Source organism: Carex rostrata, chromosome 16 (genome assembly GCF_964058835.1).
Source record: "Carex rostrata chromosome 16, lpCarRost1.2, whole genome shotgun sequence".
Taxonomy (NCBI): domain Eukaryota; kingdom Viridiplantae; phylum Streptophyta; class Magnoliopsida; order Poales; family Cyperaceae; genus Carex; species Carex rostrata.
The window spans coordinates 8598096-8708268 of record NC_135933.1 but is presented as its reverse complement, the minus strand read 5'-3'; the positions used below and the strand labels follow the sequence as shown (position 1 = coordinate 8708268).

At 34.4% G+C, this 110173-nt stretch overlaps 8 protein-coding genes and 1 pseudogene across 15 annotated transcripts in view; 6 read left to right on the top strand and 3 right to left on the bottom strand.

Annotated features, from left to right (window-relative positions):
• Positions 1–7426, bottom strand: part of LOC144567752 (putative pectate lyase 5) — an 8551-nt gene extending 1125 nt beyond the window's left edge. Inside the window, exons 1-4 of the mRNA XM_078317924.1 lie at positions 7055–7426; positions 6312–6564; positions 5501–6136; positions 5101–5306 (exon numbers count right to left, since the gene is read on the bottom strand). Coding sequence (XP_078174050.1) covers positions 5101–5306; positions 5501–6136; positions 6312–6564; positions 7055–7200 — 1241 coding nt within the window. The 5' untranslated portion in view covers positions 7201–7426. The remainder of the gene's footprint in view (positions 1–5100; positions 5307–5500; positions 6137–6311; positions 6565–7054) is intronic.
• A 13524-nt stretch (positions 7427–20950) lies between these two features.
• LOC144567341 (brefeldin A-inhibited guanine nucleotide-exchange protein 2-like) lies at positions 20951–30982 on the top strand. Its single transcript, XM_078317454.1, has 11 exons — positions 20951–22397; positions 22866–23183; positions 23467–23830; positions 24140–24562; positions 24853–25136; positions 25646–25919; positions 26169–26653; positions 26898–27219; positions 27577–27955; positions 28332–29023; positions 30104–30982. Exons 1-11 carry the CDS (start codon positions 21181–21183, stop codon positions 30713–30715), a joined length of 5370 nt encoding a protein of 1789 aa, XP_078173580.1. The 5' UTR covers positions 20951–21180; the 3' UTR covers positions 30716–30982.
• Positions 30983–43259: 12277 nt separating this feature from the next.
• Positions 43260–49441, top strand: LOC144567480 (tetratricopeptide repeat (TPR)-containing protein). 2 transcript variants are annotated; one of them, XM_078317626.1, is made up of 12 exons: positions 43260–43576; positions 43929–44002; positions 44070–44134; positions 44798–44890; positions 44978–45079; positions 46124–46288; positions 46369–46457; positions 46623–46744; positions 46873–47054; positions 47185–47469; positions 48100–48247; positions 48603–49441. In XM_078317626.1, exons 1-12 carry the CDS (start codon positions 43374–43376, stop codon positions 48959–48961), a joined length of 1887 nt encoding a protein of 628 aa, XP_078173752.1. In that variant the 5' UTR covers positions 43260–43373; the 3' UTR covers positions 48962–49441. The 2 variants fall into 2 exon arrangements, with proteins under 2 accessions (XP_078173752.1, XP_078173754.1); XM_078317628.1 differs by having other exon boundaries at positions 43380–43576; positions 43919–44002.
• Positions 49442–52557: 3116 nt separating this feature from the next.
• LOC144567805 (ankyrin repeat-containing protein ITN1-like) lies at positions 52558–55998 on the top strand (annotated as a pseudogene). Its single transcript, XR_013515507.1, has 3 exons — positions 52558–53068; positions 54462–54871; positions 55077–55998. The product of XR_013515507.1 is annotated as an ankyrin repeat-containing protein ITN1-like (transcript).
• Positions 55999–61083: 5085 nt separating this feature from the next.
• On the top strand, positions 61084–65452 carry LOC144567037 (3-ketoacyl-CoA thiolase 2, peroxisomal-like). Its single transcript, XM_078317070.1, has 14 exons — positions 61084–61305; positions 61392–61462; positions 61561–61645; positions 61750–61876; positions 62151–62249; positions 62361–62428; positions 62572–62679; positions 62777–62854; positions 63120–63252; positions 63350–63446; positions 63691–63814; positions 64128–64236; positions 64354–64437; positions 65132–65452. Exons 1-14 carry the CDS (start codon positions 61222–61224, stop codon positions 65200–65202), a joined length of 1338 nt encoding a protein of 445 aa, XP_078173196.1. The 5' UTR covers positions 61084–61221; the 3' UTR covers positions 65203–65452.
• A 7519-nt stretch (positions 65453–72971) lies between these two features.
• On the top strand, positions 72972–75380 carry LOC144567314 (FKBP-like peptidyl-prolyl cis-trans isomerase family protein). Of its 2 annotated transcripts, XR_013515393.1 has the most exons (9): positions 72972–73115; positions 73478–73657; positions 73816–73850; positions 73974–74067; positions 74154–74214; positions 74433–74478; positions 74627–74697; positions 75088–75219; positions 75251–75369. XR_013515393.1 is itself a non-coding variant. In XM_078317416.1 (8 exons), the coding sequence occupies exons 1-8, from the start codon at positions 73051–73053 to the stop codon at positions 75163–75165; spliced, it is 630 nt and encodes a 209-aa protein (XP_078173542.1). In that variant the 5' UTR covers positions 72972–73050; the 3' UTR covers positions 75166–75380. The 2 variants fall into 2 exon arrangements, 1 of the variants encoding a protein (XP_078173542.1); XM_078317416.1 differs by having other exon boundaries at positions 75088–75380.
• Positions 75381–79841: 4461 nt separating this feature from the next.
• ATRX (P-loop containing nucleoside triphosphate hydrolases superfamily protein) lies at positions 79842–92409 on the top strand. Of its 5 annotated transcripts, none has more exons than XM_078318058.1 (26): positions 79842–80022; positions 80639–81076; positions 81162–81224; positions 81316–81411; positions 81485–81577; positions 82622–82812; positions 83649–83883; positions 84014–84109; positions 84262–84342; positions 84425–84832; positions 85069–85355; positions 85913–86000; positions 86088–86285; positions 86400–86519; positions 86606–86772; positions 86863–87007; positions 87118–87267; positions 87359–87414; positions 87490–87787; positions 87885–88008; positions 88117–88160; positions 88333–88565; positions 88666–88869; positions 88964–89042; positions 90829–91085; positions 91662–92409. In XM_078318058.1, the coding sequence occupies exons 2-26, from the start codon at positions 80705–80707 to the stop codon at positions 92125–92127; spliced, it is 4551 nt and encodes a 1516-aa protein (XP_078174184.1). In that variant the 5' UTR covers positions 79842–80022; positions 80639–80704; the 3' UTR covers positions 92128–92409. The 5 variants fall into 5 exon arrangements, 4 of the variants coding, with proteins under 4 accessions (XP_078174184.1, XP_078174183.1, XP_078174186.1 ...); XR_013515522.1 differs by having other exon boundaries at positions 79844–80022; positions 80631–81076; positions 88671–88869; XM_078318057.1 differs by having other exon boundaries at positions 79844–80022; positions 80631–81076.
• A 1897-nt stretch (positions 92410–94306) lies between these two features.
• LOC144567764 (Peptide-N4-(N-acetyl-beta-glucosaminyl)asparagine amidase A protein) lies at positions 94307–96284 on the bottom strand. The gene has a single exon (XM_078317935.1). The coding sequence runs from the start codon at positions 96200–96202 to the stop codon at positions 94463–94465; it is 1740 nt and encodes a 579-aa protein (XP_078174061.1). The 5' UTR covers positions 96203–96284; the 3' UTR covers positions 94307–94462.
• A 3729-nt stretch (positions 96285–100013) lies between these two features.
• On the bottom strand, positions 100014–106367 carry LOC144567218 (DENN (AEX-3) domain-containing protein). The gene is made up of 18 exons (XM_078317304.1): positions 105542–106367; positions 105126–105323; positions 104442–104525; positions 104198–104257; positions 104024–104068; positions 103721–103920; positions 103169–103648; positions 102986–103061; positions 102704–102898; positions 102524–102613; positions 102323–102385; positions 102156–102230; positions 101738–101788; positions 101551–101628; positions 101323–101457; positions 100694–100801; positions 100549–100614; positions 100014–100452 (listed from the first exon to the last, which is right to left on the bottom strand). Exons 1-18 carry the CDS (start codon positions 106010–106012, stop codon positions 100378–100380), a joined length of 2550 nt encoding a protein of 849 aa, XP_078173430.1. The 5' UTR covers positions 106013–106367; the 3' UTR covers positions 100014–100377.
• Positions 106368–110173: the final 3806 nt, after the last annotated feature.

Below are 110173 nucleotides of genomic sequence, written 5' to 3'. Positions count from 1 at the left end.
ATATCCAAATCAAATAATTATAATAAAACCCAGATTTATGAGATACGATGCATATTTCGTTATGCGACTTGTTTTGGAAGTAGGGAAAAAGTATTCCACCATTTTTTTTTTGTCTCGGTTTTATCCTCCAACGGCTATATTTTGTAGCTATCGGAAATAAATCTGCTACGATTCCAACGACCCTCATTTTTCAAATCTAACTATCAATATTTTAGAATGCACAAATTTCAAAAACAGTTAATTTTTATGCTCGAATCTCTAAATAAATGAGTGGTTGAATTTGTAAAAGCAGTTTCCTACGATTCCTTAAAACAGCAGATTTATTTCCATTGCTATCAGTCTGTCTTTTTTTTTCTTTTCTTTTTTTTGAGGATAAGCCCTTAGGCAGCTATCAGTCTGTCACGCTTCTCCGTTCCATGAGTGCATTTATCAGCGCAAAATGGACACCCGCCGTGTTCTACTTTTAGTTATTGATATCAGACCGTTTTGTCTCTACTTGATCAAACTTTTCTACTCGTCAGCATATATATTATTATCATAATCTTTCCCTCACATGCTACGAAGGAAAATGTTCTCTTCAGATGGAGCCTCTGTAACCCCGAATACTCAGATCCCCTGAGCCGTTTCAGTTGTGGCAAATTGTGCAATAAATTGTTATCATTTCTCCAAGTACAAAAAAAAAAAAAAGGCTTCGCTTGCATAAAAGTGTGAACTTTCATACCGCAAGGGGTCTCTTTGAGTTAGAAACGCTTATGTTGATAGCAAAGACTATACTTTCCCCCATATAACAAAAATAAAAAGAGTTAGGCTAATATGACATTAGTGTTATATCAAACTAAATAACACCACATCTTAAACCCTTAGATCTGCTTTAAGATTCGTACTATCCACTTTTACTGCTCAAGCACTTCATTTTGTACGAATCTTAAAGCAGATCTAAGGGTTTAAGATGTGGTGTTATTTAGTTTGATATAACACTAGTGTCATATTAGCCTAACTCAAATAAAAATTGTCAAGCAACTAAGCTAATAAGGATCACTACACAATAGGAGCCACAGACAATCTGAACTCCTGTAGTTAACCATTGGTCCATAAAGATTCTCAAGGGAGGTGGTATCACATGTAATGATGGAAACGAGGAGTGTGGGCCAGGTGAAGGTCTGGGTGAGTAATGGGCAGATTTGATGTGGCAATCGTCAAAAGTAGATTTTTTTTTTTTATGAGATCCTTTTATTTAGTTTTAGAAAAGAAGCTGCGTCTTAAATTACATAAGTTTGCCAATACTAAAAGGAATAATTTATAAACAAACTAAAACGTTAGATGAAATCATAAAAATATCATTACTAATTGGATTATATTGGCATTAATCCCATAAACCTGCAAGCCTAAAACCACAAGGGATCCGGACTAAAGCACATAGATTGAGAAAATAAAATGATTATTATATTATAGGTAGATAGCAAGAGGCACTGAGCTGATTGTCATCGTTTATTTAGATTGACTCAAGATCGTCTGATATGCATTATGTGATGCACAGTAAATGTGATGTGCTACCAGTGGCGTAGCCAGGATTTGAGTCAGGGGTGGGCAGAAATCGGATTCGAATATTTTTTTTAAACGGGTTCGGATTCGAATCGCCTTCATAATTCTCTTCCCGCCTTCGTCCGCCTACCAAATTGCATTCTGCCTATCCAATCAGTTGTAAAATTGCATGTGCATTACCGAATTGAACAAAGATTTAAAAATACATTTATTTTCTAATTAGATTAAACAACTCACAAATCATCTTTGAAATCTGAGCTGACAATTGGTACTCCGAATTAAATCCAGAGGTAGGCAGAATCAAATTCAGGAATAGGCAAGACCTATTGAAGAACCTAGTCAAAAGAAAAAAAAATTCCAGGGATAGGCAACTTGCCTACCCCTGTGCCACTGTGGCTCCGCCACTGTGTGCTACCAGTTTTTTAGTTTAGTATATTGGTTCGGGATTTTTGCTAGCGCTTCAAAAAATTATGGTCATTTTTAATTGCTACTTAAATTTAAAAGGATTAAGTTGCCCAGTCTATCATACTTCCATTTTAGTCTCATTTAATAACTTGAGTGATAATCCGTCAAGAAGAGAAAGAACTTCAAAAACGAATATAAGTATACGAAGAAATGAAATAAATGTGAAATAAGTACGTCTGTAATGGTGATTTAACTTCCGTAACTTTTTATCTTCTCGTATTACATCAACTCAAGTATAGAATAAATAAAATATTCTACTTTCGCTTCGCAATCCCTATATTTTATTATCAATATGTAGCAATAGGGTAGGGACATAGTCTGACAAAAGGGAGGTTTTGGGAGCATTCATTTATTCAATTGTTGATACACGTCCCAAGTAGTCAGATCTCCTCCTCCAAGAAGTTTAGAGTTGACTGCCTTGGTCAAGTGGAAACCATAAAATTATGATCGACTAGGAAGAACTGATATTTTGTGGCTTCTGTTGGTGGAAAATAAATCTGCTGTAATTCTTGGGGAATTACAGGATCCTGTAATCCAAATCCGAACCGTTGGTCTTTTTTGAGATTTGTGCATGAAAACTTGCTTTTTTCGAGATATGTGCAGAAAAAACTTGAACGGTTGATATTGGAATTTCAGGGCTCTGTAATTCCTCTCGGGATTACAGCAGATTCGGACTCCTGTTCGGGACTGGTAATTTGACACTGCATGTGTCATGCCTGGTTAGTTGTTTTTTCCGTGTTTAATCACTCTGGTTTCGTTCACCCACTCCTTTTTAGAGCTCCCTAAGAGACTTAGAAGTGTTAAGTTTGTCAAACACTTGTTCCTTTGTAAAACTTAAAACTACTTTTTTAAACTTTCTTTTACTCACATTTTTAAACTTGTCCAAATTTTTAAGAAACCATTCTATATAGCTTAATCACTTGAAACTCCTTAAAAAAAATTAAGCATTCACTTTCTTAATTTTTTGTTGTCAAACACCTCTTTCTTAGCAAAGTTTAAAATTTAATCCTACCTAACATGCCAAACACCCTATTATTAAGATAAAATAAAAGAAAATAGATCGAATTTTGATAGGAAGGAAAGATAATTTTGAATTATTTGAATATCACGGATATGTAACCTATATGTATAAAGATAGTGACAAAACTGAAACTTAAATATGAAGATGCAATCAATCACTGAGTCATGATTATTAAATCTGAGAGAATATAAATCGGATCTCAACATAACACAATCAATCACGAGTTAAAATATCAAGATAAGTTGATAACATGTATACCTTGATAAATTTGGATTGGAAAGGGAGGTGTGATTATGTTGTTTTCCAAAATGCATATAAATGTATACTTATTTGTATATACATTACCCGGATAGTAAAATTAATAGATTATGACCTCTTATAAAATACCCTAATCTGGAAAACTTATTTTATATATATAAAATTATGACCTCAAATTGATAATATTGTATCACATATATTATATGTATAAAATTATGACCTCAAGTTGATATATACACGCTCCTGTGCTAGTGTAAAAGTCAATGTCTCTAACCATTTTGATAGTTTATTTTAGAGCAAAGCTAGGGTGTGATGTGCTCATCAAGAGAGTTTAGTAAACACAACTCCAAAAGTGTATCGGATCGGTTTCAAACGACAAATCTAAACCGTTAAAATCCATGTATTTCATGAGTGATGCGTGTAAATATAAAATTTTGAAAGTTTCGAATTTATTTGCTACAAGATCAAGCGGTCAAAGATATCAATCTATTATAAGTTGTTTTATATATTCATTTTCTCATCATTTCTTTGACCGTTTGATTTTCTAGCAAATAAATTCAAAACTTTCAAAATTTTACATGTACATGCATCACTCATAAATTGTATAAAAAGATTTGATACACTTTTTGAATTGTACTCACCAAATTCTCTTGGAGAGCACATCACACCCTAGCTTTGCTCTTTATTTTATGTACCCTAGCTTTGCTCTTTATTTTATGTAGCTAGTAGCTACAATTGGCGATGGCTATCTGATATAAATGCAGACTATGCAGTAGAATTAATATTAAGTTATTAACTACTCTTGAACGCACGATTGCCACTGGAAAGAAGGCACAGAAAATCATATTTACCCTTTCGCCGAGGACGAATTAATGCCATACTAGACGGTGCCGTAACATCGAACACTGTGCTCGTATCCTCTCTGTTGTCTTAAGAACTGGAAGTTCCATTTCAACTGAATTCCGCTAGGACAGAAATTCCAAAACTGGAGACAAAATTAAGCACATCGACTCTTTATTTTTTTATTTATTCTTTATTAAAAGCCCTTAGGCATCTTTCTGTTTTCTACCTAAGACGTCAGACTTAGTCTGACGTCTGTTAGTTACTCTGTATCCTGTACCCTTAAATGAGAAACTTACACCTATACCCCTCATAAACTCTTAATTTGACAAACTTACCCACCATGACACGACTGTAACGTAACTAATTAATAAAATATCATAGATTTAGACGCATACGAAAGACGCAATGAACGGAGGAATAAACAAGAACCGCAACAGTCAAATGTCAATAGAATAGAACAAGCAGGGAATTATTCTACCCAGTGGAAAGTACTACAGTCTAAGACATCCATTTGAGAGGCATCTGTAATTTGACGGTTCATGGAGGGCGCGAGTGCAAGATGGGAACCAAAAAGTACGTGAAAAGGCTGAGTGAGATTCAAAGAACCGGATTTGAGAACTTTTATCAGAGTCACGCGCCCGGGTTTGTCCCAATCCCAGCTCAGAGAAAAACATCCAGCAGGACCCAGTAGGGAATAGCAGGGACATGCTCCGCGGATTATGAAAAATAACCCAAGAAAAGACGGATGAATTAAAAAAGCAAAGTGCATCAAGATTCGCGCACACTTGAATCTCACAGCGTGCGCGAATCTTGTTGAGGGTCGGATGCTCTGACCCGCCGCCCCCAATTCCAAATGGAAGAGCTTAGGTGCTCCAAACGAACATCTTACGAGTTGTTATAGTGTTTCATAATTCAATAAAAGCGGACCTTGAAAACAAAATGATGCCAGTATAATTAGTAGAAATGTGTACCTGGGATCGCCAAATACACCGGCATTCCCGGTGAGCTGGTCGATCATGGCAGCTGATTTAGGATCCGTGCTTGACGCCTTCTCATATTTAGCCTCCAAACCCTCCCCTGATGGCACAAAAAAGGCGCCATTCACCATCATGTCCCCCTCTGTTCTCCAGTTCCACCCGCCCCAGGTGCCTTCTACCGTGTCCACTCTCTTTGTCACCTGAATCCAAAAAAATAAATAACATCAATAACAGTGATGATAATAACAATAATTTTGCTGCGAAGAGTTGTGAATTGAACTATTATTGATTAGCTTAAATTTGTGATGGCGGTGTTCTGGTAGTACTCGTTCAAAAAATTATTTTTGTGAATTATTGAAAAATAAGGCAACAAAGAGAAGAGAAAGATGTATACCTCCTTAGCATTACGATCCGTGGGGGCAATGTATCTATTTCCTTGGCTATTAATTGTGGGGTTTGCGCTCCCCCCAATTGCATACATATGCCACTCGGTGTAGTCGTTGTTCACTATGTGAAAATACCCAAGGCGGCACCGTGGCATGCGCTGCACCAATCCCTCGCCGAAATGGTTGAATGCAATTGTAACTTGCATCCCAGAATCAGGCGAATAATCGTCACTATGCCCGAGCAACATCACCTCATCATGATGCGTAAAGTAATTGTTTGAGATGGTTATGGCTGTGGAACCCATAATTGCATCAATTAGCCCATCGGTACAGTGGGAAAGCGAGCAGTGATCGACCCAAACATCACGTGCGCTGTAAAGAGAAATGCCATCACCATCGGATTTCGTTCTCCAGCCGTAGTGAGTTGGGGAAGAGCGAACATTCGCATTGCCGGCCGGTACACAGTCATGCACGTGTATGTTGTGGATGATGATGTTGGATACATACTGTAAGGTGATGCATGCTCCACCGGCAATGTGCACGTTAGCACCTCGGCCGTCAATAGTCTTGTAGCTGTTCACCAGGAGTTCTTCATTCAGGTGGATTGTCATGTCAGAGGCAAAGACAATCCAAAGTGGGCCCTCCTGTTGACAAAAAATCAAATAAGGGGATAAATAATAACATTTAAGGAACGACTCTATCAACAAATATTAATATATACTGGCGTCAATTATCAAATAAAACAATCCCATATCCCTGCACGAACTTTATTTAGTATATTTAAATGTTATGAAAGAATTCTGTAATATCTTTTATGACCTGAATGACAGCATGGCGAAGTGTGCCGAGCACAGGATTAACAGCGTCACGGTCTGACGAATCGGTCACGACATAGAGCGGGCCGCCCTTCCCGCCTAGTGCATTACGGCCGAAGCCAAGGGCACATTCTGCGAGTCTCTGTCGATCCGAGCTCCAATCAGTCCCGGCACACCTCCAACAGTCGTCAATTGGGTTGCCGGTGGAACAGGAGGAAGATGAGGAGAGGGCTCGGCGGTGTGACAACGCCACCTGCCTGGAAGATTATTTATTTTTAGAAGGATAAATACTTTGATTTGATTAGCCTTTTGTACCGTCTTGGACAAGCCGCAGCTTATCTGTACTGGCTTGGTATACTAAGTAGTAATTACTAACTGCTTGTCTAGGACTCAGTACTCACAATGTAAACACTGCAACCACCCTGGTGGAACTTTTGGTACTTCTATCAAGTATATACAATTCTCTTTCTTTTCTTTTTTTGGAGAAAAAGGCACTTGTAACAAGAAAAAGATGAAGAAAAATTATGGGTATTACAACCAGGAAAATAACAATTGGAAAAATGGCAGGTACGAAAAGGCATCACATTACAATTTAAATCCAAGACAACTTGCAATGAGCAATAGGCAGCAAAGAAAACCACCCAAGTATTAAATGCCCGTTGTTGGGTGCTAAACACTGGTACCATGCCATAACGTCAAATAGGTCCCCTGGTACCAAATTCCAGTGGTGAGCAAGTGTGTGTGTACCTTTGAAGATCTCGAACAATGGACTCGGGGTCGGAATGCCACAGAAGGGGAAGAGAGGAGTTAGGAAGAGGCAATGGGAAGGAATAGGGGAGGAAAGAAAGCAAGGAGAGGAGAATGTAGGTTGGGAAGAGATACATCTTCTCCATTTCTGTGGGTTTTGAGGCAAGGAGAAGGTTTGATTTGGGGAATGTGGGTTTTGAGGCAGTAATTATAATTAGAAAGATAGTACACGTGAGTGGGTTTTATAATATTGGAATGTGGTGAAGGTGAGAGGTTTGTTTACACTTTTACGAGGTACAGAGTGAGAACGGGGGTAGAAGACGAAATAAGAGAGAGAGAGAGAGAGAGAGAGAGAGAGAGGGGTGGAGGTGTTTCTCTCCCTCTCTGGGAGTAGAGAGAGAGAGAGGAAGGGGGTGGTGGAGAAGAATCACCTCCAGAGAGAAATTTCCACCAATTCTTTGCTTGTTAAATGATCCATGGGTTTGTTTGCGCTAGGAGGGAAAATGTAAAAAAGAAAAGAAAAATATAATGGGAAAATTAAAGTATATTTTGTTTGCTCCACTTGCTGGAGCAGCGGAGCGGCGCTAATGTCTTTTTTAGATTAGGCCTACCAAGGCTGGTATGAATTCGTATCCTCTGCATTAACTCAAAAAGAGTATCTTTTGAGTTAATGCTTCTGTACCGTCCAATTTATTTTAAGATCCGTGCAGAATAGATATACACTAATATTAAAGATCTCTAAATTATAGGTTGTGACCGGATTGGCTCCGTTTATAATCAGACGATCGAGATGCGTTAACTCAAAAGATGCTCTTTTGAGTTAATGCACACGATGCGGACTCGGCTTGTATCGAGCGGGTGCATAAAAGTTTTTTTTTTTTTTTTTAAAACCTTTACAGAAGCTGCGAAGTCGTGAGAGGGAATTGAACTCTCGACTTTTGAGTACAACAACTTTATGACTTTTTTCTAGCCAATTGTGCTACCTCCCCTTTCGGATGCATAAAAGATTAAAAGCAAGAATTTATGTATATTATTTTCATAGTAGAACTGGGGTGTTCTCAAGTTCATCAAGTCTCTTGGTGAACTCAAGTCTAAAACCTATCGAATCGGCTTCAAATGACGATTCTGAACCTTTGAAACCTGCATACCTTACGACTAATGTGTCTACATGTAAAAAAAATTAATTTTGCATAGAATCAAGTAGTAAAAAAAGATTCAAAAAATGAAAGCATTAGAATTAATTTATTAAGCTTCTAATTTTGACCGCTTGACTTTATATGAAAGTAATTCGAATATTTAATTTTTTTTCATGTTGACATCACTCGTAAGGTAGGCGGATTTCAACGGTTTGGATTCGTCATTTAAAGCCGATTCAATGGATTTTAGACTTGAGTTCACCAAAGAACTTGGTGAACTTAAGAACACCCTAGTTCTACTCTTTCAAATTTAAAAATTATGAATTTCTTAATTCTTCAGAAATTACAGTTATTATTTTTAAAATGAAATTCCTTAAATTAATCTTTCTATAATTTTAAATTTACATATTTTTTTTCTTCAATGTTATAAGTGTACATATATATCGTATTTATCTTCTCTAACATAAAAACTCTTCGATCAAAATATATTTTTACCATCTCTTTAGATGAAATTCAGATCCAGTCAGTTATGTTAATGTGATTTTGTTGAGCGAGGATTAAGGTCATAGCTTTAAGTTATATGTAAGATGTAATAAGGTCGTAGCTTCAAAATATTTGGTTTTTCTTATTAAAAGGGTATATTTGATTGGAGTGAGAATAGATTATTCTTAGAATAAGGTTATTTGGAATAGCTTGTTCTATGTTTGGATGGGGTTTAATAGTTAGAATAAGGAATTCAACTCTTTTGTCTTATTAGAATAACTAATCTCAAGTTTGAGAATAATAGCTAACTCAATTTTTGGTTGAGTTAGTAGAATAGTGAACTAACTCATATAAGACAAACAAAGAATAGTGAATTAATGGTAATTTTGCTCCATCCAAACATCAAATAGATCAAAAAAATAGTGTTATTCTTGCTCCATCCAAACGTGTAAAAAGTTAGATTTGGCTATTCTAATAACACAAATGGCAAAAGAGTTATTCTTATTTTGCAACCGTTTGGATAGAGCAAGAATAGCACTATTCTTGTGAGTTATTTCATGTTTGTCTATGTTTGGATGTACTGAGAATAACGAGAATAGTGATGTTCCGATCCATCCAAATATATTCAATTGTTATTCGGAACAGCGAGAATAGCGTTGTTCCACTATTCCTACAAAAAGTCAGAATATCAATTGGTGCTCTCTCAAATGTTCAATCCCTCCATCACTATTCGAAATGTTTAATCCAAACAACATTTTCGCTATTCTGAATAGCACCACATCAACACTATTCTCACACTCTTCCAAAAATCACTATTCTCATCTACTATTCTCAAATAGTAGCTATTCTAGCAATTCTAGATTGCATCCAAACATACCACGCTCATTATTCTACTACCCAATCAAAAATTAGATTAGCTACTATTCTCAAACTTGAGATTAACTCTATTTTTGCTCTATTTCTTGTTTCATCCAAACGTACCTAATGAAACGGACTTTCAACCTTTACTTTAAAAAAAAACTTTTAAATTAATTGTTTCCATCGAAACTCATTTATTTTATTAATATTTATATTTTTGAGTTAATATATTACAAATACAGACTATTATTAATAAAAAAAATGAAAAAAAAATATATAAATTGTAAAGGAAAATAGGAGTCTAAAACAATCCGTGGGAAGAGGTTCATCTTTTCTCTCCTTTTTTTTTATCCAAAAAGGAATATTTATCCAACCAAACCAAGTATTGGCGGCGTGAATACTGGATATTTCTCCTTTCCAACGTAGATTAACACTAAACATCATAAAATCAAACAATAGCTGCGTAGGCTGTGTGCTTTTCTTTCTATCCAAAATTGCTGCTCATACCTAGGAAAATGACATGCACCACCTGGTTTATTTTTAAGGGTTGGAGTAAACAAACACTCGTCATGCTGCCGCGAATATTAATGCGCTATGTAAAATTTGTTTGTATACATTTCAACTTTCGGATTACTCTATGGACAAAATTCTTCATTTTCCTAAATTTTCGTTGTCGCAATATCTCACGAATGGAAAATCCGTGATTTGTATTAATACCCTCTAAAAATAAAATGAGCAAATATGTCCTCTGAACTAATTTTTTTTTTTTTAAAACGCTATAGCCGCCCCACTGAGGGGTAGTTTCCTTTTAATACCTGACTACCGCTTCAGACCTAACCACCTCCTAGTGGGACAGTTGGATATTGGCTATATATTGAGGAGTGCCCCTCTTCTTTTTTCACCATCTCATTTCAATTTTTTCACCTCCTCTCTCTCTCCTCTTTCTCTCTTTCTCCATTAGATTACCTATTTACATGTAAGTCCCTAAGAAAATTATTTAAATTTTCAATGCGAAATTATTTAAAAATTGTTACAAAGTAATATAAATTGTTAGAAATTGTTTAGTATTAATATAAATTGTCTAATCCATCACTTTTATTTGAAATCCTAGTTTTTACCATGACACCCAAACTCGAAAAAAAGAAGTCAAACCGCATGGGAAGCAAAAAAAAAATAGTTATTAACAAGTTTTGGATGGGTGAAGCCCTCTCGAAGAGACATTTATCTCATTTGTTTTCACCCAAAGATTAAATATTACAATCCAGTCTAACATAAAATACTATGATAGTACTACAATACAATCCAGTCTAACATAAAATACTACGATAATACTACAATACAATCCAGACTATAGCTTAGGAGTAGTGGAACCAACATCTTTGGGTGAAAACAAACGAGATAAATGTCGCTTTGAGAGGGCTTCACTTGTCCAAAACTTGTTAATAACTCATATTTTTGCTTCCCGTGCGGTTTGACTCCTTCCTTTTTTTTTGAGTTTGAGTGCTATGGTAAGAACTAGGATTTCAAATGAAAGTGATGAATTAGACAATATATATTAATCCTAAACAATTTCTAACAATTTATAACTAAGTTTGGATAATTTTGTAAACAATTCTAAACAATTTCTAACAATTTATATTACATCCTAACAATTTCTAAATAATTTCGAACTCAAAATTTGAATAATTTTTTTTAGGGACTTACATGCAAATAGGTGATCTGCTGGAGAGAGAGAGGGGGGGCGGGGTGAAAAATTGAAATAAAATGGTGAAAAAACATGAGGGGTACTCCTTAGTATATAGCCAATATCCAATCGCCCCATTGGGGAATGGCTAGGTCTGAAGCGGACCGCTCCAGTATGGCACAGTCAGGTATCAAAAGGAAAACGCCCCTCAGTGGGGGTGGTTAGGGTGTTTTTAAAAAAATTCAGCCCAGAAGGCATATTTGCTAATATTTTTTTAGAAGGTATTAATAAAAATCACGGATGAAAAGTGCATTGGGCTTGCCATTCAAAAAAGGAATAATTTGTATATCCTTCAAAAATCTTAAAATTAAGTATTTTTTTTCTCTTAAATTCGTAATATCTAATTTAAGAACTCACAAATTTATCTAATTTATTGCATTTTTTATTAATACTAGTTTTAAATTTATAATTCTCATTTTACCTTTATTAAAATATAAAAATACATTATCAGTGTAAGAAAAAAAGTTTCATCCTTTAAATGACCAGTTTTCATGATAAATGACAAATTATTTATTTATCTTCTAATTTATAATTTAGAAGCCTAGATATTTATCTTTAACATACTGCATATTTTTTATTTTTTAATAAGAAATAATTTTATTAATTAATTATTTATTTCAAAAAGAATAAAATATGTAATTTATAAATTTAAAATTGAGTTTTAACAGGAAAGACAATAAATTGGGTCAATTTCTGAGTTTTTGGAATTTAGAAGGATAAATATGACAATATAAATTTTAAAGGAGAAATAAGTAATTTCAATTTTTTTAAGGATATATATGAAATTATTTATAAAAAAAAGGTCATTGCACGGGGTTCCGCGTTTCAGATCGGACTTCAGTTATTAGTAAATAGATTCTGGAATTAAGTGTTCCATGGGAAAAAGAAGATGTCGGACACGGTCCCCACGTTAATAGCTGGGTCCAATGCCTTTTAAGTCATACATTGCAGAAGGTAATATTTGTTAATTGTTGTTAGGAAAATAGTGTAATTTTTTAATGACCGACTTCTAAAATTAACCAAATAAAATAATTCTAAAATTTGAACTTTCTCAGATTCTAGGCTAGTTGAACGGTGTTGTCAAATTCTCAAAATTTGATAGCATTTAATTTTACTTTCATTTCTTTCATTACTTAAAACTACCAAAATAAGTTTGTAGCCAATATCGTCTGAAATTCTAGAGATAAATTTATATTAGAAGGTATATAATTAAAAAAAAAATCTTACATCTCATATTTTGCACTTACAAAAAATATTATACTTGAATAAAAAATAAACGACTTTCAGCTTTATATCTGGTAGCATGAGATATAAACAATTTTATCAATAATTATAAACACATCTGAAATTGTAAGGGTGCAAACAAATTAATTCATAAATAAATTTTAATTACTATAGAAACAAATCATAAGATTCAAAATTCAAGGAAAATTCACTAGCTAACCTCCCTGTTTCTATCATAAAATTTTAATTATCCCAGCCTCTTTTATATCACTTTAGCAGGATAATTTGTCCTGAATTTGGGTAAAAAAAATATGAAAACTTGCAAAAGACGTGAAATCGGTACCCAACTTAGAGAAAAGAAATTTTAATTAAACTTGGATAATAAGAGCGCTACCTGCAAAGATTTCTGGGTATCCCATCCAAATCTACTGTACAAGTAAAACTTTCAAGTCAAACCAAAGATGGGAATCCATACTTGGAGATCAGTTGCATGAGTTCAAAAACTTGATATGTTAATTATTCAAATTTATATAACGAGATATGAATACTTGCAATATTTGATAATAATACTTTTAAACGTCATCTAAAGAAAAAAATATTGATAGAATATATTTGATACAAACACTTGATACATGAACTATTCAATTTTGTATGACAAGGTATTAATACATGCAATAATTGATATTAATACTTTCAGACATCATCCACTGTCATATGAAAACAAAATTAAAATTTCATAAAATTTATTAGGTGTAAACACTTAACATATGAAATACTTATACTTGCATGATATGTCTAAATACTTGCAATACTTAATATTAATATTTTCAGACGTTACACAGTACCATATGAAAAAAAAATGATAAAATATGTTAGGTACAAACACTTCAGACATGAATTATTTACACTTGTATTACGAGTTATGAATATTTGCACAACGAGATATGAATACTTGTTCGACGAGATGTGAATACTTACACGACAAGATATTCACGACGAGGTATAAATATTTGCGCGACGAACAACCCAAAAGTATGTTATCATGGAACTCATTTGAAAGAGAAAATTGTGTAGAAGACATTCGTATTTTAGATATGCAAATTTTTTCACAGACCGTCGGGAATATTGGTGAGATTGAACGGAGAAAAAAAACCAACCTCTAAAAACATATAAAAGATGGGTGTGTGATGTGTCCAGATTTTTTCGAAATACTTAGTATCTTAGGTATAAATACTTGCTATATAATATATTAACACTTGTGCGCATAAATATCCATATTTGCGCGTCAGTTATAAAATCTATCAAATATTAGGCGGTCCTCCAAAGTAGTTAGTTATTCCTTAATTATTGATCGGTCCTTTCAAATAGTTAATGACTGAGAGATGAATAAGAAAAATAAACTGCGAGAGAGATAGTAGCTGCCTAATAATTAAGCTGTTGCTACTTGCTAAAATGCTAGTGTTTCAAGGGATCGTGGGCTAAAGTTAAGGCCCGGGGATGAAGGTGGCAAGGAGGAGGTCCTTGTTGGGCTTTTCTGGGCTGTGATGAAAACCACACTTTTGTTTTTGCCCGATTATTGAACATGCATTTGGGATTTGAGAATGGTACCCATGGACCAAGGTTGAGGAAGATATGGACTCTACCTAGTATCATACCTGGTGCTAGTCAAGTGATGGGATGAGGGATCATTGGAGCAGCAGCCATGAGAAGAGATGCATGCTGATCGAGTAAATTTTAGTTGGAATTGTCAATCAAGAAAATTTCTAAAATATGTTTATTTTATATTTTTCAGAAAATTTTAAAAAATATACTTAAATTTAAGAATTGTAAAATTACGTATCCTAAAATTTTTCCTAAAATATACTATATACTTTTATTTTTATTATTTTCTTAGAAAAATTATAAAAATATATTTAATAAAGAGGTATGGGACAGAGTGGCCGGGGAGGTGTGTGCAGGAGATGATGTTGTGGCAAAAAAATTGCTAGAAAATCAAAGAGCAAGCTCTATCTTGTGACAAGCAGGATGAAGTCTAGACTTAGTGTAGTTTGTTGGTTTTAATTTTGTTTTAACTGTTTGTAGGGTCATTTTTCTTGTTTGGATTGGAACTTTGGTTTCGAATGCTGTGTGTGTTATAGTTCTATATTCTTATTAATAGATTCATCTTGACAGCCACTGTCAAGTTTTCAAAAAAAAAGCTTATCTTGCATTTTACCTTTTTATCTCATGTAAAGCCGCAGCCAATATTAAGGCATTGTCATCATCTCTTTGAAATCAATACAAACAAAAGAATGAAAACCTAAAATACAAAATCCAAATAGCTTCTGATTTTAGTTGGACATGAATTGCGTTAAATTTAGGAGCTTTTTAGAAAACATACAGGAACATAATCTATCAACTCATAATTTCTGTCTTTTAGTGGTTATTTCAGCCTTTCCATTATAATCATAAATTTTGTTGAAACGGTGCAATATGTTAGAAGTGGGTGTAATCTCATGCAATCTGATTATTTATTGCCAACACAAGTTGGTTTGGATTATTTCAATGGCATTTATCCCTTCTGTTATAGCACACCAGTTGGTATAGCGTACCAACAGGGAGTTGTGCATCAATGCATCACATGGGTGATCAGAAATTCTGTTATAAGTATTGCTTCTGACAACGGTAACATTTGATTAAATGATGTTGTAACTATTATCAATTACGCGTAATTCATCACCGTAAAATTATGGTATACAGACTCAGGTTGTAGGAAACTGGTACCAACAATTATCTAGTACTGTACCAACAACAGTATTGCTTGCAAATGGATTAGTATAACCATCTAATTTTGAGTTTTATTTCATTTTTCCTCTGTGTTCTTCAGTAGCTATTTTTATAATGTTCCAGGTGGCAATATCTCAAGAAGAAGAAGAAGAAGAAGAATAATAAGAAGAAGAAGGAGAAAGAAAAGACAGAGATTCCAGAGGAAAGATAATTACCAAGTTCTAAGTCTCATTTCATTAATCCGAGAAGAAGAAAGTCAATGCAGCAATTATCGAGCTATTACTTCATAATTAGCAGATGTATATTCCTTCTATAATGGTGATGGCAATCTTAAGCTGAGAGATTAAGGCATAAGGGTATCTTAGTATAAATATTTTTTAATAAAATTTAAATGTCAATTATTTAAGAATAATATTTTATGGGCATGTTCTATGGTGTCCGTCTTCCAATTTTAAACTTATTATGAGAAAAAAATTTATTTTGTGAAGTTTAGATGGGTGCATATCAATGTTTTCAATTAAGGATTTTGGAGAAATTTTATTTTTTGAGAAAAAATGGGGGTCATGCCCTCATTCATATATTGAATAACAAAGTTACACAAGTTTAGTAATCTACTGGTAAACAAAACACAACGCAAGCTCAATACATTTTTTTGAGAAAATTTATGTGAGTGTGGTTATGAAAAATTAATACTGGTAATGCATGTGTTTGGAAAATTTATGACTTGCATTTATCAACACAACTAGCTGTACATCCTTCTTTCGAAATGTGACACCACATTTAAAAGTCCACAAAACAAATATTAAAATAAAAAAGGATTGTGACGGATCGTATAGCGGATTGAACGGAATTAAAAAATCAAAAGTATATCAGATGCTCAGTCCTACTCGAATTCGTATCCTCCGAGTTAACTCAATTTTTGAGTTAAGATCTGGATCGTCCGACTTAAATCCACATTACTATTAAAGTCCTTGTGCACTATAATCGTGAATTGGATTGATCCAAATTTTGTTCACAGGTCCAAAAAAATTAACTCAAAACGTGCGTTAATGCAGAATTGCAGTGGATATGATTCGTCCTACACCGTTCGACATCAATCTGAGTATCATAGAATGCGTATCCTCTGCATTAACTCAAAAAGAAATCTCAACCATCTAATTTTAAACGGAGCCAATCCGGCCTCTGCTAAGATATAGGGTGTCTTTAATATTAGTGCGAATCTAGTTTGCACGAATCTTAAAATAAATTAAATGATCAGGATTCATTAACTCAAAAGATTCTCTTTTGAGTTAATGCAGAGGATACGAATTCGAGTACCATATGGGGAATTCGTATACTCTGAGATATCTCAAACTTTGCGTGACTTTGTGAAAATCCCAATCGTTTAAATACGTTTTACACGAATCTCAAAGCACAAATAATAAGGACCCCTACATTACCCCCGAACAGGCACCGGACACGTCGGTCACGCAAAAGTTGAGATATCTCAGAGGATGCGCACTCCCATATGGGTGGGTAGAGTAATTGCTTCCTGATAATTTTGGATCCCAATTTATTGCTGCCACGTGGAAGACTGCAACACAGCAGGTGGGGACAAATGTCGTATCCTACGTGGGCTACACTGCTGACGCTGAGGTTGGGCACACAGTGCTGCAGGATCAAATCTCCTGCCCCCAGAGTCACTGTTAGTGGGCCCCCTAAATCCTAAACCCTAAACCCGGCCCCACCCACTCTAAATTCAACCCCACCCCGCAGTGACTGAGGGGGCAAGTGATATGCTTCCCAGTGCTGCAATGCAATTCCGGACAAACAGATAAAGTCTTCTTTTTTTTCAAAACTTTTCGCATAAAACTTCAACTCCAAGCCTCTGACTGAAACCTAAAAAAAAACAAGAGGCCCTGTTTTCTTTGACTGAAGACTATCTGTGGGCTGTACCTGGAAATCCAACTCAGAGCCAAGCCGATTAGTCATTACTCATTAGAGATCCTCCGCTCTTATGAATTGAGGGACAGAACACAGAACTGTAAAAGCAAGTCCCTGCGCACGCGGCACGCCCGTTCGGTCTTCTCATTTTTCGTGAATCATATCATCTAAAGTAACTAGGTTTTTTAGTTTAGATCCTGACCGTCAGTTCTGTTTTGACGCGAATATTAAAGAGATAGGTATTTCACTTTCAGACTATATTATTAATCCGAATTTTAATCGGACCGGATATATTATGCATTTACACTTTCACACACATAATATTATGCATTTACGGTTAATTTTTAATGCATGTGCTCAGATGATTACGAAGACGTACGTTCTAGCTAAATTCGCTAAACTCAAACATAATATAGCATTTTCGTTCAAGTTTTAACTATCTATCAACAGTGCTTGCTTGGCAAAAAAGTAATTGATAAATAAATATATGTTGAATTAACTTCATTAATTGTTGATTATTATATCTTTGTTCGATATATATCACATTTGTTGTAAAACTTCTATATCGAAATGTATGTGAGGATGGATATTTTTATGAGTTATACTAAAATAAAGAAAAAAAAATGGGAAATTCGGTACATATTATCAAATCCTTTTCAAATAAGAAATTTGAATTTTTAGTGTTGAATATTATAGCTCCCCCCAACTCTGAGAAGTCTTATATATCCCCTTCCTTTTAGTTCAATAGCCTAGCATTAAGATAAATGTAACTCATAACTAATATTTTAATAATTCAAATTTATCATGAAACTTGAAGGCTAGACCTTCACTTTTCTCTCAAAAAAAAAAAAAAAATATCAAATTTATCATTTTGACCCTAAATACCTTGCCATTTATGATCAAGTTCTCTTTTTGCGACCACTTCTTTGTTCTCCATTCTTGAGACATTTCCGCATACATTTTTCGTGTGAAATCTTCAGTTTATGTAAACATAATAGTTCTTGCGGCATTTATCAAAAATATATATTTCTCTGCTGCGTCGTTCAACAATGATCTGCCAGATTTGTTTGCCTAAATCCTGGTATCAAGGTGATCTCTTGACTCTTGTGTAACCTATGCCGCATTTTTAACTGTGTTGACTTTCCTTTTTATGATTACAATTTATTTATTTTGTTGAAAAGAAATGCAAAAATTAAAGATTCAATTCTTGTAAAATATGTTTAAAATGCAGTCATTTTCCACAACAGAGGTACAAAAACTTGGTATAATTGATTCGTTTCTCTGCACATATGTTCTTCGAAATCCTCATCTCGAAGAAAAGGATAAGAGTCTACATGAACTGTGTTGTAGAATGTTAAAATGATAATTCAAAAAAATGATGAAGATTATACACGTGCACCAACACTGAGATTATAAAAGAAAAGCAACTAATAAGAGATTCTTAAGTGTGGATAGGGATACACTCAGTATTGAAAATTTGATGAAGAAATTTCTAGTAATAAATTTTTTAATGGCTACGTACGTATTCAACTTTACCAGAAAAAGAAAGATATTTAATAAACAGGCAGAGGAAAGAAGGGACAATGAGGTCAATTGATCCTATTTTTTTATTTATGTTTATTTTTTATATAATTTAAATTAAAATTTTATGCTACTGTAAAATTGATCTCTTTCTACATAAATTTTTTATATGATTGACTTTCATATTTCAAAAGTCTAATTCTGTCTCTGTTAATAAATACATATATACAAAATCTTGCCATAAAGTTAAAGGTGAAAACGGATCGGATATGGAACTGATAACGGTAAAACCATATTCATATAAAAATTTTATTTTTTGGATACATATACGGATCAGATCAAGTATTTATTAGAAGAATGTAAACATATTATTAAAAAATATCAAAATTCATATTATTTACCTAATTATAATGATGGATAACATAATTTTATAATGAGGAGGGATCCACTTACACCTTTTTTTAGTGACACCGAATTATACTCTACATTTTTAAAATCTAAATAGTCAATCCAAACCATTCAACATGATAGATATATTAAAATGTGCTTGCAAATCAAATTTTACATTCTTTTGAATATTTTTACTATTTATTAAGATGTGTCCAAAATTCAATGGTCTGAAAACAACGATTTTGTAAAATACTTAATAAATAGTAAAAAAATTCAAAAAAAATATAAAATTTGATATGCAAGCACATTTTAATATATCCATCATGTTGAACAGTTTAATTGGATAGACTGTTTGAACTTTAAAAATGTAGGATGTAATTCAGTGTCACAAAAAAATAGTGTAAGTGGATCCCTTATCTTTTATAATAATATGTATTAAACTATACGGTATATATTTACTATTCAAATAATTCAAATGTAATTCATATCAGTATCAACATGGATATTGAAATATTATATGTCCATATCTAATTTTTGAATACGGATCGTATATAGATCATATATCATCCACTCCGTTTTCACTATGAGTGCGTATCCTCTGAGTTATATCAATTTTGCGTGACCGACGTGTACGGTGTCTATTCGGAATAGTGTACGGCCCAGTATTATTTGTGCTTTGAGATTTGTGCCGAACATATTTTGAACAGTTGAAATTTTCCAAGAAAAACACTCAAAGTTTGAGATATCTCAGAGATGCGAATTCTCTGAAGTAGCTTTAGAAAAAGAAAGTTTACTCCGAGAGGCTCTATCGATATTGGTCACTTGGTCTAAGGTCTTGCTCAAATTACGGGTAAATGTTTTAACAGAGCATTTTTGGCTTCATACGGCGCATAAAACTATGGAATTGGAATGATACTGCGAATCGTTTGTGAGCTTCATGAAGTAAAAACTGATCTATTAAAATCTTTTACCCCATATTGCGAGTAAATATTTGCTTGTTATAATTAGTTGCTTCATTTAGTGTTAAACCTAGTAAGAACCAGTGTTGTAAAAAACGGTTTTAATAGTAGTTTAATCGTTAACAACGGCTTGTTGGCGGATGAAAATGATTAATCGGCCGTTTTATCATTTAATCATCCATTTATTTTCGTTTATTCCTGTTTAATTCCAGTTTATTCCAGTGAACATTTATTTTTCATATTGATTTTTTTTTCCGTGATAGTGTGTGATAATAAGTTTTTATAAATCATGTACTGTAGTTTTATTTGTGTTTGGATATAAATTCAATATTTTTTATATATGTTTTTTCTTATTACTTACTTTGAAATTGATTAATTATTCTGTTATTTATATACCATATATTTTTCTTACTAATTACTGATGTAATTTTATCAATTAGTATGACATATTCATTTATAAAATTAAGTTATTATCATAAATTAATTTAGTGATTTTATGTCGGAATGTTTCATTTCTTTCAAATAATATGTTATTAGTATTTGAAAAAGTTCAATTCTTGAATTTATTTTTTCATTAAATAAATGTGTTACTTACACATTTTAAGTGCTTATGCGTTAAGAAAAAAATAAATGTAGTGTCATGTTATAACAATAAAACTAATTTAAATTAAATGTATTTAATAAATTTAATGATTTAAATAAATTATAATAAATTTAATGAATTAAATAAATTATAATATATATACATAAATTTAATAAAAATATTAAATTATCTGTATAATTCTAATTAATCATCCGCATACCGATTAATAAATTTACAGTATCCCGTCTATCCGACGATTGCATATGATTATATACAACACTGGTAAGAACTTAAGAGTAGCACATGCTCGGTCCCGTCAAATGATGCGCTCGAGTCGTTAATAACAATGGAGACTGGAGAGGATTGAACCATGTGAGGATGCGACTCCGTGGCGTCCCCAGTCCTTCCTGGATCCAAAACACCCCCGCCATCAGATCCAGCTTCTCCCATTGAAAATCTCACACGCTTCCCTCCAGATCTGCCATTTCTACTCCCTTCACCCCCCACCGGATCCTCTCCCAGATCCGGCTCCGGGAGACATGGCCGCCGACCCGGAAGCTCCCACCGCTGACTCCCGCCTCAACCAGCTGCTCATTCCTACCTATGAAAAGATCATTAAAAATTCCTCATGGCGCAAAGGCCAGTCTAAGCTCTCTCAGCAGTGCAAAGCGCTGATCGATAAGTTATCTTCGTCTCCGGCCCCTCCTACCTCTCCGCATCCCCCTTCCCCCAACTCCTCCTCTGCTCTTCCCGGCCCCCTCCGTGAACTCTCTCTCGCTGATTCAGAAATCTTACTATCGCCACTCATTTCCGCACTCACCTCTGGCTCCTCTAAGATCGTAGAACCCGCTCTTGACTGCGTGCAAAAGCTGGTCTCTCATTCCTACCTTCATGGCGAGGCTGATCCGTCGGGTGGACCTGATGCACGGCTACTTGGCCAGGTTGTTGAAGGAGTGTGCAAGTGTCACCAGCCCGGTTCAAACGGGGATGAGGCCCTGGAGCTGCTCGTTTTGAAAACGCTACTCTCTGCGGTTACCTCAACTTCAATCCGCATCCATGGCGACTCATTGCTCCATGTTGTTCGCACCTGCTATGATCTCTATCTGGGGAGCAAGAATCTGGTTAACCAGACCACAGCCAAGGCATCGCTGATCCAGATGCTTGTGATTGTCTTTCGACGAATGGAGGCTGACTCGTCTACTGTTCCAGTCCAGCCAATTGTGGTGGCAGAGATGATGGAGCCGTCAGATCGGGCTGGATCAGGGGCTTTAGCTGCCACAGCAACTGATGTAAATTTTGTTCAAGGGTTTATAACCAAGATCATTGGTATTGATGTCAACCCATCCACGCCTCGTTCGCGGTCAAGTACTGCTGCTGGGAATGGGGCCCACGATGGGGCTTTTGAAACAACCACAGTGGAAAGCACTAATGCAGCCGATCTTTTGGATTCAACCGACAAGGACATGCTAGATGCAAAGTACTGGGAGATAAGCATGTACAAGACGGCTCTCGAGGGAAGGAAGGATGAGCTGGGGGAGGGATTGGCAGATCGGGACGATGATTTAGAGGTGCAAATTGGCAACAAGTTGAGACGGGATGCTTTTTTGGTTTTTCGTGCATTGTGCAAGCTCTCTATAAAGACCCCACCAAAAGAAGCCGCCGCAGATCTGACACTGATGAGAGGAAAAATTGTGGCACTGGAACTGCTGAAGATATTGCTGGAGAATGCTGGAGCTGTGTTCCGGACTAGTGATAGGTGATTAACTGTTACTCATTTGTTTAGATCTGATATATGAGGTGGTAATTACATTAACGGTTTACTCTACCAACTTTAACCTTTCGTGGTAATTGGTCATCCTGGATTTCTTCCTTTTCATTTAACTTTTCTTTTGTTTTTTCACTATGAGGTTGTATTGAGACTATCCTAGTTTCAGTATATAGAAGAACCCTTAAGAGACTAATTATACCCAAAACTAGCAGGGCTGACTCAGAATGCTGATTCTCTCATAGTTTTAAAATTATATCCTTAAAGAGTATAATTGTACTAATTATACTATCCTAGTTTTTTTGGACAGAAAGAATTTGAATGTTAAGATTGATCTGTATAAGTTTGTCTATTAATGGAAAGCACTCGGATTCTATCATAATTTAGTTTTATGTTATTGACTGCTGAGCCCTAATAGAATAATGCTAATTGATTTGAGTATCCCCTTGCACTGAGCAGATTTTTGGGGGCTATCAAGCAGTACCTGTGCCTTTCTCTGCTAAAGAATAGCGCTTCAACGCAAATGATTGTTTTTCAGCTATCCTGTTCGATATTTATTAGTCTAGTCGCTAGATTTAGACCAGGTTTGAAAGCAGAAATAGGAGTTTTCTTTCCCATGATTGTGCTAAGAGTGTTGGAGAATGTGGCCCAGCCTAATTTCCAACAGAAGATGATTGTGCTTCGTTTTTTGGAGAAGCTTTGTGTAGATTCCCAGATTTTGGTCGACATTTTCATCAATTATGACTGTGATGTTCACTCTTCCAATATTTTTGAGAGGTATTTGTCCACATTCTTTACTATATACTTGTTGATTTCATTATTGGATGACTAGTAATACCTAGGGATTTGTTTACTGAGAATAGTATATGTAACAGTGTGACTGGTACTGAGAAATTTAATGTATCATACCATTTTTCTTTATTCTTTATTTTTTTTCATTTTCTGTTTATTATTGGTCTTCACCTGGAGTTTTTATGTTTTTACGAGGCGAATTAGTTATGAACTTGCAGTTGGTTTATTTGGTTGTAATAATTTTACCAATTCCATTTTTAAACTATAGGGTGGTAAATGGTCTATTAAAGACTGCACAAGGGCCTCCTCCAGGTGTTACAACAACACTAGTTCCACCACAAGATGTAACGATGAAAAGTGAAGCCATGAAATGCTTAGTGGCTATTTTAAGATCCATGGGAGATTGGATGAACAAGCAACTCAGGATCCCTGATCCAAATTCTCCTAAAATAGAAAAAGAGGAGAAGGAGACTGACAACAGTGAAGGCCAGTCTGAGGCTCCACAGAGTGGCACCACCGAGGAATCCAGTGAAGGAACCGAGCCGCCTTCTGAAAATGCCAGTGGCACACCTGAAGCTGTCTCTGAAGCTGTCAGTATTGAGCAGCGAAGGGCATATAAGCTTGAACTTCAGGTGCTTATACCACCCTTTATTTGTCAGTAACTTGTAATATGTTAATTTGCATGCATTTTTATGCAGGCGCTCAAAAGTTGAAAAATATTTTATGCTGTTGGGGACCTGCAAATTCCCTGTTACCTTTTAAGTTTCATATACTTTGATTTATATAATAAGGGCTCATGCATTGCATGACATAAAATTACGTTTATCGACACCTCTCACATTCAGGTAATTTTTGCAGTTGAAAACTAGGTAGGAGGTAACTACTGACTACTTACAAAATTTTCTTTTATTTGCTTATGGAGTTGCTAATGACTATAACAGGAAGGCATTTCTCTATTCAACCAGAAGCCTAAAAAGGGAATGGAATTCCTTATTAAAGTGAACAAGGTAGGTGATTCACCAGAAGAGATAGCTGCTTTCCTCAAGAGTGAAACAGGTCTGGATAAGACCATGGTAGGCGACTATCTCGGAGAGAGGGAGGACATGTCGCTCAAGGTGATGCATGCTTATGTTGATTCCTTTGATTTTCAAGGGATGGAATTTGATGAGGCAATTCGTTCATTCCTTCAAGGCTTTAGGTTGCCAGGAGAGGCACAAAAGATTGACCGAATCATGGAAAAGTTTTCTGAAAGGTACTGTAAATGCAACCCCAAAGCATTTACTAGTGCTGATACAGCTTACGTTCTTGCTTATTCGGTGATCTTGCTCAATACCGATGCACATAATCCGATGGTTAAAAATAAGGTATGGTCTGTCTCTACAATTACCTTTGATCCTTCTGATAATTCATCGCAAGGATGATCTTACTGCATAACTGAAACATATCCTATGTGGTTAATTGGCTAAAATCTTACAAAAATAACGAAAACAAATTTTTTGCAACTTCAGAGTTTACACAAACCGAACCTGGTAATACAATTCCTTCAAGTTCGATGTTCAAACAAACACAATTCCAGCAAACATGCTCCTTGAAGGAGAAGTTAACAAACCCCTGAGTTATGATGTTTATGAAACTTATGTCTTTTGGAATGCAGATGTCCCCAGATGATTTCATAAGAAATAATCGTGGCATTGATGATGGAAAGGATCTTCCAGAAGAGTACATGAGATCTCTATATGATAGACTCGTAAAGCATGAGATCAAGATGAAGGGCGATGATTTTACACCCCAGCAGAAGCAATCTACATCTAATAGAATTCTCGGACTTGACAACATACTGAATATTGTTATCCGCAAACGTGATTCTCCAGCAGAGACGAGTGATGAATACATTAAGCAGATGCAGGAGCAGTTTAAAGAAAAAGCTCGCAAATCAGAGTAAGTCAATGATTATATAGAAATCATAATTGCTAGACGGTGATATGTACAGAAATTTTAAGGCATGATTGGTCTAGTATGTACTGCTATATGCCTCAGTCTTTTGTTTCCAAATCAGAACATGCACCTGGTAAACATTTGTTATATTGTTTGATGCAAGTATGGTTTCTGGTTAGGTTGTACTCTTGATAAGGTGTAGGAGTTGATTTGAGTTTTGCATGGCATGCCCTAGTCTGTGACAGTTGTGATTGGCAAGTTTGGCTCTTACAACATGTATCCGAGACCAACACCCATTCCCAGTGTTACTCATTGGCTTCTCTTACTGGTATTGATATTGGATCCGAGATAAGTACCCCTTCCTAGTGTTGCTCTTACTGTTGTATGTGTGATTGATAATGATCTCCAGTTCTTCTTTGAACTTCTAATTCAGTCTTTTGTTTGTAAGGTCAAAAGTTGTTAGAAATCACTGAATGTTGTTGTTGATAGTATTCATTCCTGTTGAAATTTAGGTCGGCATACTATGCTGCAACCGATGTGGTCATCTTGAAGTTCATGATTGAGGTATGCTGGGCCCCCATGCTAGCAGCTTTCAGTGTTCCACTTGACCAGAGTGACGATGAAGCTGTAATTGCGCAGTGCCTTGAAGGGTTTCGCTGTGCTATTCATGTCACAGCTGCCATGTCTATGAAGACTCAGAGAGATGCCTTTGTCACCTCCCTTGCGAAGTTCACCTCACTCCACTCTGCTGCAGACATCAAACAGAAAAATATTGATGTCATTAAGGTAATATGAGTATTTTGTATACTGTAGAGGTTGCTTGTATGTGTACAACTTTCCAGTTGTAGGTGTGATTGGCTTGTAATTGCATTTTGATTGTTTAAGCATGTGCTAGAATCTACATGTTACATTTCTTTATTCTAGAGCTCTTCTTTGTGAAGTGTAATTGATATTTTCTTGAACGACATAGTAAATAATATCTTTATCATATTTATGAGGGTTATCATCTCTTTTGATCCCTTTTCTTTTTTGTAGGCTATACTTATAATAGCGGATGAAGATGGCAATTACTTGCAAGAGGCATGGGAGCATATCCTGACATGCATTTCTCGATTTGAGCACTTAAATCTCCTCGGAGAAGGCACACCTACCGATGCCACATTTTTTGCAGTACAACAGACGGAAGAAAAATCCAAACAGTCCAAGTCATCTATCCTTCCTGTCTTGATGAAAAAGGGTCTTGGGAAGAATGCTAATGTTGGTTCATCTGCTAAGAGGGGTTCATATGACAGTGTTGGAGTTGGTGGTTTTGTTACTTCTGATCAGATGAACAACTCAAATCTTAGCCTGTTAGAGCAAGTCGGGATGGCTGAGATGAACCGTGTGTTTGTGAGAAGCCAGAAGTTGAATAGTGAGGCAATAATTGATTTCGTGAAGGCTCTTTGTAAAGTTTCCATGGAAGAGTTGCGCTCTGCTTCTGATCCTCGAGTTTTTAGTCTCACCAAGATAGTTGAGATTGCGTAAGAATCTCTAACAGCTGTTTGTTTGCACAAGTCTCCCATACTATTAAGTATTTTAATCTTAGTTTTGGTGTAATACTGACCAAGCTTGGTACAAGTACTGGTATCTGTGCCTTACCTGCCCGTATCAATTGTTACCATACTGAAACTATAAAAGTTTATTTTACCTTTATTGCTGGTATATGCTGATATTGGCAGTTCAGTAGCCCTTCTTTGTTACCAAATTTATGATCTCTCGTTGTAGGCACTACAACATGGACCGCATCAGACTTGTTTGGTCAAGTATTTGGCTTGTCTTATCAGATTTCTTCGTGACAATTGGTTGCTCAGAAAACCTGTCAATTGCGATCTTTGCTATGGATTCTCTGCGCCAACTTGCAATGAAGTTCCTTGAAAGGGAAGAACTAGCTAACTACAATTTTCAGAATGAATTTATGAAGCCCTTTGTAGTGGTCATGCGAAAGAGTAGAGCAGTTGAGATAAGGGAGTTAATTATTAGGTGTGTCTCTCAAATGGTACTGGCTCGTGTTAATCATGTCAAGTCAGGGTGGAAAAGCATGTTCATGGTATGGCCGTCTTACTCCTTATTCCATGTTCTTTAATTTTAGGGGGGGGGGGGGGAGACTGTTTTACCGTCTGGTAGCAGTACAGATCAGCCACCATGCGAGTACTGGGACTTCCGGCATGCTATTGATAAATGTCTCTAATTAGTCTTAAAAGGGAAAATTGACCTCAAATTTTATTTTGTTGTATTATAATTCATCCTTTTTTTGAATGAATGAGAAAAAAACCATTACCATGCTTGGTTGGTATAGGTTGGGTAGAAATAGAACTTGGACACTATTTTGCTGCTGGCCATGATCACTGAACTTGATGCTCTTTCAAGGAATTTGTTCTAGAATTTTAATTACAAATTCTTGCAGGTATTTGCCACAGCATCATATGACGACCACAAGAACATTGTGCTATTGGCTTTTGAGATTATTGAGAAAATTCTGCGAGATTATTTCCCATACATAACAGAAACCGAATCATCCACTTTCACGGATTGCGTGAACTGCCTGATTGCATTCACTAATAGCCGATTTAACAAGGATATAAGTCTTAATGCAATTGGTTTTCTTCGGTTTTGTGCGGCTAAGCTTGCAGAGGGGGACATTGGCTCTGCATCAAGGTTAAAAGAGAAGGCCTCCTCAAGTAGTGCTCCACCTTCACCTCATACTGCAAAAGATGGAAAACAAGATGGTGCTTCATTTATCGATAAAGATGATCATTTGCACTTCTGGTACCCTTTATTAGCAGGTAATGATAAAAGCAGATTATCTACATATATGCAGAATACCACAGGACTTGGTAACTGGATAGCTGTTTAGTTTTTGTCATGGCAGAATGCTGTATGGTATTAGTGCATTCAGGATCATATATGTACACACAGAAGTACCACTTTGATACCAGTTGAATAACTAATTTGGCTTATTTTATTTTGCTTTAGTTTTTAGCTATGGCTGTCTTCGTAATAATTAGCCTTGATTTGACTCTTTGCTCAACGGAAAATGGATATATTTATGGCTCTGCTGTTTCTATATTTGGATACTGTGATTAAACTGGAAAATATGAGACGTTTTTTTCACTACAGTTAAAATAAACCAGCTCACAATCTTGTGCTTAAATTTTACAGGTCTGTCTGAACTTACATTTGACCTGCGGCCTGAAATCAGGAAAAGTGCCCTGCAAGTGCTGTTTGATACACTTAGAAATCATGGCCACCTCTTCTCATTACCATTGTGGGAGAAGGTTTTTGATTCTGTTTTGTTCCCCATATTCGACTATGTCAGACATGCTATCGACCCGTCAGAGGCATCTTCACCAGGCCAAGGATCAGAAAATGATCCCAACGAAGATCAAGATGCATGGCTTTACGAAACTTGCACGCTAGCTCTCCAACTAGTTGTAGACCTCTTCGTCAAATTTTATGATACCGTTAATCCACTTCTGAGAAAGGTGCTCTCTTTGTTAACTAGCTTCATCAAGCGGCCCCACCAGAGCCTTGCTGGCATTGGAATTGCTGCATTTGTTCGGCTAATGAGCAGCTCCGGGACATACTTTCTAGAAGACAAGTGGTTGGAGGTGGCTCTAGCTTTAAAAGAAGCTTCCATTGCAACACTCCCTGATTTCTCATATATTGCGACAGGGGAATACCTTGAACATTTACCAAACGAAGGTGGTAATTCATCTGTCAGGCACAGTGATGCTGAGTCAAGGACATCAGACAATGAAGACGATGACTTGATAGCACAGAGGTCGAGGAAATTGTATTTTGCAATCAGTGATGCAAAGTGCCGTACTGCTGTTCAGCTTCTATTAATTCAGGTTGGTAACTTTGCTCTTCTCTTCTGTCCTTGTGATGTATTGTTACTCCTGTACCTTTTTATAGTTAGTTAGGAAATTATCCTAATCCTTAGAATTTAAAGTTGTTGGTCATGTTTGGTTGTGGACTAAAGTTAATAAGACCTAACTTGGTTATTCCAACTTAGGTCGATTTAAATTATTCATGTTTGGTTGATATCTAAAGTTATACCTTGACTTAAATTATTCCTTGTTTGATAATAATTTGATGGCTTAAGGCATGATTTGATATTACAAATTATTGTCCTACAAAATTTGTAATAACAATAATAAAACTATACTTTGTATTTCTTTTCTTTTCATTTTGATTGAAAGAAATTGTACAAGAAAATGAGTTATGTATAAATTAATTCTATATCTTAGAGAAGCACATTGTATTTAATGAATCTTGTTTAATTAAAGTTATATGTGTACTAATTTATTTGTCAAAAATGTGTTAGGTTGATGAACAAAAAAATTATTATTTTGTAGTACAATTTAAAAAATATTTTATTTAATTATTTTCTAGATTGCATATTTTGTTGATTTAGAAAGTTATGTCATTTAAAAAAAATATTGATTCTATAATTGATAAAGTGATTAAAAATAATGAAAATGATGAAAGTTAGGCCTCATACTCAATTAAAATTAAACCACCTAGAGGGGTGATTTAGTTTAGGCCAATTTAGTCCAGCCTAAAGATTGGCTTATTCCGTCTTAGTTCGGCTCAATTAAACCACATTTGGTGGAATAAGTGAGGCCTAAAGCTCTTATTCCACTGTTTAGTTCACAACCAAACATGACCATTATTAATAATTTTAAATGGTCCTTAAATGTGGTGAATGACCATTAAAGCAGTAATTTCAATTCTCCTTGGAGCTTTCAGCTATCTTGAGTAGCTTGTGATATAAGTTGGGTTTCCTACCCAGTGCTCCAAAAGTATAAGAAATTGCATTTACCCCAGAAATCGAATTTTATTATTCATCCGACTTGTGTTTTTCTTTCAGTAATAGAATTGTTATGCATTTAAAATTGTCACCTCAACTTTTTGTGTAAATTCTGCAGGCTGTGATGGAGATATACCAAATGTACCAAGCTCAGTTATCTGTAAATAACACCGTAATACTCTTTGAAGCCTTGCATGCCATAGCTTCCCATGCTCACGAGATAAACAGTGACAGTGACCTCAGAGCCAAATTACAAGAGATAGGTTCTATGACCCAAATGCAGGACCCACCTCTGTTACGCTTGGAGAACGAGTCGTACCAAATATGCCTTACTCTCTTGCAAAACATAGTGACCGACCGATCCCTCAATGGTGATGTAGCAGAAAATTACCTTGTCAGCCTCTGTAAAGAGGTGTTACAGGTCTACCTCACAGCCGCGCAACCAACTCAAATTGCCCAAGCTTCTTCCGCTGATTTGCCTCAACCTCATTGGCTCATCCCTGTTGGATCGACCAAGAGGAGAGAACTTGCGGCCAGAGCACCTCTGGTTGTGTCGGCTTTGCAAGCCATTAGTGGTTTAGGAGATTCTTCTTTTGAGAAGAATTTAGGCCAATTGTTCCCTCTTCTTGCTGGTTTAATTAGCTGTGAGCACGGTTCAAATGAAGTTCAGGTTGCACTGAGCGACATGCTTACATCACATGTTGGACCCATTTTGCTCCAATCATGCTGAATTGATCTTTGATGGGGATCAAATTGGCTATTTGTATTTTAGTTCTTTCGCTTTTCTCTCTTTTTTTTTTCTCCCTGTATTGTAGAATTCTTTTGATTGTCTTGTTTCGTTCTCATTGGCATTTTTTCCCCCTTTTTTTACTGATTTCTCATTCCGCATGTAATAGCTGGATTACAGCGAGGAGTTAGAGGTGCGGCATTGGTGTGACTCCGCTTGTAGTATATACTTTCTGAGTAAAGATTTTTGGGATTAGTCTGAAGAGGTTAACTAAAATATTTTTTTACCTTTGCTCACGCGCCTAGACTTTCTAGTTGAAATTGCTTGTCCCTAATGCAGATTGAATAAAGTTGAACAATTTCATTGTTAATTCCAGTGTTGAAAAAAACGGTTTTAACTGCCGTTTAATTGTTAACGGCGGTCAAATTGTTACAAATACACTTAACGGATGCATGTTTGCGGATGAAAACGATTAATCGATTGTTTTACCGTTTAATTATCCGTTTATTCTTGTTTATTTTCATTTATGAGGAGGGTTCAAATGCCTCCATGTTTTTGTGCCTCTATCTTTTTCCATCATTTTCAAAGTTCAAACAGTTGATCCGAACTGCTCAACCTAACCTCCATACTAAAATATGTTTGGAGACCAAATTTTATATTTTTAGGAATTTTTTTACTATTTTTTTAGATAGGTACAAAAATACTGTTTTTAGATGGTTCAGATTTACTGATTTTGTACCTATTTAAAAAAATAGTAAAAAAATTTCTAAAAATATAAAATTTGGTCACCAAACATATTTTAGTATGGAAATTAGGTTGAGCAGTTCGGATCGACTGTTTGAACTTTGAAAATGATGGAGAGAGATGGAGGCACAAAAACATGGAGGCATTTGAACCCTCTTCATTTATTCCTGTTTATTTGCGTTTATTTCACTAAATATTTATTTTTCACATTGAATTTTTTTTTTGTGATAGTATGTGATAATAAGTTTTATAAATCATGTTTTGTAGTTTTATCTGTGCTTGGAGCTTTGGACATGCATTCAATATTTTTTACGAGGATTCAAATGCCTTCATTTTTTCTGCCTTTATCATGCCTTCATTTTTAAAAACTTTAATATTTCAAAATCTAAAATTTAAAAGTCAAAATAAAACTGTTGGATGTGATCTATGATATTTTCTTTATGTGTTTATAAAAAATTATCACATTTTAATTTTGTTTTTTTATGTGAATTAATAAGTTGAAAAATCAATGATTATAAATTATCCACATTAGTACATTTTTTACAAGATCTTGATAACAATTAAAATAAAGTTAGAATCCTAATTTTTTACACATGCATAGATAAAATGATATAAATCATATCTAACAGTTTTATTTTGACTCTTAAGTTTTAGATTTTGAGTTATTAAAGCTTTTAAAAATGGAGGTATGATGGAGACACAAAAAATGGAGGCATTTGAACTCTCATTTTTTTATATATGTTTTTTCTTCTTCCTTACTTTGAAATTGATTAATTCTTCTGTTATTTATATACCATATATTTTTCTTACTTACCGATGTAATTTTTTCAATTAGTACATTATGTTCATTTATGAAACTAAGTTGTTATCATAAACTAAATTTAGTAATTTTATGTTGAAATGTTTCATTTCTTTCAAATAATATGTTATAAGTATTTAAAAATGCTTAATTTTTTAATTTATTTTTTCATTAAATAAATATGTTACTTACACATGAAAATTCTTATGCGTTAAGAAAATATAAATGTAATATCATGTTATAATAATGAAACTAAGTTAATTTAAGTTTATTTGATAAATTTAATGAGTGAAATAAGTTATTTTTAATAAATTATGATATATATACATAAATTTAATAAAAATGTTAAATTGTCAACATAATTTTGATTAATTAGCCGCATACCGATTAATTGTTTCACGGTACGACGACTGTTATTTACAACACTGGTAAATTCAATTGGATCTTACCGTCTGAGGGTACGAGCAAAGCATGAATAACAAACATAAACAAGACAAGGCGTACATTTTGCGTTTATGTAATCGGTGCCGACATTTTTATTAATATCCAACATTAAATAAAAAATATTAAATATATCTAACTTGGCTGGGTATTTTTAAAAATGTCTAAACCGGCTATTTTTTGGCTGGTTGGATTAAAAATTTGGATCGGCAGAAAAAAGTCCGGTCAGTTTTTTTTTTTTAATATATGATAGACTATTTCTTTTAATGTATAATTAACATAATTTATACTAATATGCTAAATTACACCGTTCTCTTTCATAAAATATTGATAAATTTTTTTTAAGCCATTTTGTGTCATATTTCATAAATCATAAAAAATAGTAAAAAAAAAATTTCAAAAATAGTAAAAATTGGTCTTCTACAAGTTCATTCTATAACCAATTTACTAAGCTATTTAGATCGAAAATTAGAAATGAAAAACTTAATCGGAAACTTCAAATCAAGTTTTGAGGCTCTTCCCTTTGTTATTTGGCAATTTTGAATTTGAAAAACAATAAAGTAGTCACCGGCGCATGCATCTTTTAACAAGGTTTCTGAAAGTGGTCATTTGCTGAAATTGGACACTCGAGCACCGTTTTATGCCCGTTCGAAGTTTCATCGTCGTTTTTCGTATCGTCTCTTGCTTTATCCCTTGTTCTAACCTCGCCTATTTACGTGAGATGTCTTAGATAAATACATGTACAACATATATTACAACATATATGTGCCTTAGAAATGACTTAAAAAATATAAATACATTATAACAGAAAGACACAGATCGAAATTGTTGGTGCATTCATAAACATCCGTATGAAAGAAAAATGTTTCTCATTTAGCTTTGAAATAACTCAAATAATATTTATTTACTTATTCTTAATGGATTTTGGATTCGGATTGTATCAGATTTACTGCAATAACAAATAGATCAAAATCAAACAATAAGAGCATCCAGAAAGAGAGTAATTTAATGTAATTTAGCATAATTTAGTATAAGTATGCTAATTATACATTAAAAGAATTAATCTAACAAATATTTTTTTAAAAAAACCTGACCGACTATTTTTTGGCTGGTTCGAATTTTTAATTCAACCGGTCAAAAAATAGCCGGTCTGGGTATATTTAAAAATACCCCGTTAACTTGGGTATATTTTATTTTATTTATTTAATGTTGGATATTAAAAAAAAAAAACCGGAAATCCGTGCATTGGCAAGTTTCCTGTACGGGCCACGGGCCTTTGTATCATTTGCATCACGGTGCTTTGGATTCTTTTACTCGCACTAACATTATTTCTCTGTATTTATTTATTTTAATACTTTTAAAATTAATCATTTTTTCCGTCACTGATGTATTCGGTTGAAAATCGGGGGTGTCAATGGCTACGATACGAACACAGTGAAACTATTTTTATATTCATACCCATTAAAATTGATCTTATCCATACTCTACTTATATCCGTTAAGAATTTGTCTTATCCTACTCTATTCATACCCGTTAAAATTAGCGGATAACAAAACAGTAGTGGACGAATAACGAATAATAATACAAATATAATAGTTTTATTATTTTTACAAATAAATCATCAAAACTTATCATGTCATACATATGCAATCACAATTACTATTATAAAATTAAAATATAAATATGCAATTAATTCTAGGTAATTGTTTTTTTATTTGTTCGCACAGAATATATGCTACAAAGTTTCAGTATAGCAAGCTATACCTTTTAAACCTTTGTTATACTCTGTCAAATCAGATAGCAAGTGCACTATCCTATCGATGAGTATGCTCAGGTATCGATCCACAGGGACGGAAGAAAATGACCGGACTTATCCTAAAATTACTTGAGATTCTAGAAGTGAGAGAAATTGGTTTGATTTAATTCTAATAATTCTACTGATTTATGACAAGTTTAAAAAGCAATAAAAGAGAATTAAAGTTGTTTTGAATTGATAGAAAGGCGTTTCCAGAGTTCAGATTTCATTTCTGTTCAGCCCCGAGGCATACGGCCTGTACGGACTCCCGTACGGCCCGTAGGGCACCCCGAGTAAATGCTGCAGCTACCGTTTTCTGTGTTGGTGCTAATGTTTAGGGTTTCTATCGACCAGATCTGGATACCTAACCTCAACTTTCGCATTTTGGCCTAGTACCCGATTACCGGACTCAAATACTTCCCTCTTAGATGCGTTAAACCTCAACTTTCGCATTTTGGCCTAATTTATCCAAGTTACTTGTTGGTTTACTAAAAGTATCCAAGGACTTTCACCTCAAGGAAAGTTTCACCTTTCGGGTACTCCTTGGTTTCACCCTACTTCATATACTTTATTCGGTTGGATTAAATGTCATAGACTTGGCTCCTAACACTTAGATGTGCGCATTCATCTAACGGGATGACTAATCAATTCAAGCAACCACAAATAAAGCAATCAAAATACTACTCAACAAAGTAAAAACAAAGCATTCAACACAAAATCCAAGTAGCATGCAAACAAAACCAAACTAGAAACTACATCTTAACCCTAGAAACAAAGTAAATTAGCTACTCATGTTCACAAGATAACACAAATAACAGAAAATAAAAGAGTTCATGACAAAACAGTGGAGAAATCCGAAGATCCGTTGCAAACTCGCATTTTTCACTTCTCTTCCTCTTCTCCTCCTCTTGTCTTTTTCTCTAAGAAAGCTTCTCCAAGTTCCAGTGGTGAATCCCCCTTTTTTTGGTGTGAAAATTGTTAGTTTGTAATAATCTAGAAGTCAATAATACGATAATTTATCATAAAGCTTTGTTCATGAATTGGATGATTAATATCATTTTGTTGCCTTGAGTATTATTGAATTTATGGATCATTTCGAGTTCATGACTGAAATTGTGAAACTCCATAATATAGATGATATATACTCTTAATCTTAAAAGGTCACTAACCAAGGTAATTAGCAGGAACACTAATTATAAGGTTAGTATGTGGATTAAAAGATGGTTAAGTTTTACAAACCACCTGACACGAGATGTCATTTTAATCACATAGATACATGGTATTTGACAGACCCCGAATGAAACATTAAATAGAATTGTGTTCGTGTCATTTATGTTTTCATTCAGTGTCACGTTCTACAGTATGAGGTATTTATCGTTCCTACTGAGAAATATGTATGTGTGATTGTTATCCACCGCTGTCCGTAAAAAGCAGTCATAACGGTAGCTTTTCCATATGTATAGCTTAGCTGAGGAAGTGATAGTTTACCAAGAATACTATTTGTCCCTCGTATCTCTATACGAGCTATAGCATCACTGGGCCCCTTGATAGAGTAAGATTATCTGCTAGCGGTATAATTACAAGAGTAATTATATTTGATAATCTGCTCAAGATCAAGAAAAGATTAAGTTAGCAAGGATGACACACATCTACCTTGAAACTAATCTGATAGCTATGAGACAGAAGAACAGACACAAGTAAATTGTTTACTGGATCGTGATATTGTACAGTACAGCATCATCTGTGTAATTGGATGGTCATGATGTGTTGCCAGACGCCACCCATGATTATAGAAGTTAAAACGGTTTTAACTCTATTTACCAACATAACACAGATCCTATTGGGTCACACCATATAGGAGTTAATCGGAGAATCTTATTTTGATTGATTATAAATTGGTTATGATCAATGATAAGATGGTTATAATTAATTATACATGTTATAATTAAATTATAAATGTTATGTAAAAATAACAAGCAAAAACATTGATTAATTTATAAACGTGTATGACACGTTGTATAAAAGTTAACCGGTTAATTTATAAATGTGCAGGACACATTGTATAAATTACCGAAACAACAACTGCAAGAAAAATATATATAATTATTCAAAATAATTATACGAATATTATTTGTGTTCGGGCCGAGGGCATTCGGATCTTTTCAGATTCGTCCTTATCCGCATGACATGTCATCGATCCTATCCAGATGACACGTCATCGACACCGAAACAAATAACCGAAAGAAAAATATATATATAATTGTTCAGAATAATTATACGAATATTATTTGTGTTCGGGCCGAGGGCATTCGGGTCTTTTCAGATTCGTGCTTATCCGCATGACGTGTCATTGATCCTATCCAGATGACATGTCATCAATCCTATCCACAAGGGCAAAATGGTCATTTCACACCTATGCCACCTTGCATGTGTAGAAGCATGGAGAAGAATGTGGAAGGGTGTGGAAGGGGTATTTTGGTCATTTCACATATAAAAGGATGAGGTGTCAATGGCATATCTTGTAAATAGGCCGAACTTGGAGGGCATTTTGGTCTTTTGCAACCGAATCTAAACACTATAAATAGGGGTGGAGGGGTAGAGAGAAAATATATATATATGCACATTCACATGTATCTTTTCGTGCAGAAACGAATCGGTATTTTCTCTCTTTCTCGGTTTCTCTCCCAAATAGTGTTTCGGTTGAGAAAAGAAAGTTATACGTAGTTGACGTATAATCTTGCGGGTTGTTGTGGAGAATATTTACGGGATTGATGAATAGTGTTTTACCGAATTTCGCGGTATGTCAGTTTTGCATATTGATGAAACTGGGCAACTGAAAATTCGTGTTTACGGGTTTTCGTCTTATTCCCGTGAATAGTATTTTTGCAGAATTCCGCGGTTTACGGTATTTCTGGCAGAAAAAATAAACCGCTCTCCGGTTAGTCCTGGTGGATAACCGATAGAGGTATCACACGTGTGATACTCCGAGTCGATTCCTTCCCTGGTGAGGCTCTACTCGCTCGGTCTGCATTCCAACTGTGATTTGGAAACAAGGTATAAATATGTTATATTAATCTATTTAATTTGTAAGTAGATTAAAGTTTTAGAAATCAATCATGGAGTAGATCTGTAAAAAGGATTAAAAGGGTCCTTGCAATGAAAGACTTCGGAAGGAACTATGCTTTGGTCTTTCCGGCATATCCCTTTTAATTCACGGCTTGAGTTAGAAGTAAAAATTTTTGTTTTACGTTCTTTCCGCAGCTTAAGCCTAAACGGGTTTTGGTTACCGCGAAACCCCAAAAGTGGTATCTAGAAAACCCTACAAAAATATCTCATTTAATGCCCTAGATCGCGCCCCCAGAGGCTTCCTTTTCGGCCTCCTTAAATTATGCTCATTTCAGATTCCAGCTGGATTTTCCGAATTAGCGCCCTACGGGCCGTATGGGACCCCGTACGGGCCGTATGCCTGTGCTTTGTCTTGGAGATTTTGTGCCTCTGTTGTGGAACCTTCTGTGTGGTTGGGCAGATCTTGTACGGCCCGTAGGGAATGTCATACGGGCCGTATGAAAAATTGTCAAATCCAGTTTTTCGCTCTTTTTCCTGCAAAATACCAAACAAAGCATAGCAGTACCACATTTCATCGAAATATAAGTAAAAAGTCCACACTTATAGGCTTTAAAGCACAGGTTTTAGTGTAAATCAGGGCTGTAATTTAGACATAATATGGAGATATCATTATTAAATAAAAAAAAATCAAAATCACAAATATCTCTTCTAACAAATTCAATTCCTTAACTAAATAATAAAACAATTAAATAAAAAATAAAATGTTTAATATAATATTCTTCTTATGATATAATTACTCGTTATCCAACAGGTATAAAATAACCTTTATCCGTATCCATACTCATACCCATACCCAATAAGTTAAAGAAAAAAAAAATCTTATCCATATCTGTCTTATCGAATATGATACGGGTAGAGTAAACGGGTGTCGTTGCCAAAATTGCTACTATTATTTTTTTAGCGTGGGGATGGAGTCTAGCGTATTTCTTCGCATAATAGTTGTTAAAAGTATCTCCATCTGTAAAATCGATTATCAATTCCAAACAACTATAAAAATAAAGAGAAACATCAGTATTTTGGTGGAGGTGCTTTCTAGTTTTTATTTTATCAAAACATTGGTATAACAACATTTAAGAAAAAACCAATTTAAAGAGTGCCAAAAATTGTATTATTGATTGTTATGGCCTCTTATTTGTTTAGGGCACAAAAAGTTAGTTTTCTCAGTTAAAAACCTGAAAATATATTGTTTCTTTTTGTCTCTGGAGTTTAAAAAGTGTAATTATCAATTCAAAAATTCTTGACCCAACACAGATTTCTTGTTCTGTTGGCAGTTGTCACATTCTGTTATTTTTAGTCAATAGAAATCATTTTGAAAATATTTTTTAAGTACCCTATCTATATCATACGATATTCTAAAATTACAATATTTTTTATAGCTATAATGACATTATATTTATCAGATTCTAATTTCAGCCGTTAAATTGACAGAGTTTCTAATATTGATTGAATTTCCACTATAAATTCTCACCTACAACCTTATTATCAATTCATTTGATGTTGAGCTTCAATAAGCTCTAATACCAATTGTTGGTACACACAAAAATATGAGGCAAGCAAATAAATGGAGAATCACACAAGAAACCAAGACAACAAGCAAACAAGAACAAAAAATTAGAGATGACACAAGATTTTACGTGGAAACTCTTTTGAAAAAAAATTACGGGAGCACACGGCACAAATCCACTAAAATCAAAGAGTCTTACAAGTACAAAAAAATTAAAAATTTCTCAATAGCACCCTCTCACACATTCTCTTACAAGTTTCAAGAAGAAGAGAACAAATTTTAAACAAAGCTAAGTGAAGAGGCAACAGAGACACAGACAGAAGCAGCTCAATCTCAGCTCAATCTCCATCGGCTCAATTTCTTGCCGATAGAAAATGAATCAAACAGCATTGGTTAGATTCAAAACCGATGGCAAAAGCAAAACGGGCTGGACCCGTTAATTATCTTCAACTCCAACATTTGATACCATCCTTCAAAAAATCAATGGATCCTCGATCTATGTTCAATTCATACCCTTATCCATACCTTCATACAAACCAAAATCCAATCACTCCTATTACGACAACACAGAATAATAAGCAAGAACAAGAATGGAGGAAAAGTGGTTTAAACGATAAAGATAAAAAAAAAAAAAAAATAGAGCATTACAAATTTACAATTATAGCACTAGAATGAAATAGAAAATTTTAATTTACTACATGTTTGGGAAGTTTTGAAAAAATGAACAGAAATAATGAACTAGCTAGGAGGGTCTTCGAACTGGCTTTGTTCTTAAATGTTGATTATCATCTTTGTTCATTCCTCAAAACTTCCCAAATATGTAGTAAATTAAAAATATTATTTTCATTGTTGTGGTATAAACGGAATGCTCTATTTTATATATCATCATAGTTTAATTAAACCACATTAATTCCCTCTCTTCTTGAATTATGATCCCTGTAACCAACGAATTTTGAGACAACATGACTTAGTCTAATCCAACGACTCATCATTCCTTGTTTATCTCTAGACATTGATTTATCTTGTCACGATATTTTTTTTCATGTTACCATTTAAACCCAAAAATGTTTATTACCTTCTTAGTTACCACATGTGCTGAAGGTAAGCCACACGCTACAATTAATAGAATATCATCCTAATTCGATCAGTAGGCCTTTTTCGGTATGAATAATGGCTGAGATTGAACATAGATCGGCTATTTTTATTAATACCCTAATTTTTTTTTTTTAAATACTGTCCTCATGTTTGTTTTTGATTTTTTTAAAATGCCCCAATTGCCAGGTCCACGGACAGCCCACCCCTCCTAGCAGACCGCTCGGGCCAAGTACATTTTCCTCATGTTTGTTTTTTTATGTGTTTTTTCTTTGCTATAAAAATATATCAGCACAAACTTAGCATACAACCAATAATATAGTCGGCTAAGTACATTTTCCACTATTTGTTGATATGATTTTTTAAAAATATAATAATAGATAGAAGAAATGAAGAAATTCTGAATTGAAATGAGAAAATTGAAATAAGATTCTTCTGTTTTTTTAAACAAAAGTTATATTATGATTTTTTGGTGACTCTGGTTGTTACGATAAATTTTGAGAGATATCTCATATTTGAATAGTAAAAACTAATAATAACATTTTTTGTATTATGATACGCATATTATATTATGATTTCTTTTTGTCTAATTTGATGTTTCATATTTAATTTTTTTTTTCGGTTTTTGTTCTCATTTAGAGTTCCACATATATAATTTCTTTTAGCAGAAGTGGTGGTATGATTTGGCGTTTCGTAGGGATGTCAAACTGTGATCTTGCATTTCTATTTTTAAAATTCCACCCTGTGATTTTCAATTTTTTTATTTTTGTATTTCTTATGAATAAAGATTTCGGTCAAACTTATGCAGTACTAAAATCAGAAAAATAAAGTTGGATTAAAAGTATCAAGAATATTGCCAAAAATTTATTCATAAAAAATAAAAAAATGAAAAATGACAGGGTAGATTATTAAAAATAGAAATGCAAGATTATGGTTTGGCAAGGCATCAAATTATACTACAACCTCTGCAAAAAAAAAAAAAATATTATGTGGGATTTTAAATGAGAACAAAACCCGGAAAACAAATTATTAATGTGAGACATCAAATTAGATAAAAATATTCATGAGTAGAACTAGGGTGTTCTTAAGAAGGCTAATAAATTAATTTTAGTGCATTAATTTTTTGAACGTTTTTTGACCGCTTGACTTTATACTAAATTAATTTGAATGTTTAAAATTTTCACATGTAGACGCATCACTCGTAAGGTAGGCGTATTTCAACGGTTTGGAAACGTCATTTGAAACCGATTTGATAGATTTTGGAGTTAAGCTCACCAAATACTTTGATGAGCTTAAGAACACCCTAGTTCTACTCAATATTCATAATATAACATGTTTGTCATAATACAAGAAAGTTGCTATTATTAATTTTTACTATTAAGATATCCCTCAAAAAATTTCGTAGCGATCAGATTCACCAAAAAAATCATAATGTATGATTTAAAAAAAAAAAAATTATTATTTCAATTTTGTCGTTTCAATTCAGAATTTCTCCATTTCTTTTATCTATTATAATATTATTTTAGATAAAAATCATATCAACGAACAGTGGAAAATGTAATTAGCCGAATATATTCTTGGTTGGATGCTAAGTTTGTGCTAATACATTTTTGCAGCAAAGAAAAACACACAAAAATAAAAATAAAGTTGTATGATGGTATCAGGTCATAGCCAATGATCGAGTTCCTTCTGACCAATTTCGACATCTAATTTATAAAGTTCATAGATTTTTTTTTGTCTAATTTTTGTCACATTTAGAATTTTTTTTCTTCTTATTTAAAGTCCTACATATATATTTGGGGAAATTTCACGTATACCCCTCAGAAACTTCAATATTACGTATTTCCCCCTCTAAATTTTGAAATTACATATTTCCCCCTCTAAACATCAAAAACTCACATATTTACCCATTTTATTGTCTTTTATATTAAAATACATTCTAAATTTATAAAATGCCTATTTTACCCTCTTATTAGAAAGCATAAAATGCCCATCTGACGATAATTTGAATCTGAAGGTTCCTCCACCGTCCGAATTGCTTTAAGATCCATGCGCGTTAGATCAGTACAAATCTTGAAGCGAACACACACAAATATTGAAGTGATGTGCACAGATTTTAATGCGGTGCATGCGGATCAAAATTGCTTTGAGATTCGTGCGGGATAGATTAGCACGAATCTTGAAACGAACAAGCAATAATCTAATTGCAATGCGCGCGGATCGGAAGGTAGGGCGTTTTATACTTTTAATGAAGGGTAAAATAGGTATTTTATAAATATAGAATTAGTTTTAATATAAAAGACAATGAAATGAGTAAATATGTGAGTTTTTCAAATTTAGAGGGGGAAATACGTAATTTTAAAATTTAGAGGGGGATATACGTAATATTGAAGTTTTTGAGGGGCATACGTGAAATTCCCCCTATATATTTTTCTTTTTTTTAGCAGACGATGCGACTGTGATTTTGCCTTTCTATTTTTACAATTCCACCTTGTTATTTTCTATAAATAAAAATTTGGGAGAATAATGTTATTTTGGAATGACATATAATGTAATATAGATTAAGTACTAAAAAGCGTTTTGTTTTTCAGATCCCGAGTGTGTGACTGTGTGCATCCTTTCTTATAAATTGCAGTTTGCATTTTACAGTCCAATTAATTATATATAGTGCTGAAATTAAAATCTGATAGATATAATAAATATTCTAATTTTTAAAAATATCGAATAATATAGATTGGCACTATAATTATTTTTTTAAGTGTTATTTCTATTAACAAAAATGAACATAACGTGACAGTAGAACAAGAAATCTGTGTTGGATCTAGAAGTTTGAAACTGATAATTACATTTTTAAACTCCAGAAACAAAAAAGAATAATATATTTTCAGGGGTTTAACCGAGAAACTGACCTATTGAAATTAAACTAATTGCAGAAATCGGGATGGTAGGTAAATTACAGTTTAGTAATTCTTCAGGTGTTTCTAAAATTGTTGACACGAAAAATTAGATGAAAGTGTAATAACTCTAAAGCAAAAGAGTAAAAAACTAAAAATACAACAAAGAGAGGAGAAGCACCTGAAAACCGCGAAAATCTCTCGAGAGAACCCAAAACCCCAAACAAACTTCACCGGAGCACTTTGCAAAAAGAGGACCTCACGAGATGCCAGAGATGCAACTGCCAGGTGGGTCCGAGCTGCTCTCGAGCGGCGGAGTTCCTTCACCGGCCACCACTGGGCCGCCGCGCCCCTCCTCCCCGCGCCGGAAGCCGGTCATCATCGCCGATCTCAATCTCAACGACGATCCACCTGAGAGCGATGGCGAGGATGGGATTCTCCCCCCTACCCCCGTTGATCCCTCCACCAGGTCTCTTTTGAATCTTTCTTTTCACGTATATATCTTTTCGAATTCCACTTATAAATAATTGCATACTTTGTTATTATTGGCAGTATAATTTTACAGTTAAACCTTTTTTTGTCTCTCTAATTAGACCATTAAGTTATATTTGAATGACTGTTTTTAAGGCTTACCTATGCCTAGGATTAATTTCTGCTTCTATTTAGGTTTTTGTCTTGTATAGTTGTTAGGTCCTAATGAAATTGAAATAGCACATGTTGTAGATAAAGATAGTCAGTTAACTTTACTGTTTCTACTTTTAGTAGTAAACATGCACAGCTGCTTTGCATTTTAATGCTGAAATTGCAGTAGTATTTTTCAGGAGTAATGTGGAAGAGAGTGCCTCAGTCAAAAGTACTATGTCAGTGAAGGATCCTGATCTCGTCGAAACTGAAGGTAAATCTGTCTAGATTTATGAGAATTATGAAGCATGTTGTCTCATCATATGCTTGAAATTACACAGATATTGACCAGCAGTGTCAAGGAGCTTCCATGTCAAGAGAGGAAAAAGTTTGCAATCTTAAAGCTGTGAGTGATTTGCACTTAGCTTCCATTTTTTTTTGTTTTTGAAGCATTCTTAATCTATTCAGTGTCTTGATTATCACGTAGCAGTACTTGCTGTGTGGTAGGTTCGATTGCTGATGGCAAATACTTTTAGGATAACATTTTCCCCATGTTATATGAAGAACAACTTAGTTAATACATATAAAAATGATACACCATTCCATGAGATTATTATTTTTCCTTTCTTAATTTGTGAGACAGAGTATAATGAAAATCTATAATATTTCAAAGCACAAAGTTGTTGTCTGACTTTTTTGTAATATCAGCAATTATCAAGCTTCTGTACCAATTTTAGGTAGCAACACCTTTTTTGTGCATAGACTCCTTTTTATTCCAGTGTATTCCATACAATTATATCGAGAGTTGAGAAAAAGAAATGGGGGCTTGGTGTAGTGGAAAAATCACAGGGGAAAAACGGGGTTGACAAACAGAGTGGATATATTTTTGTCTAGTGCTTAACTCCTCTTTGCATCTTCAGAAGAGCTATCCAGAGCATTGATTTGATCTAATTTGGGCTATAGTGCACAGTTTGCTTTTGCTCAGTTGTGATATAGTTCCCTACATACTCTCAGTATTGTGTGCTTTATAGATCAAGGATCTTATTATGGACATCTAACATGATTTCAGGGTTTGGTTCATGTAGCGCGCAAGGCACCAAAGAATGCCCATGCTCATTATATTCTAGGTCTGATGTATCAGAGACTTGGTCAACCCCAGAAGGTGCTTATATCATTTATGATCTTAGAAGGCTTGATCTGTATAATACCTTAGGATGTTACTGTATTCTCATTTGTGGCCATGTTACAGGCAATACTTTCCTATGAGAAGTCAGCTGAGATACTATTGCAAGACGAGGACGACGTACGCAGGCCGGATTTGCTTGCTATAGTGCGAATACACCATTCTCAGGTTAGCTCTTTTATGTTCTCATATTTTTCTCTCTGATGAATGTGCATAAAACAGGGCAGTAAGTTTCATGTACGCCCTTGCAAAATGTCAAATTTCACGTGTATCCGTTGAAGAATCACACATTTATCCCCACAAAAGAAGTATCCTCTGCAGTCCCCTCTTCCTCGTATAATGTGTAATATACCGAATTACGTTCATTCGGTTCTTTTGGTATCTTTGTGAATGAGGGAAAAAAAAGAATTTTAGGTTTTTTTTTTTGGAAATATTATGTCTGCAAGGATGGTATAAATCATGCATTTTATAATGTAGGACTGTATAAAGAGTTATTTTGGTAGGTATTGGATATGTTGACCGTTGACACTCTACTTTGACAACCGTGGCAATTGATGTCTAAAATTGTTAAAAATCTTAAAATAAAATGCAAGATGTGTTCTCCGTTACTTAGATAGGCCATGTGTAATTTTGGTGCTACTTGTAACTTGTCTGGTCATTGGTCCAAAACTGAGCAGTTGATTATGGAATGGTCTCCTCTCCAATTGTACAGACTAGAATTCCAGGCAGATCTGGGCCCGTCCATTTCATATTGGACGGTACAGATCATCTGTGACCTTATATCTGTCCTTTTACCTGCCTCTTGTGAGTGATTTTGTTAATTTCAAGTCGAGAGTAGTTCAGGACTGCCCAATCTAAAATGGGCACTCCAGATCTGCCTGGGACATCCAATGAAATCCGTATAATTTGAGGAGCCATATCTGTTAATTATTTAAAGTTTCTAACCAATCACGGGTGCCCAAATGATATTCAAATTAAACCAGATTCAACACATTTGCCGTTGATTATGGATGTTGGGTGTTGCAATTGTGGGAAATAAATGAAATTATTCCAAACTAGTAAGATTTTGTACCACCTGAAGTTTATAAGGGCCGGAGTTATGTGTAATATATTTCAGTAAGACTCCTGTTCACTAAACAGATCTAGTGGTGATGGTAAGCGCTAGCGTAGTGCTTCCCTTTTCTTAGTAAATTGTTTTCTTTATGGATGTAGTGCATTCTACAAGCAACAACAGGAGATAGCTTAGACAAAGAGCTTGATGAACGGGAGCTAGGTGAGATACTAGCAAAATTGGATTCCTCCATGCAAGCAGATGTGAAACAGGCATCTGTTTGGAATTCTCTTGGTGCAATTCTTCTTAAAATGGGGCAGTTAAAAGTAAGGAAATGCATCTTTCACTTTCTTCAATGTGATCTGATTTCTACAGTGCTATTTCTAATGTGATCTGATTTCTACAGAGTGCTATTTCTGTTTTCTCATCCATCTTAGCCTTTTCTCCTGATCACTTGGATTCCATGGCCAATCTTGGCATTGCATTCCTTCAAAGGTATTGCTTGTTCTTTTGTATTTTTTTTTTCTTTCCATACTCTCTGCTTAGTTGACCTTTTCTTACGAGGAACGCAAATTGTTACCTTTTGGCGGCAACAATGTATTTCATCTACCTAGTTTCTCTTTCTCACAGTGGTGTTAATCATTAAGCATAATCTTTCAGTGGCAAATTTGACCTTGCATTGCGCTGTTTTCAAGATCTTGTTCTAAGAGATCAAAGTCACCCTGCTTCTCTACTCAACTATGCAACTTGCCTTCTTTATAAGCATGGTTCTGTAACAGCAGGTATAACAGTAGTTCCATTTACTTGATTTATTAAAAATGTTATTAAAATTTTCAGTGAACTTATTCCTCCAATTTAAATAGAAGTGTTGAAAATTCAATTCCTTTCTCTCTATATGAAAAAAAAATAGGTCCAGGAGCATTTGCTGGTGAAGGCCATCATTCGAATCAAGTTGAAGGAATTAATGTTGCAAAAGAATGCTTATTGGCTGCGGTGAAGGCTGAACCTAAAGCTGCACAGTTGTGGGTGAACCTTGCAAATGCATATTATCTAGCTGGTGAGCATACTAATGCTAAAAGTTGCTTGGAGCAGGTAATAATAACCATTTAATTTTGTCATTTCCCTTTTTGTTAAGACGAGAAGTATTTAGACTTAGTTGACAGTGATGGAAAGGTTAATACTTATAATAACTTAACATTGCCTATATTAATTTGTTTTGCAGGCAGCCCAATTGGAGCCAAGTCAAATGGCTGTGCGATATGCAATTGCAACTCATCGAATTAGAGAGGCCGAAAGAGCACAAGAATCGACTGATCAGCTTATTTGGGCTGCCAATGAGATGGCAACGCTTATAAAAGAAGGTGACCCTGCATTGATTGATGTTCCCACTGCATGGTCTGGGTTCGCCATGGCTCACAAAGTACAACATGAAATTGGTTCTACATACGAGAGTAAGCAGATGGATATAGATGATGTAGAAGAAAGAGCTTTATGTACATTAAAACAGGTACGTCTTCCAGTTGCTCAATCTCTGATTTTGCAATTCAATTCCAAACAAGCCCAACAAGAAGAAGTTCCGCGACATAAGTTGCGGGAACTCCTTTCAATGTCAATAAAGAGCATCCAGTTGCCCAAATGGGAAATGTGGCTTTATATCTTAATCTGCATCATTTTGATTCTGCTTTCTATATGACGAAGTTGGTAAATTGCACCCCAAATTGACTAAAATGACCTTTATGGGAGAGCAGATGAGATGTGTGACTATATTCGCCATCTTGATCTCTTACAAAGAAAGTTCCAATTTGTTCATTCTTTTATTTTTAAACATAGATTTCATGACAGTTACTTACCTTGATTTTATGATTATGATTGGGTTTCATGTCTAGCCTGCCCCAATTTGTTTGGGACTAAAGGCTTGGTTGTTGTTGTTGTTGTATAGATTTCATGACAGATAAAATGAACAGTTCTTTGCCATTTTTGCCTCCAATGCTGATATGTTTTCTAGATTTTCTGGGATTGTTGATTCAATAAAAAATATCAGTTTTGAAAATATCATTTTTATATTTGAATTATGAAACAATAATGGACTTGCTGAAGTAAGATGGAATTATCATTTCTGAAATGAATTCTTTGACAGACAATCCAGGAAGATTCAGATGATGCAGTTCACTGGCATCAACTTGGTTTACATAATCTTCGTACAATGCAATTCAAGTCGTCAGTTAAATTTTTCAAGAGTGCTCTCGTCCACTCCTTGGGTTGCAGTTACACTTGGTCTAATCTTGGTAACTTCTAACATTCTATGCTTCATATTATTTTTTGCTAAGGCCTAAGGATACAATTTTGGCTGCCCAAATAGTCATTATGAAGCTCTGCTACCAGAGTTCTCCATTGCTAGAAGGAACCACTGTTCAAACACACAATGATATAACTAAAACACACTTGATGAGTGCCCCTTTTTTGTCTTGGTATTCCTCTTTCTTATGAAATAAGCTGTGGCGTCTTTTGTACCTGCCAAAGCACGCCATGTACTCTTCTTTGGTGTTTTGGCAGTGTTTTAATCAATATTTCTGTGGTTGCTGTATTATTATAATCTGTTTTGATGTATTTAAGTATCGCTTGCCTTTGTTTTTACTTCAGGTGTTGCATTCCATTTATCTCATGACCCATCATCAGCTGAGACTGTCTACAAGCGGGCCCTTTCATTATCCAAGAACAATCAAGCACATGCAATCCTTTCTAACCTAGGGAATCTTTATCGAGAGCAAAGGAAGCTTGAATTTGCAAAAAAGATTTTGATGAAGTCGCTGGAACTCTGTCCTGGGTATGCACTGGCACATAACAATCTAGGTCTTGTTTGTGTTGCCCAATGTCAGTGGGAGGAAGCTATTGGCTGTTTCAAGAAGGCTCTTGAGTGCGATCCACTGCTTGATTGCGCACAGTCAAATTTGGCAAAGGCCGGGGTTTCGTCTACAAACCACAAAACCACTGGAAACTGAATTGTTTACACAAGATGCCTGCCAAACCTTTTACACACATCAGTTAGGAACTTAGGATTAGCACCACAATGCAAACAAGAACTTGGTTGGTTGGTTTACATGAAGTAGATTAGGAACATAGAATACCATGATGTGTTGGTATGGAAATTGGTGTATAGATTAACAAGTTTTGTATATCATGAGTGATTTCAATCAAATCCTGTTCCGGAAAGGTTCTAACGACTGCAGGGCAAGCTTTTGCATTTTAGACACCGGATCTAATTGAATGACAGAACTTGTGTGCTTCGGGATTGTGCCTCATCTGCACTTAATTCTAGACTAGTTCAGGGCTCGGGTGGGCATATTAACACTAATCTTTTTATTAACAGATATTAAATTTTTTTTTAAATGTATGGATAATTTTAACCCTCTTTAAATATCTTTTCAATTGTTATCTATAATGTAATTAATGTTGTGATTATTTATTTATTATTTGATTTCTATAATTGCCAGATACTCTTTCCCTTTTTCTGATTTTGCATTGAATATGTATGAAATTTTTTGACCAACTCGGTATTGTGCATCACAAGAAACATATGAGAAATAAAACAATAATTTCACATAAACGGGTTCTCATCATTTTAATCTGTGTATTAAATTTTATAAAAATATAACTAAATAGTTTGCAAAATACAAGCAGTCAAGTCAAGATATGTATTTATCTTATTTTTTTGTTTGATATATTTTTAGAAGTGATGTAGCTAAAAAAGAAATTTGATAATATGATACATTTTAAATTGTAATATAATTAACCAACTTAGTTATATTGTTTGATTTTTATTTTGTTTCTCTCTTAATTTTGTGGATTCTAATAATTGTCCCTGTGCCTTTTTCCTTTATTATTTCCGCATTACAACTATCATAACTGTCTGGGGGACCACAACAACTTCAATACTTATTTTTTTCTTTTTCTGAAGTATTAAAATTCTTGCATGGAAGTATTTATGTCTAAGAACAGAAGTATATACACATATAAAGTAAACAATTTCTACATAAATAATTATTTCTTCAACCAAATCTATATGGGCGATACATGTTTTAATAGGTGAATTTTTTTGTCTTTATTCAATCTCGTCCACATTTATGACAATCTATGAGAAATTTTACGAATCTAAAACCATGAACGTCTTTTACGCATTTTTCTCTTTCAACTGAGATCCATGATGACGTACCTTCAAGCTTGTCGTCACACAAATATTAACACCTATGCACGGAAGTATTTATTCCTAAGAGTAGAAGTATTTATATATATGAGGTGAACAATTTTTATATGAATATTTGTTTCTCTAATCAAATCTCAAACTACATAGGGGGGCATACATGTTTCTAGATGTGAGTTTTTTTTCTTTGTTCAATATCGTTCACATTTCTGACGATTTATGAGAAATTTTGCGAATCTAAAACTACGAACATCTTTTACGCAATTTTCTCTTTCAAATGAGATCCATGATAACGTACTTTCAGGCTAGTCGTCACACAAGTATTTATACCTCGTCGTGTAAGTATATATTCCTATACTTGTAAGTATTTTTTACATATGACACTGGCTGACATCCGAAAGTATTAATATCAAGTACAACAAGTATTTATACCTATGCAGTCAACTATTTTTGTTAGAGAAATGTTAACGCATGGATGATTGGGGAAGGTTGATGCAGGGATGCGGGGTCCCCACGACTTCATTTAATGTGGGTTGACGCAGGGACCATTGAGGAACTCAAAAAGGAGTGATCATATCAAGTTACGAATGCAAGTATTAATATCTTATTTTGCAAGTAGTAATTTCTTATCTTTCAAGTATTTATACCTATAAAGGTTGATGCAGGATGAGTGTGGGGACTGAAAAAGGGAACCATAGTACAACTTTTCTCTAATATTGTTGCAGGGACAGAGGGGGGGGGGGGGGACAAGAGTGTGGGGATTCATATAATTATTCTAATATTGTTACTTGTTATCTATATGTCTATTTTAATTAAAATTATTAGGGCAAAATTTAAATTAATGTTTTGTAACTAATTTATATTTGTTAATTGAATAGATGGAAAATCAATCTCCTTATCAGTGATAAAACTTGAAAAATCAAGTTTTAAATTATGCAAATAAAAAAAAATCTTAATTGATGATTTGCTTTTTAATTTAATGTAAATTTTAATAAAATTTGTGGAGCTGATAAAACAAATTGATATATACATATATTAATGTAGATATTGTTTGTAATATAATAAAAGTTTTCATTCTTCTATTATCGTTAAGATTTCATTTTAAAGATGTGGTGAAATATAAATAACGAATTCAGAGAGTCCACTAATAAGCGTATAAATACATGATTTAGGCGCACAAATTTTATAACTTTAGGGCATGTTTGTTTCCTATGGAATTGTGTAGAATGTTTTGACAGGTATGAAAAATATATTTTTTTATTTGTGGGAACTCATATTCATAAATATGCATAGAAATAAATGTATTGAATGAATGTTCGGTTGTATTGTGAGAATAGATGTGAAAATCATAATTTGATAAAGATATTCATAGAATATATTTTTTTTTAATACTTGTTATCAATAATAATTTCTTCGTTAATAATATTGATAAATTGTAATCTATTCTAACAATCTAAAGTCTAATAATTAAAATATGATAATATTTAATAAAATAAAAATTAAAAGTTGTCATGAAAAAAGAAAGAATTAATGGTGTGAATAAAAGCAAAAGTAAAAGTAATATGAATAAATCAAACAAAATGCACTTATCATGAAAATAATAAAACAAAATTATTAAGATGTAAAGGGTTATAATGAGTGAACAAATAGAAATATGAGAGAGCTAACAATGAATGTGGGGAAAAGAGTGATGCTTCTATGGACATAAGGATCTATTTGTAAAATGAATATATTTTTATTTTCAAAGTTCAAACAGTCGATCCGAACTGTTTTTCTTGTTCTCCATATTAATATGTGCTTGGAGACCAAATTTTATATTTTTCTGAATTTTTTTACTATTTATTAAGATGGGTACAAAATTCAATGGTCTGAATTTGATATTTTTTGTACCCATCTTAATAAATAGTAAAAAAATTCAGAAAAATATAAAATTTGGTCTCCAAGCACATATTAATATGGAGAACAAGATGAACGGTTCGGATCAACTGTTTGAACTTTGAAAATAAAAATATATTCATTTTACAAATATGTACTTATGTCCATAAGAAGCCTTTGCCTTAATAGTTTATTAGTGTTCTAGCAAATAAATAGCTATTGCTTAACTTGCGAGGGCTTCACTGCAGAAAACAACTATACGTCTATATCAAATCCATACTTGTCACTTCAAAAAAAAACAAATCCATACTTGTATTCTTCTACCTTTTTCTTTGTGTTTTCAAAACAGAAACGGGTAATTCATCAAGCATTTTATATATCTTTGCACGATTGTATACACAGGTACTTCACTGGAGATCTCAATCCAAACTGCCGTGGAATCTTTTCTTTCCAAGCTCTCCTTCCTGCCTCTTTCCTTCCCCTTCGCTTTTTCTGTCACCACCTTGCCGTATTTAAACCCTCTATCATCACCTCGGCCTTTCTCTCTCAAGCTCAACAAATCCACTAGAGACCTCAATTCCAGATATGTCTGTCGAGATAGAAAAAACTACGCCAATCAATCCAACTCCATGTGTCCCAGCCCCGTATCCACCTCCACTGGTACTGTCCAGCTCGAGTAAAAGTAAAACCATGGATAGGAGAGGAAGCATGAGCAAGTATGTGCGCCAAGTAACAGGACGACACAACGATACCGAGCTCCATGTTGCAGCACGCCAAGGAGATGTCATGGCTGTGAGGATGATTTTAGAGGGGATCAGAGATCAGGCAGAGAGAGAAGATGTTGCGGAGATCCAATCGTCGGTTTCAAGTGAGATGAATGAGGTGGGAGATACACCGTTGATTGTGGCAGCTGAGAGAGGGTTTGTAGAGGTGGTGGTCGAATTGGTTAAGTATTTAGATAGAGATGGTGTGGTGGTGAAGAATCACTGCGGGTATGATGCGTTCCATGTGGCGGTTCGAGAAGGTCACCGAGGTTGGATTATTTACCTGGAAAGCTGGTCAATAGTTAGAAAAGATATATAATATATAGCAGATTAAATCATACTAGAATATTGGAAAATTGTTAATTAATTATCAGTTACTTATTTTTAATCAATTCACACAGGAAAAAAGTTTCTTCATTTTATGTTGTTCATTTTTTGCTTTATTTCACACAACGGATTTTTTTTTAAATGTTAATATATAGCTTTAAATATCTACTAATAATTTTATTGTAAAAATTTATTTACAATTGATCAAATTAATGTAATTTTGAAATCTATTTTTTTATTCTCATAAAATTCTTTAAACTATTCTAATATTCTAATTTTCTCTTAATTACTCTAATACCTTATCCTCATATAGCTTTACGATTAGATCTGCTTCTTCGATCGTCGCCACGCTCCGACAACGACCAGATCTACCCACTATCATGCTCCAATCGAAATGTTGATCACCCTAATACTTTAATCGTTATCTCGCTCCACCATCATATCCATCTCTTCAACCACTACTGAACTAACAACATCGGATCTGTATCCCCAAGTACTTGACTGAACCTAACCGAAACGGACAATCCATATTTACTCTCAGCCGGGATGGCACAGGGGGCAGTATTTTTTGTGCTTTGAGATTCGTGCTAATTTAAAAATCTAGACTGAGAGTAAATCTGGGCTGTTCGTTTCGATCAGGTTTAGTCAGGTACCTGGGAGGATACAGATTCGACAACGACTGGATCTACTCACCATCGCGCTCCAATCAAGATGGAGACTCTACATTTTGAGCTCCGACAATACCGCACTCTCGGCTTCGATTAGACCCCGTTCCTCTCCTCTCTCTTTCTCCTCTCCGCTCGAAAAAGTAGAATCGAGATAGAAGAAAGATGTTGTATCGAAATAAGGACTACAAGGATTGGAAAGAATGGAGTTGAATGGAGGGAGGAGGGTGGTTGTCAAAACTCTAGGTTTGCAATTGTCTTTTGTTCGCTTCGTTGGAAGAGTGAAAGAGCGACTCCCGAGTTACGAGTGAATTTGTATCCTCTGTATTAATTAACTCAAAAAAGAATTTTTTTAGGTAATGCATATGAACTGTCTGATTACTTTTAAAGTCTGTGCAGACTAAATCTGCACCAATATTAAAGAACTCCTATGCGGTATCCTAATTGACTTTGTTTAAAATTAAATGACTGAGATACATTTTCAGTTGATGCAGAGACCACGCGGACTCGTTATGAGCCCCCTAAGCACCCCCACAATGGATTCTATTACCAATATGTATAATTGTCATGTTATGAACTTCGATCCGCTCCATGTACTTATAATTATTATTAAATAATGTAGTTTCAAAACAAGAGGATACTCCTTAATTAATGTTTGTATTTTGTACAGCCGTTGTACAGGAACTTCTGAATTACGATTCTACGCTGAGCAGAACATTTGGCCCGTCAAAGGTAACCCCACTCATATCGGCATCAACGCGGGGACACCTTGATACTGTCAAGCTACTACTTAAGCACAAGTCGGACCTGTTTGACATATCAAAGAACAACGGCAAAAATGCATTGCATTTTGCAGCTAGACAAGGCCACGTAGAGGTGGTAAAGGTGCTGCTCGAAAAGGTCCCACAACTAGCGAGACGAACTGATAAGAAGGGTCAGACTGCACTACACATGGCAGTAAAAGGGCTGAAATGTGGTGCGGTGAAGGTGCTCGTAGATGTCGATCCTGCGATTGTCATGTTACCTGATAAGAATGGTAACACAGCATTGCATGTGGCTACGAGGAAGAAGCGAGCCGAGGTAATTTAATTACTGTTTTTGCTTTGTCATATCCATGCTATATGCCATATGGCCGGTTGTCTCCTCCATTCCGTTCATCTTTTCTTCAGATGTTGACCCAATAAAGTATAAACTGTTTGGCTCAATTGTGCAAAATTCCAAAATGAAAATTGCCAGAAAATAAAAACATTAAATTATGTTTATAATTTTTTGGTGCATAATGCAGATGGTAAATGTTCTCCTACTACTACCTGACACGCATGTGAATGCGCTAAATCGCTATCACAAGACTGCATATGACATTGCCGAATCCCTACCCCTCTCCGAAGAATCATCTGAAATAAAGGAATGTTTATCCCAATATGGCGCACTCAGGGCAATGGAACTTATCCAACCCCGAGATGAGCTCCGCAAAACCGTCACTGAGATCAAGAACGACATGCATACACAATTGGAGCAAACACAAAAAACCAACAAAAACATTCATGGAATCGCTAAGGAACTCCGAAAGCTGCACCATGAAGGCATCAATAATGCAACTAACTCTGTGACAATTGTTGCCATGCTATTTGCCACTGTGGCATTTGCTGCAATTTTCACTGTTCCAGGTGGAAACCAAAATGACGGTCTTGCGGTAGTGTACATGGCCACCTCATTTAAAATATTTTACATATTCAACGCAGTATCACTATTTACTTCTCTAGCGGTGGTGGTCGTGCAAGTAACACGTGTGATAGGTGAGACCAAATCAAAAAAGCTGGTAAACGAGGTGATCAATAAATTAATGTTTTTAGCATCGGTATGTACCACAGTTTCATTTCTTGCTTCTACGTATATTGTTGTGGGAAAGAAATCTCAATGGGCTGCAATACTTGTTACACTGATTGGAGGCGTGACAGTGGTAGGTGTACTCGGTACGTCTTATTATGTGGTTAAGTCGAAGCGGATCCGATATACAAGGAAGAAAGAGAGGAATTTCTAAGCGCAACGGGTCCAGCTCGTGCTACTTTTATTCTGACTTGTCTGAGTCTGAGATGAAAGCTATGTATGCAATATAAAAGTAGATTGTTATAATTTGTCCATTCGGATATGGTTGCTTAACATATGCAGACTATGTAGTTTTCTTTATATATTTTTTGTCACTGAATTGATTTCTCGTTTATATAAACAGGTATTCTATCCATGGTTTTTTTTTTTCCTATTTAAAAGTTAGCATTCTACTTTTACTGGGCGGGGCCGATATCTAAAGCTGGAGTTTTTTTCATAAACCATAATTGAAAAATGGATTCTTAGGGAACCAATATGATTACAATTTTTTTTTCAAAAACCATAAGAACCGTGGGAATCTCACGGTCTGGCATTTTTTTTTTTTTCAGACCGTGTGCTTCTCACGGTCTTGCCAAATTTTTTTTTTTTTTTTTTTTTTTAAAAAAGCAGATTTTTTTTTCAGACCGTGGGGTTCCCACGGTCTCAATTTTTTTTTTTTTTTTTTTTTTTTTATAAAACAGAATTTTTTTTAATTTTTTAATTTTTTGTATTAAAATATTAGAAATGTTGAATATGTTTCTTTGAAAATAGATGAAATACAATATAATTTGATTTATTAGAAATACTGCAATAAATAACCCGGATCAATATTTTTCAGGTCGGATTTTTCGCGGCTGTAAGAAAAATTAATATATTTATTTATGTGTTATTAGAAAAAAATAAAAATGCTTAGATTCTGAGTTATTGATCCGGGTTCAAAAGTCATTTCTAGGTAATCCAAAAAATATTGTGATCTTTCTAGTAAATTTAATTTATGAAAAGTTGTATCTATTTTTGAAAATAATAATAACTTTTAAGTTATTTAATAATTGTTATTCAAAAAGAATTCTCAAAATAGATATAACTTTTTATAAATTAAATGTCCTAGAGGGATCACAATATTTTCTGGATTACCTAGAAGTGACTTTTGAATCGGGATCAATAACTCAGAATCTAAGCATTTTTATTTTTTTCTAATAACACATAAATAAATATATTAATTTTTCTTACAGCCGCGAAAAATCCGACCTGAAAAATATTGATCCGGGTTATTTATTGCAGTATTTCTAATAAATCAAATTATATTGTATTTCATCTATTTTCAAAGAAACATATTCAACATTTCTAATATTTTAATACAAAAAATTAAAAAAAATTCTGTTTTATAAAAAAAAAAAAAAAAAAAAAAAAAATTGAGACCGTGGGAACCCCACGGTCTGAAAAAAAAATCTGCTTTTTTTTAATAAAAAAATCTGTTTTTTTTTAAAAAAAAATAAAAAAAATAAAAAAATTTTGGCAAGACCGTGAGAAGCACACGGTCTGGAAAAAAAAAATGCCAGACCGTGACGTTCCCACAGTTCTTATGGTTTTTGAAAAAAAAGTTGTAATCATATTGGTTCCCTAAGAATCCATTTTTCAATTATGGTTTATGAAAAAAATTCTCTAAAGCTGAATTATTGTCAGCCCGAAAAACAGAAAAGTAGATGCACAAAAAGTGAACGCCTGTGGGCCTTGAAGAGAAAAAGAAAAATTTTAATGAAAGAAAATTTGTAACATATATTCACTAAAATTACTGGATATGATTTCTCATTTCTCCAAGTCTTTCATATACATGCATGTATTGCATGTCTATACTCTATAGACACTCAAATGTCGTCATATAAATAGATACACAATTACATGTAAAATTATTTTTCATGAGAGTGTAATATGGATTCATATGTTCGTTTTCTAAATGTCGATTTGAACCTCTCATTATGATCTTTATATAAAAACATATTTTGAGTTAAAATTTTACAGCTTTTAGAATTAATTTACTATTTTAGATTGATAAAAAATCATAAACCATTTCAAAGTAGTGATTTCTACCTATCTAAAAATGATAGTAAAAAAATATAAAATTTGGTCTTCAAATATATTTTAATAAGAAAATTATATTGAATAGTTCGAATCGACTATTTGAACTTTAAAAACAAAGAAATGAATTCAATATACGGCTCAATTTGCAAATTGCAAAGTACCGCAAACCCACTCCTATCAATCCGTTGGAAGAAAAAAAAAATGCGAAAGGAGTGTTTACTCTTCTTTAACAAGTTGAATTTTGGGTTAGAGAAAAGTGAAAAAATATACGATGAATGAATATTTTAGTTAAGCAAATAATTTACATCAAGACCGGCCTGAACTAAATTTCCTATCAAAAATAATATCAAAGTGTAGAATTTAACCACTCTTCTGATTTAAATTAATGGTACAAATTTCTGTTCCTTTTGGATTGGACTCGTATAATTAGAGGTGAAAACGGAGCGGATAGTGGTAAAATCATATTTATATATTTTTTTATTTTTTGAATACGAATACAGAGCAGATATTAGATAGATACAGATACAGTTTCAGATCAAATCAGGTATTTATTAAAAAAAATTAATATAGTATGTGTTCTTTGCACTTTTCAAACTTAGCAAACTGAAACATATGAGTAGCTAAAGGAAGGAAAATCAACCGAGATCCCGTAAGTAGCAGCGTTAAAAAATATTAAAGTCCGTAATATTTATCTAATTATAACGGTGAATAACATAAATTTTTCATAAAATATATTAAAATTTATGATATATATCTACTATTCGGATACAGACAATTGAAACGTAAAATCATATCAGTATCCTTATCTATAAAGATATTCAAATATCAAATATGCAAATCTAAATTTTTAAATACGGATCGAATACGGATCGGATATTATCCATACCGTTTTCACCCCTAACACATATTCTTGTACCAAATAGCTAACTACAAATAAAGATGACTTTGTTTACATGCGAGGGTATAGATCCATATAGGGACAGAACTAGAAGATAGAATAGAGTAGAGACATAATTTATAAAATATGACATAATTATATAATTATTTTAAAGATTAATACGATAGGCTTCATGAAGCGCAATAGCTCAACTTTAATAATAATAATAATAATACAGTATTATGCATAACGCATGTTATCGCACTATGGATCAATACCATCATTTTCTAGGTCCAACAATTGATATGACTCGTTGAATGTAATCTCTGTATAAACATATATTTATAGTCATGTTTTACATTTTTAGAAATAAAAATTATTTTTTAAATAGGTAGGAAACCACTTTATCTATAGAGTATAGACCATTCAAGAGTAGAGATTTTCTACCTATATATGAGGAGGGTTCCAATGCCTCATTTTTTTTATACTTCATCATACTTCATATTTTATATCTTTATTTTTTTCATATTCAAATTCTAAATTGTTGATCCGAACCATTCAATATGATATCTATACTAAAATATGATTAGGAATGAAATTTTATAATTTTTGAAATTTTTTTACTATTTTTTAAAATGGGTAGAAAATCACTATTTTCTGAACAGTTCAAAAATAGTGATTTTGTACTATCTTAAAAAATAGCAAACAAATTGCAAAAAATATAAAATTTCATCTCCATACATATTTTAGTATAAATATTTTGTTGAACGGTTCGGATCGACAATTTGGACTTTGAAAACGAAAATATAAAAATATGAGGTATGATGAGGTATGAAAAAAATGAGGCATTGGAACTAGGGGTGAGTAATGAGCGAGCATGAGCGAGTTAGGGTATGCTCGTGCTCGCTCATTTAATAAATGAGCGAGTTGTTAAATGAGCGAGTTCAAGCGAGCGAATAAATGAGCGAGTCGGAAATGAGCGAGTTTTAAATGAGCGAGTTATGAGCGGCTCACGAGTTATGAATACTAAAATTTAATAAATTGTCATAATTCAATTAAATAGAATAATAACAAAAAAATCAACGATATTACAAAAATAAAATAATAACAACATAAACTAACAATAGTATCAACAAACAACAATCAACAAAAACTAAAGCAGCACTAATAAAAATCCAACATAAATCCAAAAACATAAACTAACAACAGCACACTGTTTTGAGGCGTCTGTTTTAAAAAATAAATAAATGTATAAACTATGAATATTTGGGATTGAATGTGGCGGCGGGATTAGATGTGACAAATTTTAAATGAGCGAGTTATGAGCGAGTTGGGGCATGCTCATGCTCGCTCATTTAATAAATGAGCAAGTTGTTAAATATGCGAGTTGTGAGCGGATAAATGAGCGAGTTCAAGTGAGCATTTAGTGAGCGAGTTATGAGCGGCTCACGAGTTATGAGCAATTTACTCACCCCTAATTGGAACCCTCTTCTATAAAAAAATAGTAAAAAAATTTAAAATAATGTAAAATTTAGTTTGAAATTACATTTTCATATGAAAAATCATATTGAATAGTTTAAATCGAATATTTAAATTTAAAAAAAAATCCATAGTATATATGAACCATTTGCGTTGTGCCCAGTACAACAGTCGAAAACAATTAGGAGATGTTCGGATCACCTCTTTCTTCACATGGAAATTCCACGAGAATTCATTACATTATTAAATTACTTTTGCGTATTTTTACTTCTGCGTTGTAAATTTCTATGAAATTATTTGCAGATTAATCGTGGAATCTCATTAATTGTTTCTTTTTTAATATATTTGACCGTTTCCTTTAGTGTTGTGCATTTATTGCTCAATATATGAGGTGAAAAAAAAAAAAAAAAATTCTCAATGTTGTGCATTTAAAATCGTATCTTTACTCTTTGGTGTTGGACACTTAGTGTTGTGCATTTAAAATCGTATTCTCCAGATAACACCATTCAAAATAAAACTATTGACAATAACAATAATCTGTTATCTCAATGCGCAGGGGCGGAACTAGAAAATTGAGATAGAGGGGACTGGATGAATTAACGTCATGTAATTTTATTTTATGAAGGAGGCTAATAGTGATAGTTTTTGTAAAACATAAAATTTTCAAGTAAAAATTACAAAATTTTGGAAGGATAGGGAACTTAGCCTCCTTTTCTTACCGTGTAGTTCCGGTACTGTCAATGCGCCATAGCCTTGAGTTCAAAACAATGTAGCTTCGCACAGTCCGACAGGTGGACCTGCCCCCCAGTTTTTCCTATATTAAGTGTACAAACAGTTTTGGCGATTAAATAATTTGACCGACAGTGGGAATCATTCTCGACGACTCGTGACTCGCGAGTCCCGATTCAACGTCTCAATCCAACCATTCAACCACATGCTCTCCAGTTCGCCACAAAACCCACGACAAAACTATTCTTCTCCTTTCTTGCACTGGAGAGGATTAAATTTCCATTGAATTTCACTTGAACTGTCCAGCAACCCACACCTGATTTCCAATTATATAAGACTTGCCTTAGATATCCGATCTCATCTCAGAGAGAGCGAGAGAGAAACAAGAGAGAAGGGAGAAATGGAGAAGGCAATCTTTAGGCAAAGAGTTCTTCTTGAGCACCTTCAACCAAATCAAACTAGCAATCCTTCGCCGATCCTCGCTGTGAGTCTTTGCTTCTCCTCCTTAATTGCTCCGGGTCTAATACAAAATTTATTGCGATTGATTTGGTGGTTTCTTTTATTGACTAGGCCTCGAATTGTGCTGCTGGAGATGGCTATCATAGGAATCCGAGCTTCGGGGATGATGTTGTTATTGTCGCGTACGTGATTTTATTTTTCCCTTTTTTCTGTCATTTTTTTGTTTGCCTCGGTGCGTTTTTTCAATGTTCTTTTGCAATTCTGTTTCGTCTATGTGCAGTGCTTATAGAACTCCCATATGCAAGGCCAAAAGAGGGGGATTTAAGGATACTCTTCCTGAAGATCTCTTAGCACCTGTTCTCAAGGTTTTTGGAAATTGATCTCTTATTTGCAAATAACATTCTTATTCGTTGTACTGTTTGTCTACTAATTAACAATTGCATTTTTCTTTTTTCGCCTTGAATGTCAGGCCTTAATAGATAAGACTAAGGTGAACCCAAATGAAGTTGGAGATATTGTTGTTGGGACCGTTTTAGCTCCGGGATCTATAAGGGCGATTAAATGCAGAATCGCTGCCTTTTATGCTGGTTTTCCAGGTAATTTTTATGATTTCTTACATAATAACATCTCACATGCTCAATTTGATATACTTTCATAAATATCAGGGTTTTTCATTAGGTAAAATTTGATTTAGGTCAGTTCTGCTGGTGACTTTTATGTCAGCTGAAATTTCTGAAATCTCAGGGTGTTTTGTGCACATCTATAATATGCTTTTTTAAGCAAAACCAGCTGCTCTTGAAAAAATGGGGTTATTGGTTTTGGTAGATGCCTTCCTATATAATTGCTAATACAAATCTGTGTATGAAATAGACATTGTTCCTCTCAAAACTGTAAATCGGCAGTGCTCATCTGGCCTTCAGGCAGTTGCAGATGTTGCTTCAGCTATTAGGTCTGGACAGTATGATATTGGTGAGTTTCTAAATTTTTTACATTTTAAACTTCTGTACTTGTCTACTTCGTAGAATTATTATAGTGGGAAGCTGGTTTCACTTACTGTACAACCTCTTTGGTGTGAAATAGGTATTGCTGCTGGGTTGGAATCCATGACTACCGACAAAGTTTCCTTTGACAGCCCAAATAATCCAAAAGTACGTACTGAATATCATAATTCTGTTTTCGTTTTATGTCTTCCACACTTATGTGATTTGGTTTCTTTATTTTGAAATTAAGCTGAAGTCCTTGTTGGTACTAGAGAAACCCTTATTGATCCGTTGTTTTACCTTATGTTTAGTTGGATTTATTTGCTCAAGCTCGAGACTGCCTTCTTCCTATGGGTATCACATCTGAGAATGTGGCACATCGGTTTGGCATAACCCGACAAGAGCAAGACCAAGCTGCTGTATGAGTTTATACTTCTTTTTTTATGACTACTTTTCATACTTGTAGAGTTGGAATAATTCAAATTGCACACTTGACTTATCATACCAATTTTATAGGTTGAATCTCATAGAAAAGCTGCTGCTGCAGCAGCTTCCGGAAAGTTTAAAGAGGAAATTATACCTGTAGAGACAAAGGTATGCTATTGGCAGAGAAGGAATATGTTTTATCTCTTTCTTACGCCATTAGTTATTTTCCTATTTTGCTGTGAATAGAATGAGACTAAATGATGTTTCAGTATTGGAACAGGATTTTTTTTTTTTTTTTTTTTGAAGGAGGAACTGGATAATTGTTATTCACTATTTTTATTCTTGCGGAATATTCTACTCTATATTTCAGTTGAAATGTTATTTACTATTTGTACTTATCGTTACTAATAAATGTTGAAATTACCATGTAAAGATTATAAATCCGAAAACTGGAGAGGAAAAGCCAATAACAGTCATAGCAGATGATGGAATTCGGCCTGATACATCTTTAGAAGCACTTGCAAAGCTCAAACCCGCTTTTACCAAAGATGGCACCACTACTGCTGGTAACAAAAAACAATACTTGGTTTTTATTTCTCATTCGACATTGTCCTTTGACGTTGCTTCTAAGACTATCATTTGTCTTTTGGTTCAATATTCTAGGAAATGCTAGCCAGGTAAGTGATGGTGCAGGAGCTGTTCTCCTAATGAGAAGAGATGTAGCAATGGCGAAGGGGCTTCCAGTACTTGGTGTATACCGGTTAGTAAGCATATCAATAACCAACAGTGTACCAGTGCTTGCTGCTGGTATGGACACATAATGCCCTGGTATTATGGAATGTTTCTTTTCTTTGGTTTTTCTTTGCTTTTTAGGAGGTTCGGTTAGAGTAGGTATAAATGTGGATCTTATTAGGCCAGAACATTCGATAAAAGCTGGTATAGGTGCATGCATGCCAGGGAGATTTTGGTCATTTTTTTATGCAATACTTTATTTATTGTTATAGGAGCTTTGCAGCAGTTGGGGTTGATCCAGCTGTGATGGGTGTGGGACCTGCTGTTGCCATTCCCTCTGCAGTTAAGGCAGCTGGTCTTGAGGTTGATGACATTGACCTTTTTGAAATAAATGAGGTGAGCCATTATTTCAATAAAAATGTTGGGCAATTTATCACGTTAGTTCACGTGAAACTTGAAAGTATCATGCTCATTCCTATAGTTACAAGCGAAACATTCCCCATGCACTCTTACAAACATGGATTATGGGCAAATACTTACTTTCTGACAGAGACATCACAATCCTATGCTTGGAAATATGGGAAACTACTCTTGAACACTGTCCCCAACACACACACCCACCACAAACCCCACAAAAATTCTCCCTTTACTTGTATGGCCTTTGGTAGTTAGGCAGGTTTAAATATTTTTTTTTTCATTTGTTTGATAGGCTTTTGCGTCACAATATGTATACTGTTGCAAGAAATTGGGTTTGGACCCAGAAAAGGTCAATGTAAATGGAGGAGCCATGGCTCTTGGCCATCCCTTGGGTGCTACAGGTACTTTCTCTTTCCTATCAACTTATCTAATTTGTAGGTATTGGTTATTGAATCACGTAGTGAGAGGTCTCTTTGGATGAAGTAATATCCAACCTAATTTTCTGTACTCTGGCTTAGGTGCCCGCTGTGTAAGCACTCTTCTCAATGAAATGAAGCGACGTGGGAAAGACTGCCGTTTTGGAGTAATTTCCATGTGCATTGGTATGTATTAGCATGGTGTTCTTAATTCTTTATGATAAAAGTTTCTCATATTTCAGAAACTATAATTAGGTTAACATGAGATCTATAGTCAGTTTATAATTTACATAGGTTGATACTATCATACTAAACTAGTAGGGAGTTGACAGTGAGTTTACTCTTTATTTTACTAATAGGTTGACACCTCACTATTCCGAGGTTGGCACTTTTTTTAATAATGGAAATTGAAATTTATTCAGCTTGCTCATCTTTCTTTATTTTTGGTGATATTATAGGCCTCATATTTTATAGAGATGTGTCATATGGCAACCACAACCAAAATGGTTATCAATATAAAAAATGTAAAATTATAGATGTTCTATATAGCTTAGATATGTTGTATAACAATTTGCTGCAATTTGAAATTTTGATAGATCATCCATTATATTAAAAAATTAACGATTCAGTTGTATTGGTACTTGACCAATGGCAAACTGATTTTGGTGTTGCACCAAACTGAATAAACAACCTATCTAAACCACAGAGAACATTTCGACATATTTCTTTTCATTTTGATAATCATTTTGTTGGCTGTCATGATTTTTATGTAAAAATGATGGTTAATATATATATATCCCGTCCCTATGTTCTTACTTCTCATTGTTCAATAGATAAAAGAAAGCTAGTTTGAATTTTTTTTTTTTTTTTTCCCTTTTAGGATCTGGGATGGGTGCTGCGGCTGTTTTTGAGCGAGGTGATGTGGTGGATGAGCTCAGCAATGCGAAGTAGTTCTAGTAATGCTTGGTATCAAGGATGCTATGTAATGCATTTGTATGATTTTTTTTTTTTTTGGTTATTGGAAAATTACTCTACGAATAAAAAGGCAACTTAGATAGCGTGAACATGTTGGCTCATTGGTGGTGCTGATCTGTATATCATTATTAGTAAGAATAAATTTAGAGTTTTGTCTCGATCAATTGGAGTAATGAGCATTCAAGTGTTACTATTTAATCTCAAACTATTTCTTGTCACTTGGTTCTATGGAAGGTTCAGATAATGAGCATAAATTCAGGGGTAAGCATATTGACACCACACATATTTATATTAACACAACATCTTTAATAAAATTTTATGTATGGACAATTTTAACCTTCTTTAAATGTTTTGCTGATTACTATATTTTTTTTCAAAATATAATTAATGTAGTGATTATTTATCAAATTATTTGATTTCCATATTTGTTAGATATTATTTTCCTTTTTTAATTTATTTTATATCGAGGTAATCGTTTTCTGCTTTATATTTTCTCATAAAAATATATATATATATATATAACTATAAACTTTACAAGAAAACTATCAATTCAATTTAACTTTTAAGCACCGAGTCCATTAATTTTCACTCAAACCATATTAATTCAAGGTATATATTTAATTTTTTTTGTATTTTTTTATATTATGATAAACTCGCTTTAATTTTGATACTTTTTATCTACGAAAAAGAAGACGGCTACTGGATTGTATTACATATCTCGCTTTAAATTTGCTTTAATTTTTAAACTTTATAATTTTTTTCTTAATTTTGATATTTATTATCTATAGTCTATTTTTATTAAAATTGCTTATTGATGTTTTCTAATTAATTTATATTTGTTAATTGAATAGATGGATCAATCTCCTAACCAACTGGAAGAAAATATGGAAAATCAAGTTTTGAATGGTGCAAATGAAAGCAATCAACTTCTTAATTTGAAGTTTGAAAATCGTGATGATTTGCTTTGTGTCGTTCGTGATGATTTGTTTCGTGTCATTCATGTCGTTTGAGAATTTGTGGAATATTTAATCAATTTAAGTTTAACGCAAACAATTTATTAATTTTAGCATGATTGATGTAATTTTTTATTGTAGTATGTTGTTGTACTTTTAATTTATTATTTTAATCATAAGTTGAATGCTAAAATTAATTATGATAATTTAAATTCAATATGTTTTTCATGTAAGTAATCATGTCATTGTTTAGTGATTTTTGCACAAACAATGGATAAAACATTAAGTGACAAAACAATTTTTTTTTATAGTAGATCATTAAAAAATTGTGAAGTTATTAAAAAAAATCAATATATACAATATGATAGATCTTAATAATATAATCAATGTTATCAGAACCGGACCGGACATCGACTCGGTAAAGCTTCGGGTTAGCGGTTTACTGGTTGGACCGGTGGTTCGACCGGTTTAACCGCAGATTTTTTAAATAATTGTATATTTATAAAATACGAGGGTTGTATATAAAAATAATCATATCTTTTATATATAGAGAATGGGATATGAGAAAATTACAGGGTTATTAACTAGTTCAATTCAACTCTATAAAATCATTCAATGGGCATACATAGTTCGGAAAAATGAAACTTAAGCAGAGGAATTCAAATTCATGTTTGAATAATATAAAAAATGAGGACTGCCATCTTCATCCGAGTAGAGGTCGCATATAATTTATGAAAATCATACTATTGTTTGAAATCAAATTTTAATTCACATTTCATCAAGCATCTTGAGAGCATTTAATATTTCCTCATACACAAATGCTCTGTGAAGCATGGTATGCCCCAATACCAGTGCATGTACCATTTTACAAAACCGTTTAGAACGCAATATAATTATATAAACTAAAATGAATAAAACTTCTGTAAATTAATATAAAGTAAGACTATTTAAACAACTACCTCGCAATTAGCCTCAAAAAGGACCTTGAATAAGACAGTATCTGAGTTTCTAAGAACTTGATCTAAACCACTTGCTGCTCCCTTTCTCATCGGAGAGAGAGATATTCAATGATTTCTTCTAAAAAAAATTAAGCAAAGATAGGGGAAGAAAACTGAACAAGGGAGGCGAGTTCTTATGTAGAGGTCTTAACGAAATTGGTCAAATTAAAAAGGTCATAATAAGTCTGTGATTCTTTCCATTACTGCATGGATTTGCTCGATTTCCTTTCTCATCCATGAAGAAAAATAAAGCGGAACTGCGGATCACATCAGAGATGGGGAGAGAGCACATAGAAACGACAAAATAAACCAACGCGTAGAAACCCGGCTTTTTACTTGAATGGATCAGCGGGTTTATCTTGAAAACCGTTCGATTAAACCGGTTTTGACCGGCTCAATAACTTAAACGGTCCTATAAGAGAACCAAACCAGAAATGTTACTGGGTCCGATTTTTTTGGGTTTAACCGGCGGTTCGGTCCGGTTCTGATAACACTGAATATAATACAACCATTCACTATTGTAGTTTTCTTAAAAAAATCTTAAAGATTCAATTAATGAAAATGAATATAGAGTATTTATTATGTTAATATGATTTCTAAGGAAATAAATCATATGATAACATATGACAGAGATATAGATTTTGAACAAAATAACTTACTTTATAAAATATAACTTTTAAGGAAAAAAGTTATGTGGCAATAGAGAGAGAATCAGTTTTTAATTAATGGAAATACTTAATAAAGGGTAAAAATGTCTATATCGTAATATATTTTGATTATGTTGTGTTAATAAAACTTTTTGATTGTGTTAGTAAAAATGTCTATAGCAGGTTCATGTATCAAGCAGTGTTATAAATAACAGTATGCGGTTCGGACAGACGGGGTACCGTCAAGCAATTAATCGGTATGTGATCGATTAATCGAATTTATGCGGACAATTTAACGTTTTTATTAAATTTGTATATATATATCATAATTTATTTAACTCATTAAATTTATCAAATAAACTTAATTTAACTTAATTTCATTATTATAACATAACACTACATTTATTTTTTTAAACACATAAACACTTTACATGTGTAAATAACACATTTATTTAATGAAAAAATAAATTCAAGAGTTGAACTTTTTTTCAAATACTAATAACATATTATGTGAAAGAAATAAAACATTTCAACATAAAATCACAAAATTTAGTTTATAATAACAACTTAGTTTCGTAAAATAATATGTCGTACTAATTGTAAAAATTACATCAGTAATTAGTAAGAAGAATATATGATAAATAAATGGTTCATAAAATGTTTTAAATAGAGGAATAGAGGAGGGTTCAAATGCATCCAAATGCACTCTATCTTTCAAATCATTTTTCTCCGTTTTCAAAGTTCAAATAGTTAATCCAAACCGTTAGATGCGATCTATATATTAAGACGTGCTTGGAGACCAAATTTTACAGTTTTTGGAATTTTTTTACTATTTATTAAACCACTTTGAAAATTACTAATCCAATGGTCCAGAAAATGTAAAATCAGCGATTTTCAAAGTGGCTTAATAAATAGTAAAAAAATTTCAAAAAATGTAAAATTTGGTCTTCAAGCACATCTTAATATATAGATTGCATCTAACGGTTCGGATTGACTATTCGGACTTTGAAAACGGAGAAAAATGATTTAAAATATATGGTGCATTTGGGTGCACAAAAATTTAAGTGCATTTGAACCCTCCTCTAAAAAATATTGAATGTATATTCAAGCACAAACAAAATTGCAATATATGATTTATAAAACATATTATCACACACTATCACATAAAAAAAAAATCAATGTGAAAAAAAAATTACTGAATATTTTTTGGAATAAACAGGAATAAACAGAAATAAACGGGAATAAACGGCCGATTAAACGTTTTCCACCGCAAATATGTCTCTGTTAAGAGTATGCATGACGGTTTGACCACCGTCACCGATTAATCGGCCGTCGCGGCCGTTTTTTACAACACTGGTATCAAGTCACTTGTGTTTACGGTTTACCACTGATATTGATATAAATTGACTCTCTGGTGTAGTTGAGATTATTCAGATCAAATCATTTGAGTTTGGATTATCTTTTAGTCGTTAGGATCCGGACCCGGAAATTGAAGCAAACAAGGTGGTACCGTATCTCCTGCGATACTGGAGGGAATAAAATAAAGTCCCAATTGAGTCATAAAAAATTCAGACCTATTTCGGATATAGAGGGTCTACTTCGAGATTTGTGCTAACTTATATTCAATCTAATTAAATGCGGTCGGACATTGCCACCTCTTAGGCCGTGCTCTAGATAGAAGTATCAATTCCTTCATTAAAGAGAAGGAACGGTAATGAAAGGGAAGAGAAGAAGATAGCGAGTTGTTCACGTCGCGATCTTGCTTTAAAGAAAGGAAATCGGAGAGAAAAAGAGAGGAACGTGCTACTGTAGCGAGGATAAACCGCTGTGCAAAGCTTAGAAAAACTGCATTGGAGCTCGTCCTTTCTCTGAATTCAGCGTTTGTGTAGCACAGCCTTAATCAATTTTGCTTGGGACCTTTTTTCTGTTTTGCTTTTAGCTTGGGACCTATTTACCACAGTGCAAGAACGATGTGCTTGAATACTCGGTTCGTTTTCTGATACTCTCTTCCTTTTTGCAGCTCAACATTAATTAGTACATATCTTCTATAAATCTTTCCTGTATTCATTCCAACGGCTAAATGACCTAAATCTTGTATAAATAGAATAACATAGCATTCTAAATCATGAACAAATAATCAATAAAATTCTCAAATTTCAGTTTTCAGACCCCGAAAACAAATGGGACAGTTGACCGCTGACTTAAATCGGACTCGATGATAATTTATCGATGTAGTGAAAATGATATTTCCAAAGAAGAATTAAGCTGCTAAAAACTAAAAAGTATGGTGCATTTTGTGGTCCTTTCTACTGTTTTCAACTTTTGTGTCCGGTGTTAATTTGATGAGTGAGTAGATGTAAATGTATGGGTTATAATAACTATCTTTTATGTGCTACAATTACCATATTTTAGTTTGGTATTCGCATGTGTTCTATAAAATTGAAACCAATTATCAGACGGCCGCAATTTTTATTCAAAGGAAAAGCAAAAAAATATTAAAAATGAGAACGATTGCAGAAAAATTTCAAAAATAGAAAGACAGAATCGATTCATAGCGTTCATGTCAAATCTCAGCTCTATGGAAAACAAAACAAAAAAAAAATTAATACTAGGACGCCATGGCATATCTCTCTCCAAATCTGAAAATAAAAATAAAAATAAAAATATACATTATAGTGGGATGTCATGGCATATCTCTCTCCAAATTTGAAAAAAAAAAATTATATATATAGAGAGAGAGATGGGCTATGGTACATTGCAATGTATATATATTTTTGTACATTGGACTAATAATCACTGAATTCAAAGTTCAAATAACCGATTCAAACTGTTCATCTTGTTCTCCATATTAATATGTGTTTGGAGACCAAATTTTACATTTTTTGAAATTTTTTTACTATTTTTTTAGATTTATTGAAAATCACTATTTTCAGACAAATCTGGACCATAAGAAAACAACGATTTTCAATAAATCTAAAAAAATAGTAAATTTTTTTTCAAAAAATGTAAAATTTGGTCTCCAAATACATATTAATATAAAGAACAAGATTAACAGTTTGGATCGGTTATTTGGATTTTGAATCCGGTGATTTATAGTCCAATGTACAAAAGAAGCTATACATTGCAATGCACCATAGCCCAACTCTATATATATGAGGGTTAAAATGCACCTCTCTTTTGTGCTCTTAACATGCACTATTCTCTCATATCTTCATTTTCAAAGTTAAAATAGTCGATTTGAACCTTCCAACGTGTTCTTCATAATAAAATGTGCTTGGAGACCAAATTTTATATTTTTTGGAAATTTTTTACTATTTTTTCAGAATTTTTGAAAATTATTACTTTGCTGAATTTTTTATTATTGTTTAGTTTAATAAAAAATTCTGAAAAAATAGTAAAAAATTTCCAAAAAATGTAAAATTTAGTCTCCAAGTACATTTTAATACGAAGAACACTTTGGAAGGTTCGAATCGACTATTTGAACTTTGAAAATGAAGATATGAGGGGAGGGTGCACGTTAGGAGCACAAAAAGATGTTGCATTATAACCCTCCTCTCTCTCTCTCTCTCTCTCTCTCTCTATATATATATATATATATATATATATATATATCTAGAGGAGGGATCCAATTACACCCTTTTTTGGTGACACCTGATTACACTCTATAATTTCGAAGTCCAAACAGTCGATTCAAACCGTTCAACATGATAGATATGTTAAAATGTGCTTGCAGATCAAATTTTACATTTTTGGAATTTTTTTACTATTTATTAAGATGGGTACAAAAATTCAACGGTTTGAATATAGCGATTTTGTTAAATACTTAATAAATAGTAAATAAATTCCAAAAAATGTAAAATTTGATCTGCAAGTACATTTTAACATATTCATCATGCTGAATGGTTTGGATCGACCATTTGAACTTTGAAAATTTTGAAAATCGAGAGTATAATTCAGTGTCACCAAAAAGGTGTAATTGGATCCCTCCTCATATATCTATATATTATAGTGGGACGTCATAAGCTAAGTCAGACTAAAAATAAAAAAATATATATATTCTAAGTGGGACGCCATAAGTCATCCCAACCAACAAAAAAAAAGTGGGACGCCATAAGTCATCCCAACCAACAAAAAAAAAGTGGGACACCATAAGCCCATGGCGTCCCATATTAAATTTTTTTTTCCCCGTAGAACTGAAGTTTGGCATGGCATGGCCGATCCTGCCTTCTTGTTTTTCAAATATCTCTGCAACCGTTCTCATTTTTAATATTTTTTTCCTATGAATAAAAATTGCGGATCAGACGATGTCGAACTGCTTCTGACTTTTGCTCACAAGTTATTTAAAAATGGGAAAGTATAGGATTAAGTTCAAATAGCAGGTCCGTTCGAGTCGTCCGTAACTCGAACCACCTTACGGAAACAAGCTTGTCGAGCTGTCCGTATGGGACTTGAATCGTCTTACTCGCCCATGAGACAAGCCCATCGAGTCATCCATACAACGCCAAACCGTCCTTGCCGTTCCATGAGACAAACCTGTCGAGTCATCAGTACGACACTCGAACCGACTTACTGGTCTGTGAGGAAGCCCATACAGACCGACCATACAAGATTACAACCGACTTGTAGACTTATAAATACTTCAAAGTTCACTGAATTGGAGGACCACAATTTCAAAAATACACGGTACATAAAGGATAGAGTTACGTACCCGTTAGATCTATACTCAATACATAATAAATACACAATTAAACCACACGTTCTAACTTCTCTCAAATTAGGACTTAAATACACTGCGACTTAATATCTGTGGGAGAGAACGTATCAAGAATATTATTCAAGAATGCGCAAGTTCACGAATCACGAACACCATTTTTGTAAATATTTGAAAAATCGAGATATTATTGTCAATTAAAAAACCATAAAGAAAAGAAAAAGAAAATCAGAAGAGACCTCCAAACAAACGGGTCCGATCTCCTAAATAAACCAAATTTTGAGTTTGTATTCTGACCGTCGATTAGAATCTGGACCGATTGGTGGAATGCCCGGGCCTATAGATGTGCTAAAACAGATCGAACGGTCAGGATCCAAACTCAAATTGGGTTACTTCGGGGATCCGAATTCCAAACAAACGGGACCGGTCGCGACTCGCTACAATTATCTCGTTGTGGCCTCATCCCGTTTCGTTCTCATACTCTTCTCTGTTTCTCTCCGCTTCTCCCTTGCCCGATGTTAACAGAGGTAGCGACCTTCACAAGCGGTCTACCAATTTGCTGCTATTCTCCATCTATAAGGTACCGAGTTCATTTCTATTCATACTATCGATTTAATTCTGAAGTTCCTCCATAACGGTTTCCTACTTGATTTTCTTCCTTTAATTCGCGCACGTGATTTGTACGAGTTCTTTGACTTCCTGAATTATACTAATTGAACTAGTTAACTGTTTAAAATTGATTTCTTATGTTGATTGGAAATGCAATCTACAGATGACACATGAATACCCATGCTCATGCTTTACCGGTGAATTGATTACTAGTACTGTTGCTGTAGTCATCATTCTTACCAGTTATTAGGAAACAGTTGAGTAATACCTATCGGTTAATTTCTATTGCTTGAGCGGGGAATTTTAGGAGTATCTTTTTTAATTTGTTAATAGGTGGGAAGTGAGAAAGATTCGGTCGCGGGAATTTCACTATGGGCTTCCTGTCAGGATAACTTGTAAATTGTCTAAGAGGACTTTACTGTCAGAAGTAGTTACTCTTGGTGCTATGACATTATATCCTGCTCCTGTTCTTTCTGCTTCGTTGCAAGATATGAAGGATCCTGATATCTTAAGGTAAATATTGACTGCTATTAAGAATATTAATAAGATAAAGTCTTATCTATGGTGTTCAAGCTTAAGTAAAGATTTCTAGAGCTGAAATTTGAGCCTTTCTTTTGATTCTAATTCTAACCACCTTCTTGTATCATCTACTGAAAATTTGAATTTTCCAGGTATTATAAACTTCAGAATGGTGTCAAGATCCAAGGTTAGTTAGTTATGTTGGGTTATTCTTTGATTTTGCAATTCTGAATAGAACAATACAATGAATATTTGTATAATGTTTCAATAATTTGTCAGCTTATAGAAGAAATATCTTTCTAATTTAAAGATATAGTAGATGGAGAAGGGACACAAGCGCATGACGGTGACTTGGTCGAGTTTAACTATGTGTGTCGCCGTACAAATGGTTATTTTGTGCATAGGTAAATGTTAATAGCATAAAGAAAACCAGCACCCAAAAATCAATTTGAGCTCTTATTATTTGTCTCTGAACTTTGCTTTATTTCAGCACGGTGGATCAATTTAATGGTGAGAGCAGCCCTGTGATACTTCCTTTGGATGATAGTGAGGTCTGTTATTTGATAATTTTTGGTAATTTGGAAGTATATTTGATTAGAATTGCGATCTTGCCAATTGTGGCACTAATTTTCTGAGTTTTGGGTTACATTTAGCATGACATTGATTTCATTTGCATGCTGCTTGAATTCTTTTTTAGCTATACATCTTTTGAAATATGTTTAAGATTTGAGGTTTTATGGTTAATGGTTTCTTGACCTGTGCATTTTAGATTATACATGGCCTCAAAGACGTGTTGGTTGGGATGAAGGTTGGAGGTAAATATTACATTTTTAGTAAATTCGAGATTGGACATTTTTGAACTTATCCTTTTATGATTATTTCACAACTCGGTGATAAACCTTCTCTTTTTCTTCATCATTTTCTAATATATTGTCTTGCCGGTGTTTTTTTACTTGTATGCAGGAAAAAGGAGGGCATTGATTCCTCCTGAAGTGGGGTATGTTAATGAGAACTTAAAGCCTATACCAGATGAGGTAACTATTGAAATCTACAGCTTTACTTGAACTGATGTTTGTTGGTATTTGTATCTAGTTTAGGGACCTATTCGTGAAATAGGAATGTAGAGAAAGTCGAAGGACTAGATTGTAAGATGTAATCTCTATATAAGCCCAAGGGGCTCTCTAATAAAATAACAGTTCATTTGGCTGAAATTCCACTATGTTAATTAGTTGTTATTCACCTATTGTCCTTAATATTATATCAAGTATAAAGCGTATTCTCCAAAAAGTTCTTTCTGATTTATATATGTCTTAGCTTTTTTCTGTGTTTTTTTTGTGCCCATATCTTATAGTAAATATCACATATATACTACCTTTACTAAGGCCTTTCATTAATTTTGATTTATTATTCTCCATTTTTATCAGTTTGGCCCACGGAGGAGTCTACTATCCCATGCAAAGGAGGCTCTGATTTTTGAGGTTCAGCTACTAAAAGTACTGTGATAACTGGCACCAAAATTGTGAATACATTGTTGGTAATTAATTCATGAAATTATTGACCTTCAAAAAAATAATTCATGAAATTATTTGTTGCTTGAGGAACGCCGTCTAAAGTAACACATATAAAATTGTATTTCTGTAATCATTACATATAGACGGTTACATTCCATTAAATAAATTGTACATCAGACATGTTTTCCGAGTAATTATTAATAATTTAACTCTATGTGCATATGGAAATTACATGGTCAGAGCAGCATTAATTTCGTACCACCGGTGCTTCCTCAATTAACTTTTATTGATGCACACTGTTTTTTTTTTAAATTGACAATCCTTCTCTATTGATCCACTTTTAAGATTTTTTGTGCCTGTAATTATAAAATGGGAAATTCACACAAGATTTTACAAATTAATGTGTTAATATTACGCCTTGTCAACTGGTATTACTATTGTAAAGTCGTCGAAGAAGTTATTACGATATCACAACACAATAACAAGAGAAAAATAAGGAAGAAGAGAAAAGACATCAGATTTACATAAAAAAAATCTTTTGGAAAAAAAGCACGGAACCACATGGCACAAATTCAAAGCTCCTTTTTTCTTTTTGAAGGACGGGTGAAATTGAGTTTTTTTTTTTCAATTTTTTTTCGAGAAAAGTGCCTGTAGCATGTACGTTTGCCATTTCAACTAGCAACAATAACATAAAAACCCCGTTGGTAAAAAGACAATTGCATAAAAACATAACTGTTGTTAGTTGTTACCAAAGCAGCATCTTCCAGGCTCATCGGTTGTAGTTTCTTACACAACCAACCCACATGAAAACTTACAAGCAGCACACTTACACACCTGAAATCGTACAGCCAGTGCTTTACCGAATTTTTTTTTATAAACTATAATTTAAAAAAAAAATTATAAAACCAACATAATTACTTTTTTTTTAAAAAAAAACCATAAGAATCGAAATGCTATTTTGATCCTTTTTTTTTCCCTAATGATTTTACATTTTTTTTTTTAAAATGGTGTAGTCGTTGGTGTAATACCTTGGACTGAAATGATATTTTAGTCCATTTTTCCAGCGCTTCAATTTCGGCTAGAAATCCTCAATTTCGACTATGTCCGAACTACCCTCTTTTATGCACCTCTGTTTCGGCCAGGAACAATTCCTATTTTGGCAAGGAATTGGTTTCTGTATAACTATTTTTGTTTCTGCGCCTCTGTTTCGTCAGGAACTATTCCTATTTTGGCCAAGAACTGTTTTCTGCATAACTATCTTTTGTTTTTTCCGTCGAGTAGTTTTCTTGAGTGCGAGATTGAATTGGCATTTTAGTCCGGAGAACATTTGCGGATTTTTTGTGATCGCTGGTTTGGAAAGCTGTGAAATTATTAGGGACTGAAATGTCATTCGGTCCCGGAAAAAAATGGCGGACTGAAATGACATTCCAATTCTTATGGTTTTTGTAAAAATGAAAAAGTAATATATTGTTTTCATAAAAGTATTTTTTTAATTATGGTTTTAAAAAAAATCGCTTTACCCACTCCATTATTACAATGCAAATCGTACATTAGAGTGATATTGAGGATAATATTTTATTTGTAAAAAATATCAAAAGAGAAAAGAGAGAAATAGAAAGAGTACAACTGAATTTTTATGAGTAAAAAGATAAATATAGATTCTACCAATTCATACTATTCATTTGGATAGGTGTATATTTTACTGATTCAAACTATTTTTATATTTTGCGCATGTTTACATATGTTCGAATTTTTTATGACTTCGTTATCTATGATTCCTTGATTATGTTATGCTCTTTATGACAAAGCTACAGCGAATCCAAACACATTTATGTTTATATGAAGAAAAAAGTGTGTGGTTTGAATTGGTAAATCTTTCTATTCACAAAAAAATAAGTTGTATTTTTTGTTTCTCTCTCTATTTTTTTTAATATTTTCTATATTAATTGAGCTTAGTAATTCCTAAGCCTGATCAAAGAACAAGAAGCGTTCAAGAATCTAACTAAACGAAATAGTAATACTAGTGACAAGATCTATAATTTGACACGTTAATTTGCGAAATGTCGTGTGAATTTCAGATTTATAATTACAAAAAAAAAAAAAAATTGGATACATGCACAAAAAGAGAGAGAAGATAATCGACTTTGATCTAGTGACAAAAACAATGTCTTTTATGAGGAGTCGCATGCTTGAAACTCCGATGAAAAATTATTGTGAATTTTAACTAATTGTGTTACTTGATCTCTAACTTTTATTGAAAAAACTAACAAAATTTATAGTGTTCATGCATAACTTTTCTAAAATATCCAATTTTCTTGTGAAAATTAAATTTAACAATTTTTTTCTACCATTTTTAGTTATTTAACATTTTGTTTAATTATTTTTAAAAAAAGATATTGACAGATATGTCTTTCAAGTGGTGTCCATTAAGTTCATTAAATGGATCCAGTCTGAAAACTCTCACATATAGAAAACTCACAGTAAGAACATCTACATCCCTAAAACTGAAAATGATTTCTAAATAACTGTTAATTACTTTTTAGAAATTATGGTCTTTAAAGTTTCTAACTTTCATATCCCTGAAACTCATTTTAGAGTTTCTATTAATAATCCACGTCAGCAACAAATTAAAAAGGATAAACAATTTGAGCCAATCATTTGACCAACATAGAGTTTATAAACAATTTCTTAATAAGAAACTTTCCTACATAGTTTCTAAATAAGAAACTCTCTCACATCCCTGAAACTAAATTAGAAACTGCCACATCAGATTAGAAACTCTAATAGTTTCAGGGATGTAGATGCTCTAAGGATTTATTTAGTAGAATCTAGCAATAAATAACTTCGTATATGTTCTTCTAACATCAACAAAGAACACGGACCAACAATCAACTATAACTTATTGATTAAGACTAAATCAAGAAAGTTTCACAAAATTATACCGAAGCAATTAGAGCTGGATTACTCTGGTCAGCTTAACTTCACCCTCCAAGCTATGAAATTGTTTGTCCAAATTTGTTTATTTCACAATAGACCAAACTAGAGAGGAGCAAGGCACAAACCAAAAAAAAAATAACATGAAGAGAGAGGTGGAATCGGACTAGCACAAGTGGATGTCAACCAAATCGCTCAAATCAATTTAACACGGAAAATACATTTTTCAGCACCGGAAGGAGGGTGGCGATTAGACTCAAGTAAATGTTAAGCGCGAAGATAAAGCGTCTTTTCTTTTCTTATTCAATCCTCTCTGAAATTCAATTATTTTACAAAATTAATGGACACCTCTATTTAAAATTAAAAGCATACTGGTCAATGTAATTTTTAAAACAATTAAATAAAAGATCAAATAATTAAAAGTGATAGAAAAAATTGTTAAATTTTAGTGAGGATGTTGAATATTGTGGTATTTTTTATGAAAAAATTGGCTATTTCATAAATTTATATGGATGCACAACATTTTTCTAAAATAAAGGATAGAGAAGGATTAATTAATTTGAAATCAATAAATGTTAATTGACAATGCTAACTATACAATAAATGTTAATTGAGATTTGAGGATACTGGTGATGTCTACATTAGAAATCTATGAATCAACCATGTAATTTCTATATGCACATAGAACAAAAATACTGATAGCGGATAGAAAACCTATCCGATGTGCAAGTTTCTTTATTAGAACGTAACAACCGTCTGTGTATAATTCAAAGCCGCATTAAAAAACAACACAATTTGAAATGCATTCATAAGATGTATTACACTCTATGTAATCTCGATCCAAATCAACACGACAAATAATAAATAAGTAAATTTCGTCAGATGTCATTAAACTTTGTTATTTGTAACAAATTGGTCACTTAAGTTTGATTTATTTCTCTATAGCTACTTAATTTTTCATTTGTTTCAAGTAAGTCACTTTATAACTTTTTCATCTAAAAAATTAATAAAATATAACTTTTTCGTTAATATTTTGAATGAAATGAGCATATTTCGTTAGTATTTTAGACGAAATGTGCATATTTCGTTAATTTTTTAAATGAAAAAGTTAAGAATAACTTGATTGGAACAAATGAAAAGTCAAGTGGCTTGAAAGAGACAAATTAAATTTAGAGTAACCAATTTGTGACAAAGGATAAAGTTTAGTGACCTCCAGTAAAATTTATCTAACAATAAATAGATCATTATATTCTACAATTTAACATATCGTAATTAAATATTGGTTACTGGAAAAAAAAAACAACACAATCTATCAAATTTGATCAAATATCCAATAATATTAGACTAAACAACAAAAAAATGCATCGATCCCAAAATTTCAAGATTACTCAAAAGGAGCTAAAATCATCTAGCTCTCAACCATATAGACCTGAAAATATCAAATGCAATCTAGTAGATAAAATATTGATGACGTAGTTTTGACTTCATGCAACGCACTGATAATAGAATATGAACAATATTGTATGTGATTCTTGACTGTATGAAGTAAAAACTGCTATGCCAGTATCATTATGATACATTATCCCACCTTGAGACAGGACTGCATCGGATCTTTATTCGGACTCAGCCCAGTCCGAACCACGGATTGATTCAGCCAAACGTGTATCTGGTATGGACGGTTGGATTTCCCATTTCGTCACTCCAAAGCTACCAGGACAGACCGAAACCAACACACAAAAATGAGACCCAGTTAGACCCGATTTGGGAGAAGTCCGAAAGAGAAGAGAGGAGAAAGACACAGACGCAGTTCGCACTCCATCCCGCGAATTTTCTCTCCTTTTCTCTCTGGAATTGCCATCTCTCTCTCTTCTCTGTTGCGTGCTTACAGAGTAATTTTGCTTCGAGGAGTGCCTGGTAAGGTGAAATACCTCATTTTGCAAAACCCTTATCACAGCACTTGCATGCGATCGTTAGTTCGTTACACCTTTTTTGTTTTTTGTTTGCTCTTCTAGCTTTTTGTTGAAGTAAAGCCACTTAGATCTGATTTCTCGTCAATCGTATGTAAAACTACGGTTGAATTCTGCATTTTTTTTATTTTGAAGTATTTTCGACTTCAATTTTAGGTTATTGAACTCTTGACTGTGTAATTTACTCCCCATTTCATCAAGTTGTTACTTTGGTTCACATTTTCTAGATTGATTATCTGGAAACCGATCTTTGTACGGCTTTCCGATATGTACTACTTATATTATTGTTTTCCTCTTTTTGCACGAACGAAAACATAACTGGAGATTTTTTTTTTTTTTTGCTTTTAGCAGCTACTGATTAATGCTCAAGTTTTGCACATATATTGTTACATAAAAATGAGCTTGGTATAGTACAATCCATCAAGCTTATTTAAATCATAATCTTACTGTGTTGCCTTATATTAGTACAACAGTTGAGATTTTCTTGTTCTGAAATAGATGGCCGTGTAGATGACCATTACAATCACTAAACATTTATTTATTGAACTCTTTCAGTTTGACAGGATATTAAACTTGTTTGAAGGAAATCTTCTTATGGAAGCTCATTGCATGTAGTATGACATTGTAACATGGAAAAAATTGAGTTGCCAAAGGAATACGAGTCAGTGCAGTTTTCTAAGGAGGAACAAGGCATGCCAATGATTGCATCCAGTAGTAGTGCTGATGCCATAATAGAAATTAATGGCACTGCAGTAGAGGAACATGTGGGCCTTGAAATAAATTATATTGCTGAAAAGAACGATCCAGTGAATGCTCAACTGGAGGAAGTGAAGGGTAATGCGGATGTAGAAATTGAAATTAATGGCACAAAAGATGGTCTTGGAGAGGAAGAAACAGTTCCTGAAGAAGAGGAAGAAGGAAGCGACTCGCTTGCAATGTTCCTTGATGATTCGGGTAGTGAACAATCAAACAATGCTGACAATGATGAATCCATTTCTGAGGTTTGTGTTGCTTATCTCCTAATGCCCTTAATTAATGTGCAGAATATATACAATTTCCATTTTCTAATGATAGAATTGGTTTCAGGTGCCTTTAACTGATGCAGAGGTAGAAGAAATTCTTACTGAATTTATGGAAGTTGAAAGCAAGGTTTTATTCCCGAACTTCTGCATATTTTCTTTTCACATGCAGATATTGTTTAGATAAAAACAATTATTCTTTGTCTTTTGTGTGGTCGTAGGCAGCAGAAGCGCAAGAATCACTTGAGAAAGAGGCACTTGCACAGGTTGAAAAGGAAGTTAGGTTGGAGCTCGCTCAAAGCCTTGAGGGAGAGGAGGTTTGTTTCCTTTTAGTTTTGTTCTGGATTAGCAGTACTTGCATTGATTCTAACTTTTTGCCTTCCTTTTTAGTTGGAATCGGCTGTAATAAGAGAAATGGAAGCCTTTACACTGCAATGGGAGGTTGAGCTTGATGTGCTGGAGACGAGGAGTGCTGTTTTGCTGGTCAGTATCGCTTTCATTTTTCGTTGTGCTGTATTAATATGATCAATTCCTTGATTAAAAGAATTAATAAGTTGCATATGAATAGTTTTGAAACTTTTAAGCATAAATGACATGCACAATTTAATAGTTTCAATAGTAAGGACGTAACTTTGGCATCCTGTTTACGTTTTTTTTTATTTATATTTTGGATTGAACACGAGCATGCAGTTTGCTTTTTTACTTCTGAGTAGGGGTGTAAACAGATCGGATAGTGACCAAACCGTATCCTTATCCGTTATGATTTTTTCCCATACGGATACGGATACGAATATGGATTGGATATCAGACTGATACGAATACGGATACGAATATAATTCGGATAATTTAAAACAATGATTGTAATTTAAATTTTCCTGAAAATAAAAATGTAGATCGGATAAATAAAGTTGGCACCGTAATTTACAAGAATTGCAAAATGTCTTGACATTATTAAAGGTCTTTGTTCTTAGGTGGTACGTCAATATCCAAATAGTGTGTGCAGCCGCTGCATATTCAAATAGTTTGTTCTTAGGTGGCACTATTTTTAGTAAGCAACAAAAGTAAAAGAAAAAATAAATAAAGAAGCTTCGAAACCAAATATTACTTAGTCTCATGAGGGAAAGCTAAATAAAAGGGATGCCTTTATATACTACAAAGGTTTGAATATTGTAAAGTTTGCGAAGCCTGGCCCAGATTACACACAATACTAGAAGCGGCGGTTAAATTTTGCGAATCCAATTTGAATGATCCGGTTTAGTAAAAAATCAGATCCAGATAATTAGCCGCATCTGTCTGAAAATTAATCGGATCTGAATCCATATCCGGTAATCCGAATTGATGATTTTCCGGATCCAGATCCGGATAAAACCGGATAATATCCGATCTGTTTACAACCCTACTTCTGAGTGTATGCTGTATCTAGGGCATGTTATGTATTACCAGATTCTGATTGTCAGATTAAAATCTCTGTAGATTACTATCTTTGTTGACTAAGCTAAGATCCATCTGAATAACAAAAATCTGCAGGAACAACTCGATGGGGCTGGGGTTGACCTTCCAAGTCTCTACAAGCGGATTGAAGGTCAAATACCTGATAGATGTCGCACTGAAGCGTGGAAGAAGAGGGCACATTGGGTGGGATCTAGAGCTACTGGTGAAGTCGACGAGTCAGTGAAAATTGCCGAAGAGTATCTCCAAACTTGCCGGCCTGTAAGAAGGTTAGCAATGCTTCGCTTATTATTTTGTTCTGTCCTATATGCACTAGTTATTTGTTCTTAGTTTTCTGTATAAAAGGAATTAGTTTTGGAGATTGATTCAAAATTTGGAATGGATTGAGTGAAACTAGTTTTACTGTATGTTTTGAGGAAAGTTCTGATTTCAATCCTTCCACTATTTTATTTGGTTCATGAAGCCCATTTAACTATTGCACATGTTTCAACTAATTCCTTGAACCTTTGTTTTTATTTGAATAGCCCTAAGCTTTTGAAATTTGTTAAATTTGGTCCTCTGTTAGTTAGCTAATAGTTAAATTAACATTATAATTTATGATATTTGCAAAATAATATACGGTTCTTGCGTATTTAAGTCTAAATTGATGATTTTATGTATTATTTAACATAACTAGTGGAAGGATTTGGTTGCAAAAAGTGCAAAAGGCTAACTGAAGCTAGAAACGTAAGGGGCCTGATTGAACCATATGCAATAGTTTGGCGGGCTTGATTAAGCTCAGAAAGTTGAGGGGCTTGATTGAACGAAACACGAAAGTTGAAAGGCCAAAATTAAGACTTTCACCAACTGGATGAAGTTGTAAATCTAGTGGACAAAATGCATATAAATAGAGTCATACTAGATCCAGAAGATACTTTCGACATGGAAAGTTTATTAGGACAGATATTTTTGCTGCATCATTTCTTGATTTTTAATTATGCGAAATTTCATTGTCCTGTTGCTGATCTTTATAGAAAGTCAATCTATTCATTCTTAAGTCTACGGGTGCTATTGGCTAACATAATTTGGTCTTTACCTTTCTTTGTTTGGCTTTTGTTTCTATTAGGAAGCATGGTAGGCTTTTAGAAGAAGGTGCTAGTGGCTTTCTTGCTGGGAAACTGCCTATTAGTGGTGACAAGCCCTCCGATGATGGCGAGGTGAGCTGGAATTCATTCAATCAGCTTATCAAATCCAAGTGTTCAGATAATGGATTTGGGAGTAGCAATTGGGCCTCTGTGTACCTTGCTAGTACGCCACAACAAGCAGCTAGTTTGGGACTTACCTTTCCTGGCGTTGATGAGGTGAGAATGTATGACAAGCAATAGTGGGATTATCGTTACACTAATATTAGTTGGTTGTTAATTTGAACGGTCATCTGAATTGGCATTATATTGTGTTGATTTTAATTATATATAGGGTTTTTTTTATCAGGTTGAAGAGATAGCTGATATTGAGGCTGATGATGCAGATTTTAGAAGTCTGAATGAGCTTGAGCTTTCTGAGGAACAAAAGAGAAAATACAGAAAGGTTTGCAGTTTTGACTTTTTTGTCTATTTAGTTGGCAGGGACTTATTTTGGTGACATGTTTTATGTTATCTTTGTTGACTCTTTTATTTGTTTTGAGTCAGAACTCATTTCTAAAAGTTTTTGTTAAGATCAAGGTGTCTTCTTTTTAATAGGTAAGGGAAGAGGATGATGAAAATAGAATAAGGAGAATGCATCATCACATGAAGCAAGAAAGAACAAGAAAGAAACGTCTTGTAAGTCCTTTTTGCTACAATCTTTTCAGAAAATATATAATTTGTTGAGCCATAATTACAACTATATTTTGTTTTTTTCCAGCAACCTATTTTGATATCAGACTCCCCAAATGGCTATCATAATACACTTCCTGAGAATGGCGAAGCAAATGCTGGTACTAGCTTGAAAGAGTTTGGTATCTCCAAGCGAGCTCGTGAAGAAGATGAATCTGAGTTGGAGAATAAAAAGCGCAAGGCTGAGATGACAGATAGTAGTGATGATGAGGTGCAGGTCTTGGGTTCAAAGTTTAACTCTCAAGTGAAAAAGGCTATTGATGTGATAGATCTGGATGCAACTATTAGAACTGAGAATGGTCAGTCAAGAAGCTTCAGCTGCACTGTCTGTTCTGAGTCCTTGAAGAACTCTTCGGCAGTTCACCGGCATCCTTTGCTGGCAGTTATCGTCTGTGGATCATGTAAATATACCCTTGCAGAGAAGATACGACTTGAGGTTTGTCTATGATTAGTGACCTGTTCTGTTAGTTTAAGACTGCTTGTTTCCTTGACCGACCTGGGCTAAGCTAAAATCTGCCAAATGGTTAACAATATTGGGTTGGGTTTCTGGATCCTGCGTTGGATCAGGTCTGATCCAACCCATTTGGATCTAACTATTACCACCCCTTGTAAATAAGTGTATTTAACCTGCATGGTTATCATGGGTTGATAAATAAAATATTGTATATGCAGGGTACTGATAAGAGTGGTTACTGCAAGTGGTGCTGGAAGTGTGAAGAGCTTGTCAATTGTGGATCATGCACTATGCAATTTTGTAAATCTTGCATTGCAAGGAACCTTGGTGAGGAATGCTTGTCAGATGCCACTACTGCGACAACCTGGCGGTGCTGTTGCTGCTCACCAAGTTTATTAGAGAATTCAATATCTCAATATGAGAAGGTCCTTGGTAGTACCTCTGAACCTTCTATCTCTGAGAGTGGTTCAGATCACTCTGAAGCAGAAAACGGAGTTGTAAATCGGTATGCTGGATATTTGTCATCTGGTTGTAGTTTTCAACCTTTTGTTATAGTTTGCATGTCTGGATTCATTAAAATGGAAGTTCCATTCATTTTGCATAATTGGCCATATATTTTGTTTCAAATAACAGACGACATTATTCAAGATTATTTGGAATTAGCAACAGATTATTGAAACAAATGCAAGTCATGAAAGAGATGTCCAAATTGACACAAATGAGGAAAACTGATTGAATATCATTGACTAATCCATCTTGAGTTAAGTGTAGATGTACCTCTAGCAAAAATTGATTCAATTTTTGCTCACTGTAAAGTATGGTAATCTCAAGCTGGGCAAATTGTCAATAACTAACACAATATACCTTTTATGTTGGTTTCAATGACCAATGGGTGGCTTTAGCATGCACGAGCCCAAAATCTTGTTAATTGCAAGCACGCAATATATCAGTGTGTTGTGCAGAAGTGCAATAAATATTGGGTGCAAATTGCCAAGAAAAGAAGAAAATCAAATTGACATTATTTTTTATCTTGATATCTGCATCGTTGGTTTCAACTTCCAGCAAGAGAAGACGAAAGAAGAGAATTAGAAGGATAATTGATGATGCAGAACTTGCAGAGGAAACAAAGAGTAGCATGGCACAAGAGAAGGTTTTGTTTTAATTCAACTTGTTACTTAATTCTTACCATATTCTATGTAGGGAGCTTTGCAAGCTGAGGAAATGTATGTTGTTGTAGGCTAGACAAGAACATCTGAAATCAATGCAAGAGTCTGCTACCAAATGGTCAAGTATGATCTCTTCGACTTCTCCTGCTGCTGTTTCAGTGGTTATGGAGGATTTGAAAGAAGGCTACATCATCAACATAGCTAGAGAGGTAGATGAGGTTGCAGTCAGGATTCCAAACAGTATTTCTTTGAAGTTGAAGCCCCATCAAGTAGTCTTTCTTTCCTTTTTTTGTTTTCATTTGCTTTGTCTTTAGTTCTTGAAATATGTGGTTATTTTGTTAGTAGTTCAATGTTTCTGAAATTTTGGATAATGTTCTTTGTAGCTTTCTGGCATAAGATTCATGTGGGAGAATGTAATCCAGTCGGTAAAAAAAGCAAAATCCGGAGATAAAGGTCTTGGATGCATTTTGGCCCATACTATGGGCCTTGGGAAGACTTTTCAGGTTGGCTTCAAGCTTATTATTTGTCCATTTTTTACTCCTACAGAAGGCTTTCTTCATGATGATATCAATACAATCATTATTTGTAGGTTATTGCATTTTTATACACTGTTATGAGGAGTGTTGATATTGGACTTCGCACTGCACTTATTGTTACCCCAGTCAATGTTTTACATAACTGGAAGAACGAATTTTCAAAGTGGCAGCCAACAGAAGTAAAGCCCCTGAGAGTGTTCTTGTTTGGACAAATTCCCAAGTAATAACCATTCTTTTACAATAATTTGGTTTCCTATCTATGTTGCTTCTTTTGGTTTTTGTTCATTTTTAGTGGCATTTATCCTATCAGTGTGAAGAAACGGCTGTATTTACTGTCAAAATGGCGAGCCAAAGGTGGAGTCCTTCTCATGGGCTATGTCCAGTTTAGAAAATTGCTTCTAGGAAAGAGTATCAGGGACAGGGATATTGCTGCTCAAATTTTTAATTTCCTCCAGGTGAGTTTTTATTTTTTTGTGATATGAATGCTAGTCTATGCTTTACTCAGCACTTTTACAAATTATTTACCATTTGTCATTTTTTAAGTTATTTTTCCGTTATATGCTAGAATGGAGCTGATATACTAGTTTGTGATGAGGCCCACTTGATAAAGAATAGAATGGCTGAAACTACACAAGCTCTAAAACAAATAAAGACCAAAAGACGGATTGCATTAACCGGGTCACCATTGCAAAATAATCTCATGGAGTATTATTGTGTGAGTACTGCGACTTCCTATATATCTTTATTTACATGTATAATGTTGTTGGTTAACAAGTTTCCTTCATTTTGTTTTGTTGGATACACAGATGGTTGATTTTGTGAGGGAAGGTTATCTTGGGAGTAGTCATGAATTTCGGAACAGGTAAGGATTAAAAAACTAAAACAAACATTCCATGCTCAATTTACCATGTGTTTCTTATTTTTAGACTTTTATCAGGTTCCAAAACCCTATAGAGAATGGACAGCATGCTAATTCTACAGCAGATGATGTGAAGGTCATGAACCAACGGTCACATATACTGTACGAAAATCTAAAAGGATTTGTTCAGAGAATGGACATGAATGTTGTAAAGAAGGATCTGCCCCCCAAAACTGTTTTTGTCATCACAGTCAAGCTTTCTCAACTTCAAAGAAGACTTTATCGGAAGTTTCTAGATGCCCATGGGTATGCAGCGAGCAGTTCCTCTGACAAGAGGGCAAGCTGCTTCTTTGCTGGCTATACTACCTTAGCTCAGGTACTTCGGTAATTGATGCCACATTTCAAACTGTAAAAGGAGAAGAGTTCTCTAATAGGAATATTTTCTTCTTTTTACTGACAATACATTTCCCCAGATTTGGAACCATCCTGGGCTTCTCCGAATGCCTAAAGAGAACAAAAATTCAAAACAGGACAGGGAAAATTTCCTTGATGATGACAGCTCAAGTGACGATAACCTTGACGAGTTGTTTCCTGGAGGTAATTATTATTCTAACCATAGCTTTGGAGTTTTTATTTGGTTGTGTAATTTAATATTTCTTGAATCTATTGAAGATTGGGATAATGACCCTGTTGCTATTTACTCAGAAAAACAAAAGATGAAGATAAGTGATGACTTACCTGAGGCAGAGGTATCGCAAATGAATTCATTTTTCTTGTGTTAGCTGATTTCCTATCTATCTTCTTTGTATTACTTTGTGACTCCTAAAGCTTTGTTCAGATTTTATTTTCTTCTTCTATTTATGTGATAATGCCTGTCAAAATTTCCTTAGCACTCAAATATTTACCTCTTTAAATTTATAGGAGAAATGGTGGGAGAATCTTTTGGATGAGAAAGCATTCCAGGACCCCAATTTCAGTGGAAAAATGGTCTTGCTTCTTGATATTCTCTCCATGAGCTCCAACTTAGGAGAGAAGTCTCTAATATTTAGCCAGAGCATATCAACTTTAGATTTGATAGAGTTCTATCTGTCTAGAATACCCAGAAAAGGAAGTGAAGAAGGCAAGTTTTGGAAGCAAGGAAAGGATTGGTTCAGGTACATTAATTATTTTCTTATATGAAGTTGTTAAGTCGAGTTTATGTGCTTAACTTGGTTTTCCATGAAACTAATAATCCATATGGTAAAACCTGGACAGGATAGATGGGACCACACTTGCTGCCGAGAGGCAGAATCTTGTGGAGAAGTTTAATGAGCCTTCAAATAGAAGGGTTAAATGTTCATTAATTTCTACTCGTGCTGGCTCTCTTGGAATTAACCTCCACGCAGCCAATCGTGTTATTCTTGTCGATGGATCATGGAATCCGACTTATGACTTGCAGGCTATTTACCGAGTCTGGAGGCACGTATTATTATTTTTTTTATATTCCGGCTCTTATGTATGAATTTCTAGCATCATGTTTCAGAACTTGAATATTTTCCTTTTTCCTTTTCAGGTATGGCCAGAAGAAACCTGTGTATGCTTATAGGTTGTTGGCACATGGAACAATGGAAGAAAAAATATACAAGCGACAGGTATGAAATTATTATATCCTGTATGTGCTGGCAGTTGCTTACTTGAATTGTGCCTCATTGCTAATAAAGTACTACTGGTGATCTGTACGTGATGTTTGACTAAATTTAAGTGAGGCATCGTAACCTATAAAAATTTCAGAAAAAGTTAAGAAAATAAATGTATGCTTGTTTACAACAAAGACTTTGTATACTTGTCATGACAAACTCTACTTCTTTCCTCTTTGCAACTGGGAATCCAAACTTTATAGGTATTCGCAAAAAGCAAAGGAAATTTAGCTTAGTGTGATGTAAAGAGAGATTTTACTAAACATTGACAACTTCAACCCTAGCTAGTTTTCTTGGTATAAAATTGGGCTTTGCAATTTCCAAACTGAACATGAAAGTGTCATAGCTCAGAAGTAGAAAGTTAAGATCACTGCAAAAACACCTAGACAAGACAAACATGAAACAGTACCAAAGTGCCACCTGTGGTACCAGCTACCGAACTGATGTAGTTCATTAGTGATATATGATACAAAATCATGTGATGTACAAAAGTTTAACATCCTAAAATACCTTCAAGTACAACCAAAAACAAGCCATGTGAAAACAGAAGCTTTATATACCCTTATTACCCTTATATATCACTGCCCCTGTAAATTTGGCAAGAACCCTCCCTCTCCCCAATACAGGATAATGAAATAAAATAATATAAAATAAATAACTCTTGGAACGTAATCCCCCCCTACTTGCAATAACCATTACTTCTCCTTCTGGAATCTTTGTTACACAGATACACTATTTAGGCTACCTTACATGTATGAGATATGCATCGGTTATTGATGCGCACAGGATAAGTGTACAATACATATGTGATATGCCAACTGATGGATCAGATAATTTTTGATAATTCTATCCAAATTACATCTCACTCTGTGGTGTCAGATTTAACTCAGTAGAAGACGCCTTTGACCTCAGGTTCCTACATATTGGGTGCATAGGTCCAAATGTTTATCAACCTGACATTGTGCGACTATTTTTCCGAAACTGCATTCCAGATCCAGGGTTCACCAATTTTTTTTGGAAATCATGAATTCTTCTTTCCATGTACTTCTGAAGGAGAGTCGGACTGCATTTAATATGAATCAAAACTTATAAATTAGCATCAGATATGTTACTGTTTAAAGATCATCGTTATATCAACAATTTACGGTGCTGTCAAGTGCATGATTCACCTTAATACCTTCTCTCTTTTCCTTTTTTTTCGAGGAAGCTTTGCATTAATGTTCTTTTAATAAAATCACACCATAAAGGACGAGGGCCTTGTTTCTGAATTGTACAAGGGATGCTACTTTATTTTTTTTTTTTCAAAGGGTTATAAATTCATAATTTCGTAATTATATGGCCATTTGAAGTCAAATTATCAAAAAATTTGGGAAAAATGTCATATCGATGTGTTGGTATTGTATCAGATACAATATCTGTATTCATAGAACAAATCAAGCTAAAATCAAACAATGAAACATTTTCGGGTCAAACTGAAAGAGAGGGGAGGGAGTTTTTATTAATCATTGTTTCAGTACTATAATACTTGTTTGAAAATAGCAAAAAGAATCTTAGGTGTGTTCAAAATATGTTGATTACTTTGCTAATTTGGTCAAAGAAAAATTATACAGCATTATTTGCAAAAAAAAGAAAAGAAAAATCGTTAGTAGTAATGATTGATCAAATTGGTCAGGCATCGATCTAAACCAGTAAATAGTGCAAGCTGATTCTTCGAGTTAATTGTTTTTCATTGCATAAACAGGTGACAAAGGAGGGGCTAGCTGCAAGGGTTGTTGATAAACAGCAAATATATAGGACCATGTCTAAAGAGGAAATGTTACATCTCTTCGACTTTGGAGATGAAGAATTATTAGAGCAGAGCAAAGATTTGGTTGTCTCATCTTGTCATGACATCGCTGGAGAAGCAGGATCTTCGAATCAGAATAAATCCATACCAACATATGATTCTGGTAGCTCAGATGGGATCATGATGAATTTACTAGACAGATATCAGCCTAGGTAATATTTTATGGCATAAACACTTTATAACCACCCATTTTTCTCTTATCACATGTGGGATGGTGGCCAGTAATTTTATGTTGTCCAACCAGCTAAACAAGTCAAGCCAAAAAAAAATGGTTGGCTTTACATAAACTAATCCGAAACCCCTTTTGAGGGGTCATATGGACTAACTGCCTCAACTGAAATTGGCTGGGTTTTGTTTCTAGTTATTTTATTTATTTATTATTATTATTGTTTATTTAGGCATAATATAGTTAGTATATTATTAGTATTATTACTATTATTAGTGGTACCATTATTACTGTTAGTAGTACTACTACACCTTTGTTGTTGGGACTGAAGGCTTGTGACTACCGTCTACTTCAATCTTGTGACTACGATTGGGTTTCATTTCTAGCCTATCCCAACTTGTTTGGGACTGAAGGCTTTGTTGTTGTTGTTGTTGGGGGTGGGGGTGATCATAGTGAGAGGCAAGATTGTCAATAAGATCTGTGTTATTTTCATAAATAGAATATTATGTGGTGTTTCATTTGGAGTACTAGCTAACTTTTTAATTTTAAATGGATGTTTCAGCTGGATTGTAAACTACCATGAGCATGAAACGCTACTGCAAGAAAATGAAGCCGAGAAGCTGACAAAAGAAGAGCAAGAAATGGCTTGGTTGAACTACCAAAGGTCGATTGAATGGGAGGAGGTGCACCGCACAACAGTTTTTGATGACTATAGTACTGAAAGAAAACAAGCAAGTACTTCTACCACCTATGCCAACAACAACAACAACAGTGTGTTGGCACCGGAGAGCAACAATCATGCACCTGAATATGTCAAGAGTAGCAGGGCAAGCAACAGTCAACCTCACCAAACAAAGGCCGCCGCAGCCACGAAAAATCGTGTGGCTACCCAAAGGAAGTGCAGCAACCTGGCTCACTTGCTTATGTTGCGTAGTTGTGCAACAAAGGCTGGTTCTAGCACCACTTGTGCCGACTGTGGCCAGGAGATTAGCTGGGAGACTCTCAACCGTGATGGGCGCGCACGGTGAGTTAAAAGGCCGGTCTTCTTTTCTTTTTTTCTTTCATTTTTTTTATTTTTTTTTAAGAAAAATGAAAGGTAGGCCATCTTTTAACTGCTATTTTGTATATTTTATAATTAGCTTATAAGTGGATTTTTTTTTCTTTTTTAATATTTTTATGGTAGAAGTTGTTTGCTATAATAGATGAGTCTTGCTAGTCTGTTTTGTATGCTGCAGATTGTTCTATCCCAAAGAGGGCATTATTAACTTTTGAGTGCCGTTTTTGGCATGATAGCAATTTATTTAGATTTAAATATTGCCGTGTGTTCAGAGTTTCAGTCACTATGCGAGTCTTGTCGAGTTGCTTATAGTAACAGGCGTCACACTTTTAGATGGAAAAGGAAGGCCCTAAATACAGATTTTGATCCTTTTCCATTTAAACAGAAAATTTCATGCATCTCTCACAAATCTCGAAATTACTTATTTTTTCTTCTGAAATTCATGATATCATATGTATCAATTTATATATTCATAAATTTATCCAATTAATTATTTTTTCCATTATTTTTTTTTAATTTATGAAGTTCTAATTTTACCTTTTTATTAAAAAATAAAAAAAATGCTAAGCATGTTTAAAATGTGTTTCATTTTCTAATAAATAATTATATGAATGCCCCCATCTCTTAAACAGATTTTAAATGTGGTTTTTTTTTTTTCAATGTCGTCTACATTTTTCATGATCTATAAGGAATTTTGCGAATCTAAAATTACGAACGTATTCTACGCAATTTTATCTTTCAAATGAGATCTATAATGACATACTTTTGGACTCATCGTCACACAAGTATTTATACCTATACTTGTAAATATTTATCCCCAATCGTGGACCCTGCATCTCAACATCAATTTTCTCCAATCGTCTTTGCGTCAACCTTTTTCTAACAAAAATAGTTGACCACATAGGTATAAATACTTCAGTGCATAGGTATAAATACTAGTAATATTTGATATTAATACTTTTAAATATCAGCAGTGTTATATGTGGAAATACTAGGTATAAATACTTAGATGACGAGATATAAATACTTGTGTAGCAATGAGCTCGAAAGTATGTCATCATGGATCTCATTTGAAAGATAAAATTGCGTAGAAGACGTTTGTGGTTTTAGATTCGCAAAATTTCTTGTAGATCGTGAGAAATGTGAACGAAATTGAACAAATAAAATTGAGGAGATAATTGAGAGATGAGAGTGGGAGGACAATTATCAAGCCCTTATCTAATTGGCTGGTATGTGAGAACAAATGATTCATTCTTTTTATTTATGAGTTATGATGCAAATACAAGCGGGTATTTAAATACCATTGTTCTCACAAACTAAACTCTTTTATACGTGCTCCTTTTTTTTTTTTAATATAACATAAAATAGAAACTTCATAAATTTTAAATGAATTTTAATAAACAAAAATAATAAATTAGATAAATATGTGAGGTTTTGAAATTTAGAGGATAAATGTTATATTATGAATTTTAGATGACAAAATACGTAATTTTAATATTTTTGAAGAGAGTGAGTCTATGGTACTATGCATATTACGATTTGTTACCGTGCTACGGCTCTATATTTGAGTTTTCAAATTCTAACGGTCGATCCGAACCGTTCATCTTGTTCTCCATATTAATATGTGTTTGGAGACCAAATTTTACATTTTTTGAAAATTTTTTACTATTTTTTGAAATTTATTGAAAATCACTGTTTTTGGATGGTCCAGAATTTTCAGATCAAGTGATTTTCTAAATATCTAAAAAAATAGTAAATTTTTTTCAAAAAATGTAAAATTTGGTCTCCAAACACATATTAATATGGAGAACAAGATGAACGGTTCAGATCGACCGTTAGGATTTGAAAACTCGAATATAGAGCCGTAGCACGGTAACAACCCGTAATATGCATAGTACTATAGACTCGCTCTTTTTGAGGAATATACATGAAATTCCTGAGTACCTATATAAGAAACCATATCAGAGCAAACGATACCATTTTGTTCAAGAGGCTTCTGATAAAACTTTGTTTACCTGACAAAAGTGTATATTATATCTGGAGTTAAATTGAAACCAATCTAACAAGGATTGCACGTAATTAACTAAGTTGGGTGCTATTCTAGTCATGACTCATTCCTAGGAATATGTAGTATTAATGATAGCAATAACTACAGCACTAGGGAGATTCAACCTGTTTATACTGTAATCAAAATATACACATGAACAAAATTACATTTTTCTGGATGAATAAGTTCAAGAGATTACAGATATAAAAGAGATGACTCGCCTAGAAAATTCAATGCTACCAAAGAAAAAGAGAAGAAATCACCACGAAAGATGCACTGAGCCAGACCTCTCAGTTAAATTGTCACTGGTGATCACTCCATCCTTAACTTGCACCACTCGGCTATACACAGAATCATCATCACCGTATTCATACATCTGCATTGTACTGGCAGAACCAGAGAGCACTGAGTGATCCTGTACCAGCATCCACCCATCTGCCTCCTGCCTATTGATTATATAGCTTGTATAAACTTCATTACCAGATTCACCATACTTTTTGTCATACAATGCATGAGAGAGGCTTGTTACTAATGTGTAGGTATCATGTTCCCCTGGTATGGTCTTTGTTACAACCTTAATTGGATATTCTCTCTTACAAATCTCCTGAGAAATTATCCCATCTCCTTCCTCTCCTGATGATATTTTCAGTAAACTATTTTGTTTTGTGTTCATCAATACATATTTGTCTTTCCCATCGTTGGTGAAATTGACTAAGCTATTAAACTCGATGTTATTACTAACATAGGTTGTGAGGTTTCCAAATGATGAATTTACCCAGCCAGAAAAATGTGATTCTCGACTTGCTTTAATATCAAACGTGCCATTTAACAACACATATGAGTACTCACGAGAAATGGAGGACTCATCGGTTTGATTCACAATCTCAGCACTAGTCAAATCTGAATTTGGATCCTGCCAGATATGTAAATTGGCATCAATCAACCAAAATGAAATTCCATCAGTGACACCTACACCAATCTCATGTGATTTCCTATCTAACAAAACACCAAGAAATGGAGTTAATTCTAAGGTATATGTTGGCAAATTAAAAGCCCCAAGAGCAACAACTGGGGCCCACCACAGGGGATTAATTCCACCGGTGAATACAACTGGGAACGGCACAATTGATCCCGCATAGTAGCCATCAACAGTCACAAAAACCTCACGAAAAGCACCATTACCTCTACCAGTGGTGAGATTGTTGTTCTTGATGTACGAATCAGGTGGGTTTGTGTACCAGAACTCATCATCTCCATGGAAAGAAACAAAAATCTCGAGAACTGCCCTGAAAGTGTTCGACGGAATGCTAAACTGAGTAAATCGCACATCAGATCCATTATGAATCCGGAACCAGTACCCAGTATCTGCATTCTCTTCAGAAACAGGAATGATCAGATCAGCCGGCGTCATGCTTTGCCGGTTCTCATTCTCGTCAGATAAATAGAAATCAAGGGTGACGTTAACATGGTACACACCAGTGAAAGTATCATCTACAATATTCTCAAGCATGACCGAGATGGTGCCATTTGGAGGGTTGTTTAACAAAGATGAGTAATGCGTTACCTCCTTTCGTACTGACCAGAATACACCAGACTCGGATGGTTCAGCAGTGCTGGTGCGTAGGAGCTCAACACGGTCGAGCCAGACGGCAGCGATGCGGTCGTACTGCTCGCCAGCGCAGGAGACGGAGAGGTGGAGAACGGCGCGAGACCAGGGGGAGGAAGGAGGGAAGTACGGTGAGGTGAAAGGGGGGAGGTTGTAGGTGTAGGCGAAGGAGTGGGAGAAGAGGGGAATGGAGAAGGCGGGATGGGAGGAGGGGAGGAGAAGGGAGGGGAATGTGGGATCGAGGTACTGTTGAGGAGAGGAGACAGAGGGGCCAAGGAGGTGGGAGGAGGGACGGAGGAGGTGGCTGGGTTGAGGGGAGGGGGACGCGGAGAGGAGATGAGGAGAGAAGAGGAGTGAGAGAGACAGGAGGGGAAGGAGAAAGAGAGGAGGCATCGAGTTCGAGCTGTGTCTCGGGAGAAGGATCTGATGAGACTGGGATGACAGTTGACCCTCACTTGGGTTTTTGACTTAATTTAGGCATATGGTCATATGGAGAAACTCCGATTTTTTTTTACTTCAAAATGTTACTTTTTGAGTAAAAATGTTGTCCCCTTGAATCTGTTCTCTATCTGTCCCTCTAATAATCTTTTTTTTTTGTTTTCCCACGTGGTCAAAATCTACCATCTTCAATCTTCTCTTAAAAAAAAAAAAAATTCAACACAACTCAAAACCCACTCTGTTCTTCTCCTCTACTGCTCGCCATCAGCTACCCACGCCGATGGTTGTGATGGCAGTCGAGATCCGACGAGGGGAGCGTGGTGCACCGTCGAGATCCGGTGAGTAGAGCGTGGTGCACCGTCGAGATCCGGGGAGGAGAGAGTGGTGCACCGTCGAGATTCGACGAGGAGAGCATAGTGCACGGTCGAGATCCGGCGAGGAGAGAGTGGTGCACCGTCGAGATTCGGTGGGGAGAGCGTGGTGCACCATTTGAGGGGATCCATGCTAGCCTAGCGAAGGTTGTCACAGTGGAACATATGAATATTTTATTAGTTAGATATGAATACTTTATTTGTTAGATATGCATACTTCATGTTAGATATGAATACTTCTTGGAAGATGTGGGGTGAGAGAGATGAATCTGACTTTTGAATGTTGAATTGTATAAATTATTTCGAACATGTATGAATATTTCGTAATCGTTAGTATGAATAATTCTTTAGTTAGATATGAATACTTCATTGTTTTAGATATGCATACTAGTATGTTGAGAATATTTCTTGGTCCCAATCTGGGCAGGTGTGAATATTATTAGTGTCAGATGTGAATATTGTTAGTGTCATGTGTGAATACTTCATTAGTTAGATATGAATAGTTATATATATGAATATTTCATTTGTTAGATATTGAGTACTTCATTAGTTAGATATGAATACTTCATTTGTTAGATATGCATACTTCATGTTAGATATGAATACTTCTTGGAAGAGGTGGGGTGAGAGAGATGAATTTGACAATGAATTTTGAATTGTATAAATTATTTCGAACATGTATGAATACTTCGTAATCGTCAGTATGAATACTTCTTGGAAGAGGTTGGATAAGAGAGGTGAATCTGACTTTGAATTTTGAATTGTATAAATTATTTTATACATGTATGAATACTTCGTAATCGTCAATATGAATACTTCATTTGTTTAGATATGAATACTTCTTTATTTAGATATGAATAATATATAGATTCGCTGTAGTGGTCCCCAATCTTGGCAAATGTCGCTTTCAGACGATTGCGGTCCCCAATCCAGGCTGTCACAAGACGTCAGCGGTCCCCCTGGTCGTTACTGGTCCCCTCCAGCTTGTGTTTACATATGACGAATGGTTCTGATAATAAGTATAAATACTATAAATTCGTAGGTATGAATACTATACGTTTTGACTATCAATAAAATAACATTAATCTTGCTCTTTGGTGGTACTTAGCACGTTTTAACTATTTTTTTTGTCTTTTAGTGCGGGGGACAGATAGGGGACTGAAGCAGGGGGACTGTTAGTCGATCCCATACTTTTTTGCCTATCGATTGAAGACCCACAAAATGAACCGGATCCGGATCCGTATCCGTATCCTCTGAGATATCTCATATTTTGCGTGACCGACGTGTTCGGTGCCTATTCGGGATAGCGCAGGGGGCTGTATTATTTGAGCTTTGAGATTTGTGCAGAACTTATTTGAACAGTTGTGATTTTCCAAAAAGTCACGCAAAATGTGAGATATCTAGGATGCGAATTCCCCAGGTACCTAATTCAACACAATTGACGCTGCAGATTTAATTTCATCTGGTTCTTGCTTGGATGGCTGAGAGGCAGTATTATTTGAGCTTTGAGATTCATGCAAGTTAAAAAGAATAATTTTGGAACATCCGATTCAATTGTACTCAATCCGGTAACCTGAGAGGATGTGAATTTTACTGGACCCTCCAAAAAAGGTTTTCACATCCCCACCTGACTGAGTACAATTAAATTGGACGGCCCAAGATTGACATTTTTAACTTGACACAAATTTCAAAGCACAAAATAATACTGCCCCCTCTGTCATCCCAAACATGCACCGGCTGATATTAAATATGGACAATCTCAAAGCACAAATAATAATGTCCCCTCTGTCATCCCGAACAGACACCGGCAGATATTAAAATATTAAATATAGGCCGTTTGTTTCAATTTTGTTAAGTCAGGTACCTGGAGGATACGGATCCTCAAAAAAGAAGGCGCAGACTGAATTCACATGAGAGGATACCTGGAGGATTGGAATCTGACGATTTGGATCTAAACTAAATAATTGAGGGGTGCGTATCTCATGAGAGGGACACCGATCTACGGTATGCTAACTTTCGAAAATTTAGAAAAGACATGTTATTTATAAGTTTCGAATTTATGAAAATTAGTACAAATATGAAAATCGGGGAGAATTTTCTGATAAATGAGAATCAAGTTCATATCCTCTGAGCCGATTAGCCGAATGTACTGCTTGTTTTATGATACAATACTGTTTGTTTTATATGAAACAGGATGTTCTAGACTTCTAGGAAGATCAATTTCGTTTAAAAAAAAAAATGTAAATCTCCCTAGACTAGGGCTGGCAAAAAAATTCGAGGTTCGTGATTCGATTCGGGTTTGATTCGGGTTTGATTCGAGTTTAATTCGATTCGAAATGAGTTCGAATTGAAACGAACCAAACCAGGTTCGGTTCGAAATTAATTCAAACCAAACCCAAACCTAGCTTGGTTCGATCGAAATGGGTTCGATCATTTTTATGGTTCAAATCTCATAATAACATCGGCCGTCCATTTACTAGATGAAATTAAAATCCAAGATAGAGAGTCATAATTTAACTTAGCCGACACTCCCTCGCTCTCAAATCTCAATAACCTAGTTCTCTCTCCACCTCTCCCTAACTCACTCTCCCTCTAGCTCTAAAATCTAGCTGACGCTCTCGGCGACTGGCTGTCTCTCCGGCTGTCACTCCTCTCTCCGGACTAAATGACTATCTCTCCTCTCTCATAGTTCATACCAGGAAAGTCGTCTCTGATGTATTTTGTCATGAACAATTTTTCAACTTAAAAACACTCATTTCATAGTTCATACCGGTAAAAGGAAGCCATGTGAATTGTCCCGCGAGAAAAAATTAATGTATAAACTACCGGTATAACCAGGACTGCTAAAAAATAATTTAGTTCGTGATTCGATTCGGGTTCGATTTGAAAAATGTGTAGTTCGAAATGGGTTCGGTTCGAAATGGGTTTGGTTCGAAACGAATCAAACCAGGTTCGGTTCGAAATTAATTCAAACCAAACTCAAATCTAAGGTAAGTTCGGTTCGGTTCGGTTCGTTGCCACCCCTACCCTAGACAGCCTATCCTTTTCTTTTCTTTTTACAAACTAGACAGAGGCTGTCAAGTTTGTGCAGAAATTAAAATACATTCCTCTCAATAGTAGGCAGCCTATCAAATTCGTTTAAAAAAAAAGGGCTTTCTGAAATTCTTTTTAAAAAAAATAATACATGCTGCATTTTTTTTCTTTCTCAAATGTGGTGCACACAAAAAAGAACTAAGTTGCTTCATGAAACATTAAACGGTCTTATATTTGTAAAATTCAACTTGAAGCTTATTTAAAGTTTGACCAAGCTGAGGTCTTGTTATCCTTTACATAATCTGGCAGTTCTTAAGACGCAATATAAAAATATATGTACCAGCGGACGGTTTTGATAACTGTTGAGTCTGTGATGCTTGCATTCAAAACTTGGTATAATTTACAACTTTCATTTACTGTAGCACCTAACAACATCCCTGTATACTTTGTCACACGGAGTTCAAGGAAAGAAAACTCACCCAATGTAAGGTCACAAAACAAAACCACCCAAATTACACATGCTGTTCTTTCAAAAGCGCAATGTCCCATTTTAAAAAACTGGGATGCACCTTACCACATATTTTATCTTTTTTTCAGAACTCTTAGATGGTGCTTCATCATGACATGCATCATCTTAACTCCAGGGGGGTTTCAGAACAACTATTAGCCAGATCGGAAGTATTATTTCTTATTTTTCTTACGTCTTTCTGGGTCTTGCTCCTTGTTTTATGTCTGTTCAGCTTCATACAAGGCAAGCCGAGAATCTGATAGTACCGAAAATAGCTGTGTATCTATAAATAACTGAGAACAGCATGGAGATGAACAGAGTTAGAAGAAACATAAGAGATAGAAAACAATTGGCATCTAAAAGAGAGAAAAATAAAAATAAAAATGCACCTTGATGAATGGTCGATCTTTGATAGGGAATGAATCAATAAAACTGTCCTTGAGAAGAAGAGATACCTAAAAAATTGAAAAGAAATCAGACATTCAAGTCGAGGAAAATATATAATAGCTAAAATTATACTATTAAATAACTAACCCTGTCATTAGTAGACTGTACATTGGTGATAGTATGTGACCGCATCTCTGAACAAAGTGACTCCAAGTAATGCCTCATGACACCTAAAAACTGATCAGCAGCTTCTGCCTGTATACCATTCATGACTTATTAAGCAATGCATTTAAAAAATAATGAGTGAGGCTATGGTACTATGCATAGCACACTTTGGTCCGTATTATGAATGCATATCTCCATTTTCAAAGTTCAAAAAATCGATCCATTTCGCTCAACATGATCTCCATATGAAAATGTGGCTATATGCCAAATTTTACATTTTTTAGAACTCTTTTACTATTTTTTATTTAGTTACAAAATCACTTAATCTAAATATTCTAGACCATTCAAAAGTAATAATTTTCTACCTATTTAAAAAAATTCTAAAAAAGGAACATTTGGTCTTTAAGCACATTTCAATATGAAGATCATGATGAACGGTTCAGTTTGACTATTTAAGACTTTGAAAATAAAGATATGGGTTCCATAGTACGGACCAAAATGTGCTATGCATAGTACCGTAGCCTCATTCAAAAATAATATTGCTCAAATATAAATTATAGAACAAACTTCTAGTCTGAAAGATCAACTAAAAATGTACATAATGCATTTACCTGCATTTCATTGCACCTATAAACGGGATGCCTTTGGGCTATAGGGTTTTCGCCTGAGAGTCTGGAATGAATTGGACTCAGCTCTGCAAAGAGTTCTTTGTAGCGCGGCAACTGAGGAAATGAGCACGCTTTGACCTAATATAGTAACGTAAAGATAATAAATAGCTTTAATTAGTATTCATTCGTTAATATTTTTTACAGAGTCAATGCAAACTTTTCTTTAATTACCTGATTTTTTAGGACATCAATCCGTATAACATTGGCGGTTTTTATTTTTACATCAGCTGATTTCTGCTGTATCCCAACCTGTCAAAAACATTTTTTTAAATACTTCTGACGGATGGACTTACAAAAATAATTGTAACAAAAAACTGTGTAGGATGTAAGTTCTATTATTCATTTGTCTCAAACTTACAATGAAAGGTACGGGAGCATCAAGGAGATCAAGCATTTTATTTGGTAAAACCTGGAAAGGTGTAGTTTGTTATTATAATATAAGAGAAGTACACGAAAATTTTAAGCTCGGTTCTGTCAATATCAAGAGCATAAAGAATTTTATAGCGCATCATTTTCCTTTTATGATTTTCATAATAACAGTGTACATACAGAGAAAGCACAAACATGCCCAATATAAAATGCAAAAATAGGTTAATTACACTCAAAGAAAACAAATTTTGACTTTTTTTTAGTTTCTTAATTAAGTATTAAAAATCATGAATGAATCATTTAAGACACTCAGGAATACATTAAAACTTATGAATAAATTGTTTAGGTTATAAGGAATAAATTAAATTATGAAATGAATTATTTAAGGATATTAGGAATACACTTACTGGAAGGAGTAAGCTTTGCCATTCAAATGGTCGGATCATTGGTATAACTGATAACACAACAGCCGACAAAATACCCTGCACTTGACACAAACTAATTGATCTATTATAATATCCTAAACCAAAGGAATCTTTTCTCAGAAAGTTCAACTATATCAATTTGAACATACCAAATTTGGACAGATCACGACCAATTGTTTCTCCAACAATGTTCCAGCAAAAAGAGACAACACCTGGAAGATAGATTACACAAGGTGCCTTTAATAAAAGTATTTGGAGCAAGGAAAATAACAAGGACAAAAGGGTAAGGAATGACGACACTTAATAAAAGTTATAACAGATTCAAGCATAATCAGATAATGAGCCATTACACTTTCTAAAGATAAAACTCGGCAGAGCGTTGCAGTGGTCCATATTGACAGTGCAAAAGCTTCTTCAGCAGCCGCCAGGCGTGAATTAACCTTGTCACAGGAAAAAAAAAAAATACGACTTAAAACAAGGAAATTATTGGGTTAAATAAAAATTGTAACTTCCATACACAACAATGTTACCTCGTTTTTGTCAACCAAGTAATGCTGATAATTTATTGAAGATAGGTCACCCAAGCCCAGTTGTGACAGTTTGGGCCGACAGTACTTTACTGGTTGTAAATGATCGAGAGGGTGAAAAACTATCTCTCCTCCATGTGGAGGTATGGGGAGAGAATGATATCCACAAACAATCTGTAATGATTCATTATTGTTCGCCTGTAAAATAGAAAAAACAAACGCAATTGTATCAGTTTACTTCAATTAAACTTTTTCAACAATTTGTAGATTAAGCAAAATATTCACCTTGGCCCATCCCATTATTTTATCATCACTGATTGAATCATCATCTTCTTCATCTGATCCAATACCTCTGGCTAAACTGTCATGTATTCGAATAATTCAATCACATTTTAGTATTAAAACTTCTAAAAATAAAGACAACAGACAACAGACAACAGACAACACAACTATGTTACAAGACAGTACCACTCTAGACTTTCAACCCGCTCCATCCTCTTACTAGGCGTTGAATTGTAAGCTGAGGTGACATCAGGTGAAGTATGGCAGTTCTCAAAGACTCCAGAAATTCTCTCAAAGCTGTCAGAGCGGGATTCTGACGTCTCTGATGCATAATCATCAAACTGTGGCCTCATCTCCTTATCCAACTCCTTTACATTACTCACTTCTGAGGCTTCACTGGTTGAAAAGCTCTCCGGAGATTGTGGCTCCGGGACTTTGGCTAGAAATGGTGAGGTGTCTTTGGCTGACAAACGATTGGGAGAATAAATCAGACCTGATACACTGTTAACGGGTATGGCGTATTCCATCAACTCGCTATATGATCTCTGTGGTGAATTTAAGTTTTCACTCTGGTTATTGTCTTTGAATGAATGGGGAATAGCTTCTGCAAGTTTTACTTCAGTGACGTATTGAGTAATCCTGTCAAGCCTCTCTTGGGCAATAATGCTGCACACAAATATACATGTTAGATTACAAATTTATAAGAAAAATAATGCACATTATAGAAGAGAAGTGTACCTGTTGAGCATCTCATAGTGAAGCTCGAAAAAAGGTAGCCTTGTGAGAAGGCAGTAACAGCGTGGTGCTGAGACCAAGTAACGGCTTGGCTTGTGCGAGTTATGAGTTATAGGTGAAACTGAACCTAATATACCCGGTGCTCTCTGAACTATTTCTTGCACATGGAGACAGACACCATACATTGTAGCATTATCTGAAACCTTAAGTCACAAACAGCCTTAATGAACTTCATGCATGAAGGTAACATAAAGTTATTGGAATGCCCATAATTGAACAATTTTTCTAATAGTGTTCAACACAAACCTTCATTTGAAATATAAAGCATAGATCATCTCGTGACAGGTGCTCCTACATGCAATATGTAAGGTATAGATTACAACACTGAAAGTTAGGTTATGCAAATTCATGTTCAAATAAAATGGTAAAAGAAAAAAAAATAGCAAAAAAGAACTGCCTCAAAGGGAGACAAAGAAGTACCTGACCAAATACAACTTCATTTAGGTCACTCATGGAAGGAGTTCTCTCAATTAACCGAGCCTGCACGAACAAAGCTGAAGTAATTTAAGAGAGAAGAATTGCAATGACAAAATTAGGATAATCATGCCATACTATTATTAATTAACATTTCTTTAGTTTAATGCAGAAACCTGTTTTTGATTCAGATCAACTGACATGTAATCAGCTAAATAAAGTAACAGATGCTCCATAAAAGAACTCTGACCTTTACACCTTCAGGGAAACAGAAGGCAGGAATATCGCTCTCCCGCATCCCTACATTTTTCCCCGGAGGATACTTAAAAAGAATCTGCAATCACAACAGCATTTAAATGGCTTCTGTTGGCAAAATAAATGTACAGCAAAGAATAAGGCAACATAGGAAGCAATACAAAAAAAAGATTAAAATTAAAACCAAGGCCCTAAGAATTCATGTTGTTTTATGACTATGAGAAAGAGAATCAGAAATTTGCCACTACCCAACAGTCAATAGAGTGAGTAGGGTTGAGATTAGTGAGATTTGGGGTGACCAAGATGGTAAGAATTAGTACCAAACAAAACCACCAACACAATTGCACTTAAAGTTTCCAAATTTTGGAGCAACTGAGGGTGCTAACACGTGTGGATCCCATAAGTGTTGGCCCTGTACATATTCAAATTTGTACTGGGTCCACACTTAACAAGAATTTGTAAGTGTTGACACATAAAAAGAGGGGTCACATGGTGTGCTATGATTAATAGACAACCCAGGCAAAAATGCCCCCAGACACAAAACATCTATTCTTTTATGTTCTTGATTCTTCCAATCGGAAGTACTTGGTTCCCCCAGGAACGTGCTCGAGCTAAACACAAGTACCATTTCCAGTGCAGATACACAAATCGTTGCAATTCAGATGTGAATTGTACAAACCTGAGGTTCGAGAGTAGGTATTGCTGCATGGTATTGAATATTTCTTAGATTGAGTACATCAGATTTCACCACTCCATTCTCCCAAGCTTTTCTTTTCACAAAAGCATCTTCAATGGCCTCAACATTTGCACATGAATGAAGACCAACAACCAGGAAGTGCTCGAATAATGATGTAGGATCCTTAAGTTGTCTATGATTCTGCATTAGCAATAATCAAGCTTTAGCTCACTCAAAAAATAAAAAAATTAAGAACATAATAGCAAAGGGAATTATTTTGCAAGCCCCCGTAGCAGCCAATCAATTGTGCATATATGAGAGATCAAATTAGCAAACATATGTGTCTTTCAAAGTAGAAACATTCAACTACACTTATTAGTGAAATTACGCTATTTCATCGATTTGCAATTTATCAATACCCGTGATTTTGAGTACATCTGATACCACATGCGCTTTTGATTCGCCATCGCCTCGAAATTAACTGTAGCGCGAACCATCTGCTCCCGGTTGCTGTTGCTCCCGGCCCCACCCCCGCTAGCTGGGCCCCAACGCCAGGCCCGTTGCATCTGCCTCCTCCACTTCTGGAAGCTTTCGCTTCTCATGTGCTTTGCTTGCTGCTTGATGGTCGCTATTCGCAACATCATAGGCGAGTCGGATTCCTTAGGTTGCTTACTCGGCGTTCGCGATTCCGCTACGTCTGTTGAGTCCACCAATCCCGCCACGTCAGTTGAATCCACCGATCCTGCCACGTCAGTTGATTCCAGCGTTGTACTCGGGGTGACGTCATTCGTGGGTTCTTCCTGGGAGGAGGAAGAGGAAGAGGAAGAGGAGGTGGAGGCTGGCGGATCATGATCGCCCCCGGCTTCTAAAACCTTCTCTTCCATCGCCATAACCGATTCAAAAGGAGGATAATTATTCGCGCATGGAGGTGGGGAGGAATCGCAAGGCAATTACAAATTGCGGGAGGTAGAGAAGGGGTAGAAACGAGGATGAAACAAGGGGCTAGGCGCAAGTCGAGAGAGAGCGAAATAACCGGAATAATAATGATGCGCCTAGGGATGGTGGATTTGAAATCAAATCCCTGGTTGCGTTTTGTTTCGGTTTGGATTTGATTTTAAAGGCGTCTTTCTTTCTTTCGGAGGGAGACGTTAAATCGGATCGTACGCCAGGTTTTTGTGTTGGGCTGCAGCCTGGGAATCTGGCTGTGGCTGTTTTCGAGAGGAGAAGGGGGTTAGGCTAGAAGCTTCGCGCTGCACCGTGCAGAAGTCACCGCACGGCGAGTCTGGATTGTCTGAAGTAACTCGAATTTTGAGATTATATCTGAACCCTCCGATCAATTCCGTCTAAGGTGATGCACGGGATTCTTCAATATTCGTGTTGAAACAAATCTGATGGTTCGTATCCAAACTCAAAAGTTAAGAGTTACTTTAGATAAATGTATATCCTCACGGCAGCGGTCTGGAAACGGAGTAAATGGACGGGGGCTGCTGAGTCAGAAAGCCCAGAACAGGTCGGGTCGGATCCGTCACTTCAGTGGATACTGGGTCCGGGTTCTCGTGTTGCGGGTAAGTACCATGTGCGCTTTATTTTCATGTGTATATGGGAACTCTCCATTGTTATTTTCGTGTTGCGGGTAACCTCCAAATTATCCAACGTGTCCTGTGATATTTTGATTTTGTTTTAATAGATAGAAGAAATAATTTTAATTTGTTTATTTTTGTACCACTTAATATCGTATAAAATGAATTTCAAAGGATCTCGTGAAGAAAGACAGGATCAAGATTGATGGTTCGGATCCAGTATTTAGTTTTTTAAAGTAAAGTATAGATATAAACCAATAATTCATAGCATTGGAGTCCTTCTATATTGACAATCATATTTATTTTCAGCAATTATAACAACCAACAATATAATTTTAGTTATGTTCTCAAGAGATTAAATATGTTGAATATAAATTTGATATGATTTAAGAATTATTTAATCAATAAGCAATTTGCTCATGAAATTGAACCGGACAATTTTTCGAGATACTTCATATGTAACTAATAGAAAATTTGATCTACAACATATCTAAATTATAAAGAAGATAGTTTTCTTTATATTATTTAGATTACCATTGATTTGATCGTTCCAACTTCCAATTGTAAAATAAATTTAGTCAATATAATATCTCCCCGCATAAATCATGTATGCTGAAAATCTCTCTAAAAGCAAGGGACGTTTTTTTTTTATTTATTAATCAATGTTTTAATGAGGACATTGCAGTAACATATTTGATAATAATTAATAGAGGGTTTCGGTTCCATCAACTATCAAACTATAATTCACATTTATATTTTAAAATTTAAAATTGTCGAATTCAAATGTTGATCTTGTTTTTTTTTTCACTGAGGCAATGCATCCATTTAAACTTTATAATTTGAGTTTATTTTATACTAAATCAAGAGACCAAGAAACACAAAATTAATCCATCAGTGTTAAATACATTCATTTATAAACTCTTAATCTTGTTCAAAACGAACACAAAACAATAAAAAAATTCACTTGAATGCTGCCTCATAAAAAAAAAAACTAAACCAACCGTTTGGATCGGTGGTTTGAATATTTAAGTTTTGAAATATAAATGCAAAGAAGGTGGCACCGGAATCGTCTTTCAAAACATGGTAGATTGTATTACGCTGAATTTTTTTTCGTTGTCAGCAAAAACCAAAGAAGAAATGAAAATTGGATGAAATATAATTGCTGGTATGCTTAAATCTAACCATATATCATTTTTTCTTTACGATTTTCATATCCATCACAGTTGTGATGCATATGTATATGCCAAACAAAATTTGGGTTATATATATTTTATCTAGACCTTTGTTTTAGGAGTTGAAACTCTAGATTTGATTGGAATTATAAATTAATTAAAGTATATTCAACTCCCGTTGTCATCTTCTCAATTCCAAAAGGTATATTTTATTGTGCACATCTTTCTCTTGTTATTTTATTGACTTTCCTAACCGTACACGTACATTTTGAAATTCGTATAATTTGCACATTTCCAACGAACAATATTTCACAATTCTATTTTTCTTCAAGCAACCATTAAGCGATGAGGCAGTAGCGTGTTGGCTTGACCAGGATTCCGGGTATGCGTCGCAATCAGTCTCTCCAAGCCACAAACAGTCGATTATTTTATTCGTAATATGAAAAAATAATAAATTAAATTAATAACGTAATTTTTTATTTTTAAAAGTAACAAACTCTAGCTGCCATTGTGTTTGCGGCTCACCTCTTGTGGTTCATGCATTTGCGATCAATTTTTTTTTTTAATAATGATGTCAATTTAATTTATTATTTTATAATGTTAGGAATAGAATAGTTATGCACGAGCAGGAATGACTGTTTCTTATCTTGCACTATACAGCTAATATCAAATTGCTGGCACCAAAGAGAAGACAATGATACATCCTCCTGACAATCAACTCCTAGCTGTGCGGTGCCGTTTTGACCCGTCTACCCGTTTAAAGCAAACCAGTCTTTTTCATACTGGTAATATTTTAACTAATGATTCTTCCCCCACATTTGTTTTCCTTTCTGTCTCAAAATAATATCTTATAATACTGTCGAATATCCAACATCCAAAGTCAAAGCATGAAAAGTCTGTCAACTGTTCTAGACTCCAGTCTCTCTCTCTTTATCTTTTCTTCCGAGATTTTTATTTTTATCCAAAAAATAAATAATTTTATTATAAATAACCATGTTTTTCGAAAAATTTTATTTCTAGCCAAACCGGATATATTATGTGCGGCCCGAATTAAAAATTCGGACTGTATAGAATATATGCGGTCCGAAATATATTTTTTTTTTTTGGATTTAAAAATTTGGACTGCCTAGAATATTTGCGGTCCGAATTTTTTTTTTTTCAAATGGCTTAGGCAATTTTTGAGTGATAATATCTCACGATCTGTTTAGAGTTTTTGGATGAAACTTCACAGTCTTGTTCTATGATGTCAAGACTTCATGTCGGTCAATTTTCATGAATTTTCAAGATGTTTTCCTATGTTAACCAGGGATGCAAAGTTGGACTCAGAAGCACTCCTTTAGCAGTTCGGACAATTTTTGAGTGATGATATCTCACGATCTGTTCAGAGATTTTAAATAAAACTTCACAGACTTGTTCTACGATGTCAAGACTACATGTCGGTTAATTTTCATGAATTTTGAAGGTGTTTTCCTATGTTAACCAGGGATGCAAAGTTGGACTTAGAAGCACTCCTTTAGCAGTTCGGGCAATTTTTGAGTGATGATATCTCACGATCTGTTCAGAGATTTTAAATAAAACTTTACAGACTTGTTCTACGATGTCAAGACTACATGTCGGTTGATTTTCATGAATTTTGAAGGTGTTTTCCTATGTTAACCAGGGATGCAAAGTTGGACTCAGAAGCACTCCTTTAGCAATTCGGGTAATTTTTGAGAGATGATATCTCACGATATGTTCAGATATTTTAAATAAAACTTCACAGACTTGTTCTACGATGTTAAGACTACATGAAATCATGAGTACCTTCCCGAAGACCTCCAGGTTCTTAATTTATTCTCCTTTCATATGTGCAGTTATAAAGTTTCATGGTATTTTGTAGTTGCAAACTAAACCTTGCATTTTGTACTTTCAACAAAACTCCAGTTTGTTTCTGGGTTTTCTCAATTGATTCATTAGAGTTTTTTTTTTCATTTGATTAATGTGTCTGTGAATTGCACATTAGAGTTTTTATTCAATTGATTTTTGGAATATCTTATCAGTTATCACGGTCTGGCAAAGCTGTCAGAATTCAATTGGATACAGATCTTCATTGTGGGCTACTCAAAATTTTTGTTGTTTGGAAATATATATAGAACAAATGTTGGTTTATTTGTTGCAAGTATTAGATATACCGGGTCTTATTTTTATGTATTTGGTGAAATTTGCATAACAAAATATTTTTGGATTGTTTTTCCTAGTTGCTTTTCTGTCGGTCTTGACATCGTAGAACAAGTCTGTGAAGTTTTATTTAAAATCTCTG

What these genes read in the sequence shown, in the direction of transcription:
- LOC144567341 (XM_078317454.1), top strand. Translation starts at nt 21,181, where the DNA reads ATGGCCGCCGACCCGGAAGCTCCCACCGCTGACTCCCGCCTCAACCAG. An exon ending in AAAATATTGATGTCATTAAG is followed by an intron (nt 25,920 to 26,168) that starts GTAATATGAGTA and finishes TCTTTTTTGTAG; the next exon opens with GCTATACTTATAATAGCGGA. An exon ending in GGTGGAAAAGCATGTTCATG is followed by an intron (nt 27,220 to 27,576) that starts GTATGGCCGTCT and finishes AAATTCTTGCAG; the next exon opens with GTATTTGCCACAGCATCATA.
- LOC144567480 (XM_078317626.1), top strand. Translation starts at nt 43,374, where the DNA reads ATGCCAGAGATGCAACTGCCAGGTGGGTCCGAGCTGCTCTCGAGCGGC. An exon ending in CCCGTTGATCCCTCCACCAG is followed by an intron (nt 43,577 to 43,928) that starts GTCTCTTTTGAA and finishes AGTATTTTTCAG; the next exon opens with GAGTAATGTGGAAGAGAGTG. An exon ending in GCATGGTTCTGTAACAGCAG is followed by an intron (nt 46,745 to 46,872) that starts GTATAACAGTAG and finishes AAAAAAAAATAG; the next exon opens with GTCCAGGAGCATTTGCTGGT.
- LOC144567037 (XM_078317070.1), top strand. Translation starts at nt 61,222, where the DNA reads ATGGAGAAGGCAATCTTTAGGCAAAGAGTTCTTCTTGAGCACCTTCAA. An exon ending in ATCCTTCGCCGATCCTCGCT is followed by an intron (nt 61,306 to 61,391) that starts GTGAGTCTTTGC and finishes TTTATTGACTAG; the next exon opens with GCCTCGAATTGTGCTGCTGG. An exon ending in AAGAGCAAGACCAAGCTGCT is followed by an intron (nt 62,680 to 62,776) that starts GTATGAGTTTAT and finishes CCAATTTTATAG; the next exon opens with GTTGAATCTCATAGAAAAGC.
- LOC144567314 (XM_078317416.1), top strand. Translation starts at nt 73,051, where the DNA reads ATGTTAACAGAGGTAGCGACCTTCACAAGCGGTCTACCAATTTGCTGC. An exon ending in AATGGTTATTTTGTGCATAG is followed by an intron (nt 74,068 to 74,153) that starts GTAAATGTTAAT and finishes GCTTTATTTCAG; the next exon opens with CACGGTGGATCAATTTAATG. An exon ending in TTCCTTTGGATGATAGTGAG is followed by an intron (nt 74,215 to 74,432) that starts GTCTGTTATTTG and finishes TGTGCATTTTAG; the next exon opens with ATTATACATGGCCTCAAAGA.
- ATRX (XM_078318058.1), top strand. Translation starts at nt 80,705, where the DNA reads ATGGAAAAAATTGAGTTGCCAAAGGAATACGAGTCAGTGCAGTTTTCT. An exon ending in AAAGCCTTGAGGGAGAGGAG is followed by an intron (nt 81,412 to 81,484) that starts GTTTGTTTCCTT and finishes CTTCCTTTTTAG; the next exon opens with TTGGAATCGGCTGTAATAAG. An exon ending in CCTTTCCTGGCGTTGATGAG is followed by an intron (nt 83,884 to 84,013) that starts GTGAGAATGTAT and finishes TTTTTTTATCAG; the next exon opens with GTTGAAGAGATAGCTGATAT.
- LOC144567764 (XM_078317935.1), bottom strand. Translation starts at nt 96,202, where the DNA reads ATGCCTCCTCTCTTTCTCCTTCCCCTCCTGTCTCTCTCACTCCTCTTC.
- LOC144567218 (XM_078317304.1), bottom strand. Translation starts at nt 106,012, where the DNA reads ATGGCGATGGAAGAGAAGGTTTTAGAAGCCGGGGGCGATCATGATCCG. An exon ending in GCTTTATATTTCAAATGAAG is followed by an intron (nt 103,921 to 104,023) that starts GTTTGTGTTGAA and finishes TTGTGACTTAAG; the next exon opens with GTTTCAGATAATGCTACAAT. An exon ending in ACTTGGTTGACAAAAACGAG is followed by an intron (nt 102,614 to 102,703) that starts GTAACATTGTTG and finishes TCCTGTGACAAG; the next exon opens with GTTAATTCACGCCTGGCGGC.